At 40.2% G+C, this 125,138-nt stretch overlaps 5 protein-coding genes and 1 pseudogene across 5 annotated transcripts; 3 read left to right on the top strand and 3 right to left on the bottom strand.

The window, feature by feature from the left end:
* Window positions 1–25,476: 25,476 nt before the first annotated feature.
* Window positions 25,477–27,210, top strand: LOC122008104 (transcription factor bHLH130-like). The gene is made up of 6 exons (XM_042563706.1): window positions 25,477–25,621; window positions 25,702–26,276; window positions 26,373–26,728; window positions 26,823–26,888; window positions 26,978–27,046; window positions 27,115–27,210. Exons 2-6 carry the CDS (start codon window positions 25,772–25,774, stop codon window positions 27,196–27,198), a joined length of 1,080 nt encoding a protein of 359 aa, XP_042419640.1. The 5' UTR covers window positions 25,477–25,621; window positions 25,702–25,771; the 3' UTR covers window positions 27,199–27,210.
* Window positions 27,211–27,965: 755 nt separating this feature from the next.
* On the top strand, window positions 27,966–37,973 carry LOC122010625 (annotated as a pseudogene).
* A 630-nt stretch (window positions 37,974–38,603) lies between these two features.
* Window positions 38,604–39,281, top strand: LOC122011365. Its single transcript, XM_042567748.1, has one exon. The coding sequence runs from the start codon at window positions 38,656–38,658 to the stop codon at window positions 39,013–39,015; it is 360 nt and encodes a 119-aa protein (XP_042423682.1). The 5' UTR covers window positions 38,604–38,655; the 3' UTR covers window positions 39,016–39,281.
* Window positions 39,282–44,150: 4,869 nt separating this feature from the next.
* LOC122008102 (serine/threonine-protein kinase UCN-like) lies at window positions 44,151–45,988 on the bottom strand. The gene has a single exon (XM_042563705.1). The coding sequence runs from the start codon at window positions 45,594–45,596 to the stop codon at window positions 44,322–44,324; it is 1,275 nt and encodes a 424-aa protein (XP_042419639.1). The 5' UTR covers window positions 45,597–45,988; the 3' UTR covers window positions 44,151–44,321.
* A 16,319-nt stretch (window positions 45,989–62,307) lies between these two features.
* LOC122008101 (carboxyl-terminal-processing peptidase 3, chloroplastic-like) lies at window positions 62,308–66,947 on the bottom strand. The gene is made up of 12 exons (XM_042563704.1): window positions 66,534–66,947; window positions 66,196–66,277; window positions 65,680–65,810; window positions 65,262–65,348; window positions 64,890–64,968; window positions 64,102–64,190; window positions 63,735–63,764; window positions 63,481–63,600; window positions 63,298–63,384; window positions 63,061–63,210; window positions 62,800–62,907; window positions 62,308–62,701 (listed from the first exon to the last, which is right to left on the bottom strand). The coding sequence occupies exons 1-12, from the start codon at window positions 66,864–66,866 to the stop codon at window positions 62,453–62,455; spliced, it is 1,545 nt and encodes a 514-aa protein (XP_042419638.1). The 5' UTR covers window positions 66,867–66,947; the 3' UTR covers window positions 62,308–62,452.
* Window positions 66,948–69,411: 2,464 nt separating this feature from the next.
* Window positions 69,412–103,061, bottom strand: LOC122010624 (sodium/hydrogen exchanger 4-like). Its single transcript, XM_042567139.1, has 9 exons — window positions 102,834–103,061; window positions 84,770–84,816; window positions 84,634–84,700; window positions 84,257–84,357; window positions 73,458–73,559; window positions 70,643–70,784; window positions 70,461–70,523; window positions 70,309–70,392; window positions 69,412–69,856 (listed from the first exon to the last, which is right to left on the bottom strand). The coding sequence occupies exons 1-9, from the start codon at window positions 103,059–103,061 to the stop codon at window positions 69,611–69,613; spliced, it is 1,080 nt and encodes a 359-aa protein (XP_042423073.1). The 3' UTR covers window positions 69,412–69,610.
* Window positions 103,062–125,138: the final 22,077 nt, after the last annotated feature.

The raw sequence follows: 125,138 nt of genomic DNA, 5'->3' as shown, positions 1-125,138 counted from the left end.
ATAAATTTGATGATGAACCTGTTGGATTGAGAAGCGCTAGAGGGGAGGGGGGTGAATAACGCTCGTGGCTTTCATGCGTTTCGGATTCGTAAAACGATTAACGCAGCGGAAAATAAAAACACACACAAGAAGATCAAGATTTACTTGGTTCGGAGCCTAAGGCGACTCCTATTCCAAGGCCCGCGATTGTAGATCACTTTCGGTGGGCAATCACTATTAATTCGTAAGTCTTTTACAAATTTGAAATACAAGTGCTAAATAATGACTTTATACCGACAATATGAAAGATGAAGCTAGTTGTCGCTCGTCGGAGTGTCGAGGTGCTTCGAAGCAATGCACAGCTTTTAGAAGATTGCTTGAGTTCTGTTTTCGTTGTTCTTTTGAAGTTGTAGCCCGAGGCCCCTTTTATAGCCTTTATGGATCTGATCCAGATCCTCATAGTTCGGAATCAACTTTGACCCGAGGCGGATCGGTCGACCGATTCTTGCATTTGGTCGACCGATTAAGCGATCTCCTTCTATCCGATCCGCCCGATCCGCTCACTCCGCTTTAATCTGGTCAAGCCTTATCCTCGGTTCGGTCGATCGAAACCCAGTTCGGTCGATCGAAACCCAGTTCGGTCGATCGAAACCCAGTTCGGTCGACCGATCCCCTGGTCGAGCCTGGTCCATTCGCTGGAAATCTGATCTGCTGCTTTGGGAGTTCGGTCGACCGATAACTCGGTTCGATCGATCGATCCCGGTCAATTCTGACCCTGCACAGAAACTGTTAGAAATGTTCTCCTACAAAACAGAGTTAGAATATAGCAAAGAATATATAGGTAAGTAAATTGACAGTCTTCGGACTGCCTGGTTCTGACTTTGGATTTTCAACCGGAAACCCTAGGTCGAACCGACGCCTACTGTTCCCTCTTCCGGGGAACACATCCTCACCTACTCCCCTCAGGAGAGATTACCTGATGCTAGTCTGGTCCTACAAACCGACTGGACTTTCTGCATAGGGTTATCACCCCCTAGGACCTAGGGTTACCGCTCCCTAGGGTTTTTCTTCACCTAGGGTTACCACCCCCTAGGACGTAAGGTTACCCCTCTTAGGTTTTTCACCACCTAGGGTTATTACCCCCTAGGACCTAAGGTTGCCGCCCCTTAGGGTTTTCTTCCACCTAGGGTTACCACCCCCTAGAGTTTTCACCTTGCCTAACCGTAGCTAATATTTTTTTCTAAGAACACTTAGGTCTTTTCTGTAATCTCAATTAGACACATGAGATAACAAATCAGCTTAACTTTGACTCTTTTGTCATTATCAAAACTTAGGTTCGATCGTCCGATGCTTCCCGCACCAACAGAACCTTCAATATTGTTATATATTTTCTGAGATAATTGAATGGATAAGGTACATGCTGTTTCTAGGGTATGTATTTATAATGTATGTTATATCTACACTTTGTTTATTTTGTACATATGACGTGACCTAATAATCAACACATTTGGACAAAGTTACACAGATGATGTGTGATCTAACAATGAACAAATTTTATGTTCAGATGATGCGACATAACAATGAACACATTTAGACAAAATTGTACAGATGACGTGATAAAACAATGACAACATCGAGATAAGTTGAATAGGTGACGTGACCGAGCATTGAAATTTTTGTGTGTCCAGATGACGTAACTTAACAATGAATACATTTGGACAAAATTACACAGATGACGTGATACAACAATGACAATATCGGGACAAGTTAAACAGGCGACGTGATCGAGCACTGACACATATTTTTATGTGTCTAGATGATGTGACCTAACAATGAACGCATTTAGACAAATTGTGTTGGACCCCGTGGTAGTTTTGATGTGATCAACCAAGTTGGTTAGGTCCTGCTGTGTTTGATCCCTGTGTCTGAGTGTGCAGGAGCTTAGGAACACAGGAAGTCGAGCGGAAGACGCAGCTAGCGAGAAGGACGGCACGGGAAGGGAGCCGACGGGCTCGGTGCGTCCGAAGGACGAGAGAGCTGCGGAAGAGTACTCCGGTGGGCGTGAAGAGCGTGCGCGACGTTCGAAGGACGTTAAGCCGGGACGGAAGGCTGCTCGAGGAGAAGGCCGGGAATTGGGTTCGGGTAAGCCCTATTCCGGTTGGTCGCAATCACCCAAAAGAACGGAGATTCGGAAGCTAAAGAGGAGAAGAAAAGAAGACAAAAGAGGCTGAAATTACTGTAGCAGAAATTACTGTAGCAGTAACCTTGAAGGCGCCTTAAACACATTGAAGGCGCCTTGAACATATTGAAGGCGCCTTGAATGATTGTTTAAGGCGCCTTGAGCAGTTCAGTTTGACCGTTTGCGCTGCGAATAAAGTTTTATCCGCAGATCGAGTTGGAGGCGCCTTGGGCCCTCGAGATAGACTTTCCAGGAGCTATAAAAAGGCCCCTGGAGCTAGGAATTCAACAACAACTCAAGCAATCGTTGTGTAGCCATTCCTAGCAATAGTTCTAAGCTTCCAAAGTGTAAAAGGCTTCTCCGCCTTCAGCAAAGGAGATTTTTCTACTGAGCTTTTTCTTACTGCCCTGGATTAACAACCTCCTTGGTTGTAACCAGGTTAAATCCTGTTTTCTACTTAATTTCTATTTCCTTGCTTAGTTTAATTTTATTTCTGCCTTTACTTATTTACTATTGCACTAACTGAGTTGAAAGTACGAGGAGGGTATAGTTATTTTTTATTTTCAGCAATTCACCTCCCTCTTGCCGGCCTCCGTTGCACCGACAAGTGGTATCCGAGCCTGATCGCCTCAGAAGGACTAACCGCCAACTGAAGCACTACGATCAAGACGATGGTCGTAGCGAACATCCATCCCCCGAAGTTCGACGGAGACTTCGCCACATGGAAGCGCAAAATGGAGGTATTTTTTAAAACAGACTTTGATATTTTAATTACTATGAAATATGGTTTTGCAGCTCCTAAAGACAAAGAAGAAAACACGTGGAGCAAAAAGGAGCAAGCAGATTTCGTCGCCAACGGAAAGGCTGAGTTCCACCTACTCAGCGTTCTGTCGCCGCAGGAGGTAAACCGGATCGGAAGCTACGACTCCGCGAAAGATCTCTGGGAAAAATTCCTGGAACTTCACGAAGGTACCTCCGAAGCGAAGCCAGCAAAGCGCGACATCCTCCGGAACCAGTTGACGAACCTCCGGATGAACCAAGGCGAGAAGGTAGCGCAACTCCAAGCGAGAATCAAGGAGCTGATAATGCAACTAACGAACCTTGGAGAAGAGGTAACCAACCGGGACTCTATCCGGTACGCGCTCAATGCCTTCCCGAGAACTCCAGAGTGGGCCTCCTTAGTAGATGCATATTACATCTCTAAGGACCTCGAGGTAAGTACGTTAGAACAGTTATTTTCGACTTTTGAACTTCACGAATCTCGAGTTTCAGAGCCAAATGGAGTAGAGAAGACCGGTCAGAACATAGCTCTAAAGGCAAAAGTAATCGGTTCTGACTCCGAAGCCTCGGGCGATGAATCCGAAGCAGCACTACTGGTAAAACGGTTCAATAAGTTTTTTAATTCTAATAAATTTAGACCGCAGAAAAAGAGGCATCAACAAAGAAAAAGGACGGTTCGCTGCTACAACTGCAACGAAGAAGGGCACATCAAGGATGACTGCCCGAAATTAAAGAGAAAGGAGAAAGAAAGGGAAAAATCAAAAAGTAAGAAACCAGAATCCTCCAAGCACAAGAACCTGAAGGCTACTTGGTCAGATTCATCATCCTCCGAGTCAGACATCGAAGAATTCTCGGGACTAGCACTGATGGCCAACCATCAGCTAGAAGAAACGTCTAGCTCAGAAATGAGCATAGATGAAGGGGGAGGAACATCAGAAGGAGAAAGCAATGATGAAGGGGGAGCATCGCAAGATGAGGTAAGTAAGGTACGTGCCCTAAACTCTAAACAGTCTTTTGAGTTTATTAAAGCTTTGTCTAAAGAATTAGATCAATTAGAAAAAGAAAATAAAAATTTGAAATCTGAAAATAAAAATCTAAAATTAGAAATTGAGAAATTAAGAAATAGTACATGTTTAAATAGATTTCCAAATTCAAAAATTAAAGTTTATGGAAAATTGAACTGGTATATTAGAAACCATCAGGGCCAGCTTAGAAGGATACCCAAAAATTATGTACCCCCTAAGTATCTGAATAACCCTGTAGGTAGGAACCTCTATTGGGTTCCAAAATCTGTGCTTAATTAATTTTTCAAAAATTAAAAGCTTACAGTGAGAAAATTAAATATTGAAATTCTTTATGAAAGCTTTGTCTAAGGAAGTGGTTGTTGCTCCAATAACTAAGAAGGCCTAGTGCCTCGCCACGACCTGGAAGCTAAAATATTGAAAAAAAAATGTTTAATTAACTTTCTGAAAAAGCATTAAACTAGAATTAAATAATGCTTTAAAAGTTCTTAAATCTTTTTAAAATTCTAAAAAGTCAGATTGTGAAAATTCAAAAATTTAAATTTGACTTAGAAATTTTTTTATTGACTTAGAATTTTTTTAAAATTCAAAAATTTGACTTAGAAATTTTTTTTTGGAAAAATTCATATTGACTTAGAAATTTTTTTTTGAAAATTCAAAAATTTGACTTAGAATTTTTTTGTTTGAAAAAAATTCATTTTTGAATTAGAATTTTTTTAAATTCTATACATTTCACTTAACTTAGGTTATTTTTTTAACCTCATTTTTGCTGTGATCAAAGGGGGAGAGAAAAATACAAGTTTAGGGGGAGTTAGAAAATTTTGAAATTTCTGTTATTATAAAAAGTGTTACAATTTTACTAATTGCAAAAAATTATGCTTAACTTGTTAGTTTAGTAATTTTTTCTTTAAAATTACTTTTTATGTCTATTTTAACCCTAACTTGAACTTGGGTTGATGCACATCAAAAAGGGGGAGATTGTTGGACCCCGTGGTAGTTTTGATGTGATCAACCAAGTTGGTTAGGTCCTGCTGTGTTTGATCCCTGTGTCTGAGTGTGCAGGAGCTTAGGAACACAGGAAGTCGAGCGGAAGACGCAGCTAGCGAGAAGGACGGCACGGGAAGGGAGCCGACGGGCTCGGTGCGTCCGAAGGACGAGAGAGCTGCGGAAGAGTACTCCGGTGGGCGTGAAGAGCGTGCGCGGCGTTCGAGGGACGTTAAGCCGGGACGGAAGGCTGCTCGAGGAGAAGGCCGGGAATTGGGTTCGGGTGAGCCCTATTCCGGTTGGTCGCAATCACCCAAAAGAACGGAGCTTCGGAAGCTAAAGAGGAGAAGAAAAGAAGACAAAAGAGGCTGAAATTACTGTAGCAGTAACCTTGAAGGCGCCTTAAACACATTGAAGGCGCCTTGAACACATTGAAGGCGCCTTGAATGATTGTTTAAGGCGCCTTGAGCAGGTCAATTTGACTGTTTATGCCGTGGATAAAGTTTTATCCACAGATCGCTGGAGGCGCCTTAAACCCCTGTTGGAGGCGCCTTGGACCTCGAGATAGACTTTCCAGGAGCTATAAAAAGGCCCCTGGAGCTAGGAATTCAACAACAACTCAAGCAATCATTGTGTAGCCATTCCTAGCAATAGTTCTAAGCTTCCAAAGTGTAAAAGGCTTCTCCGCCTTCAGCAAAGGAGATTTTTCTACTGAGCTTTTTCTTACTGCCCTGGATTAACAATCTCCTTGGTTGTAACCAGGTTAAATCCTGTTTTCTACTTAATTTCTATTTCCTTGCTTAGTTTAATTTTATTTCTGCCTTTACTTATTTACTATTGCATTAATTGAGTTGAAATCCGAGGAGGGTATTTTTATTTTGTGTTTTCAGCAATTCACCCCCCTCTTGCCGGCCTCCGCTGCACCAACAAATTGCACAGATGACATGACAGAATAATGACAATATCGGGACAAGTTGACTAGGCAACGTGATTGAGCACTGAACACACATTTTGTGTGTCTAGATGACATGATTTAACAATGACACATTTGGATAAAATTGCACAGATGACGTGACACAACAATGACAACATCGAGACAGGTTGAACAGACTACGTGATTGAGCACTGAACAATATTTTTATATGTCTAGATGATGTGACCTAACAATGAACATATTTAGACAAATTTGTACATATGACGTAATACAACAATGACAACATTAGGATAAGTTTAGCAGGCGACATGACTTGACACTGAATCAAAATTTGTATAATTTTATATTCACATTTTTTTCACTATATAATGGCTAACCAGATATTGGTATAACACATTTTATGTCAAGAATTTTTGTGAGAGTTTCTCTTCTACTAAAATGAGTGTAACCCCCTGACAAGCTTCATACTCATTTGAAGAAGATAAATACTTGTGCCATGTTTACTTTCATATTTTACAAAATCCAATTATTGGGATCAACCAATCGAACGATCAATTCTAGGCAATAATTGAGAAAGAGTTTCATGCAAATCTGAATTTTGTGCATCATAGCCGACTGCCAAGATCTTTGCAAAAAAAGAAATTTTCTTATGCTAAGTGCAGTATCTAAAATGAAAGGTTGCAGACAACAAATCGAACATCTGAATCCTAGTGGAGCATCCGAACAAGATATTATAAGTTACTATCCTCATATTTATTTTAGACTATCTAAATTTCAAAATTAAAATATAAGTTTATTAATATATATCATTGTTTTCATAACTGATGTTCAATTGTTTTCTTGTAGTTAACTCATGCCAGAATGTTGTTTGTAGAAGACCTAAAGTACACAAAGGGTTTTAAATTTGACCATGTCTGGATTATTCTGAAAGACATTGAAAAATTTGGTACTGACATTATGAATACTGTATGTATGAAATTGCGACAACAAAATGCTAATGTTGGTTCATCTAAATAACAATTCTCTGAGGAAGAATTTCATACACCTTTATCATCTTGTATGTCTGTTTTTGATCGTAATATCACTGATTTAGAGCAGTGCTACCTCCTGGGGTGAAGAAAGTAAAAATGAAGAAAAAAACAATGAACAAATTGTAAAGGTTATTAATATTAATGCTTAACTTATTGAGACAATGAATACAAGTACTACTGCTACTACAAAAATGACAGATATTATGATTTACAAGAAAGAAATTAAAATTTTGTTCAAAGATTTAAACTTAATCTCGAACCCGATGATGTGTGAATATATTTACAATGAGCAAATTAGAATTATGCAAAAAAGAATGCAAATACAAGGATCTCATTTAGTTCCACATCAAGGAGAAAGATCTCAATATATCTAATACAGGGAGAAGGATCAGAACTCAATCAATATCAAAGTGAAGATTAAGAATCTCATAATCTTGCGAATATTTTTGGACAATTTCATAATTATTTTAGCGAAATGGGAAATGATCTTCTTGAATATTAGCATTATAATATTATTAAAGTAATTTTAAGTTTATGTGCTTTATTAGTAGTATCATTTTTATTTGTACTTGTTTGTTAAGTTTAGCTACTAAGCTTTTAAATTTTTATTAGTAATATTTTGATTTAGTGTCATTTTTTATTTTAGTGTAATTGGTAATATATTTAACATTTATGCATATAAATCTTTTTAATATTTTATTATATTTTTTATGAAATTAATGATATTATTTATTAATGTAATTATAATTAAAATATAGTGAATAAATTTAAACTAATAATTTTAATAAATTAAATCTTTACAAATATACATAATAAAATGTAAATATGTTACTAAATGCATTTACTTTAAATTTCGAATAAATAACAATTAAATTTAAATATCCTATGAGTAAAGACAAAGTAAATAATAATTACAAATTAATTATATTTGAATTTATTAATTATATACTAAAATTTAAAAAAAAATAAAAACTCTCTCCCACACCAAATATGGTAATGTGAATATAATACATCACCAAAGATGGTGTTGCACTATTCATCACATCATATTTTGTCTGGAATTTGATATATGGGTTGGAGTATTTTGGTGCTAAGTTTATATCAAATATGATATTTTGATGATGAATTGAAGATGATCTTAATATTTAGAACTATTTCGTTGTTACATCCAGACTAAAAGTTCATAATTTCTTCACTATAAAAAAAAATCTCTCAACAATTATTTCATGAGCCCCACATTTTTTTTACAAATTATTAATATTTATTATTTTATTAATTTTAGAAAACTAAACTTAAAAAAATAATAATAATAAAAAAGATGTCGCATGGAAGGGAGAGCTCTATCCCTTGAGGGACCTCAGCAATGGGAGGAGCTTCCAGTGTCGACCTGTGGATGCTTCCAGAAAGCTATTTATTTAATGACTGCGTTTTCTTTAATGCCATTATTTTAAAGAAGTATTTTTTTATAAAATGTCAAAATCAAAGTAGACATTTGATAAATCAATGATAAAATTTTCGTGTTTTAATATATTTGTACAACACATCAATATTAACATTGTCATTTAATATGCCAATAAAAATTGAGTTGATTGTCAACACACGATATAAAAATTGGTTAAATCAAATTCTTAATCCAATAAACACCTTTGATTTAGAGGATGTTTGACTAAATTTATTAAAAACAGCTTATAAACTCGTATAATTTATAAGTTGTTTAGAAACTTATAAGTTGTTAGGTCTTATTTTAAAAATAAGTTGTTAAAGTGTTTGGGTGAACTTATTACAATCAACTTAAAGATATTGATGTGTTTGGTATTATAAGATTTTTTTATTAATAAAATTACCAAAACGGGTATAATACTATTAATAGAGGGTTTTGATATTTTTATTAATAGAGGGTTTTGGGTAAATTTCTGCATCGAGGGAGAGAAAATTAGAAAGAGCCGTTGGCGGAGAAGATGATACAACGTTGGAAGAAAAGTCGACTGAGATAAAAAGATATTAAGTTTATAAAAATTTATCGAGGATAAGATGGGGATTTATGAAATTATATAAGGATATTTTAGAGAAACAAATTATTAAAATAAGATCTTTTTTTAAAAAATAGGGTCTTCCATACTTTTTTAAAAACAGCTTATAAGCTCCAAAACAGCTTATTTTGACAGCTTATAAGCTGCTTGAAAAAAAATTTACCAAACAAATTTGAAGAGCTTATAAGCTCCAAAACAGCTTATAAGCTATTTTAGAGAGCTTATAAGCTTAGCCAAACACCCTCTTAGTAAAATATTTTATTCTATAAATATCAATTTTTGCGAACCGTTTTCCCAAAATAGCCTCAGTGTATAAATTATTTTAACAGGCCACCAAGCTAATTATTTTTTGGTAATGTGCAAGTTAAAATTATTATAGAAACACCCCCAATCATTAGAGGTACCAATCGAGCAAGACTATTCATGGTCCAATCCAATACGGGTTGTAACTTGCATAGCCCAATAGAATTATGTAGTTGATTTAATACCTTTTGCTTGCAAGCAAATAGAAAGCTTTTGTTTCTACCTAAGTCGAATAAATAATAATGCAACCGATTTGAGTGATTTGTGTTGATTAAGTAGGCAAACGGAACTCGACCTACAACCATAAAACAATTATACTACTTTTTTATTGGTATTATTATTTTATTTTAAGGGCTTAAAGTTTGTCTTTTAGCTCTCATAAGTTTTTATTATTCAAGTCTTTTCTTTTGATTTACTTGTAATTTTATCTTTTCTAAAAGAAAAAAAATATTGTACAAGACATTAATGGGATTTTCAAATAGTAATTCATCTAATAATTTAAATAAGGTGCAGAGTAGGATTACGGGATTTGAACATAAATATTTGTGTTTAATTTTAATTTTTATTTTTTACTCTAGCACTTCTCTATTATACACTTTGTCATTTCCATTTTTTTCCCAACTAGTCATCAAACATTTTTTTTTCTTTGGAACCATTTATTCTCCTTATGTTGATTAATTTTCAGATGATCGGTCCAGTTATATAAAAAAAAAATTCAATCATCATTTGGATAAATTGGAAAGTATAATTTCAATTTTATATAATTTTTGTTCACCTCTAATGATTAGTTGGATCGAAAACGGATGGACATAGCATATTGGGTGCAAGGTCATTTTGGAAAATCCACAAAAACAACTACATGTGACCCAATTGCTACCCACGTGACCTGTGATACGATTCACGTAACTCAGCACGCAGGGAGTGTTGGATATTGAGGCCTTAAATGAACCAAAACGATTTAGAGGAAGGAAGTCATCAATTGTTGAAAGTCGTAATTGACTTCAAAATTGAAATCTACGATTCGCGTAGATAGATTTAGACTATTAATTTGCTCAAAACCGATTAAGGGTGAATGAGAAATTAATGTTTAAAGTCAGCCCAAAAAAAACATTTATTATTCATTAATAAAGTGCATGGGAGAATAGTCCTACATCGAAAATTCTCGATGTGTATTCTCTACTTATTAATGAAGATGTGTTAATGGAGTTAACACAAAAATAAAAGGACAGGTTACCCCTTAGCCCAGGGCGAGCAGGTGCTCGCACCTGTGAGCCAGCCACGTGCGCACGTGCGCAATGGGCGCTTTGTAGGTGCACTTTGCACTTGTGACATTGCAGTGCCTACCTGGAGCATTGAGGAGCTTAAATTTATGCTCCAGGTGACATTGCAGTGCCTACGTGGCACTCGGGTGACGTGTCAGGCTCGTACCTGACGTGGTAGCACCTATGCGGCATCCTCGTGGGCAAAGGGAGATGACTGGACAGTTGACTTAGGGAATGAATGGCTACCGTTGATCAACGTTGATCAATTAGGTATGATGGATCGCTTGTGATGCGATCTAGAGCGTTGGATCGCAAAGAGTAACGATATAACGGCCTGGGATGAGACTTGATCTGAAGCATCGAATCAATGGATCCAGATCCGATGGCTGATGACAATAGGCGGGATCTGAGGGTCACAACTTCTCAGATCCGATGGATGAGATTGAAGTGGGCTTGGTGAAGGGTTACAACCCTTCAGAATGGATGATCTAGATCGATCCAGCCCAAGGAACACATCCACTCACCCAAAGGACAATCAACCTCTTCATTCAGTATAAATAGAACCCTCCAGATGATGGAAAACTCACTCAATTCACTCAATCATCTATTCTCTTCCTCAAGCATTCATCTCATCTTGTGCATTCAAGAGTCCAAGAAGTCTACTAGAAGGTTCGCTGGTCTCGGAAGTCGGTGTGCTACGATTCCGAGACGTTCGTCGTCGTTGTATCTTGGGAACGAATTGCAACAATCCGTTAAGCACCGTAGCGGAGCAATATCGTTTTACGGAGATAGTGTCGAACACTAGCCTCGACGATCAGTTTGCATACTCCAGAAGCTACCCGGAAACAACAGTCGTAAACGATATTCCTGCAAACTGATATGGCTACCAACGACATTCCGACGGCCGTTCCGACCGCCATTCCGACAACCATTCCGCACGGAGAAAAGCCGAAGAAATTCACCGGAACCGACTTCAAAAGATGGCAGCAGAAGATGCTGTTTTATTTAACAACGCTAAACCTTGTACGGTTTTTTGCACGAAGACACGCCAGCCGCTACGGAAGGTAGTAAGGCTGCTAGCGATGCGTGGTCTCACGGAGATTTTCTGTGCCGCAATTATATACTCAACGCCTTGGACAACACGTTATATAACGTATATTGTTCTCTGGAGACGGCAAAATCTTTGTGGGAATCCCTTGAGAAGAAATACAAGACCGAAAATGCTGGATTGAAGAAATTCATCGTCGGTCGGTTTCTGGATTTCAAGATGGTGGACTCAAAAAGCGTCTCATCTCAAGTCCAAGATATGCAATTAATATTGCATGATCTGGACGCCGAAGGCATGAAGCTGAATGAGACATTCGCAGTTGCTGCGGTAATTGAGAAGCTCCCTCCGTCATGGAAGGATTTCAAGAATTACCTAAAGCACAAGCAAAAGGAAATAGGGCTGCAAGACCTGATCCTGAGGCTACGAATAGAGGAGGATAATCGAAAGTTATCCGACTCCAGAGGAACCAAGCGGACTATAGACGAAATGTCCAACCTGGTCGAGCCGAACGCCAAAAAGCCGAAGCAGTTCAAAAAGAAGGCTCAAGCAAAGAAGTTCAAAGGCTCCTGCTACAACTGTGGAAAGACAGGACACCTATCCAAGGACTGCAGACGCCCAAAGAAGCCAACCAAGGGGCCAAAGGATGTTGCGAATCATGTCGCAACCTCTCTTGAGGACTTGGATCTCACTGCGGTTGTATTTGAAGCCAACTTGGTGGATACCAACCCGAAGCAGTGGTTCATTGATACTGGAGCAACTCGTCATATCTGTTCCGATAAAGCGATGTTCTCCAAGTATACTCCAATAAACGGCAGGAAGCTCGATATGGGTAATTCCACGACGTCGCCAATTGTTGGACTCGGAAAGGTTGTTCTAAAGATGATGTCCGGAAAGGAGCTAACACTCATTGATGTACTCCATGTTCTCGACATCAGTAAGAACCTAGTTTCTGGAGCGGCATTGGTCAAGGCCGGATTTAGGCTAGTGTTCCAATCAGACAACTTTGTACTTACGAAGAATGGTGTCTTCGTAGGAAAGGGGTACCTAGAAAAGGGTCTATTCAAAATGGTTGTAATGCCTGTACTCCGAAATTTTGATGGTAATAAAATAAATGCTTCCAGCTATATTGTTGAGTGTTTTAATTTATGACATGATCGACTCGGACATGTGAATAATAATACTCTCAAATGTCTCGTCAAATTAAATTTATTACCAAACGTCAATGTTGACGGAACACAAATGTGAAGTGTGCGTGGAAGCGAAAATGACGAAACTACCTTTTCATTCGGTGGAAAGGACAACAACTCCTCTAGAGTTAATACATAGTGATCTATGTGACTTGAAATTTGTGCAAACTAGAGGAGGTAAAAAATATTTTATTACTTTTATCGATGATTGCACAAAGTTCTGTTATGTCTTTCTTTTAAGAAGTAAAGACGAAGTCCTAGAGGCGTTCAGAACCTATAAAACAGAAGTTGAAAACCAACTTGACAAACGAATTAAAATAATTCGAAGCGATAGAGGTGGAGAATATGGTGCACCGTTTGATGAATTTTGTACAGAATCTGGTATTATCCATCAAACAACAGCGCCTTACTCACCTCAATCAAACGATGTTGCCGAACGTAAAAATCGGATACTAAAAGAAATGATGAATGCCTTGTTGATAAATTCAGGCTTACCTCAAAACTTGTGGGGGGAAGCAATATTATCGGCAAATCACATTCTCAACAGAATCCCTCATAAGAAAAATGATAAAACTCCATATGAACTATGGAAAGGCCGCGAGCCATCGTACAAATACTTGAAAGTGTGGGGGTGCTTGGCAAAGGTCGAAGTACCTAAACCAAAGCAAGTAAAGATCGGACCTAAAACGTTCGATGCGATATTTGTCGGATATGCCCATAATAGTAGTGCATATCGTTTCCTAGTTCACAAATCAGACATTCCTGATATACATGTGGGAACAACCATAGAATCTCGGAATGCGATATTATTTGAAAATGTATTCCCAAATAAAAAGGAAAACGTTGAAAGTGATAACAACGGAAGTTCAAACAAAAATGACTTTACCGAACTTAGCTGTTATAAAAGGACTATTGACGATCAAAGTGACGAGCCACGTCGTAGCAAACGGGCTAGAGTTGAGAAATCGTTCGGGCCAGATTTCATGACTTTCATGTCAGAAATGGAACCAAGAACATTAAGTGAAGCTCTCTCTAGACCCGATGCTCCAATGTGGAAAGAAGCTGTCAATAGTGAAATTGAGTCTATCATGAATAATCATACTTGGGAATTAGTAGACCTTCCTTCTGGTAATAAACCATTAGCTTGTAAGTGGATACTAAAACGTAAGTATAAAGCTGATGGATCAATTGACAAGTATAAGGCTAGACTTGTAGCCAAGGGGTACAAGCAAGAGGAAGGCCTTAATTACTTCGATACATACTCACCGGTGACAAGGATTACGTCCATACGAGTGCTAATAGCCATTGCAGCACTGTATGACCTTGAAATACATCAAATGGATGTTAAGACTGCGTTCTTAAATGGTGAGTTGGAAGAAGAAATTTATATGGAGCAACCCGAAGGGTTTATGGCTCCTGGAAATGAGAAAAAGGTGTGTCGACTTGTTAAGTCGTTGTACGGACTTAAGCAAGCGCCTAAACAATGGCACGAAAAATTTGACAAAGTAATGCTGTCAAACGAATTCAGAATAAATGAATGTGACAAATGCATTTATGTCAAAAACACACCTGAAGGCTATGTAATTGTCTGTCTATACGTAGACGACATGCTAATAATGGGCAGTAATCATGACGTAATCATGACTACAAAGAAAATGTTGATCAGAAATTTTGATATGAAAGATATGGGTCAAGCAGATGTTATATTGGGAATTAAAATTCTCAGGACATCAGAAGGGATGGTTTTAACACAATCCCATTATGTAGAATCTGTATTGAAAAAATTCAATGCGTACGATCTCTCTACAGTGAAAACACCTATGGATCTAAGTCAACACTTAGCGAAAAACCATGGTGAGACCATATCGCAGTTGGAATATTCTCGGATAATAGGCAGTTTGATGTATCTCACAAACTGCACACGTCCGGATATTGCCTGTACGGTCAACAAACTGAATCGTTTTACGAGTAATCCAAAGACACCCATTGGAAAGCATTGATGCGAGTTCTCAGATATTTGAAATATACTATAAACTATGGATTACATTATGAAAAATATCCCGCTGTGTTGGAAGGATATTGTGATGCTAATTAGATATCAGATACAAAAGACTCCAAATCCACTAGTGGATATGTCTCCATACAAAAGACATTGGAAGATGGTTGGAAAACCTAAGTTAGGTTAACCTAACTTAGGTTTTCCAACCATCTTCCAATGTCCAATGTTCTTTCCTTGAACATTCTCTGGACATTCTCCCCTTAGGTTAACCCGATAACCTAACTTGGGTTCTCCAATAATTCTCCCCCTTTTTGACACACATCAAAAAGATTACCAATGTTCTTCCTTGAACATTCCTTGACATTCTTTCCCTAGCTTAGGTTAACCCGATAACCTAACTTGGGTTCTCCAATAATTCTCCAATGAACACTCTCCCCTTTTTGACACACATCAAAAAGAAAAAGGAGGGTATCAAGGTCAAGAGTTTCTTCCTAATGAAAGTCCCATACCTTTCATTTGAAACTCTTAATTTCCCCCTTGATACTAAACTCAACAATCAACTTAGTGATAATCCCATATCACTAATCCTTAAAAGTCTTTTGGAGTAAAAACTCCCCCTAAAAGTCAACTCCCCCTTGACAATTAGGTAAAACTTCCCCTAAAGGTCAACTCCCCCTTGACCATTGCACCAACAATGTCTTGGCGAGTTTCAAACCTTTAGAAATCCACAAAACCCAACTTCCAGCTGAAATTTCAGACCAACAGCTGAAAATCAGAAACTGGCACGCACTGATCGGTCCCCAGACCGATCAGAATCCCCCTGGATCGGTCCCCAGACCGATCCACGCTTCACTGATCGCACTGGATCATCACTGATCGGTCACAAGACCGATCAGAACTTCCCTGGATCGGTCCGGTGACCGATCCACACTCTGAAATCAGAGATTTCTGATTTCCCTTCCCGGAAATTCAGAAACTCCTAATAAATTCGAGAAAATTCCAAAAATCGTAAAATTTTGAGGATACACTCCTCATACCATATACTATCACGGAAAAATAATTTTCTATGAAAATAGTTTCCATTTTTCAATCTTGATACAAAGTTCAAAAACTTTGAAAAAGTTCAAGTTTAACTCAACTTTGTATCACAATGTTCAATGATGAATGCTATCACTAGGAAAGCTTCATCAAGGTTTTTCAAATCAATTTTAAAATACTTTTAAAATCATTTGAATTTAGGACCATAATCTTAGGGCTAGATGTACATGACTTGTACACAAGCTTTCCCTATGATCCTCCTTTTCTTGAATTAGGCTCATCTAGGTACAAAAATTATGCACCTTGATTCTAACTCATGATCCTAATATCTCACACACATCTAAGATGTATCAAACCACATTCAAGTCAATTTGATGTGAGATATGGGTTAAGGTCAACTTAGGCTAAGTTCTCATGCATTTTCTAAACATCAATTTGATCTCAATATCAAATTATATGTTTGTCCTTAAATCAATTTCATTGATTATAATGCAAGAGATGATGACATGGCATATAATGATATCATAAGTAAAAACATGTGCCAATGTCATGATGTCATGGCATAAAGTTTGAAACTAAACTAACACATGACATATAATAACCTAAGCATTATCATGGCATTTCAAATGATCATAAATTAAATATGATGTCATGACATGGCATATGGCAAACAACCATGGTAAGTTAACACAAATAAAATACCTAGATTACCTATCTAAGTATCCTTAATCACTTAGCTAACTTAAATTCTAATCCTAGATTGCCCAAAGTGCTCCAAGAAAATGTCAAAACCCAAATTGACATTTCTTGATCTCTTGTTTGATTTATACCATTCAAAATTCTACAAGAGTAGCACTTCTAAGTTAAGGCCCGGATTGCCTTGATTACCTAAGAGAATATCAAAATCCCAATTTGATATTTCTCTAGGTTTTTCCAAATTGTGTCAATTTAAAGTAAGATTAATATATTCTCACTTTGGCACAACTTACTCTTCCAAGGAGTGAATGACAAGGATTATTCCATTTCATTTTCAAAGGTTCCCAAAAACCTTGAAAATGCTCCTTGAGTGTCAATTTCCTCAAAGTTGGGTTAACTACCCTTCTTATTGGAGTTGACACTCTCTAACCCATCTATGGGGTAGAGAAAATGCTCCTAGGAACCCAATACCTATTAGAACTCATTGGGTTCACTAAATATTCACTAGGGATGACTTCCCTAGCAACCCTCCTAATGACCCTCTTAGGCTTTAAAGCCTTGGTCATTTGGGTCTCATCAAGGTCAACTATAGGGGTGACTTCCCTTGTGACCTTGGTGGTGGTCTTCCTAGTCCTAGATTTTGTTCCATAATCGAATGAAACATTATGGTAAGTGGGCTTGACCAATTGGGACTTAGGTTTGTGACCCAAACCTTTCTTGTCCTTGGGCTTTGAAATTTGACCCTTAAACCCTAGAGATGACTTCTCCAAGTTCTTAAGAGCCTTTTCCAAAGTATCAAGTCTTGACCTCAAGACTTGATTCTCCTTCTCTAATACCTCAATTTTTGATTTGTCATTTTTCTTTGAGGCATTCCTAGGCATGTGTCTAGTTGATTTGGGATTCCTACCTAGGTTCTCCTTAACCTTAGATGAGGTAATTCTAGGGTTGGCATTCCTAGTAGTATCCCTATCTAGGTTGACATGTTTAGCACCTAAGCACATGTGTTGATTTCTAGTGTTAACATGCTCATCATTATTTGCAATAGCAATAAAACTACTAGCATGTTTCTTATTTGAATTGCAATAGTATGCCTTAAAAGGTACCTTAGGGTTTGCCTTAGCTCCCCCTATCGATGTGCATCCCTTGTCCTTGTGAGGTTGCCTCCCCCTTGGACAATGGCTCCTATAGTGTCCCCTTCGCTTGCATTGGAAGCACACTACTTGCTCCTTGCCTTTGCGTATCGGGACTCCGGCTTTCTTGACCTTTGGTGCCGGTGGAGTCTTTCTTACCCTCTTTGGACACTTACTCTTGTAGTGCCCAAATTCCCTACACTCAAAACACATTATATGCAATTTACTTGAAATTAACATGTTTGAGTTACCTAGGTTTGAAGATGGATGAATGCTCTTTTCTTCATCCCTTCCGGAGGTAGATGCTTCTTCTTCTTGCTCCAATCTTGAAGAAGTGCTCTCATCCTCTTCTTCCTTAGATGTTGAGTAACCCTCAACTTCTAATTCCTCTCCTCCATGGTGTGAGCTACTTAGCTCACTTGACTCCTCTTCATGGCTTGAAGTGGAGGTCTCCTCATGGAACTTGGCCAAGTTGTTCCACAACCCCTTGGCGTTGTTGTAACCACCTATCTCACACAAGATGTCATTAGGTAATGAAAACTCAAGAATTTTCGTTACCTCATCGTTGATCTCGGATTGGTGGATTTGTTCCTCCGTCCACTTCTTCTTTTCTAAAGGTCCTCCTTCTTTATCCATCGGAGGATTGAACCCTAATTGTACACAACTCCAATGCACTAAGTTAGTCATAAGAAAATACTTCATTCTTACCTTCCAAAACGCGAAATCGTCGCGGTCGTAGAAAGGCGGAATAGTGACATCTTCTCCGAACCGATCCATTCTCTAGCGCTTGTGCTCCCACGGGTGTGAATCCGTCGAAGAGCAACCTCGCTCTGATACCACTTGTTAGGATCCTTCGTACTCGGCTAGAGAGGGGGGTGTGAATAGCCGCCCCAAATCGCTCGTTTTTTCCTACAATTTGTTAGCGCAGCGGAAAATACAAATAGAAACGAAAGGAAGAATACCAAACCTTAACACAAGGATGTAACGAGGTTCGGAGATGAAACTCCTACTCCTCGGCGTGTCCGTAAGGTGGACGAAGCCTATCAATCCGTCGGTGGATGAGTCCCCGGAAAACCGGCTAATACAATATACTCCTTGTGGGTGGAGAAACCTCGCCACAATATTCTTGCAACAGCAAGAAAGGAATACAACAAGAAATACAAGAAGACAAGAACAATGAATGTAAAAACACAGGTTTTCTTGCCTCCTCGCCGACTGGATTTCGTTGAAGCAGCAGCTCCTCAGAACACCTACAACAGCAGGATATCCTAGTCGAGAAGCTCACGCGAAGCTTCAAGAAGAGCTCAACAAAGCTCAAGCACCAGCAGCTCTGTAGCGGAAGAGGAGAGGAAGAAGTAGAAATGCAGCAGCCCTCGACCCCTTTATACTGCGAAGAAGATGAAGAAACTAGCCGCTGCGCAGCTAGAACCTCGATCGGTCCGCACCGATCAGGAAGAGGTGGATCGTCATCGACGTGGACCGATCAGGCTCATTCCCGATCGGTCCCTGCATCGATCCACTCCACCTCGAGAGACCGATCGCACTCTCTCGATCGGTCGTGGAGACCGATCAGATCACCTGATCGGTCCTGGACCGATCGAGAGCTCTGATCGAGATCTGATCGGCCTGCGGACCGATCAGAACTCACAATATGCTACTGAGTGGAATCGATCGGTCACCGGACCGATCAGAAACACAGTATCACCGGATCGGTCTGCAGACCGATCCAACTCCTAGGTTTAGAGTGCCCTCTCTAACCAAGTTCGGAGAACGAGCCACCGAGCCCTCTCCGACTCCATATGCCAAGCTTCACTCACTTGGACTTCTCAACACGGATGTCCGATCACCCTTGATCCATCTGGATTTTCCCTTGCCTGGCTCACTCACCAGGACTTTCCACCGGCTTCACTCACCAGGATTTCACACTGCCTAACATCCCGGTTAGGACTTTCTCATTCACCTAGCTTCACTCACTAGGATTTTCACCGCTTCACTCACCAGGATTTTCCACTGCCTCGCTTCACTTACCAGGACTTTCACCTTCACCTAGCTTCACTCACTAGATTTTCACCTGGATTCACTCACCAGGATTTCCTGCCGGCTTCACTCATCGGGACTTTTCCCGTGCCAAACTCCCTGCTTGGACTTTCCAGCCAAGTCTCCATACTTGGACTTTTCCGTGCCAAGTCTCCATACTTGGACTTTTCCAGTGCCAAGCTCCCTGCTTGGACTTTTCCGTGCCAAGTCTCCATACTTGGACTTTTCCCGAATCAGGTCAATCAGGTCAACCTTGACCTGCGGTTGCACCAATAATCTCCCAAACATCTATTCTTGTCCCACATCAAGAATAGAACTCTCTCACGAGTGTCAAACATGCAACACAACTAGGTCAACCTTGACCTAAGGTTGCACCGACAATCTTCCCAAGTCAAACATCAAAATACAACTCGAGTCACGTCAACTCGAGTCGGGTCAACCAGGTCAACCTTGACCTAAGGTTGCACCAACAGCAGTATCTTGGAAATCCACTAAGCAGACTTGCATTGCTCGGTCAACTATGAAATCCGAGTTTATAGCACTAGACAAAGCAGCTGAGGAAGCTGAATGACTGCGGAATTTCTTGGAAGATATTCCTAGCTGGGTGAAACCTGTGTCTGCCGTACTAATCCACTGTGATAGTCAATCGGCGATTGGAAGGGCATAGAATAATATGTATAATGGGAAGTCACGACATATACGTCGTAGACATAATACCATTAGGCAGTTGATCTCGAATGGAGTGATTGCAATCGACTATGTTAAGTCCAAAGATAATTTGGCAGATCCTCTAACGAAGGGGTTGAGTCGAGATCAAGTATACTGCTCATCAAGAGGAATGAGATTAAAAATTCTACAACTAAAAACGACTGTAGCGGTACCCCAACCTTGTTGACTGGAGATCCCAAGATCTTGGTTCAATGGGACAACGAAGTTACAGAAGTTGTGGTCCAGCACATTAGATAGTTTATCTCTATCCCAATCCTAGGATGAATTTGTGCTGTCCTACCTCATGTAGTGAGGTTAAGCTTATGCTTTTAGTGACTTCTATACCTGATAAGGTGGAGTATGGTAGGATACTCTTGATAGAAGTGTTACCTATGTGAGTGTGAAGACAGACCGCTTCAATGAAACACTCATGAATCCAAGATGGTATCCATGACCGAAACGGAACCAACCATGAGAACCTAAAGTAGGTGAGATAGATCTCTGTGTGGGTGTTATTGTCTCAGTATACACCAACAGCTGAGCAGTTCAAGACATCACGTTCACTGCGCAGCCTAGTATACTCGATAGCATTTCACTACGGAAGGTTCAAAGCCACAAGCTACCTCTCCCGATGCAGTGACTTATCGATTGGACTCTTGTAAAATGTCAGCATGCATACACGCATTGCATTAATTTCCATTCATGTGGGGGATTGTTAGATATTGGGGCCTTAAATGGACCAAAACGATTTAGAGGAAGGAAGCCATCAATTGTTGAAAGTCGTAATTGACTTCAAAATTGAAATCTACGATTCGCGTAGATAGATTTAGACTATTAATTTGCTCAAAACCGATTAAGGGTGAATGAGAAATTAATGTTTAAAGTCAGCCCAAAAATAACATTTATTATTCATTAATAAAGTGCATGGGAGAATAGTCCCACATCGAAAATTCTCGATGTGTATTCTCTACTTATTAATGAAGATGTGTTAATGGAGTTAACACAAAAATAAAAGGACAGGTTACCCCTTAGCCCAGGGCGAGCAGGTGCTCGCACCTGTGAGCCCGCCACCCGCCACGTGCGCAATGGGCGCTTTGTAGGCGCACTTTGCACTTGTGACATTGCAGTGCCTACCTGGAGCATTGAGGAGCTTAAATTTATGCTCCAGGTGACATTGCAGTGCCTATGTGGCACTCGGGTGACGTGTCAGGCTCGTACCTGACGTGGCAGCACCTATGCGACATCCTCTTGGGCAAAGGGAGATGACTGGACAGTTGACTTAGGGAATGGATGGCTACCGTCAATCAATTAGGTATGATGGATCGCTTGTGATGCGATCTAGAGCGTTGGATCACAAAGAGTAACGATCTGACGGCCTGGGATGAGACTTGATCTGAAGCATCGAATCAATGGATCCAGATCCGATGGCCGATGACAATAGGCGGGATCTGAGGGTCACAACTCCTCAGATCCGATGGATGAGATTGAAGTGGGCTTGGTGAAGGGTTACAACCCTTCAGAATGGATGATCTAGATCGATCCAGCCCAAGGAACACATCCACTCACCCAAAGGACAATCAACCTCTTCATTCAGTATAAATAGAACCCTCCAGATGATGGAAAACTCACTCAATTCACTCAATCCTCTCTTCTCTTCCTCAAGCATTCATCTCATCTTGTGCATTCAAGAGTCCAAGAAGTCTACTAGAAGGTTCGCTGGTCTCGGAAGTCGGAGTGCTACGATTCCGAGACGTTCATCGTCGTTGTATCTTGGGAACGAATTGCAACAATCCGTTAAGCACCGTAGCGGAGCAATATCGTTTACGGAGATAGTGTCGAACACTAGCCTCGACGATCAGTTTGCATACTCCAGAAGCTACCCGGGAACAACAGGGAGGACTTACAAAGGGGGAAAGGAGGGCGATGGGCTGATGGCTCCTCTCATTTTTTAAGGAAATTACAAATATACCTTAAAAATAAAATCTTATTTTAAACCCTTTTCACATGACTCTTGCCCTCTTCTCAAAATAAATAAATAAAAATAAAAAGCTTGCTCTTGCTTGTGATTTGTGAAGAAGGTATTATATTTTTCTTTACTCTTCTCTCTTTCTTACCTTTGGATTTTAGCATTTTGGAAACCTATGTTATATTTATTTATTGTTTTTATTTCTTAATTGTTAGTTTGATACTGTGGAGTTTTATATATTTTGATAATAAGAATTTTAAATTTTTAATATTGTTTTGGAGTGTTGATGGTTAAATATTTATTAGTTTTATTATTTATGATTGATTTTAGGTATTATTATTTCTTGATATATTTCTTAATGTTTTTGGAACTATATGTAATATATTAAGATATTTTTTAAGAAAATCAAATATTCAAGAATCATCACTTTCTCAAAAAGGGTACTATTGAAAAAAAATATATAAATCTATTATTTTAACGATCTCTCTAGTGTTTAACATATGGATATGGAGAGAGGTAAATATAGGTACACATGCATTAAACACATGGTAGGGTAATCTATAGGTCGTTAGTTTATGAGAAATTGACTTCTGATCATTACACAGAGATGTCATGTACCCATCGTATGTATTATACCCCGGAGGCAAGGGTACTGTTGAAAAAAAACACTTATGAAACTTGTATTGAAAAAAATTTAAAGTCTTCTGATAAATTTTATATTTGTTGAGATGTGAAATTAGGAATAAAACTTAAGATTATGGACTATGAACCCAATATTCTTAAAAAAAAAGTTCGAAGAGAGTCTTCTAATCACTATCTTTTGTGATTTTATATGAATTGTGTCCTCCTAAATAAAATTTCTAGATTTGCCCTTGGCTACACGTGTAAAGGACAGGGAGCCAATTAGTTGTGCAATGAGAGATCGGGCGTTAAAGGGGATAACAATTGAGTCGTACATCTGACATGTTTAAGCCATTGGTCAAGTATCTCCTTAGGCTTCAATCATCAAGCCAAGGGTGGTTCATACAACAAAGTGCGACAACTACTCTTATAAAAAATTCTCAGAGATTGAGGTCGAAGAGATTATTAAATATGTGAATGGAGAATAGGTGGAAGAAGAGAGAAGTTTCATCTTGAATGAGACTTTAGTCCCACATTGGGAGTTTCAAGACTTGTTAGTTGGTTTATATTGATTCACATGCATTGAAGATGTGAGCAAATGCATGAGGAGAGACTCTCTCTCATGTGTGGGTGCACAGGGGTGCAAATCCAGGGACAATCGGACGACCAATGCTACTTCTGCTCCTTCTGCAATAAGGCATTTTTGAGATTGCGCATCCATGGAAGGTCACCCACATGACCACACATCATCGTGAACCGACGAAGCTCTGCCGTATGCGTGAGAATGATGAGTTCATGATGAACCATACACACGGAGGCAAACTCATGCCTGCCTTGTCGATTGGCAGTGGCGGATCTAGGGGGGACCGGGGGTGTGCTTGAGCACCCCCTTGCTCCCGGAAAATTCCACCAGTATATTGTAGTCCGAGGGGCGGTGAGAAGGAAGACAAGCTCTAGCTCTATTCTTTGAGCACCCTCTTCCTTTTTTATCTCGATCCGCCACTGTCGATCGACTCTGTCAGTCACAAGCCTGTGATGATTGTAATGATGAACTATGAACCATGCATTATGGAAGAGGTACTAGAAATCCTGCTGACGTAGCTGAGTTGATATTCGGATGGTAGATTTGTATTATAAGAGCAAGATTCAAATATCTGGGGATTCATTACTTTAGAGAATAAGTTCCTCTCACCTAAAGTATTACTTAGTATCATGATTTATTTTCCTTCCATAAGGTCTAAGAGATTATTTGGGATGAACATTATCACTTTTACATCACATGGAAGGGACGACATCGGAAGCACAATTGTTTAGTTGACATCGATAATGGACTTTTTAGGGGTGGAGGAACGACTACAACTTAATTTATTTTGAGAGATATACAAAATAAATAATTTTAAATATTACTATGATTTGTTAATTTGTTCATAAATAAATTATGAATAAATTTATTTATTAACTTATATATATATATATATATATATATATATATATATATATATATATATATATATATAAACACATTTGAAATCTTTCTTAGATTCTTCGTTTGAAATCTTTACTATGATTCAACCCTGTAATCATGTCGGAATATTTACGGGAACAAAATAACATTTAGAAAATAAATAAATAATCAAACAACAAAGTCAAAAGTCAGATTAAGGGAAATTTAAAAATCCCCTACGTTTTTATTGACAATAATGAACACATTAATCACACGGTACAGATCACATGTATAATCTTTTATCTATGAGATAAAGTCTACACCTAATTAGCTAGCAATTGAAAGGCATTATTACTTTAATTGCATATACTTAAACATAATTAAGGCATATAGAACACGCAAATGTGAGAGTTAAGATGCAATATACGTTTGCACGTACATCCAATTACGGTGTTAAATATTGGCACGTATTTAGGCAAAATTTAATGCATCATTTATTTTGATTAAGTTAATCTCGTTGATTTGATCATTAATTGGAGATGAACATCATCTTAATTGTGCAATTATTCATCACCAAGGTACCACAGTTGACTCACATATTCATTAGGCTACCCATACAGATTCTGTAGTTTATGATAGACGATTACCCCAAATCCTACCACGCACTATTCTGGCCCGTGGGCCCAACACTGTGGCATCGCGTAGCTCAATCACAAGGTTGGTAGTATTTATGGGGCGAGTCGAAGTGAATATCATACATCAGCTTGGGTAGATTGACCTCAGGACTCGGTCGGATGCCACAAAAAGTAAACAAAATCCAACGAACACTTAGCAAAAATAGTAAATTCCAATCAGTAGCTTCCACGTAGTCGGTATCTTTTAGTACTACGACGCCGCAGGGACATGTTAATCATATCGATGATGGCGAGGGTCGATAACGTGTGTTGGCGAAGGCACGGAACACAGAAATATCCGTCTCTATTGGACGCCAATAGGGGCCACCAGGATGGAAGACCACGCCGAGAACTACGGCTAGGGGGCGCGTGATCGTGCCACCTCAGCGACTTGTAATTGTCCGTGAGCACTCTTCCTCGCTCGTGGAGACGACGCTTGAGGCCAATCAAGATTAGATCGGAAGCACTTTTTTTTTAGATTATTTTTCACGGTGGTCCTAGAGAACGAGTGGAGTTCCTTGGAGTCTTAGGAAGTGGAGGTGGAGGAGGAGACCGGCCGTGAAAGAAAAGTTTTTTTTCTTTCTTGATCTCGAGTTATATATGAAGTTCTGTTCTGTTTTATTCTTCACTTTGTTAGATTGATTCGCAGAGGTGGGCGTTGTTTTGTGGTTTTGGATCGAGGATTCGGGATAAAGATTGGATTTTTGGAGTGTATAGTGATGTATGGATCGCCGTCGATGCCGGCGTCGAAGGATCTAAGCTCCATTCTGTTCGCCGGAAACCACCCTCAGGAGCACCCGATGAGCTCCGGCGGCCTCCTCCGCTACCGATCGGCTCCGAGCTCCCTGCTCGGAGAAATCCGCGAGGATTTCCTCCCGGTGAGCTCCCCCCCGTGTCCCGAGACAGCAACAAGCGCCGCCATGTTCTGTAGATTTTTAGCCGAGGATATCCAGATCCGCGACGACGTGCCCCCCGGACGAGGTGGCGCGGCCGCAGCCCAGCCGCTCCTCCCTCAGTTCACTACGCTGGCGTCGGCGGAGCGGAGTGGAGCACTTTTCTCCCCTGCTTCGCAGCAAAATCACCAGCAGCAGCAGCAGCAGCAGCAGCTCGCGAGGGTGATGGAGCAAACTAAGAACGGCGGCGCCGCCGCCTCCGGCTCATCAAATCTCGTAAGGCACAGAAGTTCCCCCGCCGGAGTTCTCTCTCATCTCAACGCGAATGCTGGTACAAAAATTCCTCCTTTTTTGCTGCTCCCTGTCAGAAATTCTGGATTCCGTCCTTTATAATCGCAAGCAATCCAAAAAATCTTCGTATTTCAAGGATATCCAAACATATCAAAGAATCAAATCAGCTTCTCTTCAATCCAAAACATCTCCGAGGTCGTCATCGCCGGGAGCAGCTCCGACGACAGCAGCGGATACATACCGCGATTCCCGTCGAGCAATAATTGGGAGAACTTTTCGCGGGGAAAGAGCACGATCGACGATAATCTCAATCCAACAGAGCTCGAGGCGAGGAATCACGCGCCGACTCTGCCCCATCAGTTCAGCTTGCCGCCGAAGCCCTCGCCGGAAATGGCCGCCGTGGAGAACTACTTGCACTTCCAGGACTCAGGCCCATTTAAGATCCGAGCCAAGCGAGGTTGCGCGACTCATCCCCGAAGCATAGCCGAGAGAGTACTCAATCTGATAACACAATCTTCCTTCCAATCCGATAACAAAAATCATTGAACAACAAAAAAATTGTTCATCTTTAATTTCTATTTTTCAGGTGAGGAGAACAAGAATCAGTGAAAGAATAAAGAAGCTGCAGGAACTAGTCCCAAACATGGATACGGTAATTATTATTTACTCCATTAAATTAAACAACACTTTAAATGCTAATTTCTTACGGCTCTCATCAAACCCATCTTCTTTTACTGGCAGCAAACCAACACTGCAGACATGTTAGGTCTGGCCATCAGCTACATCAAAGATCTCCAAGAACAAGTTCAGGTATTCATGTCCGAACCGATTGATTGCCAGTCGAACATATAAATCCTTATTTATTTTTGATGATGCAGACACTTTCCGAGAGCAGGTCGAGCTGCACCTGTTCATCTGGCAAGCAGAAGCAAGATCATCATCATCATCACCCATCAGCTTGAGAAGTAGAAAAATAGAAAAGATCCATGTAGATATATCTGTGTTTTTATGAAGAATCTGTAAGTCTTTAGATGTACTGAAGAGTGCTCTTCCCAAACCACATTGTCAATTCCATGAACTCGATGATGATTACAAGCTAATATTCGACCGGCAAGCTGTAAAATAATAATGGAGAAAGGAACTTGTCCCTTTTGGATAACTTTCATTTTTCCCGTGTGGGCTGATGTGTCTTGGTTCTTAATCAAAGTACAGCGGCATGTCTTTGTCCGAATGAGAACAAAAGGCTTACATCAAAAACGATTTTTTTTTGCATTGATTTAGAGCTGCTGAATGATTAGCCATTAATATTCAGAAATGCTTTTTGGGGAATTATTGAGGCCATAAACTGCGTTTGAATAGTCATGGATGGAAAGGGATGGAACCCTATTTGGGAAGTAAGTATTTAATGTAAAGGTTGAGGATTCTGCAGTGGATCTTGTGAGCTAGTGGTCCCTTGCAGGACCACGGGATGAACATTATTACAATAGTGCACAGCAAAAGCCAAAAGGCCTTCCTTCCTTCCTTCCTTCGCTGAAAAGAAAAGCATATATTAGAAAGGAGTAATCAGAAGAAAAAAAATTGCGTGTTCTCATATACAATTTTTTTTTTCCAAATATCTTTTTGGTCATTATTTAGTGTTATATTTCTATTATTGTTCGAATTGATGATAACGGAAACTGACGCGAATCAACGTCGCGACCTTTGGGATTGTCAACCTAATCCTCGTTCTATGGCACTGTCGCGAGTGGCGGCGGCTTTAATGCCCGTTCAAAAAACACACTCGCCTATCTCGACGTCTCCCTTTCGCTTCAGATCCTTTTCCGGATCTCAACCAAGCGATTTCGACGCCGCGAGAGGGTTTTGCTTTCGGGTCCTGCGCTCTCGGGCTCGATCGATTCGGCGATTCCAAACTCCTCTCGGCATTCTCGCCTTCCTCTCCGGTCGACGCCGGCGATTGCTCGAATCCGCATTCCCGGTGCTGGATCGATTCGCTTTTGGTGGCGATCAGCCGGAGCATTCGCCTGAGACGGACTGGTTTTTCTACCTGTTACTCTTCTTGACAGTGATTTCGGTGATTTGGAAAGGTCCGTTTATTCGGATCTTCGTCGGTGTGGGATAGCAGCGGTGAGTCGCATTTGCTCGTCTCGTTTCGAAATTAGAAGTCGGTCCGGTTGTTTGGGGTTTAGAGCGTGGATTCCTGTAAACGAGATGAAGTAGCTAGCTGTAGGTTTGGAGTAAAATGGCTTCAAAACCTTTCACTGGGATAGGGAGTTCGAGCTAAAGTGTTCAATTTCAGCAATTTTTTGATAAAATTCTCTCACATGGCTCTGTAGCTGCTATAAAGGAACTTTGTTGCTTGGAAATATTGTCATATCTCGCAGTCATCTGGATCAACACTATCCTCGTCAAGCATTTCATCAATTTTTAGATAAACTCTCGTAACTCTCTTGTGGCTGAAAAGGAGCTTTCGCAATCATCCTCATCATTATCCTTGATACGGCGAATAAGGTGGCATCGGGTCGAAGTCAAGAAGCCGGTCATGTGGCTCGATCGTATAGTCCAGCCGATTGCACCCTTTGTCCGATCGGATCCCGAGTCCCCTGGCTCGATGAAATCCCGAGCCGTTCCAGTCCTAGTCAGAACCGAGTCCTCTAACCGAATATACTAGGTGAACGACTCGGCCGAATTCCTTGTCTAAGTAGGTGTCGAGTCCTCAAAGAGGCCGACTTCTTAAGATGGTCATCATTCCTTAGCCGACCCGATCCCGTTCGAGAATGAGGTCCGATCGGACGTTATAGGAGACTCGGCCGGCCTACCATCAAAGCGTATTAATGGTCCATCAGCCCAGCTACCTAGTATTCATTTTTAGCGTTTTGTTTAACTGTTGTAAGAGAATCAAAGGAATATGCCCTGAACAATTAGTACGACGGAAACTTCTACCCTTCAACGCACAGAAATGGTGGGTCTATTTTAGGAAAGACTGTGGTGTGTCAAATTGGTTGGTCTTATTTCGGAAATGCATTGATATTCGAACAGAGAGAAAACAACAGTATATAAGAGGTCTCTACCTACAAGCGCAGGTAAGCTCAACTATCAGAGTTCACTGTTCATCATTTTTGTTCTTTATTTATTCCTTCGCCCTTTGTCTAACTTGAACATCGGAGTACCTGTGCCAGGGACCCCTCCCTGGTCCGGTCACTTACGTTTTCTTCTTCTAGTTCTTCTCTTTGACACGCAGGCTCGATCGTGGCACCAGGTCCCTCTTGCTCAGAGTCTTCTTGCCGTTAACCTTGACGCTACCTAGCCAACACGCCATCTTCCTATAGACGGCGTTAAATTTGATTCTGTCTAAAATTGGGGAAGATGAAGCGTTGGTTAGGTGGCGTCAAGGTCAACCGCGAGAAGACTCCGAGCAAGAGGGACCTGGTGTCGTAATCGAGTCTGCAAGTCAAAAAGAAGAACTAGAAGAAGAAAATGTCAGTGATAGGGCTAGGGAGGGGTCCCGACGTAGGCACTCCTACGCTTAAGTCAGACAAAGGGTGAAGGAATAAATGAAGAATAGAGATGATGAACATTGAACTCTGATAGCGGAGCTTACCTGTGCCTGTAGGTGAAGACCCCTTATATATTGTTGTTTTCTCTCTACACGAATATGAATGCATTTCCGAAATAAAAACCAACCAATCTGATACACCAAAGTCTTTTCTAAAATAGACCCACCATTTTTGTATTTTGTAGGGTATAAGCTTTCGCCGTACAGATTACCCAGGGCATATTCCCTTGATTCTCTGACAACGGTTATACAAAACGCCAAAAAGGAATATTAGGCCATTGGGCTGATGGACCATTAATATGCTTTGATGGTAGGCCGGTTGAATCCCCTATAATGTCCGGTCAGACCTCGTTCTTAGATGGGTCGGGTTAGCTAAGGAATGATGACCATCTTGAGAACTTGGCCTCTTTGAGGACTCAACTCGAACAAAGAGTCCGACATAGCCATTCGTCTAGTATATTCAGTCAGAATGAGAGGACTCGGTTCTGACTAGAACTAGGACGACTTAGGATTCCATCGAGCTGGGAGACTTGGGATTTGATTGGACAAAAGGTTCAATCGGCTTGACTAGTCAGTTGAGCCCGAGCCACATGACCGTGATAGCCCCTAGTGTTGACCCTGTTAGGATCCTTGGCGGCCGGCTAGAGGGGGGGGGGGGGGGGGGGGAAAAACCCCTACACAAATCAAACAAAACAACCTTTATTTGATTAAAAGAACACTTGTATATAAAAATAATTAAGAAACTAAAAGGCAAAAACTCAGTGGATTTACTTGGTTACAACTGGGGAGGTTGTTAATCCAAGACGAAAAGATGTACTAACAATTCTCCTTCAGGCGGAGAAGTCTCTTTAAAAGAGTGAAAGCTTAGAAACAGAAAGCTAAACAGAAAATGAAGTGTGTACAAGTGTTGTATCGATCTTTCTTGTCGTTCTAAAGCTTCGGGAGCAAAGCTGCTTATATAGCCTTGCTCGGGGCGTCTGGAAAGGTTCCAGAGGTTCCAGGCGCTTGGAGGGGGATAAAATTTTATCCCCTTCGCAACAGATCACGGTCAAACGCGATCCGGATAAACTTTAGTTCCGGGCGCTCGGACCTAGAAAGTCAACCATGTTGGCTTTTTCAGTCCGGGCCTTCCGCTCTGATTTCGCTCGCCTTAGTCCGGGTCTTTTGCTCCGATTCCTCTTGCTTGGGTGATCTCAGTCATCTGGAATAGGGCTCACCTGAACCCAACTTCCGACCTTCTCGAGCAAGCTTCCGCTTCTGGCTTCTCGTCTCTCGGAAACGCCGCGCGCCTCCTTCTCTTCCGCCCGCGTACTCTTCCGCAGCTCCTCTCTCCTGTGTCGTCCTTCTCGCTAGCTGCGTCTTTTGCTTGACGCCCTGTGCTTCTAAGTTCCTGTACACTTAGACATAAGGTTAAACACAATAGGACCTAACCTAACTTGTTTGATCACATCAAAACAACCTTGGGGTACCAATAGACCCCTCCTTGACTCTGACTACCATATCGGCCAACTTTCTTGACTTCGACCCCAGATTCAGGGATCCTACCTTATTCGCCGTATCAATCCTCAACAAGCTATCTTTGTCCCAAATGTTTGGGATCATCTATAGATCTTCTTATAATTTTATTGAGTTTTATGGAAGGTTAAATTGCTAGTAATATTCAAATCAAATATTTTTTTATTTATTTAATAATGAGTTTTTGTTTTTCACCCACTTTATCCCTTACATCTTTCTCTCTAATTGATTAAACAATTTCGACTGTAGAATCGAGTTCTTGCTTTTTAATATGTCAATATCATCTCAACTAAGTGGCCTATACTTAATTGCTCTGCAAAAGGAGCATTTTTGTTTCATCTTTCTTGGCATGTGAAATACTTTCTCATAATTTTTTTATAGTAAATTCAAACTCCATTGGCCGTTAGCCCTCCACTTACTTTCATGTATGCAAATAGGGATGGAAACGAGTCGAACCGAGTTGAACAGTATTAAGCTCGAGCTCGGCTCGTTTAAGTTATATTCGGGCTCGAGCTTGGCTCGAGCTTAAATCGAACTTTTATCACAAGGCTCGAGATCGGCTCGTTTTGGAATTACTAAGCTCGCGAATAGTTCAAGCTCGGCTCGTTATTGGCTCGATTATCATAGTAATAAGCCTAACTCGTTAAGCGAGCTCGAGCTTGTTTTCAGGCTCGTTTTAGAGCTCGTTTTAAGGCTTGTTTTGCAGGCTTGTTAAGCGAGCTCAAAAACTTATTTGAATAAATATTCAATAAATTTAACAACTAAAATAATATAAACTCAACACATCATTGAACATTCCAAACTACTACATTAAACTTCCAAACTCAACACATCATTGAACATGTTCGCAAGCCCTTTAATCAAGCCGAGCTTGAGCCCGAGTTCACGAGCTTATAAGCGAACATGTTCTCGAGCCCTTTAAACGAGTCGAGCTCGAGCCCGAGTTCACGAGCCTATAAATGAACATGTTCTCGAGCCCTTTAAACGAGCCGAGCTTGAGCCCTTTAAACGAGTCGAGCTCGAGCCCGAGCTCGCGAGCCTATAAACGAACATGTTAGTTAGCTTACGAGCCGAATATCCTTAAGCTCGAGCTTGGCTCGATAAAACTGTCGAGCTCGAAATCGAGCTCGGCTCGATAAGCTAAACGAACGAACTCAAACGAGCTTTTTACTGAATTGAGCTCCGAATAGCTCGCGAACCGTTTGGTTCATTTACATCCTTATATGCAAAATTGTTTGTTAGAATCCTCATGTGTCGTGTGAGGCGAATGTAAAGCTTAGGGAACCCAATTTAAGTCATTCAAACCCAATCTGAACCTAAAGTAGACCAAATTAGAAATAATTTCTGAATAAACTTATAATTTGGGTCAATTAAAGTCTTATTTATTACAATACTATACAGAAGAATGCAGAAATATAACAGCTATGTAATAACTATTCAATGATAACAACCTTCCTCTATGCCTCTGATATATCATATGGTGTATAATAAAATGAAAGCTCCAGGAGCTACTTATATCCATATCTTATTCCTATACTTGTTTCAGTTACAATTGTGCTAGTTCTACTTATAGTTGTCAGCCAAGATTTATTGATACACATGCGAATCGATCTATTATAAATTTACCAAATGTCCTCAAGCAATGTTTACTATGGGGATGTATTGTATTGATCTCACTTGTATGCCACAAGAATTGATATTCTCATCCAATACAAAGACACTCATCCGTGCATATCTATAAATTCTTACTTATAAGATATTCTGAGTTATTTTTATGCGTTCTGGGCTAATTTCTAAACCAACACCATTACTGACATTTTAATCCTTTCTTTGCACCACCTATTTTTTTTTCCTTATTATCCCGCGTTTAATGTTTACTATGTTGGCTAATGAATAAAAATGAGGGAACATTGCACATTATCTGCTTCCATTTGAAGATGCAATTGATGATTTTAATTTCCTTTTTGACATTGGAAATATCATATTAAATATTTCTTAAGAGTGTTAATTTGTTAGAATATCTGGCGACCGTCAACTGTTTCTCTTGAGCCATCACTCATCATTTTCAGTCTTCTAGTGTAATCTCATTATTTCATACACACTGCAGGAACTGATGAAGATCTTCGACCATATCTTCAAAATCGCGGCGCAGCTGCACAACCTGTGGCTGCTGGTGGAAAATCTACCATTGGTGCCCTTCCTCACTCTAGAGTACAGAATGATATGGAGATCCTAATTCATGAACTTGGGCAAGAAGCCTACTGCTCTGTTCTTCAGGGTTTAAGGCCCACTCAGACGCTATTACTTGGGCATCCATCAAGACATATGTAATCAGTTTTTTTTTTTTTGTTAACATATAGTCCTTAAGGTTGAAATAAACAAATATGTTTCTGCAGGAGAAGGAAAGTCTGATTACTGAATTGAGGAAAGAACTGAGATTAACTATGAGGAACACAGAGAACTACCACGGAGAGTTAATGCTGACAATAGTGTCAAGCATATAAGGTATGTCTTCAAAAAAGTTCACACTGATTTTCTCGAACTTATTGATTGTAGAGGAATATCAGTTAAAAAGCTTGACAAAGTTTTAGGTCTGTATGCAATGAGATGTCACCATGATTTTCAAACCCCTAATAATGCAAGCAAAGAAAATTTAGATTTTATTTTGGCAAGATCTCCTCTTTAGGAGGAAGTGGTAGTGTTAGAGATAATTTATTTTAAGGAAAACAAATATGTATCTCACTGATATCATGTAAAATTCATACACTACATTTGTCCTTATGGAGTGGGCAAACCTCCTAATACGGAGACAACTAGCAATTTCTTAGAGATAAACTCCTTATTAGCCCCAAGTACTATATATAGATATAAATAGGTGGTAGTTATCAATGGAAGTTACAACCAACTTCCTTATTTTATGCATTGCAATACAAGTGTTATGCTTTCTTGGTTCTTTTTGAATATGTATAAATGATGTTCTTCTTATGTGGCACCATGGGCTGATGATGTGGCATGGCGATCGTATCAGGTAGTGTTGGTGATTGGTTATTTTGATGTCAAGAAGATTGGTATCTTCTAGTTTAGTAAGAATATCTTTTAATTTGATAAGAGTTTAATGAGACACTTGTATTTCCCGATTTGCATTATTTTCTTTTAGTTTATTAAGGGTTGGGTCTATAATAGTGATTCAATGTATTAGAATATTTTAGTCAATAAAATTCCAGTTTGATTAATCTCTGTGCGAGATCATTCTTTCTTTATGTGAGACAATTATCACTGCACTTCATCAATTTCAATATCAATTCTCTGTATAAGCTTGTCTCAGTTTGGTGCTGCTTCAATATGGGGTCACAACCATATTCCTACGGAACTGTTCAATACTCCATCCTACCCTTTGATTGTGGGTTTATGGTCCAACTTTGGCGTAATATCACCTAATTACTTGTAGATGGATATTTATATATACTAAATCAGATTCAACAAATATCCTAGTGAGTTAGTTCCAACTATGCATTTTGGCTCCATTATAAATTTTCAGTACCATAGTGAACTTTCATATGTGCTCAATATTTCCTATAATACTGTCACCATTAATCGTTTGCACTAAGTACATACGCTGCACACATCAATTATAAGAGAAAGGACAGCTGTAGGTGATGCAATTGACAACTTTCAGTTGATTTCTAACCTTCAAATTATTAATTAATTGTCGTATCTTATTTCTTCTCTGTATTTGGATTTTATTTTCTCAGAATATGGAGAATCCATCTATCTTCTCAGTGTCGACAATGCCATATACTGTCATTTGTCTCATTTTATCCAATCAATTATATAACTAATATTGTCATATAGCTATCATGGCTCACGTTTCATTTTCCTACAAAGTTTTTAAACTTACATTATGTAAATTATTGTTGAGAAAATCATGTTATCTTTATATTTTTGTATCTGTATTTTTGTTTTTATTTCACTTGGAAGAATACAATGGAGTAGTGTTAAAACAAATAATTTATGGACGTATGGATGTTAAGTAATCAATATCTAATTTACTCGAATACTAATTAAATTCTACGGCATATTTGTATATTTATAATTCATTTATTAATGCATATATAATTATAAATAAGACTATATACTTGTAAGAAGCCTTAGTAGCATGCCCAAACTTTGTTGATTTCAGTTCTTATAGATTCAATTTGTTTCTTATATATATTTGTTCTTGCATGTATAATAGCATATTGTAAATATAATTAGTCTTTTTGGTTGATCTAAGTAAATCTTCGTTTATATTTATGTATTTGTCATATTTTATGGCCAATATTTGAACTTTAGCTCAAATATTGTATTATCATTTTCACTAACTTCTAGAATGATCTTTATTATTTATGTATATGCATTAATTAAAATCAGTACAAAAGACCTGTCATACATTGCTTAAAATGTAATAGCTATAATATTAATGTAATTTTGCACGATGCATGGGTTATCCACTAGTTAACCAAAAAGCCTGATGCATTGTTAGGGAGTGGAGACAGGCTGGTGGAGTGCAATCTAGCTTAGTGAATAGTGCTCAAACTGTGCTTGATATTGATTCCCAGCCCCACTCTTTCAGCTTCTCAAAAAAGGAAAAAGACATCAAACTCGGTAGTTGCTTTATCTATGGGAGGATCTCTCCCTGTGCTGCACCCACAACCAGGTGCTATTTCACTACATACATTAGCATCAACTGCAAAACAAGGAAATATGGCAGGGGCCAGGGGCAAGAAGACTAAACCTGTGAGTTAATAGCTCGTGGATTCATGTTGGTGGAGATAGTTTTCCTGTTACTATTTTCTTGCTATTGAATAAATTTTCCTGCAGAATCCTCCTGGTTCAATTGGAATTGATCGAGTTAAGAATATAGCAGCTGAATCTGCTGATGTTGCAGCAAATGTTTCATTGGTTGGACAGAAAGTAATGACAAGATGGCCTGATGACAATAACTTCTATGAAGCTGTTATAACTGACTACAAAACTCATGAGGTTTATTCACTGAGTAGTATGCATCTACTATTTTTCTGAAAGAGCAGCAAATAACCAATGTGCTAATGTCATGCCATTATCAGGGTTTACATGGTAAAATGGTCCGATAACTTTTATCTTAAGGTCAACTTTCTCCATTTCCTTTGTTATGCACAAAACCAGTATTTTCAGAGCAATGGAATGCTGATAACATATTAAAAGTTTGACCCTTGTCTTCATATTTTCAAATCTTGCAATCCCTTGGTTTTTTACTATTTGTGAAAATATGGTTGATCCGTACTTAAACACTAATTTGTGTAACTGAACAAGTCAAGCCTCACACAAGGGAAATAAAAAAGGTCGCAACTGAAACTAATTTTGTTCAAGCTTCTCACACTAATTTTTGTTTTTTTTCAACAACTTCCTGCAATATTAAACTAAAGGTCGCAACTGAAATAAAAAAGAACAATGAAAAATCTTATATTCATTTCACTAAAGTAAACACAAGGGAAATTTTCATTCATTTGGCTGCTTTCAGCAGTCTTCAGTCAGTTTAAACTTTCTTTTCTAGGCAGATTGCTCCTGAGGATGTAAGATGGGTTGATAGTGAGCTTGGTAAGTACAAACCAGGAGACTACCGTTGACCTGGTAAAAAGTCAAGCCTCAACGGTGCCGGCAGGGGAAGAATATCAAAGAAAGGGTGAAAGAGTACATGCCATCGCAAAATTGGCTCGGGAGAAAGGGTTTCGAAAACATTAAAATACTAGATATAAAAGTTATTGTCAAGGATGTAGGTGAACATTAAATATGTCGAACTGCTAAACAAGTGAGTGTCTAATGCACTGTTTCACTGTTCTCTGACTTGCAGGTGGAGAGAATTCTTGACATTAGTCCTCCAGATCATCAAGAGATTGAGAAGGCAAAGAAACTTCTTAAAGTAAAGAGGACTTACTACAAATAAATTTTAGTTTCTTTGTGCCACTTGTACTTCGACTTGTGTGTTCATGGCATTTCTACAGGAACATGAGCAATCACTGGTTGAAGCAATCGCGAAGCTTGATAACATGTCTGATAGCAAAAACGGTAGTGCATTTTACTTAATCACTCAGCCCTCCAAACTTTTATCAGAACGAAACATGTTTAGATCACATACACTTTGAATGCATCCTCCCAATTCATAGGTAATCTGGAATGGAAGTTCAATTATTTGCATGCGCAAATGGAAATTCTAACCGCTTTGTTTTAGACTTCTAGTAGATTTGGTTTATCCTGTCGATAACACAATTGGCAATTTGGTGCACTCTTTTGATAACACATTGACAATGTGTTGGTAAAAGGTGATATGTTATCCTTGCGTTGATAGATTTTTAACTCAAAATTTTCTATGACACAGAGGAAGATGACCAATTCTCCAGGGAGGTTCTGATGGCGATCACTTGGCCGGAGATGGTACAACATCCAACTATCGTAGAGATGACTACTATGGGATATAACATTATGTCTGACAATTTATTCACCAACAAGACTACAAGGATGATACTAGCATGCGATTTCATGCATTATCGAAAGTCTGATGAGTAAATTCAAGTGACCATCAAATTAGGCAGCCTCCTTCGGAGTGGCTGGAGTACTCTGTATGATGATTGATATAAATTCAACTTTGAAGAAGGCCTGATATACTGACACCATCAATTCTTTCTAAAATTCCTTTTTCCTGTCACATTTGGATAATTACATTTAATTTAAGGGGTAAAAAACATGACTTATAATTTGTCTATCGTACTTTGTGAACTCTATATTAGTTACCGTGCATACGTGTTGCAGGTGTAATATAATATATGAATATGAATAAAAAATTAATGTCCCAGAACTAACGTTAGATCCATTTAATAGTGTAACGACTTAATAGTGTATCGACGTTTGAGAACCTTCAATAATAAGCTATTGTAACAAACTCTTTATAAAAAATTAATTAATTTTTTATATTAGATATTAAATGGATAAGAACAAATATTAAATTTGATCTTAAATATCTTGATCTTAATTAAGAAGATGAGAAATATATATTTTCTAATGTCGTCAATCTAAACTATTTACTAATAAGTTTTAAAATTATTTTTTTTTAAAAAAATATATTAAGTTAATTTTATTCTGAATTTCATTAAATGGCCATAGATATTAGATAGTAAAATTATGTTAAAAATTATGAAATATTATTTGGGCGTCATTCCTTTGTGCCGGTCCAATCGCCATTTAGTACCAGGCCTTTGTGCCGGCCCATCAAAAGGCTGCGTGTTTGAAGTAGTTCAGTGTCGACGATTGAAGGCACTCACGAGACGCCCTGAATCTGATGGCTCCTCTTCCATCCAAGGCGATCGCCGCGGCGGCTGGGATGGTACGCGGCCGGCTGAGGAGGGCCGTTCTCACGAGGGGCGGCAGCGGGGAAGGCGGTAGTCGGTGGACGAGCCCCGGGACCGAGGAACGCCCCAAGGGTTACCTCTTCAACCGGCCGCCGCTGCCCCCGGGGGAATCGAGGAAGTGGGAGGACTGGGAGCTCCCCTGCTACATCACCTCCTTCCTCACCATCGTCATCCTCGGCGTCGGCCTCAACGCGAAGCCCGACCTCACCCTCGAGACTTGGGCCCACCAGAAGGCCCTCGAGCGTCTCCAGCAGCAGGAAGCCGCTGCTGCTGATGCCGATTACGAGTGATGTGACGGAAATCTGCTGCCCACCCTTTCCTGGTAAATGCTTCGTCTTGGATCTCGTCTTTTGTTCCTAAGAAGAGATGGAACAGTTTGGAGTTCAAGGTTGAATAATTTATAGGGGTTCCCATATTTTGATATAACTCTCGCAAGTTCTGCAAGATGCGAAACTTGAAATTCCTCAATCTGTACCTTTGGATGCTATGCTTTAGCTTTTGTAATTGCATATCATTTTACCTTTAATAATGAATTTGTACAATGGTTTCATCTGAAGCTGGTATAAGTTAATTTGCTTGGAATAAGTTTTTAGACCTATGCTTCCGAGATCAGTGAGTTTTTCATATATTTTTGGTGCTCTTATCATTATGTGCCCCCTTCTGTTGACAAGTATTATGTTGAAGCTCCACTTTAGTCGTCAATGTATTGCGTGCGTATATTATCACTGTGCTCCTTACTCATTCTTTAGTTCCACTCTCATGCTATGTCAATTTGGAGGCATTGAACTAGGGGGGAAAGGAAGTAGTTTAGAAGTGGCAAAAAAGAATGGAATTAATTTATCTTATTTCCAGTAATTTTTTCTTATCCTACTTTCTTTGAAAGAATCAAACGGGAGTAAGTAGAATCACATTTAAGCTGGGTTTGTAGATTATTATTAGAGCCAAATTTTCTTTCCTTCATTTCTCGCCAATTTATGCGGAATAAAATGGAGAACTTGTTGGGAATTACCTTCGTTCTTCTCTTCCTCTAAGGAAACATGGATTTCATTTTAATTTTCTCTTATTTCTTTCCTTTGTTCTCATCATGGTTTTGAGAACTCCCCCACATATGCTGCATAGTGCATATGCAACTGCCTATGTTTTGAACAGTACTGCATAGCAACAACATATGACATCTGCAATCTACATGCCCAGTTAAAAAAAAAAAATCTTATTTAGTTCATTTGAACCGATTTAGAATGTAGTTAATTGATTTGAAATATTATTAGACTCTAATTCGTTGCTTGTAAAAGTGTTAAAACATTTGTTTTGTGAGTAATAAACACTTTAGATATGTATAATACTTCTATATGATCTATTTTAAATGCAAATTCATATTGATTATCATATTTCTTGTATTTTACATTGTTGATTGGCGTATATATATATATATATATATGGAAGCATGAATCAGATGTGTTGATAGATGAAATTTGGTACGTGTATGGTAGTTAATTTTACAAATATAAATATTTTGTAACATTCTTAGAACCAATTGCATATGTTCTTGCTTACTGCTTATGCATTTATCCAATGGATTGATTGCATACCACCTACATATGTTGTTTGAAACTTTGCTTCTCATTTCTACCCAAATAATCACAAAATTAGAATCATATGCGAATTAGAAATTTCTCAAGTAGAAAATCATACAATGACTAACTAAATGGGGCAGTCTTAAGGGTTCGTTAGAGAATATAGTTGTTGCATAAGTTGATCAAGGTAGTGTGCATTCCTGAAACCTACTCCACAAGCAAATATGAGAGAGATTTTCTCTGTAAAGATAAATAGGTTTTCACAAAGAGAACAGGCCATTCCCATTGGAAATCCATAATTTACACCAGCAAACCACAAAACTTTTCCTTCACAATTTATTTTGGCTGGGTCATACAAGAAAGCTGGTCCAAGGGATCAAAATATATACCCTTGTCAATCTGTTTAATGTATATATAAATAGCTAAGCCTCTTGAGTCTTGATTGCTTCTGCCAATCACATACTTGCATCCTCATGCCATCATATGTCTCATCATTATTGCTCAGCTCACTGGATTATTTTTTCCCTGTTTGGGTGAAGATTCATCGTCTCCTGTCATATTGTCTTTTCTTGGTAGAATCTATATTGGATTAGTAAATCCCTTATATGGTCAAGTCACATCTTTATGGGGTGGTTTAGCTGTGTAAGAATTTGTATATTGAAGCGAGTCCAGATTGATAGAAAACTCCGAGAGATATGTTTAAGAGGGTACGGACATGTACTTAGACGACTAATAAATACTCCAATTAGGCGATGTGAAACTATGACAAACATGCATATTAAAAGAGTACGAGGAAGACAAAAAAAAGACTTGGTGAGTAATAATAAAATAAGATAAAATTTATTTAAGCATAGATGATGATATAGTAGAAGATAGAATTCAATGACGTAAAAGGAACCTATAGTTGCCCCCACTCAGTGAGATAAGGTTTGTTTGTTGTTGTTGTTGATGATTTGAAGTTATTATTATCATGCTGTTGTGCTTGTTAGACCCAAATTTTCTTTCCCTCTACTTCTACCTTATATGCATGGAAATAAAATGGAGGATTTGGAAGCAATTAAGTCTCTCGTCTCATCTTCCTTTTAAATAAACACCATATTTCATTTCATTTTCATCCAATTCCTTTTGTTTCTTCTCAGTTCCACCCATGTTAAGACAGGTAAAAATCATAATGTTAACTAGAAAATGCTTAAGAAAGTAAATGGTTAAGTTTAACTAAAAGTGTTCTCAAGAGTTTGAAGCATGCTCCCCTTTTGGTGAAGGTGGGCTTTGAACCTAGGACGATAGTGAATACTTCCAAAGATTTCGCCAACTTGGTAAGTTGCCATTTTTGTTCTCGAGGGTTAGCAGTCAGAAAATAGATAGCTATTGTAAATTACAACAGGATAACAAGCCACGCTCATGAAACCTACTAATATACAGGAAAATTAGGGACAGATTCTCTGTGAAGTGAAATTGGTTACAGTGATATTTCACTCTCTTTGGATTTGCCCATAATTTTAAACCAGCAAGCCATAAAAGTTTTCTTGTAAAAGTTATTTTCTTGTTTATTCTGGTTGGATCATACAAGAAAAATGGTCCGAGCTATCAAACTATATACTCTTGTGAATCTATAAAACAATAGTCCGGTGTACAAACTCCAGTTAATATGGAATGTTGGGAAAGAATCTTTTATATGTAGTTTTTTCTTTCTTTATAAGAAATATTTTCTAAGACTTAAACTCGAGATCTTTAGATCATATGACAACAATTTCCGAGACTCCCGTGAGTCTATGAAATGCATAATTGTATATGTTTAAGCTTCTCAATTTCTTTCTCCCAATTGCACGCTCCCATCATGATCTGGCACATTGCTCGGCTCACGCAATCGTCCACTATTTGGATAATCTCCATTTGTAACTTTGGCCTTCTGCTATGCTGGGAAGAGTCTATAACGAGACCGGTAAGCCCTCAACATCGATCAACTGACATCTTTGAAAGATAGGATTTGCTGTATGAGAATTTTTATTTAAGTGAATGCAAACAGGGGGTTACATGAAGATATTTCATGCTTTAGTCTGTTCGTTACAATTTTCTGTGTCTGAACACTCTTCTGCAAAATGTCCAAAGTGGCAGCAGTGAATAGCTGTTTCAGAAATGTTCAGATGGTTGTAGCTGTACTGTAGGGGGTGATCATGCCCATGCTTTTTGAAAATGACCCAATGACACTGTTGTTGCTGTGGGAAATCAATGTGCGAGTTTAATTAATAACAAATTCAGTGTTCTGCAGGATGCGATGACCTCAAAACAGAATGATTTTTACTGGGGGTGGAAGAACTTAATGAAGAGTAGTTGCTTTTTACAGAGATTCCATTAACATTCAAACAATGGCAAGGGCGAACTTGTTAAAGGACGAAGGAAGAGGCCAAGCAGCAGCTGCTGCTGTTGCAGAGGATTAATGTACTGGTGCTCGACCTTTGAAATGCATCACACTCTTCCTTGCTTGTGGCAGGAAAAAACAAGGCGGGCGATAGGGATGTTATGAAACAAGCCATGCGACGGCGGTTGGTTGGTGTGCTACCATGTCCACTTCATCTTCCACCACCCCTTGCTTCGCCGTAACCAACACTGCAATGCCGCGCCACCACAACGCAACAAACAAAACGTGCGATGAAGAAGCTGCCATGGTAGCCGGCTCGCGCTGGCAATCTCCGCACCGTACCCATAGCCGGAGCGACTTATTATGAGGTACGCAAGTAACATGTTACAGAGCCACAACTTGGCCTTCGCCTTCGCCTCTTTGTTATCTTCATTTAATTATTCGCCTGGCCCATGCACGTCAAATGTGGGGAAATAAGACTCGGCGGAGCCGTGTCAGTCCGACTCGACCTAGGATTCAGAGTCAGGTTTGCGGACCTAAGGGCGGGGTTGCATACATTGTGATCCGATCCGAACTGAGTCCGAAGGAGAGTCAGGTGGGTGGATGGGTGAGTGAGGGAGTGATTTGAACACAATGAGGACGTGAATAAGAGTGCACGGAGTGCACCGCAAAGAGTGTCCGGGTAGACGGGTACAGGTTCGCAATTCTATTTTGGACTAGTTAGTTACTTCATTTGTGTTTATAGTCTTCTTGCTCATACGATGGTCGTGGGAGAGCTCCGTACATAGACGGGGGCAATCACCGTTTCAGTAATCCTCGCCAAGGATAGGCATACCTTAAGTAGCCATCCTTCTCCACGCGAGGTTGACAATAGACAATTTCTGATTCTCGTTGCTTGATTCAAAGGCGGCTCGATCATTTGTTGATTCGGTTAGCTACCGATCTGATATGAGCCGACTCGATAAGGAAGCGCCTGACTAGAGATCACTCAACCCTTATCCGACCTGCTTATGTCGATCTGCTTGTGACTTGATCCTTATCTCAATCGAATCAATAACAGTGACAATAATTCTCCTCTGAAATGCGCGCGGGGCCTCCTATCGCATCGGGGCCGGGATAGTAATAGAACGCAAGGGAGGAACGGGAAAGGAACGTGTGATGCTCCTTGGTCGCTCTAAAATTATAAAATTGCATGGACGTCGACGCCTAAACCGTCCCATTTGGCTTCGTCCGCCAGGCTTTCCGTGTCATCTTGCCATTTTATTATTATAATTATAATTATAATTATAATTATAATATGAGATCTGTTATGAAGTATATTGTTCGACATGTTATCTGTTCGAACCATCAATAGCAGACAAATAAATCATGAATTATAGTTTCAACTGTTTAAGATCCGTTACACTGGCTTTGCTCTATCATTTAGTTTTTAACAGTTAGAATGTGACTGGAGAAACTAAAAATGGAGGATATGAGAACGAGATAAATGAGGTTTTTAGTTGAACTAATTTTATTTTAGTTTTTAGTCATTTTTATTATTTGTCCAGAAATATGATAAATTACAGATTCACCCTCGCACTCCGGTTTTATTCATGCTAAACCATTTATTGAGCTTATCCTAAAAGGGTAAAAAAATATTCAAGTTACTAATTGAGAGGCGCCGTCAGAAGTCTTCCAAGGACTCCGACGACCTCGACGGCGGCACCGTTGGCTCTCGTTGCCGGAGCTCTTTAAAGTAATCGCGCACGTCGAATCCCATTGCTCTCTCGTTGTTGCTCCTCTCCTGCTCCACTTCCTCTTCCTCGTCGATCACCGGCGCCATGAAAGGAGGCCGCGCCACCTCCGGGAGAAGTTCCCATTTAACTCCATGGAAGAAAGGGTGCCCCTTCACCTCCTCCGCACCGCCAGTGAACCCTAGCCGCCGCTCCGGATCCTTGACCAGGAGCCGCTCTATGAGGTCGGTGAGATCCGTGCGCCGCCGCCCGGGGAACAGAGGCGGCCGCGTGAGCACGTTGCGGAATGTCTCCTTTCGGTTCCGCCCCCGGAAGGGCGTCCGCCCGTACGCCAATTCGTACGCCAGGATCCCCAGCGCCCACCAATCCACCGCGAAGCCGTGCCCTTCGCCGCGCACCACCTCTGGCGCCACGTATTCCTCCGTCCCAACGAACGAGAAGGACCGCTCTTCCGCGTCGGAATGCGAAATGGAGGAGGAGCTCGTCCTACGGCGACCAGCAGGCGAGACTCTGGCCAATCTTGCTTGCTTGATCTGGTTGTCCGCGGCGCCAAGGGAGAACACGCGAGTGAGCTTCCGTATGGGACGACGGATGTTGTCGGAGGGAAGTGGAGGAGGAGGGGAGGAGGCAGTGATCGATCTGGGAGGGAGGTGGCGGGAGAGGTCGAAATCGGCGAGCATAATGTGACCGGAGGAACGGAGGAGGATGTTCTCTGGCTTGAGGTCGCGGTAGGCAACGCGGATGGAGTGGAGATGGGTGAGGCCGACGACGATCTCGGAGAGGTAGAAGCGGGTCGCCGCCGGGGAGAACGCCTCCTCATCGGAAGGAGAAAGGGAACGGCGGAGAGCGTGGAGGTCGCCGCCGGAGCAGAAGGGGATCGCCCAAGCCAGAAGTTCCGGCGTCTCGACGCAGCCAAGGAGGGAGGGGAGAAACGGGTGGGGGTGGGGATGGTCACGGGGAGCGGCGGAGAGGCGGGAGAGGAGGGAGAGCTCCCAGCGGGCGCGGCGGAGGGCGTGGGGCTTGGTGGCGGAGCGCTTGTCGAACACCTTGAGGGCGAAAAGCGGGGGGAGGCGGCCACCGGTGGCGGCAGTGACGAGAAAGACCGTGCCCAGTGCTCCACGGCCCAGGACTCGAACCGCCCTGATCCGGTCCAGATCCAGCGCCACATCATCTTCCATTTGAATTTTGATCGGCCTACACATCATGAGCTGCTGCAGGTGTTGTGTTTGATTGTTTGCCTCAATGTTCTCTGTTTCCACATCTCACTCAAATTCTTATTCTTCTTGTAGCTGCAGCTGCAGCTTCAGCTTCAGCTTCAACTTCCTGTCTAATTCCTTCGATGTTTCAGTTGCTTATATAGAGCAGTGGAAGAGTGGAACGACATATGACCCCATTTACTCATACGTTCAAGTTGGAGAAAATGACAGTCTCGTTTGCACTCCCCTCAAGGTAAAGACAGCTTCAGTATTCAAGGACAAGCGATCAGGAACTGCAACTGGTAAGAAAAATTCAATTTCCTCTTTTACCTTTAGATCCCATTGCATTATTATCTTCTGAAGTATATATTTCTTGCTTCTAGTTTTTTAGATATTTCAACTTTACCTGAGAATAAATCCTAGACTTAAATTAAGTTTGCTACATTAATAAGTGAGGTCTGCTAGGGGATACATGGAATAAGGTAACTAAGAAAGGGACAGACCAGAGGCACATGATACATGCACAACACAGTTTACCTTCCTGTCAATGAAAAAATTAGAGCAGCAGGTAGAGGTGGTAAAAGGGGTTTCTGGTAGGATACCGGCCAGGAATGGCATGGTCGGATCGAGCTGCCATTTGATATAATGTCAAACTGCCCACTAAAGTGATATATAGTTAGAATTTTTTGTACACACATCAGCACAACCTGTATATATTTTGTGTCATACGGTTGGTAATTTGAGTGCCTGACAGAATCTTGTTCAGTCAGATAAGATCAATCTGCATTTGTTGCAGAGATGATGATTCCTTTGCCACCGTTATACTGTACTGTCAAACTCTTTTATAAGTCTTCTTGGGATGATTCGGGGGTTAAAAAATGAGATATTATCACATGAGATTTTAGGGTCAAAATTAGACATGTTCGAACATGTCCTCCCCTGAGCCTTGACTATTTGTAATAATGACTAGTAGTCATCTGTGATTTAATTCTTTCGTGTTGGTCTAGAAACGAATTGACAAGAAGATTGGGACCAGCAAATCGCTTTTGTCACATGTCATACCTTTTATAAGAAATTGGAGTTCTATATTTAAATGACAGCAGAGTAATGACTCTATTTAATTAAATCTTTGGAGTGTATCACTTATCTATCCTTTTTTTTTTTTTCAATCGCTAAATATTATAATCGGACTCCGGATTTCAGCCTGAAATCCCGTGATATCCTCTTTTACACCTATTAGTTTAACTTTCTTTTACGTAGATCTACACTAACGTCAAAAGCTTAATCCTTTCTTTTATATGACGATGACCTAAAGCGTTTTTGTCTTAATTAAGACCCATTAAGTGTTTTTTTCGTTAATATGAAAGTGACAAGATATATATGCATCACTGTCATTTGGAAATATGCCAGCCATGGGAATGCGTTCCACAGTAATAGATGCTAAATAGTCATAGTTCGTACTGTACGAATCGTCATCTCAATAATGTTTTAGCAGATGATTCAATCTTAGATAACAATTCTTGAACAGATGGAAGAAAGGACGTACAAGACCTAAAAAAAGGCCTCACAATAGCCGTTGAAAAGATTGGTCTGATAAAAAGGCACACTAATTTAAATAGGATGCCACAGTTGAACTTGGCAGTTCTAATGATAAAAATGCTACCGTGTAAAAGGTGCCATATTGTACTTAATTATGTGGTTAGTGAACTTGGTCGGCCATCATTTGGAATCTTAACAGTGGACGCAGAGCTGCTTCAGTTTCCACCTAGAAAAGTTCATCTAAGTGCTGTTTAAGTCCCAACCACCATTGTTAGAACCAAAGGATGAAAAATAAAGAGAGGCTGGTCGGGGTTTCATGCTTTTTAAGCTTCAAGGCAAAGTAAAGGAGTGTGGTTGCGTCCTGATATGCCTGTCGGCCATCATATGCTCTTGCTTACTTGTGCTTACAATATTGTTATGGTGCGTACAAGGGGAAACATCTTGTTAGAGAGAGTTTTTTTTTTTAATCATCAAATGGGCCACCCAGTGATGTTGATCAGTGACCCTTCTTGAATAATTTTGGAACAATTATTGGTTTGGGCACTATGGAAAGACCATTAGAGTGTCATAGGTGGGTTTAAGTGAGTATTTGTTTTTCTCTGTCACTGAATTCTTGGAAGGAGATGGTTTCATAAGACAACTCAGAGAAATTAAGGTGATAGATTTCAACTGTTTAAAGGTATCGGAGGCAACCAATTAGGGCAATGAGTATCTAATAATATACGAGTACCTCTAACATGATTAAATCAGATTGAAGTACTTAAATAATCAAATTTGGAATTTCAAATAATTATATGATATATGCAAGAGCAGTTCAAATTTAGTTTGAATTTACTTAAAATCTTGAGTAGTGATCTAAGTTTGGTAGAAGAATAAGGATTCAAACTAGGTATTCTTGTTTTGACAAAAAAAGAAGAAGAGAGAGTAGGTATTGATGAGTTTTAATAGGGGTATTTGATCAAGCTTAGGTAATAATAATAATAATTTGTAGCTAGTTCAATATAAACAGAGTAGCACACTATAGTAAAAAAAAAAATTAAGTCTTACTAATTGTGAAAAAAGTTAGATAATAATTATTCACGTGTTAATTATTTTCTTATAAAATTCATAGTCAATGGCCCTGCCAATGAGTTGGGCGAAGGCCCAATATGATCAACCTACTAATGAGTCAATGATTTGGGGGCTCAGTTAATTAGAAGGTGACAGATTTATTACAATATAGCAAAGATCAAATTTTGATGGACACATGTCCTCGGAGAAAAATTCCTTGCACCCCTAGCCACTTGGTGATCAACTATAAGTTGACCTTATAATTTACCTCCCTTCACATCACCTAGGGACAGATTGTGAGAGATTTGAAATGAGCGTAATTACCTTTTTGCTATAATGATTTACAAATATATTACTCCTTCCACCCCTAGCCATTTGTTGGTTCGCTATAAGTTGACTTCGTGATTTACCTTTTGATACGGTAAATAAGGTGGGTTCCTGGGTCGGGGTCGAAGTCAAGAAGGTCGATTGATGTGGCGGTCAAAGTCAATAAGGGGTCAATACTCGGGATTAGCAAGGTCGTTTGGTTCAACCAAGTGGTCAAGCTGATCGGGCCACTGGGCATATCAGACCCCAAGTCCTCTCAGAGTCGACGAAATCTCTAGCTGTAACAGTGACATTGAGAGATGATTCAGGTGTCTCCGTCAAGTGCTCTGGCCGATCGGACCAGAGGTCCGATCTGACATGCTGGACACATGGCCCGATCGGATCAGACTCTTTACACAAGTGTGAAGCTTGAGCGTAGGCCGAGTCCTTAAGAGTGACATCCATCCTTTATCCGACTTGATCGCACTTGTAAACAAGAGCTGATCGAACTACAAAGAGGACTCGGTCGGCCGACCAACCTATCCATTAAACATATAGGTGGCCGACATACTCAATGGCTTAATATTCCTTTTTGGTATTTTGTGTAATGGTTGTTAGATATCAAAGGAATATTCCCTATGCAGTTTGTGTGAGGAAGCTTCTACATTGTGAAATACAGAAATGGTGGGTTCATTTTTGGAAAGTTGTTAGAATGACAGAAGAGTTCGTCCTTTTTTGACAATACTTCAAGATTTGTGCAGAGAGTAAAATTAACATTAAAAGAGGATCTCCATCTATAGGCACAGGTAAATTACATTACGTGACGCAATCTCAGACACTCAAATTCCATTGTTCTTTACTATTGTTCATTGCATTTCCTCTCAGATACTTGTTTGACTTGAGCATTGGAGTGTATGCATCGGGGACCCATCCTTGGTTCGGTTGTTGACATTCTTTTCCTCTACTTTTTGATTTTGACACGCAAGATCGCATGACATCTTTTGTTTCTTGTGTGGAGTCTGTTCACAGTCAATATCAGAGTCACATGCCCAGTGTTTCATCTTCTCTGATTTTAGATAAGATCAAATTTGGCATCGTCTGTGGAAATATTAGCCTAAATCTGAAACACAAAGATGAGAGAGAATGGATGACTCACTATTGTTACTTTATTGCAATAAGACTTGGAGCTGCTAATAGCCGCCCGAGCGCAGAGATTGGTACAACAGCAACAAGCAGCAGACAGGTGTCCTTTGCCAAATGACTCGACTGTATCAATGACAGGCCCTCACACTGAATGAGGGACCCGAGTGGAAGGACCGATTGGGTTCCCGCCAGCTCCTCTAATGCAAACTATCTGCAACTTTATTGGGCTTGAGGGTATGCTTGTATTGCATAAATATGTACCTTGTCGAATATTTGTGCTCAATGAAAATGCAGGCAAACTCTACTCGAAAGGTCCATGTATTCCAAACTCTTGTGTCGTACAACCAAGTTATAAGCGAACTTGCTCTCGTGCCTAAGTCTCAAACTCTCGTGTCGTTTGATCGAGTTATAAGTGAGCTTGCTCTCATACCTAAGCCCCAAACTCTTGAACCATTCGGTCGAGTTATAAGCGAGCTTGCTCTCGTGCCTATGTTGCAAACTCTCGAGTCTCTCGACCGAATTATAAGTGAGCTTATTCTTGTACCTAAGTCCCAGACACTCATGTCGTTCGGTCGAATTATAAGCGAGCTTGCTCTCGCACCTAAATTCCTAACTATCATGTCGCTTGACCAAGTTATAAGCGAGTTTGCTCTTGTGCCTAAGTCCCAGACTCTCGTGCTATTTAGTAGAGTTATAAGTGAGCTTGCTCTCGCACCTAAGCCCCAGAGTCTCGTGTTGTTCGACTGAGTTATAAGTAAGTTTGCTCTCATGCCTAAGCCCCAGACTCTCGAACCGTTCGGCCGAGTTATAAGCGAACTTGCTCTCGTGCCTATGTCGTAAACTCTCGAGTCGCTCTGACGAGTTATAAGCGAATTTGCTCTCGTGCTTAAGTCCCAGACTCTTATACCGTTCGACCGAGTTATAAGCGAGCTTGCTCTCGCACTTAAGTCCTAGATGTTCGTGCCGCTCGACTAAGTTATAAGCGAGCTTGCTCTTTCGCATAAGTCCTAGTCTCTCGCACCGTTCGGTCAAGTTACAAGCGAGCTTGCTCTCGTGCCTAAGTCCTAGACTCTCACGTCGTTTGGTCGAGTTATAAGCGAGCTTGCTCTCATACCTAACTCCTGGACTCTCAAGCCTTAGTGTTGAGCTATGAGTGGATTTCCTCGAGTCCGCGATTTTTCGTCTGTGTTTGAAGATTTTTAAACAGTTGAAGTGCTACTACCATGAATTGACAACAGTTTAAGTACTACTTACCAAAATTTAAGTAAGTGAAGTGACACTCCGTTAAGGAAAAAAAGACATAACCTGAGATTAAGGAAAAAGTTTCGAAGGCAATCAGAGGATTGGAAAAATATATATAGTCAAAGCAACATAAGTCTTTAAGTTTTTACAATGATGGGGGATGAAGCTTCTGTAAAGCAAAGTCGAGGAATACATCGTCTGAAATGCCCTCCAAAATCTTCTGCACAGAATGAAGTTCCTAGGAATCTCGACAATTAAGTAGCTCCCTTCTTTGAGTTGCTTTACATCTCCCTTTGTGCCATAATCGAACATCTTGGAAGTCCTATTGGCCAACATCACGTTGAAATCCTTGGAGCGCAGTCGATCAGACTCCCCCCCCCTTTCCTTATAGTTTGTCTTATGCCTTGGAAGCTTCCAACTCAGCCTTTAAGGCCTCTAGCTCGGCAGTCTTTGCCTCTAGGACTTGTTGTTTCTCTTCGAGTTGGAGGTCCTTGATCAATAGTTCGATCATCTTGCCGACTAGCTCAGAGGTGAAAGTGGCCTCTGATTCCTCTAGCTTCTTGGCGAGGGCTCGGGTTTTAGTATTTTTCAGATCCAGATCAGCTATAGCTAAGAGTTTTCGAATGTTCTCCGATCGGAGGCGGTCCTTAGAAGTGTTCAGTTACTTTTCGAACCTCTTAATCTGTACCTCCTGGTCGTGCCCCTTATCTTTTTCTTTTGTAAAGCTCGATCAACTCTTAGCAATAACTCCAACTGGCTCTCAAGTTCACCCTTCAGTTGGGCCACTTCACGTTTGAGTCACTCGGCAGATCTTTGAGAAGTACTTGCTCCTCCTACCGAGCCCTGCAGGGTCTAGTGCTCATGGCTCAACTTTGTCATTTTTTGGCATATAGACAAGTCAGCCTCCCAAACTAGAAAAGCAAGGAGGAATTAAAGAAAGACACATGAGAAAAATGAATGTACAACATTGAAGAAAGTTTACCTCTGTGATATCCTGGGAGAACTGATCGGCTAGCTCCTCTGGAGAGCACTCGGCCATGCACGCCTGGGAGTTAGCCCAAGTCTAGGCCAGTAAGCCTTGTATCTTGATCGTGTGGTTGGGGGTAAGTGGCTCTGAAGGGCTGGTGGAGAGCCACTCTTGTGAAGGCAGCCTTAAAGTCGTAATAATTTTCTTGGGTTTAGGTTGTCCGCTCGGCCCCTGTGCGACGGACTTAGACTTGGACTTCGACTAGGGAGTGGAGGATATTTTGGACCTAGGCTGTGAGGGTTCGGTCGGAGATGGCGGCAAATAGGAGACAGGCCGCACGGGAATCACTCCGGTCGGCAGCTTAGGGATAGATGGTGTTCGCTCGAATGAGACTAGAGTTGGAAGGTTGGCTTCAAGTGCCGAAGGAATAGAGGAAGAGCTTTCTTCCCACTTGGATAGTGGACGCAAGGCCAATGGTACAGAGGAGATTTGTTTAGTGGAGGTAGCCGATCGGTGCCTCTTGCACTTCTGATGTAGAATTAGAGGTTCCCCCGAGGTGACGGACTTGGAGGGAACCTTCATGGGTAGCAAAGACGGTTGTGGAGGTGGCATTTCCTTGGTATTTGCAGCAGCGTCACTCCCCATGACTTGGCTAGCGCCCTTTTTGCCGATCGGCCCTTGAGTTAAGTTGATCGGCATAAGCCCCTCCTCGGTGGAGTTGATCGGCTCAAGCTCATGGCTTTATAGCTCGACCTCGTCACGAGCATCCATCTCCTCATCATTTAGCTTGGTGGAGTTGCCGAGGCACGCCTTCCACATTGTTTTGGCTGCAAAACAAGAAAAGAAATCAGTTAGATATAACAATAAAAGGAGGTTGAATTTCTCACCGAAACTGTCGGGCAGTCAGACTCGGAAGGGAATCAACCTGAAGATATATAGGACGTCCTCTAATAGCAGCTTGTGAACATTAAACTTCGGACTAGCCAACTGATTGGAGGCATTGAGGTAGGTTGACACCCATTGAATACCCCTAGCTCGAGGACCGAAGGCAATTCTATTTTCCACTCGGTCGGGAAAGTTACTGGAGGGACCGATCGAAAATAGGAGTAATGCAACTTCCAACCTTTGTTGGAAGTTGACATCTTATCAAAGAAAGTAGTGCCTACTCGGGCTTGGAATATGAAAACACTCAGCTCAGATTTTTTTTAAGATAATAAAAGTAATGGAAGATCCAGGGGTGCATTGTACAAACGGAACAAAATAATAACTCTGCACAGTAACCATTGGAGTTAGGGGCTAGCTATTGGAGGGGACATATGGAAATAAGTACAAACTTCAGTGAAGAACAGGTGTAAGGGAAAACGAAGGCCAACTAAAAATTAGTTCTTAAAGAAGGTCAAGTAATCGGTTGGGGGGAGATTCGGACAATTATGATCAGTCGGGATTATGATGTGGTGAGTGTGAGGAAGATGGTAAGTAAGGTGCATTTGGTCCACTTCCCTGCCATTGAAATATGAGGTGGTGGAAGTATACCAAAGCCCATGGATGACAACAGAAAGAGTCGTAGTCAAGAGAAAGAAGAAAAATGAACCAAAGAAAGGAGGAAAAAGAACTTACGAGGAAGACAGAGAATTCAAACAATTATCAACGATAGCAGAAGAAGATGAGGAAGAAGGTGAGGAGAGAGACGAAGGGACAAATGCAAAAACGAGAGTTGCATCAAAGAATGCAAACCTTAAAAACCCTAGTGGTCATCTCTTATAGTCGTCTGATCATAAGGGCGAAGGAGAGAGGATTAATTCGGAGCATCAAAATTTGAGCTAGCAAAGGTCATATCAAATCTCAACAGTCGTTTGTCTTATCAGATATGTTGGGTCACTTCGGAGCTAGATGGGGGGGGGGGGGGGGGGGGAATAGTTTTTTACGTTCGTTCGCTTGCTTCGTAGATGTTGATTTACAGCTGATAGAATCAAAGTCAAGCTCTCCAATGCTAATACGTAGATTTATTTGCCATCCACCTAAAAAAGATGTGACTAATCCAAGGATCCACACATCAAGCACACTCTCCACTAAGAAAATAACTCTTTCTCAGAACAACCGGAGGTGGAGAAACCTTGTACAAGACTCTTAGTATAAACAAGAAATACAAGAAAAATCTTACAAGATTTACACCAAAGATACTCTCTTCTTGTTTAGTCTTGTGTAGTTTGAGGATGCCTCTTGACTGTTGGAAGTGCAACAACACTTGTCTCAAGAACGCTTCAAGATTTGGTGGTGATGAGTGTGAAGAGCTGGAGAGAATCAGAGTAAAAGACCAGTTTTATTTGAACTCGTTGTCGCCTTTATATTTGCGTTTCTAGGGCTCTCAATCGATTGGGCCTGCTTCCAATCGATTGCCACGTCAAATTTGCACGATCTCAGCCGTCTAAAGGTTACATCCTGCGTAACGGCCATATAATAATCGATTGACCAATCAACTAGGGAGGTTTTGATTGATCGACCGATCGATTCAGAGAGCCTCTGTGCTCTTGCAGATAAACCCTGAATCGATTGACCGATCGATTCAGGCTTCCTCACAATCTCGCGAGAAAACAATCCTCAATCGATCGACCGATTGATTGGAGTATCCCAATCGATCGACTGATTGATTGGGGAGCACACTATGCTCTTCGCGCAAGTGGCCTCCAATCGATCAGCTCGATTAGCGTAGCCCCCAACGGATCAACTGATTGATTGGGCTGTACTTTCTCACGAAGCTCTCCTAATCGATCAACTAATTGATTAGGCTCTGGTTCAATCGATCGGATGATCGATTGACCAACCCTAACTTGACTAACTCAACTCTAGGGTTCCAAACCCAGAATCCTGTCTACCGTGACCTGTTGGGACTCACTCATGTCTAGCATCTGGTCAACTTTGACCTGCTGGGACTTCGTTACTAAATGTCCGGCCAATCCATTGACCCATTTGGACTTTTTTAGCCGTGTCAAATGTTCGGTCAACCTTAACCCACTTGGACTTATCATCTTGTGCCAATATCTGGTCCTCCATGACCTACTTGGACTTCCAAACACCAAGTGTCTGATCACACTGTACCCACTTAGATTTCCACATACCTGACTTTACTCATCAGGGCTTTCCAACTGTCTAGCTTCACTCATTAGGACTTTCCATCTGCCTGACTTCATTCACCAGGACTTTCCATACCAAGTGTCTGGTCAACACTGATCTACTTGGATTTTCATCATATGTCAATTTTCTTGTTGGACTTGCCCTTACCTAAACTCCAGTTAGGATTTCCCAATCAAATATCCAATCAACCTTGACTTATTTGATTTTTCTTCACATCAAACTGTTGGTGCAACATCCCTCAGGTCAAGGTTGACCTGATTGACCAAGCTTGAGTCTTTGTTTGAGTTTCGATGTTTGACAATGCAAGGCTGATTGAAGAAGAGTCAAGTAGGTCAAGCATGACCGGATACTTGACTGGGAAGTCCTAACTGGGATGTTAGGCAGAAGGAAAGACCTAGTGAGTGAAGCTAGGCAGTGAGGAAAATCCTAGTAAGTGAAGCTAGGTGAAAGTCCTGGTGAGTGAAGCCAGGCAAAAGAAAATCCTGGTGAGTGAAGCCAGGCAGAAGAAAATCCTAGTGAGTGAAGCTAGGTGAAAGTCCTGGTGAGTGAAGTCAGGCAGAAGAAAATCCTAGTGAGTGAAGCCAGGTGAAAATCCTAGTGAGTGAAGCTAGGTGAAAGACCTGGTGAGTGAAGCCAGACATGGGGAAATCCAGATGAGTCAAGATTGACCAGACATCTGGTGAAAGTCCAAGTAGGTCAAGGGAGTGACCGGATACTTGGCATGATGAAGGAAAGTCCAAGTAGGTCAAAGGATTTGACAGGATACTTGGCAAGAGGAGAAAAGTTCAAGTGGGTCAAAGGGATTGACCGGACACTTGGTGAGGGAGTCCTAGCAGGTCAAGGGAGTGACCAGATGCTAGACATGATGTACCAACAGGTCAAGGTTGACCGAATGTTGGTTTGAGAGGCTTGGGACTTGGTTTTGGGCAAAAACCAAGAGCTGGATCGATCAGTGGATCGATCTAGGTTTTTCTCCAGCGAACAGAAAGCCTCTGGATCGATCAGTGGATCGATCCAGGCCTTTCCCAGCAAACAGAGAGCCTCTGGATCGATCAATGGATCGATCCAGAGGTCCCAATCGATCAGCCGATCGATTGGGACGCTGCTGGTTCGCGCGATAAGCGTTGGATCGATCCGTGGATCGATCCAGGCGTTTTCCCAGAGCACAGATGCGCTCTGGATCGATCCGTGGATCGATCCAAAGCCTCCCCGATCGATTGGGAGCTTTCGAATCGATTGGGATCCGACCGTTGCGTCGTATTTGAGCTGCAGACGTGCGATGGCTGCAGTAGAACTTACCGATTCATCTCAGATCTTCACCAACGACTCCACAGAGCTCTCCATGCCAGTTCTTGAAGGATCTTGGAGTTTCTTCCAAGTCAAGAGGCGGCTCTATTGCAAGAAGAAGAAATCTAGGGTTAGGGTTTTTACTGCATTCCTTGTAAGCTTTTGCTTATTCTTTACTACCCTTTCGTTCTTCTTGTATTGAGATTCTTGTAGGGCTTCTCCGCCTTCGGTAGTTACCGAAAAGGAGTGTTTACATAGTGGAGGGTGTGTGAGTATGTGGATCCTTGGACTAGTCACCTCCTTTGGAGGTGGATACCAAGTAAATCTACCTTGTTAGCGTTGTATGCTTTTGTTTCTTGTATTTTCGCTCCACATCTCTGAAGAAACAAGCAACGCCAAGCACGCGACGAGCTATTCACCCCCCCCCCCCCCCCTCTAGCTACTTTTCGATCCCAATAAGTGGTATCAGAGCAAGGTTGCTCTTCACCGGAATCATTTCCGGAAGGGGCAAACAAAACAAGCAAAGCTAGAGGGTGAAGAAGTTGAAGCAAATTCATCAAAAGTCAAAGATTTCAAGAAGCTCAACTTCAAGATGCAATTTCAAGATGGACTTGGATTTGACACAAGGGTGGCTCCACCGTACACATCCACAAGCTTCGATTCTTGGAAATCAAGAATCGAAAATTTTCTTATGATGAAGATAGAGCAATGGTTTGCTCTTATGGAAGGCTTCAAGACTCTAACAAACTCAAAGGGCAAAGTTCTCAAGAGGAGCAAGTGGAGCCAAGAGCAAATCCAAAGGTGCGAGGCCAATGACAAAGTGACCAAACTTTTGGTTAATTTATTGCCAAGCACCATCCTTTGCAAAATTGGAGAATTTGAATATGCAAAGGAATTATGGAGTAAATTGGTCAAGCTTCATGAAGAGGTCCCCTCCACTGTACAAGAGCAAGAAGAATCCAGAGAGGGTGACTCTTTGGAGCAAGACTAAGAGGAGGACTCCGAGGTTGAGAGATGCTCAACCTCCGAAGAAGAAGTCCAAGAAGAAGCTTCATCTTCAAGGGAGTGCAATAAAGAGAACAAGGAGGGAGCATACTCCTTGTTCCATATGCAAGATGATGAAGCCTCTACCTCTAGGATTGAGGGGGAATGTAGATCAATGAACCCGGAGCAAGAAGAGGCCTCCACATCCGGGTCAAGTGAAGAAGTAGAAGATGGTGCCACCTCCAAAATTCAAGAAATATCAAATGGAGGAGCAAGTGTCATCCCTACACAAGAAGGTATAAATGTTTCAATTAAAAATAAAAATCGTATAATATGTTTTGAGTGTAGGGAAAGTGGGCACTACAAGAGCAAGTGTCCCAACTTGGCCAAGAAGAAGGGTCAAGTGACACAAAAGGGCAAGGAGAAGCCCAAGGAGACCATCCCCAATACAAAGAAGAGCAAGGAGCATATTATATGCTTCTCTTGCAATCAAAAAGGGCATTACCGAAGTCAATGCCCCAAGGGGAAGAAGATGGTCAAGGCTCATGAAGGAAGCTCAACTCAAGGGGGAGCCTCCAAGGTAAAAAAAGAAGGTATCTTTTATTGAGCCTATTCCCTTGCAAAATGGTAAAAAACATGCTAGGTCAAATTTATATCATTTTAATGCTATTTACCATGAAAATAGGAAGCATGATAGCATTAAGAAAAATCATGTAGCTTATCATGCCAAAACCTCTCAATCTAGGGTTAGAAAGGTAGATAGAAACTTAGGTAAGAACCCTAAGGATTCTAGGTATGTACCTAAGAAGAAGAAAAATCATGATTTTAGTGAAAAATCTATGGTTGAGGGATTATGGAAGGAAAATCAAGTCTTGAGGTCAAGACTTGATAAATTAGAAAAGACCCTTAGAAAAATCACAAATATGACACAAGGGTCTAAGGGTAAAAATATAGGTCTAGGAGTATCAAAGTCATCCAATGACCATAGAGATTTGGGATACAAATCTAAGGCTAAGAAGGATGAAATTTCGTACCATAGGGTTCCATATAGTTATGGAACTAACCCTAGGTATAGTGGTCAAGTCAAGAATACTAGGGAAGTCATCCCTAAGAGTATTTTTGCAATAAATGTGATTAAGACTTCTAAAAAGTCTAAGAAAGTCACAAACAATGTCACAAGGGAGGCTATCCCTAGAGTTGACCTAGAAAAAGTGACCAAGGCTTCCAAGAAGCCAAACAAGGTCACTAGGAAGGTATCTAGGGAAGTTATCCCTAGGGAATACCTAGAGCATCCAAGGAGCACCAATAGGTGTTGGGTTCCTAGGAGCATCTTCTCTACCCTATAGATGGGTTAGAGAGTGTCAACTCTAAGAAGAAGAGTAGTTAACCCAACTTTGAAGAAATTGACACTCAAGGAGCATTTTCAAGGTTATTATTAACCTTTGAAAATGAAATGGATCTATCATTTACTCTTTGAAAGAGTAAAATGTGCCAAATTTGAGAAGTATTTATTTTAGTCCTAATTGGCACAATTTAGGAATCATAAGAACTACCCAGTTGGGGGTTTTTGGTATGTTCTTAGGAAAATAAAGGCAATTTGAGCCTTAATTAAGAGTGCTACTCTTGTGGAAAAATGAAATATGCCAACAATTAAGGAATAAGCTTAATTTCAATTGGCATAAGTGAATCAAGAGAGTTAGAAATGTCAATTTAGGTTTTGGCAATTTCTTGAAGCACTTTTGGGCAATCTAGGTTTAAAATTTTAAGATTAGCTAAGGATTAAGGATACTTAGATAGATAATATAGGTATTTTATTTATGCTAAACCTTGCCATGATTGTTTGCCTATGATATGCCATGACATCATGTTTAATTTTGTATTTTGCATTCATCTCTTATTATGAAAAATATAAAAATACCATGTCATGTCATACATACATCATGTAGTTATAGGAATCTTGCTTTTGAAAGTTATTTCTTTTTGATGTATGCCATAACATTATCATGCATTATGTTTAATTCCTTAAAAGCACGGACAAATGACATTTATCAACAAATATTTTCAACAAGTGTTGTCAACAAGTGGTATTAACAAGTAACATCCTAAGTGGATGTTCAATATCCATAAAATGCCTAGATAGATATGCATGATCCCTAGATTAGGGCAAAACCAAACTTTATATCTCACAAGAACCAATAAGATGACTTGTATGTGTTTTAGTGCACATTAGATACAAGTGAGATGTTAGGATGATGAACAAAACTCAAGATGTTGATTTAGTGCATTCTTTTGAGTTTTAAGTTCATCAAAACATATAGTTATGTGTTTTCCCATCATTGGGAAAGCTAATGTACAAGTAATGTGCATTAAGCCCAAGGAATATGGTGGGATATTGGTTTTGAAAATGTTTTTAAAATGATTTTGGAAAACCTTGGTGAAGGCTATCTTTTGATAGTAATCACCATTGAATAGTTAGACACAAACTTAAAGAAAACACTAAAGTTTTTGCAAGTTCTCAAGTTTGTGTCTTCCTCCCGAGCGGACGGCTTAGGCCGTTCATGCGACGCCCGGGGATTAGCTCTGTGCGACTGGTGAAGGTGCCGCTCGGGTGATTCTCTGGCTGCTCGCCGCCCGGCCTCTTGGTGCCGATGTCGTCTATCAGGCGATGGGGATCGGCGACGATAACTCTTGGGAGCGGGATGAGCGATCGGAGGGAGACTCCGACAATCCCGGGTGTTGTGTGTGGCGGATTGGTGGAGCGAGCAGAACATGGGAGTCCACACCTTCCCTTTTGGCTTAGGCCGATCGACCGCTACTTGTTGAACGGCTTGCGGCCTCGCTTGCTGATGGGGACGAGCCATCTCTGCGCGGGGTCCTCTTGGCGATTGATAATTGGAAGGCGGCTTCCGCTCGGCGGGGACTGGTGGCTCGGCTGGTGCTTCCTTTTTCCTCGCCATCTGAGCTTCCTCCACGTTGATGTACTCATTGGCCTTGTTCAACATGTGATCGTAGCTGCGGGACGACTTTCTGACGAGCGCACGGAAGAAATCCCCATCCACAAGCCCCTGTGTAAATGCGTTCATCATAGTTTCCGAGGTGGCCGTCGGGATGTCCATGGCCACCTGGTTGAAGCGTTGGATGTAAGCTCAGAGCGACTCCCTCGGTCCTTGTTTGATGGCGAATAGGCTGACGCTGGTTCTCTGATAGCGCCTGCAACTCACGAAGTGGTGGAGAAAAGCCGTGCGGAACTCCTTGAAGCTTGTTATTGATCCGTCCGGCAACCTCCGGAACCACTGTTGTGCCGACCCAGAAAGGGTGGTAAGGAACACTCGACACTTCACCCATCTGTATATTGATGTAAAGTGGCGGTGTTGTCGAACTTACCCAGATGGTCATCCGGGTCGGTGGTCCCGTTGTATTCTCCGATTGTCGAAGGCGCATAATGCTTTGGTAGTGGGTCTCTCAGGATGGCGTCGGAGAACTGCCGATTGATCCGCTCGGGGGATGAATCCGTCTGGGCGCCTTGCCCTTCCTAGCATCACGGATAGGCACCTCGTCGAACGATCCCTGGTTGGCTAGGGCCAATTCTGACGACGTCTGGAATAGTGCTCGATGGAATGGAATAGGGGCGGTCGGCGTGTCTCTTGGTGTGTCGGTCTACCCCTTGTTTTGAGCCCACGTAGAATATTGTTCCGGTCGGTCCTCCATTGTCGCTCGGCCTCCAGAGACGGATGCGGCCTGCTGCGTTATCCTTTTCTGCTTGAGCCTTCTGTTGTTGCTCAACCATCTTTGCCGCTCGCGCTTGAATGAGTGCTTCGAGCTCCTCAGGAGAGAGCGTTACCAGGAGTTGACGTCCAGCTTCTTTCATCTTCTAGGCTCGGATTCAGGTGCGTTCCCATAGACGGCGCCAATTTGATCCTGTCCGAGCGCTGAGTCGACGGACGTTGGAGACGTGGCACTCTCTCTCCGCTGTTTCCGACTGGTGGTGTAGATTTTCGGCAAACCTGCAAAGAAACCGAGCCGGGAGGGGTTTCCCGGTGACGACCCTCCGACGCTCAAGTCAGGCAGCGAAGAAGCAGAGTAATGTTACTGTGGCTACAGTGATTCAGATTGCATACCTCCGTCGAAATCTCGGGGTCCTTATATAGGACCCCGGGGAGGCGCGACCACGCTTCTCGATGCGTGCACGCTTCCCCAAACATACCTCAGTAGGGTTGTGTCATAAAAATACGCCTGACGTCATTCCGCAATCGTCCGAGCATATCCCGGATGTGACGGTGAAAGCTTCTACCGTACGATATTCTGTCCGCTCCGGCCGCCGACCATGCTGTTTGTCGGCGGCAGGTGTCTCGAGGATGAAGCTACCAGTTGTCCTTTTTGTCTCATAGCGCTCTTATCTGTTCTCGGGCCGAGCGGAACGGCCGCTCGGCGCTCATGTCCTCCAAGAAGCCATATTCACGTTCTCGGCTAGGATTGCGGATTACTGTCCTGCAGCTCGGTCGAGCGTCCTAGCCGCTCGGCTTAAATACTCTTTTTATCTTAAGCATCAGAAACTCGCCCCATGGTCGGGTTGTCTTTTGCCCGGTCGCCTGGGAGACCCGGACCGGGCGCCCGATCGGCCGGATGACCGGGGATGGTCCGCCAACCGCTTGGGACGACTTTGGTGGATCCTCTTAACCCTTGACCTCCACGTGTCGTTGACCTCCCGCCACCGAGTGATCCCCCGTCTTTACCACCGGATCAATATGTAATAATAATAATTTTAAAATAATTTTAATAAAGTTTAAATAATTTTTGACTAAATTGATAAAGAATATTATGATATAATAGTATTTAGGATTTAAAGTTTTAGAATTTATATTATATAACAACCATCTAAAGTAGATGTAACAACTATTTTAAAATGATTTGGGTTAACTTAAATAATTTTGATAAAATTTAAATATTTTTAATCAAATTGTAAAGAACATTTTATCATAATAATATTTTATATATAATAATTTTAATTAAAATAAAATAATTAATTTTTTATATTATAACTACATCTATCAGTGGATACTACACCAATGCTATGCTAAAAAAAGAAGTATTTTTGATATAAAATATATGATGGAGGCTCATTCAACGATAAATGAGGGGCATCCGTATGATTTTTGCCCATAACTATATGGCCACTCAGTGGCTTGCTACATTTGCTGATGGTAAACAGACGCTCTCATGAAGCAGTCCCCTTCAGTTTCTGGACTTCAAGTTCGTGTTCTGCTACCATGATGCAAGAATCGGACTCCAGAGTGGAGGCTGTATTGTTATCTCTCAAAAAAGATGCTAACGAGGATGTTAGTGCATCAGGCGTGCACTGCACATCAGGATTTATGCCGACCTGATCGATGTCATGCAGTGCTGGGGACAAGTACTTGGCGACCGTGATGAAAAGAGCTGATCCGTCGTTCAGTTCAGTCACACTCTGCGTCGAGAAAAGGTAGCCCACCAAAGTTATCTAACAAACTGTCTTTAAGGAGTGTTGAATGCTTTCATGCGCCAAAAAGATTTTAAAAAAAGTACCTGAATTTTTCCTTTCCCAAATGTTCTATGCCCGACGAGAACTGCACGCCCATTATCATGTAATGCTCCAGCGAGAATTTCACTTGCGCTCGCACTCCCTTCATTAACCTGCATCGACAAAGTGGGAACCACTCAGCTCAGGGTATAGCGTGTCTCAGGAATGAAGACCCGAATTGTTCCCTTCAACAATGATAAAAAAAACAGAAGCAATATATCGAGAGGTAACTTCAGGACTACTTTGAAATTACTGGAGAAGCTTACAAGCACCACAAGTGGGTCGTGTGTTAAAGCGTGCCCATCGACCATATTGATGGGCAACATATTTCCTTCGCGATCAATTGTGTTTACAAGAGTTTCGTCACCATCTAGCCATATTTGTGCGACATCTAATCCTGCTTTGACCAATCCCCCCTGTGAAAAGTCATTGAAGTTGGGATTTTGAGATGTCTAACTTCAAAGTTGTAGTAAGATAAACGGCAGGTAAGCATGATCACCGACCGGGTTGTTCCGCAAGTCTAGTATGTATGACTGTACTCCTTCATCTTCCATTTGTTGGATAACATTCTCCATTTCAGTGGCAGCATTCTAATCAACAATGATCCAGAAAGGCATTTCCTAATTGTAACAAATTAAAACTGCAAATAGGTTTGTCTGTAACAAATTAAAATTCGTATGCCACACCTGGGAGAATGCGGAGAGCCTAACATATCCGATCTTTGACTCGTAGCCATCATTTGATTTGTGTCTTATGACCGTACTAGAAAGGGGAGAAAGCTTAATGACCTCGCGAGATATTTGTACCTTGAATCCCAACCATAAGCTACAATTAGACTTGAGGAACAACGAGATACAGGAAGATGCTACAAACACTCTGAAAAAACAGTGTTTTTGATAGTCACATATCTTAATAATCTAGAGAAATAAAGAAGAAATACCTCTCTTAGTTCACTTCCACTTTGTTCTCCCTGAAAAATTAGATTATGGCATCAGATTTTTAAACTCTAATCTGAACTTGAAAATGAAATGTTATTGCAAAGTGAAGAAGAGTCCTCTGAAAGTTCGATAAGATATGACTAAAAGATACTAACCAAGTTTGAACAACAAAGATAGTGTGAGTGGTGGTACTTCAATAAACAAACTACAGATCATTGAGTAGCAAATAGTCCTAGAGAATGAATTACATAGTCATTAAGATGTTGCATTAATAAGTCTAGGTGACCCCAACTCTAAGCTGTCTTGCTATAAAAATTTCATGATCTACTAAATCACACGAACTGGGAAATAAAGATACAGAGACATTACAGTAAGAAGCTTCACTCTGACAGTGCTACCAACACGCCCTCGAAGCTTGCGAGCTGCTGCTTCACTATCTAACCCGGTGACCTGCTCTCCTAAATTGAGGATAAACAGAGGTTTGATGAGATTAATCAAGAAAAGCCCTAATGTAATTTATACAATTTTTGTCGTGTAGGACTTGGACTTCATCGTAAATTTTTTCCTAATATAGTAGAATTGAAATACGACTAGTAGGTGCAAGTTGCTAAATCAGGCAAAATCTGGCTTATGCAAATAAATTTGAACATTATAAAGCAAATATAATCATCATACACTAGAAATCAATATCTTCATTAAGAAGAATATATCTTTCAGATTATCTTTTTTTTTAATAAAAATTCAGGAACTATCTGGGGGAATATCGTAGTCATAAATATAGGGCCTTATATCAGGTGAAATACTGTTTTCTTATTCTAGTTGATAGATCAAGTGAAGTGTTAATTTCCCAATAGTATAAAGACCAGTAAGCATAGGAATCAACATAAATAAGCAAAGAATCAAATGTCGACTGAAAAGAAACGAATCTGTATGACTTAAGAATAGTTGTCAGGAGGAACATAATGCCCCTTTCTTTGTGATTGTTAATATGTTTGATTTTTTTGTTCAAAACATTATTAGAAGTGAATCCATTTCACTATAGATACCCAGTGATGATAATTTTTTTTTTTAATTGCATCTCACTATCAATAGCTCTGTTTGAAGCTAATATTCTGAAATTGATACCTCAAGCTGAGAAAATTTCTGTATAATCTTACCATCAATCTCGATTAGCTCATCTCCTTCATGAATACCAGCTCGGTCAGCCGGGCTTCCATCAATGCAAGACAAAACAACCTATGAAATATGGAATGTTTAAACTTTTCATGTAAAATGTATTTTAATAATTGCATAGGGATTCAAGTCGTTCCCTTTATTTTTCACAAACACAAACAATCTTACAGCAACTGTAAATTTTGGTTGTTTATTTTTTGTCAAAACAATATAAATTCTCAACTCCACTTGCTACTCAGGTCATAATCCTAATATACGTGATATTATCTTATAAAAGCTTTAACCAATATGAATTGGAAAATTTTACAGAAACATATCAATAAAACAAAAAACAAACACGGCAAAGATTTCACTACCAAGTTTCCAGATTTTGGTTCAACATTTATAAATAGGCCAACTCCTTGCAAATTTCCATCGCTTCCTATTCTGAAACTCTGATATTCCTGCAAATAAGGAGTTTGGGAAATAATCAGATATTGCGAAATGACATAACAAAGATAGCTTCCAGTTAACTGGTGCGATGAACACAGAAGTGCTATGGAATCAAAATTGCTGCACAAAAGAAAGAAGGCACAACCATGTGTGTGCTGAAGCAGTAAATTTCATGACCGATTAGCACAGAAATAAATCATTTATGGGGTATATGAAAATATATAGATCAAGTAAACATTGAGTTTGGTTTATGATTTAGGGCATCCTCTTTGGGGTAGAGAATCACACATCATAAATGCAGTCATCTATACAAGTGACAGACAAGAGAAAAATGTCAGTTACCTTTGGGCTGATAATTCTAGTAAAAGGATCGCCAAGAGTTGCAAGCATTCCACTGATTTTACTGTATGCTGCATCTTCTGACTTAAGCGGAAACATTTCGACCATAGTTTGTTGCAACTTCAAGTCCCAATCTATACAAGAACACACTTAGATAAGTAAACAATCTCAATTCATTTGCATATAAGTTTTAGCACAAGTGAAGGAGTTATTATGTAAGAAAGGGCATGCTGATAAGTAGAAGATTGTAAAAGGGACACTAATGATAGCTATCAGTACAACATAGAAAATTAATCAGAAAATGTGACTTTTGGAGCTTCATCATTTAAGAAATATCATTGCTCCAATTCACTGAAACTCAGTATAATGTAATAGTAATGCCAAATAAAAAAGCTGGTGAAATTTTTTTCAGAGTTGCACAAGGAAGATTTATAATAGTTGAAAGGGAGACCCTTTGAGAAATCAACCCAAGATATGAAGAAGAACCTAAAGCTATCTCTTGTCGGGGGAAAACAATACCTTGATGGTTAAACGTGGGATCAATGAAGGTTTCACGAATCAAGCCCCAAGCCTCCACCAACGTTCTCTGCACCGTGTTCACCTGGAGATGGGCAAAAAAATAAAATAAAATCACCAATTGTAAAACAGAGAGAGGTTTCATTTAGGTGTTAATCTACTCATCAGCATTCTAATCATCCATTCCATACAAGAAGACAACTCTCAGGCTAATTCGCCGATACATTTTCTGTATCAACCATAGCAAACAAAGATATAGCATGCCAATGCCTATTTCAGACTAGAATTGCGGATTCCCTAAACCAGTCGACAGTAGGATCAGTAGTGAGATCCACACTTACCTCGCGCGCTCGAGAAACAGGAAAGGCTACGGTGAGAGACTCGGCGAGTGCCGGCGCGTCGCACCCGCAGGCGCATACAACGGCGGCCGCCGCCGCCGCCGCGGCGAAACCAGAAGCAGCCTTCTCCCACAGCCAGGGAGAGGTCCTACCGGATCCCTCGACCTCGCACCGACTCTCCGACTGCTTCTCCGGCACAGCTCGCAGCTTGGAACCGCCGATGAATCTGCGGGGGACGGGGAATACTCCCGTTCCGGAGACCGGATTCGAAAACCTCGATAGAGGAGCGGGACGTCGCAGGGCGAGATCCGGCTTAGCGCCGATGAGGGATTCCATGCGTAGAGACCTCTCGCTCTCTCTCTCGCTCTCTCTCTCTTTCTGAAAAAGAGGGGAAGAAGAAAGAGTTGGGCTCGCCGGAGACGAGACTGATCTTAAATAACAAAAGGAGAAGGATTCCGGTGGGACCCGCTCGGAATCTGAATTGTGGCGGAGAAGATGCGTTCCATTGCGGGTTTTATTTGCACGGCAGCACAATGTCTACCCTTTGTCGATACCCAGACTGCAATGCTACGTGGAAGACGCTAAAAGAGGTGGGTCCCATATCGACTTTTCACTAAGCGAATGAGACGACAGGGTGAGGTTACGTTCTAATGGAAGCTGGTGCAAAATATGACAAGTAGCGGTCGGCAGTGGCAGAAGAGCGCCACGGCTTTTTTAACGGAGACGTGTACGCATATAAACCTTCGAAAAGGAACAACAATACTACCGTATACTGTTTTTCTTCCCTCAATTCTATAATTTTCAGGAAAAAATGTTATTCGATTATATGCTAACATTTAAGTATTTAAACGTCCAACATATAGAATATTCATTCCTAATGTTTGGCCCTAGAATGTGTTTGGTTGAAGTTATTAAGTATAATTTTATTATGTGATTAATAAATAATCACATAAGTAAGATTATGATATATAAAATATAATCAAAAGATGTTTAATTCAATTTAAATAATGTAATAAAATTTTATTTGTTTGGAGGTTTTATATATAACCTAGTGTGATATTTTACTATATTGTCCTTGGTTGAATAATGGTAATATTATTATTAATATTGATATATAAAAATAATTAAAATTGGATATTTTTTATTATTTTAATTTTTTTTAGATAATTTCATGGACATTATATAAATTTAATTTATTCCAACTACGACTACAGCTAACTGATTTAATTAAATAAGATTTTAATCAAATACCTAATAAAAAAACAAAAAATAGATTGTCGTCCTCTTGCAGCTATCGCCTACCGCCCACCGTGACCCCTGCTGCCACCTCCGGTCGTCGCGCTGCCGCTATTGCCCACCACCGTTGCTGCCCACCTCCGTTGTTGTCCACCGCCCGAAATTAAAAAATAAAACAAAAGCAAAAAAAGTTCATCATCTTCCTCAGCTGTCATCGCCCTCTTGTCGTACCGCCTGCCGCAGCTTGCCACTTGCCATCCCCTGTTGCCACCTCCGGCCGTCACGTTGTAGCTGTTGCTCACCGCCCGACCACCGTTATTACCTGCCGTTGCTGCTACTGCTACCTCTGCCGACCTCTAGTATTATGGGATTCCACCAGTGGAGATGGAGCCAGGGGTGAACATTCGATTAATTCAGTTAATTTGATATTAATTTTGTATAAATTATTTTTATTATTATTTTAAATAAATTTAGTTAATTCGATGTTAACTGAATTAACTAATTCGGTTAATTCAGTTTTAGTAAAACTTTGATTTGATTCGGTTAGCCAACACTAAATCGATTTTCGATTAATTCGATTAATTTATGGACCGAATTAACCGAATGCTCATCCCTAGATGGAGGATACCGCCCTTTGTTCATCGTGATTGCCCCTCCATACTTAAATTCCTGAATCCGTCACTGTCGGCACCACCTGCCGCCCACTGCTACCGCCTGCCGCTGCCACCTCCAACCACTGCTCCTCCACGTGCCACATGAAGCTTTACGTCGATATGCTTATTGCCACCTCCACACTGTCATCTTGCTTGTTCAACGGCTCCAATCTCTCATAGGATAATCTCGGGAAAAAAAATTGAGAAAAACCTTGGGTGACCCATGGTTTTCTGATTCTGGGATTGATGCCGAGATTAATGACATTTACTAACATTTCAAAATCGAGAAAAATTTCAGAATCCATAAAAACCTCGATCCAAACATGGTTATTTTGGATTACCATAAGCAAATAACCTTGGTTATATATCATACCCCTGAACCAAACACGTCCCTAGGATTATGGTGCAACAATAGGATATTCAAATTGTCACTCAAATGTCTACAGTTCGATCTCCAGCTATAACATATTTATAAGAAATTTTCCTTTAAATAGGACGTATAACTCAAGGATGCTAGGCTGGTAAAAAAATTCTGAAAATTTTTTGGATCGATCACTCAGACTAGCTAATAAGGCTAATTAAATTTATTATTTTGTTTTCATTGCTATTGTTTTCAAGTGCTATTGAGCTAATGTTTTGTGGATGGATTGACAAACCAAGGGCACGTCATACGTTGGGAGTTTGAATTGCTTGTGAGGAATTATCCATCAAACTCTATCTGCACTTCTGATTTATCCAGGGCCGATGGAAAATTTTGCTTGAACTAAATCAGTTATCTCTGAGATTAATTGGATCATAAAAATTAAATATCTAAATTATCATTTTTTTTAACACGTCTGAAAATGTGCATGGAAGAGTGCTAGAAATACCTAAAAGCGCATGTGATCAAAACGGCCGTGGCAGTATTTGAGAGGCCACAATTTAAACGCCACGTCGAGAGGTTGGAACCAAATGCTCATCCTACACTTGGACGTGCCAAGAATACAGCGATCGAACAAATTTCCCTGGCTTCAAATTTCTCTGATGCTCTTTGTTTTTTGCAAAAGTCACAACTAAAGATAATGCACATAAGAAAAAGAAAAAATAACAGTTAAAGCCAGAATTTGTGAATTTGTTTTTTTAAAACAGAAATATATTTGCTTTTTATTGACTGGTAAATGCTTTCTGCTTCTCTGAGTATACGGAGACGAACTAAGTTGGTCCTCCAAATATTGGCCTCATGTACGTGTCATCGAATTTTCTCCAATATGTATGTATCGTGTGGACAGGCCTTTCAAGTAGCATTGACAGGCTTCTCCTGGCTTGTTGAAGCCCGGAAGTGGCAGGTTCCTCTGGAGCAACCAAGGGAAGGCCAAGGTCGTCCGACTTCCATCGTCGTGTATGTGTGTTTTGAGGCAGAAGGATGTTTACCAATGGCTTTGTCAGAATTCCGAACACCTAAAAAAATTGTGGGAAAACAAAATTGAGATCTGAAACCCAAACTCAAAGGAAAAATATATGGCTGATAAACCATTATGTCACAACAAAGAGAATACTGCTGCAACATGATGAAGAAATTAGATTAGACGAGTCACTTTGTTGCGAGGATCAATCTCTCCAAGCCTCCAACGGTTTCATGTGCGGAAGATTACTTGTCAGCATTCAGGAAAGATGTTTGAAAGAACATTGAACAAATACAATATTTAAATAGAAATTGCTAAACAACAGCCTCTCAAGTTTTTTAAATTTTGCTAACATGATGTGATACGTAGTGACTACTAAAATCTAAGGCAATTAAAAATCAAATGACAGGTATGTAAATAGCTCTATTCTCTTAGTAGTTGCCAAAGGAGAATAGATTATGGACCCGGTATACAGAGAAGTTCTTGTATGTGAAAATCATTACTTACCAGAGTGGTGAACAGAACAACTACTATGGTGCTAGTGATCATTGTCGCGTAAACGGGATCCCGTGTGATGCCATAGAATGTAAACTGAGATAAAGTTTGGATAGCACTTGCATCAATTGATTCGCTTAAAAAATAACATACTGGATAAATACCTGACTAAATGCCAGTGCAATAGACACAGCCCCCCTGATAAGACCAGCCCACCAAATTACCACCTGAACACTCAAAATTACTACTTCTTTGCTTGTTGAGTAGCAAATCTTGCAGATAAAATATCATATTTCTAGCTATACAAAGTTAAATGATTAGCAACCATGAAGAGAGAATATGTTACCTGGTGTTTGAAGGTTATCAATGCTGTTTCAGAACGTGAACTGATATAATTAGACAAAACTGAGAGAGGGAAAATGAATGCAGCGCGTCCCAGCGATACTAGCAAAATAAGAATGCCATAGATACCAAAGCATGTTTTTGAACTGCCATGAAGGGAAAAAATATCAGAGTGGAAAGTATCATATTATCTAAAACCTGAGATTTTCTTGAAAATAACAAGAATTGAAGATCAGTGAGAAATTGACCTCTTCCAAGGAAAGACAAAGGTAATTGCAAGTAGAAGAGGAAATTGGCAAGGTCTGGCAGGGCTGAGAGCCAACCACCAAGCCCATGCGAGCATGGCCCTCAAACCAAGCACAGTTATCTATGTTCAATAATTTAATCTGCCATTTAATTTAGGTTCTCCAACAGTTCACCTCCCGTCGATCAATTTTTGGGAAAATAGTTTGCCACCAGGCCAAGACAACTAAGGTCATATAAAACAGAGAGAAGTAGATCTAAACAATACAACGCAAACTTGTCACAAAAGTAAGCATATGTATTACTGCCACAACTAACATGGGTGCTACTTCAACAATGTTATTGGGAGGCTTCCATGGGCTGGTGCAGATAGTTCATGCAAAGGTGTTGTCACAGATAAGCCCGGGGTCGATTATTAGCAGGTGCGCAATGGCCCACTGGTTGCCTCACCTCTCCCTGCATGTGCTATTGTTGCTGGGTGAAGCTTCCCGTGATTTACTCCCTTCCAAGAAGCGTGGGGCAACTTAGAGGGGCCGCCAAGGTGACGGTTTCACCTTTGCCATAGAACAATATTGTTGGGAGACATTTAAGCATCCATTTTTGTATGTTGATTTTGCAACAGGAGAGCCACACAGAGACTATCCATGTCTAGATAAGTTGTACTATTATCTTATTCATTGAAAGGGCAACTAAAAAGAAAGAAAATCCAGCTTTTCTTATCAAGAATCAGGATAAGTCAAAAGATACAACTACTCCTTCCGGTTAGAAAGGGTATCTAAAGAAGTTGATAATGAAGCTTGACTTCCTAAGAAACAAAGCAAAAAATGAAGATGATTTCTAGAGAAGCAAAGCAAAAGACTTCATGAGGTCATCGCTCCTTGTTCATGGAAACGACAACTTTAAAAAGTGTTAACAATTCGCCTCACCTAGAATTGAGTTCCCCCTAGGGAGAATAATGCACTTGCAATTTTTTGAAATTTTATTGGAGAATTTCTAAAAGTTATTTTAAAAAGTTGTTCAGAGTTTTATTGGAATGAATTAAGTTTATTTTATGAAAAATAATTCTTTATTTTATTGTTAGTTTGTAAAATGAGCAGTGTTTTAAATTTCGAGCTAGGCGACCACCAACCACACTGAAAAATTGTTAGGCCGCCAGCCTAGGTGGAAGCGTGCATCATCAGTGCGTCACTGCAATAGAATCGCGCGCGAGCATCGATCGCGAGACACCTCCGCACCACTAGAAGCGTCATGGGGCACTTCTAATGGCGCTAGAAGTGTCCCACGAAGCTTCTAGCAGCGCTGGGACGCTTCTAATGATGCTAGCACGGTCCCACGATGCTTCAAGTGGCGCTGGGACGCTTCTAGCTGCATTGAAGCGTCGCGGGGTGTCTAAGCCGACGGAAGCATCGCAAGACGCCTTCGACACCGCCATAAGCATCGCGGAAGCGTGCATCATCAGTGCGTCACCGCGACAGAATTGCGTGCGAGCATCAATTGCGAGACACCTCCGCACCACCGGAAGTGTCGTGGGACGCTTCTAATGGCGCTAGAAGTGTCTCGCGATGCTTTCCAACGGCGTTGGGATGCTTCTAGCTACACTGAAGCGTCGTGGAACGTCTCCACCAGCGCAAGCATCATGGGATGCCTTTGGCATTGCCATAAGCAATGCAGGATGCTTCTGGTGCCGTGTCGCGAGACCGATGCACACGATGTTGCGTTCCTGTTACCGAAAAAGATTTAATTAATTCAAACAATTCTCAACTAAAGATTTAATTAATTCAAACAATTTCCAACTCTAATTAAATTATCCTAGTAAAATATATAAAAAATATATTTAAAATTTTAAAAAAATAATAAATTTTTAATTTATATTTTGAAAATTATTTTTTTACTGTTTTAAATTTTATTTTAAAATTCTAATAAATCAGATTTATATTTTGATAATTTTTTATTATTATTTTGTATCTTTTTACTGTTTAATTGATATTCTGATTTTTTTACTATTTTAAATATATATTATTTAAATTAATAATTAATTAAATGAATAAATAATTAATTTATATAATTATGATGTATCAATTTTAATTCGAATTATTGGTAGATCGATTTCTTTAAAGAAAATTATATTTAATTATTTTTCTAATAATATTAAATTGTTCAATAATTGAGAAGGAGAAGAGGAGGATCACAATGATGATATTGGGTTTGTATTCGATGAAGAACAAGTCGTTGAAAATTATAGAGAAGTAGAATAAATATATGATATTTTATTAGTTGTGAAATTTTAAACTCATTTTAAATTTGATGTTATTATGTCGGAGTTACATTATGTAATTTATGTTGATACCGTAGAATCCGCCTAGACGGCCTAGGCGTTGGTCTGGCACTTAGCGAATTTTAGAACCTTAAAAATGAGTACTACTATCAATTTACAAAAGAGACTTAGATCACATATATTAGACCATCTTTCAATTTAATAATATTTTTTTCTTTAATGAATTGACTTTCTTGAGTTTGTATGGTACAATTTTTCATGTTGCATCAATAATATTTAGAGATAAAGCAAACGACAGTACCTTGTTTTCATAGCTTTCCATTTCTCAATATCAAGAGCATCCATTCCCACATAAAGAAAGATGAATGCTTCTGCAATGAAAGATAGAGTGGCAAAAATATGCCTGACAAAAACAATGCATAAGGTATTTAAGTTATAAAATTATAGTAAATCAAATACAAAACGAAATTTTGCAAATTAGATGTGATGAAGGCTGACAGTGATTATCTACAGCATCATTTGATAGACTGAATGGAAGATCATTTTTTTATGAAAAAAATATGAAGAAAAGGATACAGTATAAAAAGACTGAAAATTGACTTCAGTGCTCCAGTGGATACAATGTTGTTCTCTCTCTTAATACACATTTGAGCTTACAATCGAGAGGCTAATTTGAGGCAAAGCATCTTAGCACTAGCAAACAATGATGTCTATGGTTGTGACAAAATGACAATTACAGATGGCATGTGAAACTAGCTACAAGGTGACTCACTGCATTGCATTGGCAAGTTGCGATGGCAACCCAATTAGGTCTACTAATTTGAACTAGACCAGAACTTGGTATATTAAATGTTCCAAATTACATCAACTGAGAAATGATAAATCTCAAACATAACCGACACCTTCCTGCTCAATTATACTAAATCAAGTTAATTTTTCATGAAACTTATGTTCTTTTAAACAAAGAAGCAGTAAAAAAGGATATTTGGAAACACGAAAAGCACTCAGAAGCAAACTCAATGAACCATAAAGCTCCAATTTACTCTTGGAAGAACTGTTTAACCATGGGCAGTTCAACCACAAGTTCTACACTTTTGAAAGATTCTGTTTTGCCTTCCTTTCAATCATATATAACTCATTTCAGGATAATTTAGAAGATGCAATGAAACCAATAACAAGAAATTAATCAATGAAGAAAAGGTAAAGTTTAAAAAGAATTCTAGCTAGAAATATTACTATACTGACAAGCCTGAGGGCAACTATCCAAGAAGATTGAACTAAACGTGAACAAAAACCATGCAATCTAAAATGTAAATATTGTTCTGTAGGTGACATACCTCTATAAATATAAGTAGTTGACAAGACTTGTCTAAGTTACACTTTTTTTAAAGGATTATAATTAATTAAGAAAGAATGTTAATTGTCTAAGTTACCTGATAGAATTGGGAATGGAAGGTACCATAGTTATTCCAAGCACAAGTTCCTCGAGTATCAACCAATGAGAAATTTAAGTTCACCAAAGGATAAACATAGAATTTAAGTTGTTATTGTTGGTTGCTACTCGGAAAACCTAATGGTTCCACTGTACAAAAATTTTGTACAAAGGTCTGAACATTTTCCTAGCTACCATGTGTTCTTTTAAATTAAACTTGGATCGCCTGCGAAACTTAACACGTTTGATCCAAAGTTTAATCTATTTGTTATTTTAGGTTTAGACTTGGATCTCCTGCGGAACTTAACAAAATTTGTTCGATCCAAATCACCTAGGTTATTAATTCCATTAAATATTAATTTCCAAAATTGACTTCCAGGACTGCATGGCGAGGCACATGGCCTTCTTGGATATGGGAACAACCACCACCGCCTAGACAAAGCCTTTTAAAAAAAGCTAATATTTAATTTCCTTAAATAACTTTAGGTCAACCGAAAAGAACAATCAAATCACAAGGAAAAGAAAAACAAAAGAACACAACATCGAAAACAAATTCGAAATACTAGAATCGCATGCCTCTTGTATTTGGTATTTTTACATGAAGATAAAACTAGTATGATGCGGAAATTAAATACTAGTATACCTTTTCTTTTGCAAGCAAAAATCTCTAGGCCTTCTACCGTATTCCTCTTCTAACCTCGGACGTTGTGTGAGCAACGATCTTCCGAGATGAGAAACCACCAAGCACCTTCTTCTCCTTTCTTCAAGTTTCGGCCAAGCACAATGCTTCCAAAAGATGAAGATCTTTTTCCACCAACCAAGCTCCAAGGGATGTAAGCTTTCTCTACTTCTTCTCCAAGCTAGAATCCGGCCACCACTTGATCTCCAAGGAGGAAGAGAGGTTCGGCCACAAGGATGGAGAGAAGAGAAAGAGAAGAGGCCGGCCACACCAAGGAAGAAAAGAGGGAGAAAATAATAGAGGTTGTTCACCTTAAAGGCTCCCAAAACCCCCTCTTTTATAATCCTTAGCTTTGGCAAATAAGGAAATTTAATTACAATAAAATTTCTTTAACTTTCCTTAACATGAATTAATTAAGAAAAATTAAACAAAATTTCCTAATCCCTCATGTCATGGTCGACCACCTCATGGAGAGCAAACAAGGCAATTTTCAATCAACAATTAAAATTCCTTATTTGTCTTCGGAAATTTTAAAAAATAAAATTTCCCTTTAAAATCCCTTCATGGTTGATAAAAAGAAATTTCTATAATTTTAATTTTTCAACATGTGAATAATTTACAAAGAAGAAAAATAAAATATCTTTCCAATCTACAAATAAGGAAAGAGATTTAATCTCTTTCTTTAATCTTTTGTAAAACCTTATAAAAGAGATATTTTAATTTTTAATCTCTCCAATAAATTATATCTTTCACATAAGAAAAATTTAAAATTAAAATTCTTTTTTAATTTAATAGGGTCGGCCACCTAAGCTTGGGTTCAAGCTAGGGCCACAAACCATGCTTAGGTTGGCCCTAGCTTGATCCACAAGCTAGCTTGGTCGGCCCCTACAACATGGGTATGAAGGTGGGTATAGGTGGTGATCTATCCAATAAGAGGCTACGATAGGGATGAGAGGAGGAATTGGTTTGGTCTCCCGATAAAATTAGCATCTCGTGTTCGCCCGAACACACAACTTAATTTTATCAATAATAATTCATTCCACTAGAGAACTATTATTGAACTACGCACCAATCCCAAATTACATTTTGGGCTCCTTCTTATTATGAGTGTTAGTCTCCTGTGTTTAAGATGTCGAATGTCCACTAATTAAGTGAGTTCGACAACTCATTTAATTAATATCTTAGTCCAAGAATAGTACCACTCAACCTTATCACCTTGGACTAAGTCCACCTGCAGGGTTTAACATGACAATCCTTATGAGCTCTTCTTGGGGACATTATCAACCTAGTTCACTAGGACACAGTTTCCTTCTATAATCAACAACACACACTATAAGTGATATCATTTCCCAACTTATCGGGCTTATTGATTTATCGAACTAAATCTCACCCATTGATAAATTAAAGAAATAAATATCAAATATATATGCTTGTTATTATATTAGGATTAAGAGCACACACTTCTATAATAACTGAGGTCTTTGTTCCTTTATAAAGTCAGTATAAAAGAAACGACCTCAAATGGTTCTACTCAATACACTCTAAGTGTACTAGTGTAATTATATAGTTAAGATAAACTAATTCCTAATTACACTACGACCTTCCAATGGTTTGTTCCTTTCCATTTTGGTCGTGAGCTACTGTTTATAATTTATAAGGTAATAACATCATCTTCTGTATGTGACACCACATACTATGTTATCTACAATATAAATTAATTGAACAACTACAAACAAATGTAGATAATATGACCAAATGTGATTTTTTATTCAAAATAAATGTTTACAAAAACGTAGGCTTTCAGTATACACTCTAACAGTTATTATATGTATAGGTTGTACAATCGCTAAGAGATTCGAGGAAACCAAATCCAGTCAAGTGGCATCTCCTAGGATTAAATTGGATCACTCCTTTTGTTATCTCACGTTCTTTCGATTAACAAAATGCCTTGTCCTTGATTCTAGATCTTGATTCCTAACCAATCCAATTAAATAAGGCTAGAAAGAAACAACTTCACATTTTTATAATAACAAAGCAAGATAAATGCTATCGTTCACACAAGATATCAATAAGATAATATAAAGTTGATTTATCTTATTAATACAAAAATGGTAATTACCAATCAGTTTGTTTTCATCAAATGCAGAGGCACAGCTGACAATTCCATGTGTGCTTCCAAGCAATTAAATGGGTGTAGGTCTGATCATGAGAGTGGCAGTTCTGAGACTAGACTTAAAGAAAACCTTCAACTGTATCAGGTGGCAAGCTGTCAGGCAGGTTCTCATTTCTTAGGGGTTCCCAATGGGGTGGATTTCATAGGTTATAGGAATTGTCACCTCTGCTGAAGTTGTTCTAATTAACAGTAACATTGGTGGAGGTCTAACCACCTAGGGAGATAGTTATTGAATGACTTACAAAGTTATTTAACCTAAAATTGAAAATGAGCAATGATAAATATCTAGTTTCCTTATATAAGAACAAAGAAGACGGACAAAATTATGCAAACTATAGGGATATTAAACTTATGAGTCATACCATGAAACTTTGGGAAAGAGTACAACAACAACAACAACCACAACCAAGTCTTTTCCCACTAGGTGGGGTCGGCTGTATGAATCCTTTTATACCATTGAGCTCTGTCTCATATTATATCATCATCTATATTTAAATAAATTTTCTCTTCTTTTATTGTTGCTAGCCAAGTCTTTTTTGGTCTTCCTCTTCCTCGTTTGATATCCATGTTTATCATAGTTTCACATCGCCTAACTGGAGCATTTATTGGTCGTCTAAGTACATGTCCGTATCATCTTAAACGTGTCTTTCGGAGTTTTTCCTCAATAGATGCAACTCCGAATTTCTCTCTAATGCTCTCATTTCTTATTTTGTCCATCATCGTATGTCCACAGATCCACCTTAACATCCTCTTCTCTGCAACTTTCATCTTCTGCTCATGTACTCGAGTCATAGCCCAACATTCAGCTTCATATAACATAGCAGGTCTAACTACGATTTTATAGAACTTACCTTTAAGTTTAAGAGGTACTTTATGGTCACATAAAACACTCGGCGCTCCCCTCCATTTCATCCATCTTGCTTGTATTCTATGTAAGACATCTCTCTCAATCCCTCCATCGTTTTGCAAAAATGATCCTAAATATTTAAATCTTTCGGTTCCGGGCAACTCGTCCTCTCCTATCTTAACAATTGTTTCATTACTTCTAATATTGTTAAACTTAAATTCCATATATTCTGTCTTTAATCTACTAAGCTTAAAACCTTTCCCTTCTAGTGTTTCCCTCCAAGATTCTAGTTTAGCATTTACTCCTTCCGTGTTTCATCTACCAAAATAATATCATCTGTAAACAACATGCACCACGGTACTGTGTCTTAAATGTGCGCAGTGAGTTCGTCCATAATTAATGTAAAAGATAGGGACTTAGAGTTGATCCTTGATGTAACCCTATCTTTATTGGAAATGCTTCCATTTACATCCTCATACATATTCTTAATTAGTTCAATATATGTTACGCTAACATCTCTCTTTTCTAAAATTCTCCATATAATTTCTCTTATGACTTTATCATAAACTTTTTCTAAGTCAATGAATATCATGTGTAGATCTTGTTTTTGCTCTCGATATTTTTCAATTAATTGTCTAAGAAGATGTATAGCTTCTATTGTCGACCTTCCAGGCATGAAACCAAATTGATTTTCTATCACTGTAGTCTCCTCCTTTAAGTTTTTTTCTATTACTTTTTCCCAAAGTTTCATAGTATGACTCATTAGTTTAATACCCCTATAGTTTGCACAATTTTGTACGTCTCCCTTGTTCTTATATAAAGGAACTAAAGTACTTATCCTGACATTTTTTTCATTTTCAATATCATGTTAAATAATTTTATAAGTCATTCAATACCTTGTTTCCCTAAGCACTTCCATACCTCTATCAGAATATCATCTGGTCCAACGGCTTTTCCAATGTGCATCTCATTTAAAGTTTGTTTTACTTTTGAAGTTTGAATTCTACGATAAAAATTAAAATTTCTATGCTCATTTGACCTACTTAAATTACCTAAGTTAAGTTAGTCACCTAAACCTTCATTAAAATGTTGATGAAAATATCTCTTCCACCGCTCTTTTATTTCTCCATCGTTTACTAATACCCTATTACATTCATCTTTAATACATTTTATTTGGCTAAGATTTCTTGTTTTTATTTCTCTCACTTTAGCTATTCTATAAATGTCTCTTTCCCCTTCTTTTGTATCCAATTTTTGATATAATCGTTCAAAAATTTCAATTTTTGCTTCACTCACTACTTTCTTAGCTTCTTTCTTGTCTATTGTACATTTTTTTAAGTTTTCCTCGTTTTTACAAATATATAATTCCTTATAAGCTATTCGTTTTTCCTTCACTTTCTCTTGTACTTTCTCATTCCACCACCAAGATTCTTTACTTAGTGGTGCATATCCCTTTGACTCATCGAATACACTCTTAGCTACTATTTTCAACTTTGATACCATCTTATTCCATGTTGTATTAGAGTCATCGTATATTTCACCTAATGTTTCTACTTTTACCTTCTCCTTAAATATATTTTGCTTCTCATCCTTTAACTTCCACCACTTAATTCTATGAATCGTATATATTTTCTTTCTATTGATACTATGTTTGAGGCGTATATCCAACACTACTAACTTATGTTGGGTAGTTAAGCTTTCTCCAGAGATGACTTTGCAATCTTTACAAATCTTTATATCCTTCTTCCTAACCATAAGAAAGTCAATTTGCGATTTATTATTCCCACTTTTGAATGTAACTAAGTGTTCTTCTCTTTTCTTAAAAAAACGTATTAGCTAATATAAGGTCATATGCTATCGCAAAATCTAATATAGTTTTCCCTTCCTCATTCCTCGTTCCAAACCCATAACTCTCATGCACTCTCTCATATTCCTCATTTTTCACTCCGGCATACCCATTTAGATCACCTTCTATTAAAATCATTTCATTTGGTGAAATATTTTATAATATTTCATCTAAGTCCTCCCAAAAACCTTGATTTGGTAGCTTCATCTAATCCTACCTGTGGTGCATATACGCTAATTATGTTCATAGTTTCTTTCGCCACTATTATCTTAAGGGCTATAATTCTATCCCCTTTTCTAACTACTCCTACAACTTCATCCTTTAACAAACTATCTACAATAATACCCACTCCATTTCTTGCTTTACTCTTTCCAGTGTACCATAACTTAAAACCCGAGTTCTCTATCATCTTTGCCTTCTCACCTGTCCATTTTGTTTCTTGTATACACAAAATACTAATTCTTCTCCTAATAATCATATCTACTACCTCCATTGATTTACCAATAAGAGTTCCTATGTTCCGTGTTCCAAATCTTAAATTATTAATTTTCCTATCATATTTGTTCTTATCCAACCTATGGTGTGATAACTCTTGCTTATTTAACACTACACCTGAGTTCTCATGGAGATGTAGCGGTCCTTGCTGAGATGTTACAGTCGGACCCTGTAACACGAACTCTTGCATATTTAGCACTACACCCGAGTTCTGGATATGTAGCGGTCCTTGCCGAGACGTTACAGTCGGACCCTGCAACGCGTTCCTTCCGGAGAACAATCTAGCATTAGCACAATAGTTAATGGATCCATTTATTGAATATTTGTCATAGTTTTGACACTGGCTGGCAACCTAACGCAACCCTCCTCCTTTATCCGAACTTGGGACCGGCCATGACCGATCGTCATGGGCGGAGTTAACTTTGGGAAAGAGTAATTGAAAAATATTAAGGAATGAAACAACGGTAACCGAAAATCAATTTAGATTCATGCCTAATAGAAATTATACATCTTCCCATGCAACTAATTGAAAAGCATCGGGAACAAAAGCAAAATCTACCCATAGTATTCATTGACCTAGAAAAAACTTATGATAGAGTCCCAAAAGAAATTATATGGAAAATTCTAGAAAAGAGGTGTTAACATAGCATATATTGAACTAATTAATGATACGTACAAGGATGTAACGACAAGAGTGAGGACTTTAGCAGGTTAACCAAAATGTTTTCCATAAAAATAGGATTACCTCAAGGATAAACTCTAAATACCTATCTTTTTACACTAATCATGATGAACTCATGAGACACATTCAAGGTACAATACCGTGGTGCATGTTGTTAGCAGATGATATTATTTTGTTAGATGAGACACGTGAAGGAGTAAATGTTAAACCCGGAAGTAAAAGGTTTAAACTTAGTAGAGTAAAAACATAATATATGAAATTTAAATTTAACAATATTTGACATAATGAAATAATTGTTAAGATAGAAGATAAAGAGTTGTCTAGAACTGAGAACTTTAAGTATTTAGGATCATTTTTTAAAGGATGGAGAGATTGAGAGATGTCTTACATAGAATACAAGCAAGATAGTTGAAATGGAAGAAAGCGTCGGATGTTCTATGTGATCGTCAAATACCTTTAAAACTTCAAAGAAAGTTCTACAAAACAGTGATTAGACCTGCTATGTTATATGAAGCTGAATGTTGGCTATGACTCAAGTACATGAGCAGAAAATGAGAGTTGCAGAGATGAGGATATTAAGATGGAAGTGTGGACATACAAGAAAGAATATAATAAGAAATGAGAACATTAGAGAGAAAGTTAGAGTTGTACATATTGAGGGAAAACTATTACAGACACGTTTAAGATAGTACAGACATGTACTTAGAGGACCAATAAATTCTCCAGTTAAGAGATATATAACTATGAAAAATATGCATATCAAACAAGAGGTAGATCAAAAATAACTTGGTTAGCAACAATAAAATAAGATAAAGAGTTATTTAAATATAGATGATGATATAGTAGGGGATAGAACCCAATGGTATAAAAGGATCCATATAGTTGACCCTACCTACTGAGATAAGACTTGATTGTTGTTATTTTGGACGGGTTGTGCCAAGGAAACCCTATTATCATACTTGTTCATTCTTCTCTCGGACTACCTTCGACAACTTCTTGTGCATAGTGTTGGACTAGTGTGTAGCATTCCTGATTGCTACCAGCTGGTCTTTAGAAACAGTTTGCAAATATCATAATTCCTCAGCAAACTATCATATCATATAAGTAGGGTTCTTCCCTTTCCGTGGCTTGCGAATCAATTACACAAAGTTTTCCTATTACGTATGTGGGCTGATTAGAGAGGAAAGTGGAGAAGCTTTGCCATAACATTCAGTTGTAGGCTTGCCCCTAGTTGGGATTTTAACTATGAATTCATAAACCAACAAAAGATTACTAGGACAATCCCCTTTCCATAGTGGTTTTCTACCTAGCTTAGGTATATCTATTTCCTTCTTAGGAGATTGGTCTTATTGATCAGCCTTGATGGAACTTCTTGTGGCATCATAAAACTCCCTCTTATTCTTTGGTGTGGAACCTTGCAGCCTAGAGTGCCATATGCCTGTGGATCATGGAGGGTTTGGTATACTTGATCTCAGAACTCTTAGTCTTGCATTCTGGTGCAAACTGTGGTGGACCTTGATTTTCTAACTATTAGAAACTTAGGTTTCAGTTGTTTATACATTGCTCACTGTCTATGAAGGTGGTCTCACTTAATCGGTGTTGGTCTTTTCTTGGAAAAATATTTGGCATGTGCAATATTTCTGCCACATGAGCATCATCCACGACGTTTCTTGTCAATTTAAAGTACCCTTTTGGTGTGGGGTTTGGCATTGAGGATTCACTATGCAGAGTCTGCTTTCTACTTTGTTCAATCATGCTCTAAGTACCTCATATCCAAGACCTCTTCTTTCATGATTCAACACTTGGCATATATATCCTTTTATCAAAAGTGATATCCAGGTAATGCATGATTTGTTCTAAGCATTCACCTAGGTTGGCACTCTAACTCAGCTCACCATTCAATCTATCTACACCACATTATCCTTTCAAGGCCAAACTGACAATCTAGCAGAGATCACGTGTTACTCTTGTGCTCCACTGCACATCAAGGTCTTCAATTGGCTGGCATTGTGAGGGAAGCTTAACATAAATGGTGTGCCTAAAAGGAAGAGGATAAATATATCCAAACTCTCTTGTTTATTGTGTTTATCACCTGCCTTTAGCTGTGTGGAGTCAACCTTGCACTTATTCTTCAACTACAGATTGAAGTTGGGATGGATGCTCATTTGTCCTACTTTTGCTTTGTAAGGGATAGCTTATCCAAAGACAATTGGCAATACATTCATCCATGCGTTGCTCTTTGTAGCTTGGATGATCTGATGTGAAACTATCTCTTCGGAGCTTGTAGTCTCGCAATCAGACTTTTATTGAGCCTGACATGGTTCAATCCTGGCTGATTTGCATTCCATGTACTTCAGGGGGTCTCTCATCAGTCTCATTTCTCATTATCAGTTACCAATGAAGCGGACTAGAGGGTGTTTTGTAAGCCCAGGCAACAACTAATCAATGAAGCAAAAATGTGATTTCACTCACCTCGAACGCCCCTCATCGCCGGCCTCACAACGAGATGAAGGGAGGTAAATCACAGTACCAAGCAGCCTCCTAGGTGGGAGGCCATTTAATCGTCGGGGGAATGAACCCAGCGGGAATCGACTCTTGCCCAATGAAGCAACTTTGCCACCCGAATACCAACTCGGCTACAACCGTGGGGCAAAATAATCAATGTTGTTATCATAGTTAGGTCCACTGGCTGATCATTGCTTTCTATCGATCAGTTTCTGCTCTTACCATTTTGCTAAAGTAGCTTCATGTTGACACCTGTAGGCCTACTGTTGCTAAAGTAGATGATTGTTGTAATCCCCCAACTCCCTTTCAAGACAATCGGGTGAGCTATGGTTCACTTTTTCTATTTTCGAAAAATGCACAAGCAAAACAACTATTTAGAATTATCTATGTATTCGAAATATGTATATTAGACCCTCCGTACAGCAAGTAAAGACATAGTACCTTGTAGTGATTCTAGAGTTTTCAGTTACATTATGCCATGCATAATGTGACATAGCAATTCCACAAAAGAAAACCGTCAGAATACCACTCAACTGAAAGAGCTGCACAAGCAATTTATGAATTTAAACAAATAAGCCTATTCCTGAAAATAATAACAAAAATTTTCAGCAAGATAAGATCAGCATTGTATGTAATAGATCATAATATTTAGTAAGTAGAGAAGATGGCTTGTAGGGATAACAGCCAGATTTGGGAACTGAGCAAGGATTACAAAAAATGCAAAACTGCAAGAAGATACGATTGATAAAGCAAAGTTTCTTGAGAAAAAAAGTAAGGAACATGCCATAAAAATTTGAAGATAGTGGTTCCAATCTAACCTCAGCAATCATATAAGACAAATAAGCCATCAGAGCCATTAAAGCAATTTCACGATCAGTTGAGTGCCTGATAACAAGCTTTTAATTAAAATGAAAAACATATACGTATAGATCCTTTGTGTTTTTTTTCACTCACCTACCAAAGTAAAGAGTTTTAAGAGCATAAGCAGTCAATAACCCAGCCTGCAAAACAAGGTACAACAATCAAAAGGAATCAGAAGTAACTCATAGATAACATAAATTTAAAAAAAAATGTAATGATGAGCAGAATGAATACTAAGGTTCAAATGCAGGTATTTACTTAATAAAACATCATAGAGTGCTATTTTGACACAAAAAATGACTGGTTCTCATGTTTACCCACACTGTTGGCAATGAGACATCCAATCTTTGTCCTGAATCTGCCAAATTTATAATGGATAAATAGGTATATATCACTACTTGACAAGACCCGCCATATTTTTTTATCCATTTTTAAGTTCCGTATTGGTAGGAATTCTCCAGATTGCCCATAACCGAACCTCAATGTTGAAGTAATATATTCTAAACAACCAGCACCTTGAATATAACATTGGTTTATTCCATCCATTTCTATTGTACATTGCCAATTTTTCTTGTGGGCATGTGCATTTTGATACTGGACAATGCAGATTGGAGTTTGAAGACGTCAACATGGCCCCGAAAGCTTATTTTCCCATTTGGATGTAGTGAACTTCTACATGGAAACCTCTTGATAATGCACCAAGTAAAACTAATTGGACATGGCTTCATTTATCTTTCCAAAAGTGAGCTTGATTCCAAGAAACAACAATGTATCTCAGGAAGTTTGTGACACTCTAGGCCTCAAACTTGTTTGATAGAGTATTCAAGATTGATGTCTCTGTAATAAATTAAATATTTGATTTTTTTGGTTGTCGTGTTGAGTGCATAAAAGAAGTCCAAAGTTGTATTTGGATCTTTGAATTAAGAGAATTTTCACTTGTAATTTGCGTGCGAGAGTTGATTCATCTATATGAGGACAATTTATTTGTTCTTCTGTTCTATTGCATCTGTATCAAATGGTACTACCTATTAAATAGCAATGGAAAGACCCAACTGAGAATGGGTTGGTCATGCTAGGCACAACGAGTCTATACCCAAGTCCATGTTGAGCCCTGAGCCCTCTTCTTGCGGGCCAAAAACAATAGTATCAAATTTTAAGTTATATTGAACCAAGCACTAGCCAATCCATGATTGGCTTGTGGACCAAGCCAAGAATAGCTTATGTGCTAGGCATAGCACAAATTGTGGGTAAGGTTGGACATATCCTATAAGCTTAGCATGACTCGTAACCAAATTATTATGAATTTAAAAATAATCCCTTCTAACCTAAATTAGTTATCTAAAACTTCAAAGCTAATATTCTTAAGATATTTTTTAAAAAAATATTTATATATCCTCACAACCCTAGGATCCTAGGCTCTTGCTAGGCTTGGGGTTCAAATGATGTAGCCATGCCTAGCATGACCAATCGGTCCTTGTTGACCTAGCACCATACAAACCAAGGCAAAGTAGAAGCAGGCCTGTGTTGTGCCTTGCCTAGGTACTTACAAACTAAATGTAGACCTTGATAATCAACCCTTCACTTTTACATTATAGTATTTGGCCATAAGACATTGAAGTTACTCCACAAGAATATGTTTGCCTAGACCAAAGAAAGGTGATCAATTCTTTACGCAACCAAATTGACTATTGTACTTCAGAAGAATATGCTTGCCATAAGACAACTAAATTAAATGGATGTCGGACATAGGAAATGAGTAATTATATGGAGGCTATTGTACTTCCCTAAATAAATAAGGTAGCTTTTAATGAAGTTAATTCTCAGTCCAACTATTGATTCAAATATCTGCAATATTATCTTTAAGTGGCATAACTAATGGACTTCATCCTTACATAACAAAAAGCACATCATTTGCATATTGAAGAATATAGATTATGGATCTTTTCATGAATTTTCAGTAGTGTCACCCATTATTAGCCCATGTTGAGTCCTTTTAAGCAGTTTTTGACAGATCAACAACCATGAGGAACGAGAATGGACACTGTGTCACCTTGTCTCAATCCACCTCTGCAGTGATTCCATTTGTCCACCATCGATAATAGTTGCTATTCTCGCTCAATGATAAGAGTCAGCCTCCAGTCATATTATCAATATAAACAGCCTCAAGTTCCCATTTGACTTTGTCAAAGGCTTTTTCAAATCCAAATTTTAGAGCAACATAGTGGTTCTTGGATCTGTGATAGCGCTAGATCATCAGAGTTTGCTGATAAAAATGTCTCCAATTCTTCCTTCTTGCAGAAAAATTGTTTGATGTCTGCCAATTTTTGTGGTCATAAGAGGCTTGATGTGCCTCACTAGCACCTTGGTGATAAGCTTCAGAATGAAATGTATAAGGCTTTGCCCTCAAAAAAAAATGTAAAAGGCTGATGGGACTGATTGGTTTGCTGAGCAAACACATTCTAACTTGGAATTAGAGATAGCCAAGCATAATTCAATTTGTTCAGATCGATCTTATCTCAAGAAATGCACTAAACCACCGTAGTATATCCTCTTTCATAAACATCCAGAATCTTCGTATAATCAGAGCAAAATTCATCTGGCACAGATGCTGTGAGAGAGATCATCTCTTTTACAACAGGAAAATTTTCCTTCAGTGAAAGGTAAGAAGCAATCCCCATGATAACACTAGTTTGGTTAGAATATAAAAGATGTCAACCAAAATCAGAATATGATATGGATTGGTGCCCTGCAGTTGGAAGAAGTGTTCATAAAAGCATTCCTGGAACTCCTCTTGCTTGGAGAGTAGTTCTCCATCTTAGGTGCTTTTAAGGCCGGTAGGAAGTTCTTTATTCAGACGTTTACAAAGTACAAAAGGAAGTGTTGAGTGGAGTCTATGATACCAGAAATTAGTGAATGCAGGGTGCAGGGGGAAGAAGAAACAAATAACAGAAATAAGGAGAAGAGATGTAGAACTCACAAATTCTATTACTTGTTTCCCAAGTCTTACAAACACTTCCCTGAGTAGAGACTAAGGATCTCTTATGTCTCTGCAGAGGGTTTGATACTCCTTATATAGAAGAGAAAAGACTACGCCGGGTGCTCATTGGGCTCCATCGTCACATGTCTTTTGTCTTCCGATAAGAAGGAATCAACATTTATTATTGTGATCGTCCTAGATCACCTTTACAGCACACCTTCCAGACAAAGTCTAGTGGACTAATTGTAGGATCGAAAAGAATTTAGATATCTCCACAATGGCATGATATTGTCCACTTTGGTCCTAAGCCCTCATGATTTTGCTCTTGGGCTCTACCCAAAAGGCCTCATACCAATGGAGATATCTTTCTCTTATAAACTCATGATCTTTCTCATGTGTTTTCAATGTGGGACTATGTTTGCAACCTTGCAACCCCAACAACCCACCCCCCCTCAAACAAAGGACTACAGGCTCCCTAACGTCCGATCCTCGACCCACTAGGACTTCCTGCCCCTCGGTCCACCCGACCTACTATGACTTCCTTGCCTAGCCGCAACTAAGACTTCCTGGCCCTCGGTCCACCCGACCTACTAGGACTTCCTGCCCCTCGGTCCATCCGACCTACTAGGACTTCCTTGCCTAGCCGCAACTAGGACTTCCTGCCTAGTGTCTGGTTCTCTTAATCCTGACGGGAGCACCCACTTCTTCATTCGAGGTCAATATTCCACCCACATGGTTTGATTGGACCATGGCTCTTGCACAGTCGGCGGCTAGTCCTTCTGGCAGTCCAAGTTCTGATACCAATTGTAGGATTGAAAAGAATTTAGATATCTCCACAATGACATGATATTGTCCACTTTGGGTCTAAGCCCTCATGGTTTTGCTCTTGGGCTCTACTCAAAAGACCTTATACTAATGAAGATATTTTTCTCTTATAAACCCATGATCTTTCCCATATGTTTTCAATATGGGACAATATTTGCAACCTTATAACCCCAACACTAATTACTTTACAGCACATCCTACAGACAAAGTCTAGTGGGCTAATTACTTTACAGCACATCCTACTTAATAATTTACAAGACAAAGTTTAGTGGGTTGAGTCATAGATTCTTTGCGGGTCCACCACTTCCGCAAAGTTGTCTTTATAGGCGCAAGAAGTCATCCTCCGAATAGCATCATGTAGAAGGTTGGCAGTGGTTTCCAGCTATTTATCCACTTGTTCTGTGGCTGAATACCAATCCGACCACCAGTTGTCGGAGGTACTCCTTCTCTGGCACTCCTATCTTTTCAAGGAGTGGAGCAACCTGAGCTACTAGAGGGCATTTGCGGCTTGAACCGCAGCTTGTTGTTGTAATGCATGGAGTTGCTGGTCAACTCTATTGCTATCTTCGAATGAGATTGGGTATTGTTGGTGCAGAAGTTGTTGATATTGTTCAGTGAGCTGGAGAGGGTTGTGAGGGCCTGTATCATCTGAACTTGGGCTTCCTTGTTGGGCTTCTCTTATAACTCTTGCAGAGCTAGTGCCACTATTCTAGGCCTCCGAGAATCTTCACCGGTCATTCTGAAATAATAAGACAATTTATTAGCCTTAATAAAGCGTCAGCTAACTGATTGTCTTTTCCTTCAATGTGTTCAAAATGGATTGAGATGTCGGTTCCGATTATGTAGTCTGTAAAAGTTAACCATCTAACTTGTGATGGTTTATAGTTTGTAGTTTTGCCAAAGAAGCTAATAATTGCTTGGCAGTCTGTCCTGATAATTAGCTCTTTCTTGTCAAGATAATAGATTTTTAGAGCTTCCAGGGAATTCATAACTGCATGCAATTTTGCATCAATTGTTGATTTGACAGGGGAGAACTTGCCACTGGCATAGGCACATATCCTCTCAGTGGCTTTAGGATCAAACTTGCTTTTCTTTCATTTACAGATGCCTCCCCATCCTTCCATACAACCGTCGGTTTCAATAATAATGAAGTAGTCTTCTGGTGGGACCTCAAGGTCTGGCAGGTTTTGGACTGCTTCTTTAATTTGTTGGACTAAGGCCCAGTCCTGAGAATTCATGCGTTTATCTCCTGTTGGGCTTTACTTTTGCATATAATGGACTTAGCAGCTTGCCCAAATTTAGAATGTAATTCATGGCGTAATTTAGAAGGCCCAACCATGAATGCATACCATGCTTTGTCAATAATTCTTTATTGTTGAAATCAGAAATCTTTTATAATATGTGGTTGTAGTTTGATCTTCTGATTTCCAAGTATAGCTCCAAGGAATTCCACTTCTGGGACAGCGATCTTCATTTTTGTAGGACTTAATACGAGCCCATTCTTTTGGACTATATCGAGCAAGGTCCTCAGGTGTTGTGCATGCGATTGCTCATCTAGAGAGAAGAATAGGATGTCATCGATGTATATGGCTATGAAGTCTTCAGTGCCTTTGAAACAGTTGTCCATTTTTCTTTGAAAAATGGCTGGGGCATTTTTCAAGCCAAAGGGCATAACCAGCCATTCGTATAAGCCGTTTAGTATCCAGAATGTCATCCACTCAATTGAATCAGGATGCATGGCCACCTGATGAAAACCGTTTTTTAGATCAAACTTAGAATAAATCATGCCTGTACTGACCTTTCGCAATATTGTGTTGATTCCTGGTAAGCTGTACTGGTCTTTGTTTGTTAGGTTGTTGAGATGTTTATAATTAAAGACCATCCGCTCCTTGCCTTTTACCTCCTTACCGGTTACAGGATCAACTGTTGTGCCTGAATTGACGATTATCGCAGTTGTCCTATTCCTGCTTTTGCTAGGCCGTATAACTCCCAGCGCTAATAAAGCTTCAACATGTTTTGTGAAGGCTTGCTTCTGTTGAGGAGTAAGATGTTTGAGCGGCCGATCTTCTATGATTAGGTCAGGATTTTTAAAATCCAGGTAATAGAGGACCTGGTTTTTGGACCAATGTAGCTAGGGGTTTTCCCTAATGAAACCTTGATTTCTGAGGTCTTCTAGGAGGGCTCTGAATTGCTCAGAGAACTTTTGCGATGTTTTTCCAACAGAATAGAAAACCATTTCTTTTATCTGTATATACTCTTCTTCAAGGTCCAATTCTTCAATAGTTGCAACCGCAGTAGTGGAGGGTAAAATATTAATTGTGGTTAGGTTCTTATAAAAGGTTACCACATTTTCTTCAATTCTGACTCCTCCATGCATGACCCTTATGAAGTTGCAACCTATTATCATCTGTATGTTATCTCCTAGGAGCATAGGGAAACTATACGTATATAAAATTCGAAAAATATTTTCCCCAATGAACATTTTGCCTTGCTTTAATTTCATTTTGGTCGTCTGCTGCGAATTTGTCCCGCTGAACTAGAAAATATAAGTATTTTCTTCCAATGCTTCCTTTGGGACTGACTTTTGATCTAAACAACAAGTAGTTTCTCCTGTGTCCAGTATGGCTCTTAACGGGAATTTGGGAATTCCAGGAATATCCATTTCAACCACCAGATTGTATAGCATATTTTTGACCAACCTGGGTCCTTCTGCTGCTGCAGTAATTCGTTGGGTTGTTTCCTTGAATAACATATTAACTACTTCTGCTTCTTCGTTTGAGGGTTCTTCATTAAGCTGACCATTGAGCTGATTGAAATCTTCCCTCAACTCCTTTTCCAGTAGCAAGGCTTCATACTGAGCCTTATAATACTCCACTTCCCTTTTGAGCCTATCCATTTCTCCTTTGCACCATGAATATTATTGCTCGTGGATGAGGTTCTGTGGGAAAAAGGGGGCAGGTGTTGCTGGAGCCACTGGAACTTCCTTATTAAAATAATATGGTCCACAGAGATTACAGGAAGTGATCATGCACTTAGGACAATGGATCCTTGGCCTTTGTGTGGTACCTCTCTTGCAACAAGTACAGTTGCTTGGTTGAGGGGGTGGATAATTTCATTGTGGTGCCATTCGTGGAGGCAGTTTAACTGCTTATCAGTTACTTTTACGTGTGGCCTGTAGCCTCCGTTCACCTGGCCAAGCATCAAAACCAACTTGTTAGAAATGTGAAGGGTTTGGACAGACCTGTGCAGTTCTTCGAAGTCTTCCTCCCCTTCCGAGATGCTGAAGATAGCACCACTTTGAGCTTCACCTTCATGAACAGACAGGATATCATAGTCGTAAGAAATGTCAAGTTGTTCAAACATAGCTACCCTTTTAATGTTTCTTCTGTCATTTGGGCATTCCCTCGCAAAATGTCCTTGTCAACATAAATAGCATTTGCACTTCTTATTGCGGATTAGATGCTTCCTTTTCTCAATCCTAGCATGTGATTCATGCGGCTTGCCTTTGTATGTCTTAGATCTTCTGATGCCAAACTTCTTCTGTCCTTGGCCCTTGTAGTAGCCTGGGATTGGTATTGGCTGTAGAAAGATAGATTTTTCAAGGACCTTTTGAACGCGGCATCTTTACATTCCTGCTCTAAGAACTTATAAGCAAATAAGACTCTAGGGAAAACACCAATAGTTAAGCCTGCATATTATTCGTCAAACGCAGCTTTGATTCTGTTCCCTAAGTCTCCTGGCATTTTGAGCTAGAATTTTTCAGATAATTCTGGTCCAGTGTATAATCTACCTGTCTTGGATGTCAGTCTCATATAGTCGTTCATATATTGAACGATATTCTTCATATTATCACATGATAATTTCTCAAGGTCTCTATATGCAACATCTTGAATGACTGTAGAGCCTTGAGTAGGATCTTCAGAAGAGGAAACTCTTCGCATCTGGGATAAGATATTCTGCGTACCTTCCCGTCCATCTGCTATATTTATTAGTGCTTCATATTATGTGGGATAATTCATTCGTCACTGGATCCATGCTAATTTTTCAATTTCTCCCAAGAGATTTTCCATATATTCAATTTTATCTCTTAGGTCAGTAAATCCCTGACTTGCGACATGATTTTTGGTGATGGATTCCCATCTTGAAAATACATCATGAAACAAACCGAGCTGTTCTAGGATAACAAATATTGCTCCTCCCTATTGCTATGTAGAGGGGAGGGTCCACATCTCATTGTTTCTTTCCCTCTTGAATGCTGTACTGGGGGGGGGCTTTGTTCAAAAATAGGTTGAGATGGCCCTGTATCTGTTCTTGACGCAGGTGGATATCCAGGGGGTCCCATCATGGGTTCTTGGGGTGGATTGTATGGGGAGATTACGGTGTTGGTGGAGTAAATCTGTTGTTGTTGTTGCTAATTATCCACAAGTCTTCTCAGACTTGGGTACTCCATTTCATAGTTCGCAGCAATTAGGTGGGATGATGACTCCCCCCCACCACCTTCTGTTGCGAAAGGGTTGATCCAGTCATCATCTTCTGAATCAGTATCATAGGAATCCCAAATAGGTATATCCGGCTTTGTTAGAGAGTTCATATATTGCATATGTTCAAAGAAGTCATCGTCAAGGTCCTCAAAGGATGGTTCCATGGGCTAGAGTACAGGCCCTAGGCTTGTATCTCCTGCATGGCCTGTCCCTGATTTTCCTTGAGAGTTTCTTCTTCCACAATCACAAATACGATATGCTTCTCCTTGGGGTAATAATTTATCAAAAATAGCCGATGTGCTGGTCTGATTAGAAGTGGAACCAAAGCCACCTTGTCCTCTAACTGTTGTAGATAACTGTGGGGCTTCATAGACCTCAGGTAATGATATATTTTCAATAATGAGTTGGGCAACGCATTGTCTTGGTGAAATGCGAACAGGAACATCAGAATGATTAAAAGCAAGAATGATGATTTCACCTCGGTAATCACTATCGATAACCCCAGCTCCAATGTCAAGCCCTAGATTCCAAGTTGCACTGGATCTAGTAGCAATTCTCTCGTAGCATCCCCATGGGATTTCCATGCTGATGCTTGTGTGGATTTTGCCCCGTCCCCTTGTTGGTATGACACAGAGCTGGTTTGCTGCCAGGTCGATTCCTGCTGCACCAGAAGTTTTTCTTTGAGGAAGAATAGCATTAGGGGAAAGTTTATGTACCAGTATGAACGGATATTCTCCCTGCGGTACTCCTATGTGTATATACTGCATCCTACTCCTTTGGAGCTGATTAAAACTCCCTTCCTGGATGAAGGTTCTATCGATTTGGTTGCCTTCTGTAACCAAGATAGCTTCTTCGGATCTGTGAATGTAGACCTGATGATGTGCATCATCCTGTCTGGAATGATACAATACCTCTGCAGGAACTAATGCTGCTCTTTCTTGCATAGATAGTCGGAGTTGTTCTTGGGGATCTATCTGCTGTTCCAAGGTATGTGCAGGTGCAGACCCACCAGCAAGGCGTCGACTCATTCTTTTTGTTGCTTGCTGAACGTTATACAACCTTCTCTGATTCCTCCGGTAATCTCAGATATGGTCTTCGAATAGAGGGGTAGAAGTAGATGGTTGCTCCGTGATGGTTCTAGTCGCCATTAGCTCTTCAACTTTTCTTGTTCTTCCTTAAGGATTTTGTATGGATCTTTGAATACTCGGAGTTTTCTGCTTCCCTCTTTAGGCTTCTCTGAGGGGCCTAAAGTTAGATTCTTCAATTTCTCCACTAAATCGTCAGGTATAGGGGTTGCCTTGACACCTCCCTTTGTCTGTTCAATAATTATTTTCGGATCAGCTTGTATGTCTTTTAGGTTTTCTGCTATCTGCACCAATAGCTGAATTTGTGTGTTGTTCTGCCTGATTATTGCTGAATTTCCCAAGGCGGGACCTTGATAATCACTTGGTCTGGCGAATCCAATTGCGCAGGGGATTCGATCTGCTCTGTGGCCTTTACAACGTCCTTGCATGAAAGAGTGCTCTTTGTAATTGAGTAGTTGCTCGTGAAGCAGCCCACTTAACAATTTCTACTTTCCCAAGCGTCAGTTGCAGACTTCTTTCTCCACTAGCTTTGGTTGCCCGGCTATTTCTGCAACCAGCTCTCGTACTTCCTGCTTTGTTAGAGGTCTATGTTCTGTATAGACAACTGTTAAATTTTTCAAAGCAGTTTGCAGTTTAAATATTCCTTTTTCAAGCTTCTGGAGCCGCTCAAGTATCAGCTTAAAGTTTTTCAAATGAACCTTTGATGATAAATGATCCTGTCCGAATCGTCGAACCAAAGGACGCTGGGCACGTGGCGCTCTCCTAGTCGATGACGCAGGCCTCCAAAGCTCCGGCGATCCTGCACAGAAGTCGGGCCGGGGAGAGGTTCCCGGCGGCGACCCTCCGACGCTCAAGTCAGGTAAGCGGACAGAAAAAGGGTGGCTCCGAAATGCGTAGAATGCATACCTCCGGCAAAGGAAGAGGCTCTTTATATAGAGCGGTGAAAGAACTAGTGCACATCCACCGAGGCGTATACGTGTTCGCAGCCCATACCTCGGTATGTACCTGTCAGAGAGCTTACCTGACACCATACTGCTACAGTTCAGTCATGTCTTCGATGGGACAACAGAACACCTTGTTGTCAGACTTAGAGTATGGCCTAGCCATAGGACTTGACGGCTGTCAGAAGATGTTCCTATCCTTCACCCACCGCCCGGCCGGGACGTCCGTCCGGCCGACCGGCGTGAATAGCGTCGTCCGGATGGCCCTAATTTCCCGCGCCAGCCGGGCGGCGCGCCCATTATGTCCTGCCCTCTCTTAGCCCTTCCGCTCGGCCATTTACTACTTCATTGAGTGTCGGAACCCCGACCCCTGTCAGGGCGTCTTTCACTATCAGACATGTACGGGCAGGCCGATCGGCGTGCCCTTTTTCCATGCGTCCGGTCGGCTCACCCTTCTTCGACGGACCACCTGGCCTTTTGACCTCCACATGGCATTGACCCCTCGTTAGGGGGTCCCGGGCTCTTACCACCAGATCACTTGCCTCCCCCTCGAGTCTAGTCGAAGGAGGCGAAGTCCGACTGACTGGACTGTCGATCTGACTAAGCATTGATTGCTGCATTGGGCCGATCGGCCAGGCGTAAGGATGCCCATCCGTCCGGCGGTATCTTGTCCATGCCTTAGTGTTTTCTTGGCATCCATGTCCGATACTCTCCCCTATTACCCATCACGTGCGCTAAGCACGGTAAGGGGAGCTCATTAAATGCGGCCAATATCCTGCTGACACGTGGCGATCGTGCGTTTATCAGCGTATGGCGGTGGCGTCACTTCCGATGGGACAGCCGCCGTTTGAAATGAACGGCTGGATGATGACCTCGTTAACAACGACCTGGATCGGACGGTGGAGGTTGCACCCGGGCGGCGATATAAAGCCCACGCCTCCGTTTCCGCCGCCTTATTGGTTCCTCCTCCTCCGGCGCTCCTCGGCCCGTTTTTTTCTCCGGCGACCTCGCCCCTCAACTCTTCGGCAACCCCAGGCCCCCGTCGATCATCTTTCTTGCTCGTAAGACCCTCTTTCTCGTTCCCAACGTTTTCTTCTTGCTGTTAATCGTTTCCTTCAGGCGGTTTTCCTCCATTTCTTGCTTGAACCTTCCCCTTTTGTCCCGCATTCCTGTCTTTCGATCATGACTAGTACTTCGCAGTCAACCGGCGGTGCTCCGGGTCTATGGTACTCGACCATGGAAGGTCGTTTTGACGAGGAGGACGCGTTGCGTCTCGCTAGGACTTACGACATTCCTTCCGACCACCAAATAGTATTAGTCACACCGGCCGATCGGCCTCATGAACCTCCGATCGGCACAGTCCTTTTCTTCCAAGACCAATTTCTGGCCGGACTACGCTTCCCACCCCATGAATGTTTCCTGCAAGTCTGCAATTACTTCCGCATTCCGCTCGGCCAGGTAGTTCCCAACTCTATTAGGCTGCTGAGCGGAGTAATAGTTTTGTTCAAACTGAACGGCATCCCCTTAGATCCAAAAATCTTCCACTACTTTTATTATCCCAAGCAGGCCGAGTGGGGTACTTTTGTTTTTCAATCTAGGATAGGTTTCGTACTCTTCGATAACATGCCGAGCTCCAACAAACATTGGAAGGAGCATTTTTTCTATATACGTTTTCCCGAGCGGCCAACTTTTCGGACCAAGTGCCAGACGGCGATGCCGGCGCAACCGGAGCTCGGCAAATTTAGAGGCGACGCAGCCTACCTTCATGCAGCCGAATGGCTAGTTGGCCAGCGCTATCATATTGACAAGCTACTCCTCCCGGGAGTAATGCACATATTCGGCTTGTCCTCTACCACAGCCGACCTGCCCTGCAGCATGAGTAAGTTCCCTTATCTTCCCGTTTGTTTTGTTCTAACTGATTTATTTTTTGCTTCTGCAGCTGAAGTCATGTGGCGCGCCAAAGCTACCGAGAAGCTCAAATTGAAGGCCGCCCAGATCGAGGCGGTGACGAACAAGGAGGCCGCCGAACGGGGCCTTTCTCCAGCTGATCCGGCCGGTGAAGAAGGTGAGGGGACACCAACTGTCCCCGAAGCCTCAGACGCCCCTGCCTCTCACGAGGAGGCAGCGGGCGACATAGAACCTCCTACCCAAGCCAAGTTGGAGGGCCGCTCGGCGGACGATGTTCCGCTAGTCACTCGGAAGCGCCGCCAACCAGAATCTGCGTCTGCCTCCACTCCACTTGATGAGCCACCGCCCGAGCGGGGCACGGATGCTACGATGCTGTCCGGGACGATTTCCCTCGAGAGTACTCCGACCCTTCATGGCTCTCCGAGGGCCAGCTCTGAGGTGCCGCCATCCAGCCCTTCCAGAACTCTGCGCCGTATCAGGCGTTTGGGCGACCTCCCCTCCTCGTCCACCGGTAAGGCCGATGCCTCTCAGAGCGAGCCGAGCGGCTCGAATTTAATTAAGACCGTTCTGCGCCTCCCCTCAGAGAGATACATGGCCGCTGCTGATCGGCCCGTGGTCCCCGAGCAGCAGATCACCTTGACGGGCCACCTTGCAAAAGCTTGGGAGGACGCTCGGCGTCGCATAAAAGAGATGACTCCTGGGCAGCTTGGCGACAGCAACCTCCAACAGGCCACCGGGGTATGCCCTTCTTCTTTATTCGTGTAGTTGAATTAAGTTTTTAACCTATTCACCTTTGATCGTAGAACTGGGTGGAGCAGATTGCTATTAGCAATCGGTTGGCCGAGCTGGAGGACGAACTGAGAAAACTTAAAGTCGCCGGGGACAACCAACAATCGACGGCCGCTCTGGAGAAGGCCAAGAAATCACTGGAAGCTGAACGGAAAAGGGCTTCCGATCTGGCGAGCAAGGTCGTCCGGCTTGAGGCGATGATCAAGCAACAAGATAAGGAGATCAAGACGGCGACCACCAGGAAGCTCCAGGCCATCGAGGATATGGACCGCATGAAGGTGGAGATCAGGGGGCTGGAACAACGCATCAAAGATTTGGACGCCCTGCTAGCCACCGAGAAAGAGAGCCGCTCGGCCGATCTCCAAAGATTTGATGGAGATTTGAAGGATCTTCAGGCCGCCAGCGACGCTGCCCACGTCGCGCTCAAAGAATATCAAGAGGGGGAGTCGGCTCGCTCCGAAGAAGGGAGGAAGGCGTTCCTCCGCTCGGAAGACTTCGGAGAGAAGTTTACCGACAAGATATCCCTCACTTTCGAGGAGGCGATCAAGGCGGCGGTGGGCTATCTGAAGACCAAAGGCCACCTGCCTGCCGAGCTGACCATCCCCCCGAGGACCTCGCGAGCGTGATGGACTCCATCCCCGACGCTCTTTTTGATTTCGATGCGTGAGGAGCGTTTTCATGAACTTTTTTGTATTCCCGCCGTTCGGCCCAACTTTTCTCTGTAATGACTTGTTTGATTTACCTAATGAGTAATAGATGACCTTCTGCTCCTTTCACTTCTGTTTTAGCAAGGCATTTTTCCCTCGCCACACCAAAGTGTTTTTTATATCCTTTCCGCTCGGCTCAATTCGATCGTCTTAATTACATCTATCATGCGACCGCGCAGCCGCTAAGCTTTCGAACGTAACCGCTCGGCATTTTCATGCTAATATCCCTAACTTTCACTGACCAACTTTTTCTTTGTGTCTTACCCACAAAGGGATTTTCCGTACATTTTTGATGAGTGAGCCGCTCAGCCGTATAACCAGGCTATCGTTGATTGTATCATGTGACTGGCTATCCGCTCGAACGTTTATAGACGCCGGCTCGTCTCTCGATATTTAACGTCGGAGCTCGACGGGCTTCCGCTCGGACGTTTATAGACGCCGGCTCGTCTCTTGATATTTAACGTCGGAGCTCGACGGGCTTCCGCTCGGACGTTTATAGACGCCGGCTCGTCTCTCGATATTTAACGTCGGAGCTCGACGGGCTTCCGCTCGGACGTTTATAGACGCCGGCTCGTCTCTCGATATTTAACGCGTCGGGCTCGGCGAGCTTCCGCCGACGCGTTTATAACGCGGCTCGCTCTCGATATTTAACGCCGAGCTCGGACGGCTTCCGCCGGACGCGTTTATAGACGCCGCTCGCTCTCGATATTTAACGCCGGAGCTCGCCGTTCTTCTGCTCGGAGGGTTTATAGACGCCGGCTCGTCTCTCGATATTTAACGTCGGAGCTCGACGGTCTTCCGCTCGGACGTTTATAGACGCCGGCTCGTCTCTCGATATTTAACGTCGGAGCTCGACGGGCTTCCGCTCGGACGTTTATAGACGCCGGCTCGTCTCTCGATATTTAACGTCGGAGCTCGACGGGCTTCTGAGCGGAACAGGCTTCTGCTCGGACCGGGGCGCCTTCCGAGCGGAACAGGCTTCTGCTCGGACCATCTCTATGTAGCATCGCCGAGCTGCTAGCTGATCTCCTCGTACTTCTCCCACTTTGTCCTCCACGAGGAACTTGATCTTCTGATGGAAGGTTCGCTGAGCGCCGGTCGTCCCAGAATAACATTGTAGGACGAGGGAGAGTCGACCACCACAAAATTTGTTGTCCTTGTCCGTCTGAGCGGCTCTTCTCCCAACGAGGTGGCCAGCCGGATCTGTCCGACCGGCTGAACTTCGTTACCAGTGAACCCATAGAGCGGAGTTGTCATGGGTAACAGCTCGGCTCGATCAATTTGCAACTGATCGAATGCTTTCCTGAAGATGATGTTGACCGAGCTTCCTGTATCTACAAAAACGCGGTGGATAGTATAATTCGCTATTACCGCTTTGATGAGCAAAGCGTCGTCGTGGGGCACTTCAACTCCTTCCAAGTCCCCTGGCCCGAAACTGATTTCCGGTCCGCTCGCCCGTTCTTGGCTGCAGCCAACGGCATGAATTTGGAGCTGTCGGACGCTCGCCTTTCTAGCTCGGTTGGAGTCTCCTCCGGTCGGCCCGCCAGCAATAACGTTGATCTCGCCTCGGGAAGTATTGCTTCTATTTTCCTCTTCCCGAGCGGTCGGTCGAGACCGTTCTCTGGACGCTCTGCGACCCTCCTTCCTTGGAGAACGACGCCGATCGGGCGTCTGTGGCTATCGCCTATCAACTCGTGTCCGGTCGGCTTCATTAGGTCTTTGTCGCCTGTCGACTGATGGAGACCGTCGCCTGGCATTCTGGGGCGCGGGATGAGCCACGAAGGGAAGACTTCGGCAATCCCTTGTGTTGTGCGTATCCGTCCGGTGGAAGGAGCAGAACATCGGGGTTCATTTCTTCTTTGGCTTGGGCCGGGCGGTAGCTACCTCTTGCACATGAGACCTGGCGTGGGGGGATCGGATTGCTTCGGGCCTTGGTCCTCTAGGCGGCTGATGAGCGGCTTGCTGTTTTCGCTCGGCTGGAGGAGCCCGCTCGGCTGGAGTTTCCTTTTTCCTTGCTGCTTGTGCTTCTTCCACGTTAATGTATTCGTTCGCCCGGTGTAGCATGTGATCATAGTCTCGGGGCGGCTTTCGGATGAGCGATCGGAAGAAATCCCCATCCACTAGGCCTTGTGTGAAGGCATTCATCATGGTTTCCGAGGTGGCCGTTGGAATGTCCATCGCCACTTGGTTGAACCGCTGGATGTAAGCTCGAAGCGACTCACGGGCTTCTTGCTTGATGGCGAACAGGCTCACGCTCGTTTTTTGATAGCGCCGACTGCTTGCAAAATGATGGAGGAAGGCCGTTCGGAAGTCCTTGAAGCTTGTGATGGATCCGTCCGGCAGCCTCCGGAACCACCGTTGAGCCGATCCCGAGAGAGTGGTGAGAAAAACTCGGCACTTTACTCCATCTGTGTACTGATGGAGAGTGGCTGTGTTATCGAACTTACCCAGATGATCATCCGGGTCGGTCGTCTTATTATACTCGCCGATCGTCGGAGGCACGTAGTGCTTGGGCAGAGGGTCTTGTAGAATGGCCTCCGAAAATTGGCGATTGATCCGCTCGGGAGATGCGTCCGCTCGGGGGGCTTTCCCTTTTCTGTTGTCCCGTCTTGGTATTTCATCCGAAGATGATCCCCGTTCTCGAATAGTTGCTACAGCTTCAGGAGTGCGGAAGAGAGCCCGATGGAATGGTACTGTCGCTGGTGGTACTTCCGCTCGGCCACCAGACGCTGATGTTGCTTGTTGCTCCGGCCGCTCGGCTGTGGCTTTCTGTTTTTGCTCCGCAAGCTTGGCGGCCCTTATCTCGATCAGAGCGTCGAGTTCCTCGTTCGAAAGCGTCACCAGGTGTTGTCGTCCAGCCTCGTCCATTGTTTCCGCTCGGATACAGGAACGTTCCCACAGACGGCGCCAAATTGATCCTGTCCGAATCGTCGAACCAAAGGACACTGGGCACGTGGCGCTCTCCTAGTCGATGACGCAGGCCTCCAAAGCTCCTGCGATCCTGCACAGAAGTCGGGCCGAGGAGGGGTTCCCGGCGGCGACCCTCCGACGCTCAAGTCAGGTAAGCGGACAGAAAAAGGGTGGCTCCGAAATGCGTAGAATGCATACCTCCGGCAAAGGAAGAGGCTCTTTATATAGAGCGGTGAAAGAACTAGTGTACATCCACTGAGGCGTATACGTGTCCGCAACCCATACCTCGGTATGTACCTGTCAGAGAGCTTACCTGACACCATACTGCTACAGTTCAGTCATGTCTTCAATGGGACAACACAACACCTTGTTGTCAGACTTAGAGTATGGCCTAGCCATAGGACTTGACGGCTGTCAGAAGATGTTCCTATCCTTCACCCACCGCCCGGCCGGGACGTCCGTCCGGCCGACCGGCGTGAATAGCCTCGTCCGGATGGCCCTAATTTCCCGCGCCAGCCGGGCGGCGCGCCCATTATGTCCTGCCCTCTCTTAGCCCTTCCGCTCGGCCATTTACTACTTCATTGAGCGTCGGAACCCCGACCCCTGTCAGGGCGTCTTTCACTATCAGACATGTACGGGCAGGCCGATCGGCGTGCCCTTTTTCCATGCGTCCGGTCGGCTCACCCTTCTTCGACGGACCACCTGGCCTTTTGACCTCCACATGGCATTGACCCCTCGTTAGGGGGTCCCGGGCTCTTACCACCGGATCAATAAACAAGTGCGATCGTATACAACAGAAAGATTATGGGCTAGTTGATTAGAGGAAACTTTAGGGGTTGAGGCTAGGTCAAGGTACTCATGGTCAGATGTTCGGGAATTACTATATCAGTTTTGTATGGGTTTTTCCCAAATTTAAGACATTTAATTATCATACATAACGTACCAGTTTATTAAGGCAGGGCAGGGAATTACTATATCAGTTTTGTATGGTTTTTTCCCAAATTTAAGACATTTAATTATCATACATAACGTACCAGTTTATTAAGGCAGGGCAGTTCCTCTTCAAGATTACTCACACAGGTGTACCCTTGGTTTTACACAGCTTCCTAGCCTCTCTGCCAAGTTAGGACTTGTTCTTTTGTAATCCTAGTTTGACCAGCATTTGACAAATAATCTCATTTTCCTATCTTGCTCAGATAACTCTCCACTTTCGTCAGCTAATTCAGTGTCATGAAGTTGTTGAAAAACGGACTCTGTTCACTTGTTTACTTGTGCCGCTTTTTCTCCCCTCTCTGCTGTGGTGCCTCAATAATTTGAATTTAAGAATATTTCAAAAAATGCTGCACAACCTCCTTTCCCTTCTTTGTATCTTTCCCTCTCCTAAGTTTCATGTACTATTTAGTTTTTACTAATCAGTGCAACTAGTTACTAACAGGTTATTCCATTTCATCTAACAAAAATTAAAATATTACTGGACTGGCAAGCATAGCATGTAATATAGGTCTTTCGTAGAGATAAAGGAAAAGAAGCTTACAGCAATTCCCAAGATTGTACTTGTAAAAAACAAGTACAAAAAATCTCCAAGAACTTCAAATGTAATCTGTTCTATCTCAGAAACGTCAATCTTCTGGATTGCATTGAAAAGCACAACAGATGTAGCATCATTTACTACTCCTTCACCAAATACCAAGCTATATAGACGAGGAGTCTCATCTTGATGAAGAACCTTGTCAAATTGCAAACGCTTAATTGGAAACATCATAGCACGAGTAACAACTTAAACTAAACTTGAAGCACTTGAAGAAGAAAATATATATTCTAAAGCATACTGACCTGCAACGTGCAGACTGTATCCGTTGATGAAAAGATGGCTCCAATAGCTGAATAAGAAAATTGAAAGAGCTCAGTTGTTTTTTTGTCAATTAATTTTTATTAAAAAATATGTAATTTAAACAATAAATAAGAACAAAAGAAATTAAGTTTAATTTGACTTATGTCCTCATGTATGACCTTAACTGAATAGAAATATCAACAGACAATTAATTCAAACCTAGATAATCCCGAGTACTAAGTCCTTGAAACCCAACTTTCGGAAACAACTTCCAGCTACCTGAGCCATGAAATAATATATCACACACAAAAAAATAACACTTTCAGCTTTCGATTCAATCAACAAAGAAATGTTTGCCCGAGCAATAGAGTGCAACAATAAATGGAGCTTCAAGCAGTACAGATTTTGGGGGCAAAATGTAAAATGTTGTTACTTCAACGCATTTTAGATGAGATCCTATGAACTATCAAACAATGTGACTATCTTCTTCAAGCAACATGTGACTATTTTGTAAGTAATTAGTCAAACAAATCTGTTGCATAGAGGAACTGTGGAAGCATACTACACCAAAAACTGTCATGGTTATTCAAATAAAAGAGCCGGTGAAAACCTTACATGGCTATTAAGGATAGAAAAAGTGATGCTGAATATGGAAGATGATAAATCTGTGAGCCTCAACTTGTTAATTTCATGGAGTTGCGTGCCTTAACCAAAATCTCAAAAGAACAATTGTAGAAAATTATTTTTTATGAATTTGAAAGATAAAGCAACAAGACAAGGTTGGGGTCCCTTTTAAAGAGTCAACCATGACTCAATCTAAATGAACATATATCTATAGTCTTGGTAAACAAATAATTAATAACTAAAATAACTTATCCTATGAAAATAAAATATAAATTTCCCTACTTTGAACAATACTACCCCAAAATCTTACAAATCTCAAACTTCCTAACACTTTCCAAATTTAGAACTTCCTAATTTAAACTCATCAATCTCCCCCGCCAAAGAAAACTTAACTCAAAGTGAGTTGACAACATTTCAATTTAGATGTCATTTCCAATGACTCAGAGTACTACTAATGCCGTTTGATTCTTGACCTTCAAGAAACATGATTTCTACATTATATTTTTCTTCTATTGTCCCTTCCAATTATATTTTTGAAAAACTAAGCTTTGATTTTTCATCTTTCTTCATGTTCACTCCTTAGAATAATAAAACAATATAACTTGTCAAAAGGTGAAAATGTCCTTTGTAACTCTCTTGCTACAAAATAAAGATGTTACAAAGACGAAGGCTCAAATATCTCCCCATAAGTTAGCATATGCACTAACTCAAATTTCAACCTAATGTTTAAATAAGTTACTAAGTTAAATAAAACATGTATTGAAATTAATTTTTCTTGCAATATAACTTCAAAAAACATCAACAAGAATACTCTTATAGTAGTTATAAGGCAACTTGGATTCACAAATGTAGTGGATAATATATGATATTAGTAGGAACTTAATAATAAATCAGGATACAATTTCTTTTGTAATGTGAGAATCTTCCTAGTAGAAATCTCAACATGATGGCAAGTGGTACACAAGAAAACCATCTTAAGTTTACAAGCTTTAGAGTCATAAATAATCACAAACAGAAATAGCAATAAAATTCTTAATTGATTTGTTATTAAATAGATGTCTTGCATCTTTATTTTGTTAGGCTTACCATGTTCACTATCCTCTTTCGGCCTCTTAAGGGAAACATAAACATGTTGGTATCTGTAGGTCTAAGTAAGTCATAGTTGTAGGTGCAGCGGAGGCCAGCAAGAGGGGGGTGAATTGCTTCTGAAAAATTAAAACTATACCCTCCTCGTACTTTCAACTCAAATAGTGCAATAGTAAATAAAATAATGAAGCAATAAAGAAACAAGAAGACAGGAATTTAACCTGGTTACAACCAAGAGGGTTGTTAATCCAGGGCAGTAAGAAAAGCGCAGTAGAAGATCTCCTTTCCTGAAGGCGGAGAAGCCTTTTACATACTAACGGCTCAGAACTATTGCTAGGAAGTTGTTACAGAGTTGAATGCTTGAGTTGTTGAATATTTCCTACCTCCAGGAGCCTTTATATAGCTCCTGGAAAGTCTATCCCGAGGGTCCAAGGCGCCTCCAACGAGAGAGAGGATAAAATTTTATCCAAATAGCTCAACGTTCACTTCTGCCAGGTCCGAGGTGATAGGATCGAGTAGCGCGATAGAGGGGGGGTGAATATCGCTTCTTTTTAAAACTATTCTTTTCTTTTTAAGTCAGAATCGTGCAGCGGAAAATAAGAAAGGAGACACAATCGTTTACTTCAACTTACCTGCCAAACATGCTCCTCCAGACATGTTTGGACTTTTGCCTGCTCAGTGTCTGATCGCCTGATCCACTAAGACTTTTCCTGCAATACCATATTAGCCAACAGCAATAATAGTAATACAGAAAATAATAGTAAACCTAAACCTAGATTTACCGAGATCCGCTGGTCCGATCGACTGCGCGCGGTCGACCGGAAACCATCCGATCAACCTTTCTTGGAGTTCACTCCTCCAAGACTTCTCGTTACCTAAGGTTACCACCCCTTAGGATTTTCTCCACTTGGCTTCACTCACCAAGACTCAGTATTCGGCTACCCAGAGATCAAGTCCTCCAGACCTATCCACCTGGCTTCCACGACATACCGAGATTTCCCTTACCTAGCCTACAACTAGGACTCAGTATTCGGCTACCCAGGGATCAGGTCCTCCAGACCTATCCACCTGACTTCCACGATATACCGAGATTTCTCTCCTTGCCTAGCCTCCAACTAGGACTTCCTTTGCCTAGCCTACAACTAGGACTTCCCTAGATCAAGCTCCATACTAAAACATTCTTACTTAAACATATTTGTCTGACATTAAAACCTAGGAGGTCGATTGCACCAACAATCTTCCCCTTTTTGATGTTTGACAAATATGTTTAAGTTAGATCAATTCAAAAAGATTTAGATTTCTAACTTAAACCCTTCTTCTCCCCCTTTTGTCATACACCAAAAAGAACCACTCCATAAATGACTTTAATTGCTAAGGATCCCTAAGTTTTGCACCAACAATGATGAAATACTTGTAAATATTTTCAAGATATGCCTAAGGTATTCCCTCACCCATTTGATGTATTATAGAGTTTTCAAAAATGATTCATAGAGATTTTGAAAAAGCCTCATTCCATAAAAAAAATTGAGTAAATATGTAGTATCTTTTTCAAAATGATTTTGAAGAATGCACTAAGTAAGAATATGTTTCAAAAAGTATTTCAAGACTTAAAGTATTTTTGCAAAAACATGATACAGAAGTTTTAATGCTTGCAAAAATTTCTTAGAACTTCTTTCAAAAATACTTTTCTTATGCACTAAGTTTTTTTTTTTTATGTGTAAAGAATACTTCAAAGTATGAAAGTTGTAGAGAAATTTTCAAAGTATTTTTGAAACTATGATTTTTAAAAAGTGTTCAAAAAGCTATGAGTTTGAAGAATATGACTTTGAGTTATATTTAAAGGATAAAATTTTGTAAGCAATTTTTCAAAAATATTTTTAAATTAATATCAAAACTAGAATTCTTTAAATAAGTTTGTAAAAGTAATTTTCAAAAAGTATTTAAGTAAGAGATTTTAAAGATGATTTCAAAAAGATTTGTAAAAAAAATATTATCAAGCAATTTTCAAAAAGTGTTTTGAAATATTTTTTTTTTAAAATATGTTTTCAAAAGCATGATTTTGAATAAAAAAATATGTCCTTCAACCAAGTCTCTCCCCCTTAACTGTACACTATTTTTTAGATATCCTTGTTACCCACAAGGAAGACTTTTCTATGTGTGTCTAAGAGTCACGATTGACTTAAGGTTCTAAAGACTTAGGCGGTGAATAACAATAATTATATATAATACACTCAATCAATCATCAATCAAGATTTGAAAAATATTTCATAAGAAAATAGATTTATAAGTTTTCAAAAATCCTTTTTCAATAAAATCCAATTCAAATCAAATTATTTTAAAACTTAATTAAAATTATTTTAAAAACTTAATTAAAATTATTTTAAAACTTAATTAAAATTATTTTAAAACTTAATTAAAATTATTTTAAAACTTAATTAAAATTATTTTAAAAACTTAATTAAAATTATTTTAAAACTTAATTAAATTTATTTTAAAACTTAATTAAATTTATTTTAAAACTTAATTAAAATTATTTTAAAACGTAATTAAAATTATTTAAAAACTTAATTAAAATTATTTTAAAACTTAATTAAAATTATTTTAAAACTTAATTAAAATTATTTAAAAACTTAATTAAATTTATTTTAAAACTTAATTAAATTTATTTTAAAACTTAATTAAAATTATTTTAAAACTTAATTAAAATTATTTAAAAACTTAATTAAAACTATTTTAAAACTTAATTATTTTAAAACTTAATTAAAATTATTTTAAAATTTAATTCATTCCCTCGAAACTCCTTATGGGCATCTATTATAGATGCCTATAAAGTTGCGAAGGATCTTTCCATTATTAAATTAGATGAACTATTTTGTGAATTAATATTACATGAGCAGACTAACTTGAGTCAAACCAAGAAAGGGTTAGCTTTGTATGTAGGACCAAACAAGGAAGCTAAGCCCCGAACAAAACCAGAACCAAAGCACTTGAGTCATATAGCATTTATGGCAAAGACAGAAGAGTCTGAATCCGAGTCTGAAGATGAGTACGAGTCAGAGTCTGACGACGAGTCCGAGATCGACATCGAGTCCAACAAAAGCCACGGATCGGAAGATCCAAATATGGTAACGATTTATTCTAAGTCTAATCTGCTCAAAGTAGTTAAGTGTTTGTTTAAAAAGTTTCAAAATCAGAAAAACAAAATAACTTGTTACTTAAGGAAATAGAACACCTTAAGCAACAAGTTAACTTGAGAGATTCGACTAACCAAGTTTAAGTCGGAACTTCAACTCAAGTTGAAAAACTTGAGGAAGAAAATTCTGACTTGAAGGGTCAAGTTGAGCTACTCAAGAAAACGTTTGAAAAGTTCGATGTGGGATCCAAGTGTCTAAATATGGTACTTGGATCACAACGAGCCGTGTACAACAAATCAGGACTCGGTTACAAACCCAAACAAACAAACAAATCATACTTGTCTCTAATTAGTCAAAAAGTTAGAAGTCAAGTCCAAGCATGGGTCCAAACAAAACATTTAATCAAACCAATTAAACCAAACATCTATTTAATCCCTAAGAGTCAAATTCATTACTTAAATAGACCTTATCTAAGCTATGACTCAAGGGGAGCAACTAGAAAAATAATTCAACCAACTTGATTAACCAAACTCATATACTTAGGATTAGGTTTATTTCTGCTTAGAATGGTTAGACGAAAAAGGTTTACCAAACCCTACAACATAGCATCGGAATGGATTGGGATGATAGTACGTCAAGGAAGCTTTGTCGAAGGCATGTCTAGGCTGAATATGGAATTTTACCTGGTGCACTAGACTTAGTGGATCTGACCGAAGCTACCCCAATCAAACATGAGCTAGTTAGACCAAAATTTAGTATTAAGTTTTTTGGGCGGGAAAAGTTTGGAAAGTCTTCAGCAAGTGGTCTAATGATATTCAAGTAGGTCATATGCCTCGCCACTGAACTGAAAGCTTATCCTTAGGACGCCTGCTTGATTAACCCAAAGCTAAGTTTGAATCTAACATGGGTTCAATAACCTTTTTAAATAAATTAAATTCAAACTTAATCTAAACATAATTCAAACTTAATTAAATCTAAACATAATTCAAACTTAATTAAATCTAAACTTAAATTCAAACTTAATCTAAACTTAATTCAAACATAATCAAACATAATTCAAACTTAATCTAAACTTAATTCAAACTTAATCTAAACTTAATTCAAACTTAATTAAATCTAAACTTAATTTAAATTCAAATTTAATCTAAACTTAATTCAAACTTAATTAAATCTAAACTTAATTCAAACTTAATCTAAACTTAATTCAAACTTAATTAAATCTAAACTTAATTTAAATTCAAACTTAATCTAAACTTAATTCAAACTTAATTAAATCTAAACTTAATTTAAATTCAAATTTAATCTAAACTTAATTCAAACTTAATCTAAACTTAATTCAAATTTAATCTAAACTTAATTCAAACTTAATTAAATCTAAACTTAATTCAAACTTAATTTAATTCAAATAAAAATCAAACTTAATTAATTCAAATTAAATTCAAACTTAATTTAATTCAAATAAAAATCAAACTTAATTAATTCAAATTAAATTCAAACTTAATTTAATTCAAATAAAAATCAAACTTAATTAATTCAAATTAAATTCAAACTTAATTCAAACTTAATTCAAACTTAATCTAAACTTAATTCAACATAATTCAAACTTAATTAAATCTAAACTTAATTCAAACATAATTCAAACTTAATTCAAACTTGATCTAAACTTAATTCAAACTTAATCAAAACTTAATTCAAACTCAATTAATTTCAAACTTAATTAAACTCAAAAATTTATTAAAATTATTTTAAAAACCTAATCAAAATTATTTTAAAACTTAATTAAAAATTATTTTTATTATTGTAAAACTTAATTAAAAATTTTAATTAAAATTATTTTAATACTTAATTAAAATTATTTTAATACTTATTTATTTTAATACTTAATTAAAATTATTTTAAAACTTAATTAAAATATTATTTTAAACTTAATTAAAAGTATTTTAAAACTTAAATTAAAATTATTATTAAAATTATTTCGAAACATAACTTAAATTTTTTTTAAAAAAAACTTAATTATTTTAAAACTTAATTAAAATTATTTTAAAACTTAATTTATCTACTTTTTCAAAAAAAAAAAAAATTATCTTTATACACTTCGTAAAATTCTTGGATTTCTAAATTTCTTAAAGCGTTCAAAATTATTCTTGAAAACCTTTTCAAAAAATTTTCACTTAGTATAATTCTTCCATATTTTTAGAACTTTAATAAATGTTCAAAATTAATTTCTTTATTTTTGAAATATTCACTAAAACTTTTAAGATCAAGGGTTGGACATTTCATCATAAGGACAAATTTTCCTTAGTTTTTCTAACCATGCTTGGACTTTTAGGGTTTTATCAATTCTAGGGGGAGCTTCAAACTCAATTTTACTTAGTTCTTTCAAATTTATTTTACTTAGTAAATTTTTTAAATTATTTTTCTATTCAATATTAATTTTAAATTTAGTAAATTATTTTCTTAGTAATATTTCTCAAACTTTTATTCTTTTCAGCATTATTTTACTTAGCAAATCTTTTTAAATTTTTATTTTTGCCTTAGTATGTTTTAGCGAAATTTTTCAAAATTCTATCTTTTTCTAAATTCTTTTTAACTTAGAATGTATATTCAAAATTATTTTTTGCCTTAGTAATATCAAAATATTATTCTTTTCAAAAATAATAATTTTATTTTGATTTGGTAAATTATTACTATACCTTGAGAAGTTTAATTATACTGAGGTGTTAGTTTTTCTTTTACAAACAAAAGGTTAACTCTCTTTTTAAACATAGCTAAACTTTTTAGAGTGTTAAACCTTTTCACTTTTATGTATTCTTACTTATGCTTGGCTTTTTAGTCTTCCCCTATTTTTGATGTGTGTCAAAGGGGGAGAGATAGTGAATTCAGGGGGAGTTGCTTAACTCAGGGGGAGAATTAAAAGTTATATTGCTTGTTTATTTAGTTGTTGCATATTTTTAACTTAACTTTGAACCTTGGTTGTCAAACATCAAAAAGGGAGAGATTGTTGGTGCAAGTTGCACCAGAATCAAACCTAAGTTTTGAGGTTGTCAAAGGTTCAAGTTAAGTCTTGTAATGATCTGATGATTTGGCTAAGTGTGCAGGCTATCGGGAAAGTCCTAATCACTGCCAGACAGTAAAGTCCAAACAGGTCTGGAGGACCCAACGTTTGGCAGGTAGGGTGAGGTAAATAACTGGAGGAGCGACGGTGAGGTCGGTTCCTGAAGGGAACAACCTAAGGTCGCTGATCCAACTGAAGAAACCGGGAAGGTTTCCAAGTTGAGATCAAGACAGTTCTACTGTCTTGTATTACTCATGCATATTACTACTCATGTATTATAACTGTGCTAACATTGTTTTGCAGGAATATTATTGTTATATCGAACTAACTTTGTGTTGCAGAATCATACGACCCTTTGGACTTCAAATGGTCATAACTTTTGACTCAGAACTCAGAATCAGGCTCTGTCAGCGGCCACACGTCCAGCACTCAGAAACCTTCAATTTACCAAGGGTTCAGTCGACTGAACAGGAGGTTCAGTCGACCGAAAAAGACATTTTATCAGTCGAACAAAGGTTTGGTCGACCGAAAAGGCAATTTTGGCAAAACAGATCAGGCTCAGAAATATGGTATCACAGCATGATCGGTCGACCGAAAATGAGGTTCGGTCGACCGAACAAATAAAAGCATTAATGGAGCATTAAGTGCGAATCTCGGCGAAAAGGAAAGGAAGCTGATCGGTCGACCGAAAAATGGGATCGGTCGACCAAACCATTAAAGTTCAGTTATTGTCAGAGATCGAGCCCGCGTCAGACTCTAACCAGGAAGGAAGGGAGCGGGTTCGGTCGACCGAACAGAGGGATCGGTCGACCGAACGCCCAAGGCACCTATAAAATGAGGTTCGAAGTCTGAGGCAAGAATAACTCTTCTGATCATCTCGAAAGCTCTTCTTTGCGTACGGATCGTGCTACACGTCTTCATTAGCTTAACAAGCCACTCCGTCCAGAAGTACCGACTGCGCTTCATATTCTATTACTGTCGGTATATTTTCATATTGCATTGTACTTATTATTTAGTAAGATAGTAGGGTGTTACTATCTTACTCATTTGTACGATCTGCTTCTTTCCGAAGGACTTCGGAAAGAATGGTTATAGTGCTTTGCCCATCGGTGCGGTCAAGGACCGCGGGCCTTCGAGTAGGAGTCGAACTAGGCTCCAAACGAAGTAAAATACCTTGTCTTGTTTTCTTATTTCCGTTGCACGACTTTAGTTTCAAAATACGAAAAAGAAATAGTTTTTAAAAGGCGCGATATTCCCCCCCCCCCCCCCCCCTCTATCGCTTCAAACGATCTATCAATTGGTATCAGAGCAGTAACTTGTGATCAGAAAGTTCTTTTTTTTTTGCCTCTATCTTCGAGTCTGAATTTATAGGTGGACTGAGGATCGGTCGACCGATCCCTCTGTTCGGTCGACCGAGCCAGCTCCGCTCACCCACAGCTGGAGTCTGACGCTGGCTCGTAAATTCTGCATTAACTAGCCTTCAATGGTTCGGTCGACCGAACCCTTTTATCGGTCGACCGAACAAGGTTTTTCCTTGTTCGCTGAAATCTGCCAAGATCACCCTTTAATGCTGATTAATGCTAATTGGATCGGTCGACCAATCCCCAGGTTCGGTCGACCGATCAACTTCTATTTCCTTTGCTGCTGATCGGTGCTGACATAACTGATCTGTGCTGAGTCAACTTGGTTCGGTCGACCGATCCCTCTGCTCGGTCGACCGATCCGGCTATACCTGCAACACAGAGTTAAGCAAAGTATCCCTCGGATTGTGCCATTTGTTCTTGCACCAAAAATTGAGAAACAAGAAGAATTTCCAAGATTCTTGTCTTGGGATTAGCAGTGCGAGATAAAGAAGAAAAAAAACTTAAGAATTAAGGAAAACACTTTTAAAGAAAAAGAAAAAGTTTTTAAAGTTGCTCGAAAAACGGTTAAGTAATTTCAGAGCTACCAGGCTCTGATACCAATTGATAGGATCGAGTAGCGCGATAGAGGGGGGGTGAATATCGCTTCTTTTTAAAACTATTCTTTTCTTTTTAAGTCAGAATCATGCAGCGGAAAATAAGAAAGGAGACACAATCGTTTACTTCAACTTACCTGCCAAACATGCTCCTCCAGACATGTTTGGACTTTTGCCTGCTCAGTGTCTGATCGCCTGATCCACTAAGACTTTTCCTGCAATACCATATTAGCCAACAGCAATAATAGTAATACAGAAAATAATAGTAAACCTAAACCTAGATTTACCGAGATCCGCTGGTCCGGTCGACTGCTCGCGGTCGACCGGAAACCATCCGATCAACCTTTCTTGGAGTTCACTCCTCCAAGACTTCTCGTTACCTAAGGTTACCACCCTTTAGGATTTTCTCCACTTGGCTTCACTCACCAAGACTCAGTATTCGGCTACCCAGGGATCAAGTCCTCCAGACCTATCCACCTGGCTTCCACGACATACCGAGATTTCCCTTACCTAGCCTACAACTAGGACTCAGTATTCGGCTACCCAAGGATCAGGTCCTCCAGACCTATCCACCTGACTTCCACGATATACCGAGATTTCTCTCCTTGCCTAGCCTCCAACTAGGACTTCCTTTACCTAGCCTACAACTAGGACTTCCCTAGATCAAGCTCCATACTAAAACATTCTTACTTAAACATATTTGTCTGACATTAAAACCTAGGAGGTTGATTGCACCAACACGAGGCGCCTCCAACAGGCATTGAAGGCGCCTTCAAGCTGGAGGCGCCTCCATCACCAAGCCTGATGGAGGCGCCTCCAAGCTGGCTGGTAGCTTTTTCCAGCTTACTTGCTTCTTTGCTTCGTCTTCCGAAGTTCCGTTCTTTTGGGTGATTCCGGCCAACCGAAATAGGGCTCACCCAAACCCAATTTCCGGCCTTCTCCTCGAGCAGGCTTCCGTCCGGCTTCTCGTCCCTCGAACGCCTCACACGTTCTTCTCGTCCTCCGGAGTACTCTTCCGCAGCTCTCTCGTCCTTCGGACGCACCGAGCCCATCGGCTCCCTTCCCGTGTCGTTCTTCTCGCTAGCTGCGTCTTCCGCTCGACTTCCTGCGCTCCTAAGCTCCTGCACACTCAGACACAAGGATCAAACACAAAGCAGGACCTAACCAACTTGGTTGATCACATCAAAACACCCACGGGGAGCAACAATCTCCCCCTTTTTGATGTGCATCAACCCAAGTTCAAGTTAGGGTTAAAATAGACAGAAAAGTAATTTTAAAAGAAAATTACTAAACTAACATATTAAGCATCAATTTGCAATAAATAAAATTTCAACTACTAAATTAAGAGTTAACCAAAAATATTTTTAATTTTAAAAAATTCTCTCCCCCTAAACATGTACTTCTCTAAACTTGTACCTTTCTCTCCCCCTTTGATCACAGCAAAAACGGGGTAACAGAAAAAAATTTTAGCAAAGAGTTTTAAGTTAGAAAAATTTCTAATTTAAGATGAAAATAGAAATTTAAAAAAAAATTCTAAGTAAAATGAAAAAAAAATGGAATTTTAAAAAAAATTCTAAGTGACAAAAGAATTCTAACTAAAATGATTTGTTTGAATTTTTCAAAATAATTTCTAAGTAAAAAATTGATTTTTAAAATAAAAAAAAAATTCTAAGTAAAACTTTCAAGAGACATTTTTCTAGATAATTAAAAAAAATGAATTTCTAAGGAAATGTTTAAAAACTTTTCAAAGCATTATTTAATTCTAATTTTAATGGTTTTATCAGAAAGTTAATTAAACATTTTTATTTTGATATTTCGGCTTCCAGGTCGTAGCGAGGCACTAGGCCTTCTTGGTTACTGGAGCAACAACCACTTCCTTAGACAAAACTTCCTTAAAGAAACTCAAAGTTTAATTTTCTCAATGTAAGCTTTTAATTAAATAAATTAATTTAGCACTGATTTCAGAACCCAATAGAGGTCCTTCCTACAGGATTATTCAAAAATTTAGGGGGTACATAGTTTTGGTCACTCTTCTAAGTTGACCCTGATGATTTCTAATGTACCAATTCAATTTTCCATAAATTCTAACTTTTGATTTTGGAAATCTATTTAAGCATGCGTTATTTTTTAAATTCTTAATTTCTAATTTTAGATTATCATTTTCTGATTTTAGATTATTGTACATCTCAAGTGGACATGCTTTTGCTAATTTCATTTTCAATTCAGTATTTTCTTTTTCTAATTTGAATAAATCTTTAGAAAGACATTTAATAAATTGAAAGGACTGAGTCGGGATTAGGTTCCGTACCTTACTTACCTGACTCGATGATTCTCCCCTTCATCGTCGCTTTCTTCTTCTGATGATCCTCCCCCTTCATCTATGCTCATCTCTGAACTTGAGTCATCTTCAGGAAGATGATTGGCTACCAGCGCTAATCCGGAGAAGGCTTTGATGTCTGATTCGGAAGAAGACGAATCTGACCAGGTGACCTTCAGATTCTTGTGCTTGGAGGATTTTGGTTTCTTGTATTTTGTCTTTTCCTTCTCTTTCTCTTTTTTCTTTAATTTTGGGCAGTCATCTTTGATGTGCCCTTCTTCGTTGCAGTTGTAGCAACGAACCGTCCTTTTTCTTTACTGATGCCTCTGTGTTTGTGATCTAAATTTATTAGAATTAAAAAATTTATTGAAGCGTCTTACCAATCGTGCAGCTTCCGATTGGTCGATCGAGGCCTCAGAGTCAGAATCATTTGATCTTGCCTTTAGGGCAATGTTCTGACTAGTCTTCACTACTCCACTGGGCTCTGCAACTCGAGATTCATAAAGTTCAAAGGTTGAAAATAAATTTTCTAAAGTACTTACCTCGAAGTCCTTAGAGATGTAGTATGCATCTACTAAGGAGGCCCACTCTGGAGTTCTGGGGAAGGCGTTGAGCGCGTACCGAATAGAGTCCCGATTCGTTACTTCTTCTCCAAGATTGGTTAGTTGCATGATCAGCTCTTTCATCCTTACTTGGAGTTGCGCTAACTTCTCGCCTTGGTTCATCTGAAGGTGCGTTAACTGGGTCCGGAGGATGTCGCGCCTCGCTAGCTTAGCTTCCGAGGTACCTTCGTGAAGTTGTAGGAATTTTTCCCATAGGTCTTTCGCGGAGGAGTAGCTTCCGATTCGACTTACCTCGCTCAGCTGGTGGAATTCTGCCTTTCCGTTGGCAACAAACTCGGCCTGCTCCTTGCTCCACTGATGCTCTTCTTTGTCTTTCGGAACTTCAAAACCATATTTCATAGTTAGTAAAATATCGAAGTCGGTTTTAAAGAATACCTCCATCCGACGTTTCCACGTCGCGAAGTCTCCGTCGAACTTCGGGGGATGAATATTTGCTCCGGCCATCGTCTTGATCGTTGTGCTTCAGTCGGCGGTTAGTCCTTCTGAGGCGGTCTTGCTCTGATACCAATTGTAGGTGCAGCGGAGGCCGGCAAAAGGGGGTGAATTGCTTCTGAAAAATTAAAACTATACCCTCCTCGTACTTTCAACTCAAATAGTGCAATAGTAAATAAAATAATGAAGCAATAAAGAAATAAGAAGACAGGAATTTAACCTGGTTACAACCAAGAGGGTTGTTAATCCAGGGCAGTAAGAAAAGCGCAGTAGAAAATCTCCTTTGCTGAAGGCGGAGAAGCCTTTTACACACTAACGGCTCAGAACTATTGCTAGGAAGTTGTTACAGAGTTGAATGCTTGAGTTGTTGAATATTTCCTACCTCCAGGGGCCTTTATATAGCTCTTGGAAAGTCTATCCCGAGGGTCCAAGGCGCCTCCAATAAGGTCCAAGGCACCTCCAACGAGAGAGGGGATAAAACTTTATCCAAACAGCTCAACGTTCACTTCTGCCAGGTCCGAGGCGCCTCCAACAGGCATTGAAGGCGCCTTCAAGCTGGAGGCGCCTCCATCACCAAGCCTGATGGAGGCGCCTCCAAGCTGGCTGGCAGCTTTTTCCAGCTTGCTTGCTTCTTTGCTTTGTCTTCCGAAGTTTCGTTCTTTTGGGTGATTCCGGCCAACCGAAATAGGACTCACCCGAACCCAATTTCCGGCCTTCTCCTCGAGCAGGCTTCCGTCCGGCTTCTCATCCCTCGAACGCCGCGCACGTTCTTCTCGTCCACCGGAGTACTCTTCCGCAGCTCTCTCGTCCTTCGGACGCACCGAGCCCGTCGGCTCCCTTCCCGTGTCGTCCTTCTCGCTAGCTGCGTCTTCCGCTCGACTTCCTGCGCTCCTAAGCTCCTGCACACTCAGACACAGGGATCAAACACAAAGCAGGACCTAACCAACTTGGTTGATCACATCAAAATACCCACGGGGACCAACAATAGTTAATGTTAGATTGTACGTTCTCTAAACCAATTAAGTCAGCATAGGCTCTTCTAGAGTCAAGTCTCGTGGTTCAATCAAATGTTTTTCATTATCAAAAGAAACATCCCTTAAGGGATGGTAGCATTGGACATTTTATGATTAGTGGAGAAGCAAGTGACTTGACTTTCTTAAAAATTCTTTAGATGAACAAGGGAACTTAGATGTTATCTTCAAAGGTGTCAATTCTGGATCTTTAATTTCGCCTCAACATAGATTTGTATGTTTTTTGTTGGTGAAATTGTGTGTTCATTGTCATATTTACTATATACAATTCTGTGTTCAAATTGGAATCAATATTCTGCCACACTTAAAGATCATTGTTTAGATTTTTCAATTTACTATATAGTTGATCCTTAAAATATATCTATTTTCATCTCGAGCTATTATGTAATCAATGAGTTTGATAAGACAAGGAATATCAAAGGCAAGTTGTATGGCTTGAATGGATGGTTAGAGAAGACAAGTTTGGATATCCATTATTTTACACCTAAACTTTAATCAATACTTATAAGGGCATAATATGATAATTCAGATATTCCAATACTTTTTACTTTGATATAGATGATTTTCAATGTTGTTGGCGGGTTCTTGTAAAGCACAAAAAAAATTGGAGTTGCTAATGAGAATAATTATAGAGATTTACAAAGTGAACAAAATCAAGAGAGCTAGTGAGTAGTGGCACACGATGGAGTTAACTTTATAGGGATTTATTGAACTTTATTTGCATGTTTTCCTCTATTGTTCATGAGTTTAATCTCTTTAAGCTAGAATAAGAAGAATACTTCATTGTTGAAGACATCCTACACAATTTGCCTTATAACCTTAGGATTTCATTGCAAAAGTTGTTCACTTACCCTCCCTTATAGACAAACACGAATATCGAAGCTTCCTTCACATTTGCATATCTTAATCACATCCACATCACCTTTTAACATAAAATAGTTAAGTGACCTTTCAACATGAAATAGTTGCTTTCCATGTTTGTATCATGGTTTTTAATCAATATTGTATTAGATTTAAGTGGATGCTTTGAACTACAATATAGTGTATAAACCGCAATAAATAAAATTTTCTGATATTTACATACAACGGTTGGGAAGGGCTGACGTATGCGTATGTAACATGATAACCTGCTACTTCCTTGATGATAAAAGCTTTTCAGCTAGTGTATCAGAAAACAAACTTGATGGCACTACCAACAACCAACGTACATAGTAACTGTAAGGAGAACCACATAGTTATGGTGAGAAGCAAGTGAACCCTTAAAACATTTACCAAGACAAGTCCACTGTAGCTATGAGAAGCTATGGATCTTCTATGGAAAAACCAAGCATATTATAGTTAAACATTTCACAATGTGAGCAATGAATGGCCAAAAAAGGGATAAAGAGTATATGACTACACGAGATGAATAGATTAAAGTTTAAGCTATAGCCATATGAGTAAGAGGAAAACTAAAAAACACTAGTTAACATAAATAAAAAGTGATTTAAAAAATTTAAATATACTAGCGTGAAATGATAATAATATCCATGTAGCTAACGCTAATTGATTTAGGACAGAATCATTTGGGGCCATCTATGAGAACCTCACCCGCATCTGAGACGTGAAGATGGAGGACGTTGGGCGGCTCACCATAGTGACATTAACCTCAGAAGAGTTAGAGATTCTGATAAACGCTCAAGCTGCAAAAATGATGCAACAACAACAGCAACCAGCAGCCAAGTGACGAACCCTGAATGACTCGACCGTATCCGCTACAGGCCAACACGCTGAACATGGGACCCGAGTGGAGGGTCAGCCGAACCACCAGCTAACGGGCCCTTTCCATCAAGCACCCGTCCCATCGACCGGCTTGCCACCAGTGCCCAATGCACCGATCTCATACCATAGAGCATTATTCAGAACGCCTTCAAAATAGCATGTCCGAGTGGAAAGGACACAAGGATCGTCCTTCAAAAACGTGCCAGCCCGCGATGTTCGTAAGGGCAAAGTACCCTGAACTGGCAATTCTCCCAAGCATGTAAACGTCCAATTCTCCCAAGAAATCCTTGACGACCATCTACCAACTCATTTTCGACTCTTGTCAATCAAAGAATATGGAGGATCGACGGATCCCAAGGATCATTTACTCAAGTTTGACAATATAGCCACACTCCATCAGTACATCGATGGAGTCAAATGTCGAGTATTTCTCACTACCTAATCCGACTCGGCGCAAAGATGGTTTAAACGACTGCATGCCGAGTCCATCAACAATTTCAAGGACTTCCAAGCGGCTTTCCTTCAGCACTTTGCCAGTCGCCGCCATTATCAGAAAACGATAGTGAATTTGTTTTCACTTAAGCAGGGGTCAAGGAAGCCTTAAGGGCTTATATTAAGAAAGCGACAGTGATTTGTTATTAAGCAAGCCGATCAGCCGTCTCGTAAAAAGGATTGTTCCGTGACCAAGTCTTAGAGAGTCAGACCGAGCAGCTAAGTTATGAGTAAACTGGCTCTCACCGTTAAGTGTGGAAACTCTCCTAAAAACCCAGAAGACCACTACAGTGGAGGTCCTGTATAGTATTACTCAAGTAGACTGTGGAAGCTAAGTCTAAAAGACGAAAAGAAGTATAATTATAAATTAGTGCATCCTAAGAATAAAAGTTCTAAGGCATAGGACAAGCATATATCCATGATTAATTAATGATTCAAGATATTAATTAATCAAATTTAATTCATGATTAATTTTGGATTATTTAAGTTAGAATTAAAAAAATAAAAAAAATCAATTATGTCCGCCTTAGATAATACATATCAAGCATCTCTCTAAACACGTAAGATTACTATGTTTGAAAATCTAGAATGGTTGAGATGCTAGGAAAAGAAAATTGAATCATGATTACAATTAGACCCCAGACACATAGATGATTAATAAGAGTTTCCTAAGGAAATGTCATATTAAGGAGAAGACTTATTTGAAAGACAAATTTAATCATATACTTTTGAAATTATTCTGAATATTTTAATTATCCTTAAATATCATATTTAGGGGAGGATATTTAACAATCATCTTCAAAATCATTCTTAACACATTTTGAAAAATCACATGTTTTGAAAAATTCTGATACTTATCAAATCATATGTTTTGAAAATTGCTTCCATTTTTGTAAATTGCTTTTAAACCAACTTTAAAAGATGTTTTTGAATAGTTTTTGAAAAAGTTTCATTCTTGCAAAACTTATTTTAAAATTTCCTTAAAACTTATTCATATTTTAAAGCATCTTACAAATATTTTCTAAGCTCAAAATTCTTGTCCAAAGTATTTTGAAAAGTTGTTAGATCTTGAAAATTATTTTGAAAGTTTCTTAACAGCTATTTAAACTTTAAAGTTAGCTGTGTAAAGGTTAGCTTTCAAAACCTAGTATAAATCTTCAAAAGCTTTCCTTTAAATAAATTTTTTTGTTAAAAAATTACAAGTGTTTTGCAAACTTCGCTTTTCGATTAGTTTAAACAAGTTTTCTTTAAACACCCCCAATAATTCTGAAATTTTTCTTATTATTGCCAAAATTTCACTACTTTCCCTCATTACTTTACTAAGCATTGTTTTACTTATTTACTCGTGTTTTTTTTTATGAATGTCAAAGGGGAAGGGTTAGGGGTTAAGTTAACAAATAAAAGACAAAAATGATTGTTGATGAAAATCAGAATAACTTAACCCTAAAAATGATTGTCTTCTTAATTTGCATATTTTTTCCTAACTTAACGCAGGTTGTCATTGCATCAAAAAGGGAAGATTGTTGGTGCAGTTTGCACTAACGGTCTAATTCAGGTTTTGATGAATGACAAATAAGTTAAGTTAGGTATAATTGTGATCTAACCACTTTACTAAGTGTGCATGAGTTAACCAGATAGGTCGATGGGTCGACCGGATATCTAGTGAGAAGTCCAGATAGGTTGACGGGTCGGCCGAATATATGGCGAGAAGTCCAGCTAGGTCAATGGGCCGACCGGATAGCTGGTGCAAAGTCCAGGTCGACGGGCCAATTGGATATCTGGCGGGAAGTCCAGCTAGGTCAATGGGCCGACCGGATAGCTGGTGCAAAGTCCAGATAGGTCGACGAGCCGACCGGATATCTGGCAGGAAACCAGTTGGGTCTGCAGATCAGACAACTGATAAACTGGTAAGTAAAAGTAAGTCACTAGAGGAGAGTGACTAAGTGAGGGTGCGTCTCGGTTAAGGGGATAGTATGCGTCGGTCCAAGTTAGGTCCATTTCGAATCCCTAATATGAGACCTTGACTAGTTCCTGGTCCTGGGAGGACAGGAACTAATTACTACTGCTCATCATTATTGTTCTAACACTTTTCTTGCAGGTCATTATTTGGTTTATTGGACTAACGTTGTTTTGCAAGACAAAGGAGCAAATTTGTCTTCGGATGAACAATGCCCAAAGGTGCCTTCAAGCAGTTGAAGGCGCCTTCGTACCGTTCATAGAAGGCGCCTTCCGTGGGATGAAATTTGGATATCGTCGCAGATAAGAGCCGGACTGTTCGGGATAAACTTTATCCCATTGGAGGTGTCTTCCAAAGCTATGGAAGGCGTCCTCAATGACCTATATAAGGCAGTCTCGAGGAAGCTTCAAATAACAACACATATACGAGCTACTACGCATCCACTTGAGATTCTGATTGCTTCAGGCTCCTGCTACGACTCTGCTACGAAGCTGCTGCTGATGACTGCTCCGAGGACTTTTGATTACGGTCGGTAGACCAACATCGACACACGAACAAGCTACTTCATTCCCTAAGTGTCGTTAACATTTTTTGTACTTAAATTCTGCAAACGGGAAGTACAGTCTGTTGCACTTCTCCGATCTTCTTTGTACTCGATTCTCTCTTCCGGAGGTACCGGAAGAGGTTTTAGCGGATTACCCATCGATAGGTCCGCAGGACCTGGATTTTGGAGTAGAAGTGGCCGAAGGATCCGAACCAAGTAAAACCGCATGTGTTTTCTTGTGTTATTTTTTTTAATTTCCGCTGTGTATACTTTGATTTCAAAATGAGAAAACGAGTTTTCGAAAACCACGTGATTCACCCCCCCCCCTCCCCCTCTCACATGCATATCGATCCAACACTTACCCCCGTGGAATTTTGACTGAACCGATCGGCCAACTCATCAAGGGGAAAAGTCGCCGCCCTAGCTCTGGCTTCCACCCAGGTCTGGGCCGAGGGACCCTGACTCGGCCCCTGAATCCTTATTTTATGCTGGGAGGCGCGTGACTCATCTGGATCGGAGTAACGCCACTTGTCAGTTGGCAATCTAAAAATGACCATTATATGCCTGTGTGGACTGGAGCCGATTGGCTCTGAGCTGACCTTGCCCTTGGATTTTGACACCGGAGTGGAGCAGATGGTGGAGAAAGGGGTCGCAGGGCCGACCAAAGAAGGCAACAGATAAGAAATGGGTTGTATGACAATAGCACTAGACAACAACTCAAATAGGTAAGGCGTCCGGTCAGAGGATGGGAGAGTTGGTCCACCAGTTGCTCTCTCGAGGGCGGCAAAAATAAAGCTCTCTCCCCATTTGGATGGTGGTCGCTATGTAGACACAGCGGTAGAAGTTTGGGGGACAAAAGTTGCTGAGCGGGCAACAGCTTATGTTCGGAGTCTTTTGTGGCGTTGGTGCTGAACCAAGAGCTCAGCGGAAATTATCAACATCGAAGGCACCACTACGAGCACCAAGGAAGGATGCTCGGGAGGTAGCTCCCCAGTATTGGCAACAACGTCACTCCCTGCTACTCTGCTTGCTTCTTCTTCGCCAATCGGCGCTTCTAAGGTTCTGACCGGCAAGAGCCCATGACTCTCCAACTCGGTGGCTCCACGAGTTTCCAGCTCTCCATCAGTTAACTTAGTGGAGTCGCTGAGCAGAGCCCTAAACATCACTTTAGCTGCAAAAGTGAAGAAAAAATCGATTAAATCCAAAAACAAGGGAAGGAAAAGCTGCTCACCAAAAGTGCAAGGCAATCGAGCGTGGACGGGACTCAGCCCGAACATGTACAAAACACCCTCCAACAGCAGCTTGTGTATGTGATATTTCAGATTGGCTAGCTACGCTGCGACTTGGAGGTAGATCGGCTCCCACTGATATCTTCCCAGTTCGGGAGAATTGGGTGGCTGCATTTACCAACCGGTCGGGAAGATAGCTCAGCCAGGAAGTTGGACGTAAAAGTAATGGAACTTCCCGCCCTTGTTGGAGGAGGGCATCTTACCAAAATACATGGCGCCGACTCGGGCTTGGAAGAGGAAGACGCTCGGTTCTGATTGTTTAGGGAAATAAAAATAATAAAAAATACAAGGATAAGAGGAACCCTATATAAACATAACAGTATTACCACTCCGTATAGTGGCCTAAAAGAGTTGGGTACTAGTTGATATAACGGAATGTGAAAGTATCTACAGACTTTGAAGAAAAAAGGATGGATTGGGAAACGGAGGTCGGCATAAAGTTGGTCCTTAAAGAAAGTTAGGAAGCCATCAGGAGGGGTGTGGGGACGGTCGTAGGCCGAAGGAATGGAGAGTTTATGGTCGAAGGGAATATGGTATGTGAGATTCATCAGATCAACCTCATCGTCATTGAAGTCCGACGAGGTGGAGGTGTACTATAGACCGGGTACAACTGCAGGAGGAGAAGGAGAGTGCGCTATACAGAGGAGAAGAAAGAAGATGAAGATCGAGAGTAAAGAAAAAGAAATGTGGAACGTACTAGACACGAATCACCGGCGATGAGAAACAGAGAGCAAAGAAGCAGATGAAAGCGAAGACGAAGGCAACACAGTGCAAAGAAAAATGAAGGCCTTAAAAACCCTGTCGTCGGTTATTCAGAGTCGTCCGATCAAGGATTTAGAAAAATGAGACTTGATCTGGGTTGTCAAAATTAAAAAATAGCTATCACATCGAATCCCAACAGTCGCCTGTCACATTAAACATTTGGCGTCAGGAAAGTATGACATGTGGCAGTCAATCACAGGAGGCATTAATGAGGAATGGAAATGATTAGCAGACGTATGATGAAACAGGATGCTCGGCATGCTTTGCATTAATGGCAAAGGATTCGATCGATTTCCAAGAAATCAGGATGATGTCAGGAGCAATTAAAAGGAACTATGAGAATGGGAGGTCGTTCAGGAAAAAGATGAGAAAAAAGACAACAAACAGCTAAGTGTAGCCAACATTCGATCCGAGCGACTTCACCCTTATAGTCGCCCGATTGGGAAGAAAAGTGTTCCTTTAGGATATGTTAATAAGAGCAGTAATCGTTTAAGTCGAGCGGCGACCCAAACAACAAAATACCCAGTCGGAAATGAGAGTTACAAGAAATAGTAAGTGTCCAGTCAGTCGGACTTGCAACCTCCTTCAACTAGACTTGAGGGGGAGGCTTGTGATACGGTGGTAAAAATGAGCCCCCCAACAAGCGGGTCAAAGCAGGGAGGACAGGCTAACGTGGAAGTCAAAGTCGAACGGTCAAAGTCGCGGAGTCGGATGGACCTGGGAACTGCTGACTAGGCAAGGTTGGCTGAGCAAGCCTCACAACGGGCCTCATAGCGCCGGTCGGACGTGAAGAGCCGACCGGACCATCCGAACGGTCGTCCTCCGTAATTTGTAGATGAAGTTTGGAACTAAGTACTAATTTACCCGGCTCACCGTCCTAGCCAATCAAACCTAAGGGCCGATTAGACATAGTGCGCCTCTCCGACAACATAAAGGCCTGAGTG

Source organism: Zingiber officinale, chromosome 8A (assembly GCF_018446385.1).
Source record: "Zingiber officinale cultivar Zhangliang chromosome 8A, Zo_v1.1, whole genome shotgun sequence".
Classification (NCBI taxonomy): Eukaryota; Viridiplantae; Streptophyta; class Magnoliopsida; order Zingiberales; family Zingiberaceae; genus Zingiber; species Zingiber officinale.
Note: the sequence above shows the minus strand (reverse complement) of the source record. Positions and strands in the feature narration are given on the sequence as shown.

Excerpts from the sequence above, each read along its gene's own strand:
- LOC122008104 (XM_042563706.1), top strand. The coding sequence starts at position 25,772 with ATGTATGGATCGCCGTCGATGCCGGCGTCGAAGGATCTAAGCTCCATT. Across the intron at positions 26,277-26,372 it reads TCATCTCAACGCGAATGCTG|GATATCCAAACATATCAAAG; the intron begins GTACAAAAATTC and ends TCGTATTTCAAG. Across the intron at positions 27,047-27,114 it reads ATCTCCAAGAACAAGTTCAG|ACACTTTCCGAGAGCAGGTC; the intron begins GTATTCATGTCC and ends TTGATGATGCAG.
- LOC122011365 (XM_042567748.1), top strand. The coding sequence starts at position 38,656 with ATGGCTCCTCTTCCATCCAAGGCGATCGCCGCGGCGGCTGGGATGGTA.
- LOC122008102 (XM_042563705.1), bottom strand. The coding sequence starts at position 45,596 with ATGATGTGTAGGCCGATCAAAATTCAAATGGAAGATGATGTGGCGCTG.
- LOC122008101 (XM_042563704.1), bottom strand. The coding sequence starts at position 66,866 with ATGGAATCCCTCATCGGCGCTAAGCCGGATCTCGCCCTGCGACGTCCC. Across the intron at positions 65,811-66,195 it reads TCCCACGTTTAACCATCAAG|ATTGGGACTTGAAGTTGCAA; the intron begins GTATTGTTTTCC and ends GTTCTTGTATAG. Across the intron at positions 63,601-63,734 it reads GTGGAAGTGAACTAAGAGAG|GTACAAATATCTCGCGAGGT; the intron begins GTATTTCTTCTT and ends TTGGGATTCAAG.
- LOC122010624 (XM_042567139.1), bottom strand. The coding sequence starts at position 103,061 with ATGATGTTTCCAATTAAGCGTTTGCAATTTGACAAGGTTCTTCATCAA. Across the intron at positions 84,358-84,633 it reads TGTCTTATATGATTGCTGAG|CTCTTTCAGTTGAGTGGTAT; the intron begins GTTAGATTGGAA and ends TTGCTTGTGCAG. Across the intron at positions 70,393-70,460 it reads TTGCACTGGCATTTAGTCAG|TTTACATTCTATGGCATCAC; the intron begins GTATTTATCCAG and ends ACTTTATCTCAG.